This window comes from Takifugu rubripes, chromosome 14, assembly GCF_901000725.2.
Source record: "Takifugu rubripes chromosome 14, fTakRub1.2, whole genome shotgun sequence".
Classification (NCBI taxonomy): Eukaryota; Metazoa; Chordata; class Actinopteri; order Tetraodontiformes; family Tetraodontidae; genus Takifugu; species Takifugu rubripes.
Window position 1 is genome coordinate 1,211,649 of NC_042298.1, and position 141,278 is coordinate 1,352,926.

The 141,278-nt window shown below is 41.5% G+C and overlaps 9 protein-coding genes, 2 long non-coding RNA genes and 1 other non-coding gene across 20 annotated transcripts in view; 9 read left to right on the forward strand and 3 right to left on the reverse strand.

The window, feature by feature from the left end:
* Positions 1–6,358: 6,358 nt before the first annotated feature.
* Positions 6,359–8,272, forward strand: LOC105418503 (uncharacterized). Its single transcript, XR_965689.2, has 5 exons — positions 6,359–6,505; positions 6,720–6,800; positions 7,268–7,301; positions 7,477–7,531; positions 7,770–8,272. It is a non-coding gene; the product is annotated as an uncharacterized lncRNA (long non-coding RNA).
* Positions 7,340–7,410, forward strand: LOC115252494 (small nucleolar RNA SNORD63). Its single transcript, XR_003890902.1, has one exon. It is a non-coding gene; the product is annotated as a small nucleolar RNA SNORD63 (small nucleolar RNA).
* A 1,687-nt stretch (positions 8,273–9,959) lies between the features above and the next one.
* Positions 9,960–14,235, forward strand: hvcn1 (hydrogen voltage-gated channel 1). Its single transcript, XM_003977031.3, has 6 exons — positions 9,960–10,103; positions 11,284–11,505; positions 11,893–11,997; positions 12,077–12,308; positions 13,037–13,149; positions 13,394–14,235. Exons 2-6 carry the CDS (start codon positions 11,332–11,334, stop codon positions 13,448–13,450), a joined length of 681 nt encoding a protein of 226 aa, XP_003977080.1. The 5' UTR covers positions 9,960–10,103; positions 11,284–11,331; the 3' UTR covers positions 13,451–14,235.
* LOC101075556 (tectonic-1-like) lies at positions 13,625–18,272 on the reverse strand. The gene is made up of 14 exons (XM_029847394.1): positions 17,970–18,272; positions 17,665–17,782; positions 17,438–17,571; positions 16,804–16,955; positions 16,391–16,493; positions 15,961–16,073; positions 15,857–15,877; positions 15,445–15,579; positions 15,182–15,307; positions 14,927–15,012; positions 14,681–14,818; positions 14,459–14,612; positions 13,959–14,090; positions 13,625–13,879 (listed from the first exon to the last, which is right to left on the reverse strand). The coding sequence occupies exons 1-14, from the start codon at positions 18,253–18,255 to the stop codon at positions 13,733–13,735; spliced, it is 1,845 nt and encodes a 614-aa protein (XP_029703254.1). The 5' UTR covers positions 18,256–18,272; the 3' UTR covers positions 13,625–13,732.
* Positions 18,273–18,876: 604 nt separating this feature from the next.
* On the forward strand, positions 18,877–23,588 carry ugl (ureidoglycolate lyase). 2 transcript variants are annotated; one of them, XR_003890750.1, is made up of 15 exons: positions 18,877–18,950; positions 19,839–19,982; positions 20,058–20,276; positions 20,415–20,505; positions 20,600–20,676; positions 20,764–20,874; positions 20,957–21,016; positions 21,169–21,325; positions 21,414–21,612; positions 21,763–21,841; positions 21,919–22,011; positions 22,090–22,162; positions 22,246–22,313; positions 22,573–22,722; positions 23,256–23,388. XR_003890750.1 is itself a non-coding variant. In XM_003977033.3 (15 exons), exons 2-15 carry the CDS (start codon positions 19,866–19,868, stop codon positions 23,419–23,421), a joined length of 1,635 nt encoding a protein of 544 aa, XP_003977082.2. In that variant the 5' UTR covers positions 18,877–18,950; positions 19,839–19,865; the 3' UTR covers positions 23,422–23,588. The 2 variants fall into 2 exon arrangements, 1 of the variants encoding a protein (XP_003977082.2); XM_003977033.3 differs by having other exon boundaries at positions 22,598–22,722; positions 23,256–23,588.
* Positions 23,589–23,893: 305 nt separating this feature from the next.
* Positions 23,894–34,489, reverse strand: naa15a (N-alpha-acetyltransferase 15, NatA auxiliary subunit a). Its single transcript, XM_003977027.3, has 20 exons — positions 34,118–34,489; positions 33,228–33,312; positions 32,692–32,796; positions 32,303–32,460; positions 31,965–32,099; positions 30,985–31,138; positions 30,322–30,441; positions 30,064–30,159; positions 29,447–29,553; positions 29,300–29,372; positions 29,057–29,226; positions 28,797–28,949; positions 28,379–28,507; positions 26,480–26,693; positions 25,854–26,047; positions 25,668–25,776; positions 25,496–25,594; positions 25,246–25,389; positions 24,616–24,713; positions 23,894–24,545 (listed from the first exon to the last, which is right to left on the reverse strand). Exons 1-20 carry the CDS (start codon positions 34,169–34,171, stop codon positions 24,336–24,338), a joined length of 2,607 nt encoding a protein of 868 aa, XP_003977076.1. The 5' UTR covers positions 34,172–34,489; the 3' UTR covers positions 23,894–24,335.
* A 147-nt stretch (positions 34,490–34,636) lies between these two features.
* Positions 34,637–35,857, forward strand: ndufc1 (NADH:ubiquinone oxidoreductase subunit C1). The gene is made up of 4 exons (XM_003977028.3): positions 34,637–34,798; positions 35,143–35,246; positions 35,508–35,579; positions 35,769–35,857. Exons 1-3 carry the CDS (start codon positions 34,753–34,755, stop codon positions 35,565–35,567), a joined length of 210 nt encoding a protein of 69 aa, XP_003977077.2. The 5' UTR covers positions 34,637–34,752; the 3' UTR covers positions 35,568–35,579; positions 35,769–35,857.
* Positions 35,858–37,441: 1,584 nt separating this feature from the next.
* On the forward strand, positions 37,442–49,626 carry mgarpa (mitochondria localized glutamic acid rich protein a). 4 transcript variants are annotated; one of them, XR_003890770.1, is made up of 10 exons: positions 37,446–37,634; positions 39,328–39,428; positions 39,543–39,648; positions 41,031–41,048; positions 43,675–43,950; positions 45,407–45,978; positions 46,711–47,151; positions 47,244–47,288; positions 48,181–48,227; positions 48,389–49,626. XR_003890770.1 is itself a non-coding variant. In XM_029847250.1 (9 exons), exons 1-8 carry the CDS (start codon positions 37,559–37,561, stop codon positions 48,214–48,216), a joined length of 1,623 nt encoding a protein of 540 aa, XP_029703110.1. In that variant the 5' UTR covers positions 37,442–37,558; the 3' UTR covers positions 48,217–48,227; positions 48,389–49,626. The 4 variants fall into 4 exon arrangements, 3 of the variants coding, with proteins under 3 accessions (XP_029703110.1, XP_011616403.2, XP_029703109.1); XM_029847250.1 differs by lacking the exon at positions 47,244–47,288 and having other exon boundaries at positions 37,442–37,634; positions 39,331–39,428; XM_011618101.2 differs by lacking the exon at positions 47,244–47,288 and having other exon boundaries at positions 48,384–49,626.
* Positions 49,627–51,224: 1,598 nt separating this feature from the next.
* On the forward strand, positions 51,225–57,645 carry elf2a (E74-like factor 2a (ets domain transcription factor)). 5 transcript variants are annotated; one of them, XM_029847160.1, is made up of 9 exons: positions 51,225–51,412; positions 52,500–52,583; positions 52,711–52,978; positions 53,871–53,975; positions 54,198–54,311; positions 54,489–54,572; positions 54,812–55,004; positions 55,445–55,690; positions 56,506–57,645. In XM_029847160.1, exons 2-9 carry the CDS (start codon positions 52,509–52,511, stop codon positions 57,041–57,043), a joined length of 1,623 nt encoding a protein of 540 aa, XP_029703020.1. In that variant the 5' UTR covers positions 51,225–51,412; positions 52,500–52,508; the 3' UTR covers positions 57,044–57,645. The 5 variants fall into 5 exon arrangements, with proteins under 5 accessions (XP_029703020.1, XP_011616404.1, XP_003977084.1 ...); XM_011618102.2 differs by having other exon boundaries at positions 51,226–51,527; positions 53,868–53,975; positions 54,195–54,311; XM_003977035.3 differs by having other exon boundaries at positions 51,226–51,412; positions 53,868–53,975; positions 54,195–54,311.
* A 652-nt stretch (positions 57,646–58,297) lies between these two features.
* nocta (nocturnin a) lies at positions 58,298–63,754 on the reverse strand. Its single transcript, XM_003977029.3, has 3 exons — positions 62,998–63,754; positions 59,718–59,987; positions 58,298–59,608 (listed from the first exon to the last, which is right to left on the reverse strand). The coding sequence occupies exons 1-3, from the start codon at positions 63,212–63,214 to the stop codon at positions 58,746–58,748; spliced, it is 1,350 nt and encodes a 449-aa protein (XP_003977078.1). The 5' UTR covers positions 63,215–63,754; the 3' UTR covers positions 58,298–58,745.
* Positions 63,755–67,863: 4,109 nt separating this feature from the next.
* On the forward strand, positions 67,864–75,964 carry LOC115252396 (uncharacterized). Its single transcript, XR_003890843.1, has 3 exons — positions 67,864–68,015; positions 75,100–75,155; positions 75,286–75,964. It is a non-coding gene; the product is annotated as an uncharacterized lncRNA (long non-coding RNA).
* Positions 75,965–132,647: 56,683 nt separating this feature from the next.
* Positions 132,648–141,278, forward strand: part of slc7a11 (solute carrier family 7 member 11) — a 10,405-nt gene continuing 1,774 nt past the window's right edge. The window contains exons 1-9 of the mRNA XM_003977036.3: positions 132,648–133,150; positions 134,033–134,159; positions 135,228–135,343; positions 135,616–135,741; positions 136,973–137,072; positions 137,154–137,198; positions 138,572–138,695; positions 139,815–139,918; positions 140,429–140,525. Coding sequence (XP_003977085.1) covers positions 132,877–133,150; positions 134,033–134,159; positions 135,228–135,343; positions 135,616–135,741; positions 136,973–137,072; positions 137,154–137,198; positions 138,572–138,695; positions 139,815–139,918; positions 140,429–140,525 — 1,113 coding nt within the window. The 5' untranslated portion in view covers positions 132,648–132,876. The remainder of the gene's footprint in view (positions 133,151–134,032; positions 134,160–135,227; positions 135,344–135,615; positions 135,742–136,972; positions 137,073–137,153; positions 137,199–138,571; positions 138,696–139,814; positions 139,919–140,428; positions 140,526–141,278) is intronic.

A 141,278-nucleotide genomic window follows, 5' to 3' on the forward strand; every position in this document is an offset into this window, starting at 1 on the left:
GGGATAGGCTGGAACTAAAACATGACATCATACTCTCCTGAGGGAGGGAAAGATAGCTTATAAAAGGAAAGGTGAAGGTCAGGACAGACCATCCCATAGGCTCCTGAAACGCTCGTAAGAATAGGATGTCCATAAATTTTCATCTCTGTGTTGAGTTCAGTTTAGATCTTCCTTCTCTGATGTTTGGGCTCCTCTTGTCACCCTCATGTCACTTGTGGAAGCAAGGATCAGTTTCCTCTGTACAATTTGCCTTCTAGGAAGGAAGTGATTTTTAGAGAATAAACAGTTTGTGCTGGATTAAAGAGAGGGCATTAAAATGACATGGGAACAAATTTTTTCCCTGGATTAATGTCTTCTAAATGTCTGCTATATAAAATATACAAAGTAACTTGCAAGTGCAATGCAAGTTTATGGTCTTTGTTTAAGGTTTAAACCATTGGATGCGTTTAGAAATTTACTCCTTTGGCCACAATTTGAACCAGAAACAAAGCACTTGGAGAGTGCAGACCTCTGCCAGGCAGCTCATTTCTCCACATATTGCAACTTACAGACAAAGCTAATGCTCCAATCAATATTGAATACCTTCAATAAGTTTGTCTGCTTTTGGCAGGCGCTCGTCCTGTATTTGAGATTTAGTTTGTGTGAAAGGAGACCTCTGTTGTCTTCATACACACATACATATATGTATGCCCCCTGGCTTTGATCATCACCAATGATCTTCTGAAGGTCAAAGGTCAAAATTCCCTCCGGGATCTGGAAACTTAATGGGATCTTCCTTGGATCAGTATCAACATTTCCTGATATTCATCAAAATCCTTTCATAACCTTTTGAGTCAGTTTTTCTAACAGCAAGACAAACAACCGCAGGCTGTAACATATTGTGTTTTCCTTGTTAAAAAAACGTAATTGAGCAAACATAAAACTAAACCGTAGTGCCATATATGTCTATTCAATATTTTATGTTTAAAGATGCACTTTAATCATAACAGATACATGAGTTTTGCATCACTTTTTAGTTAGTCTGCAATTAAACCAAAAGGAAAAGAGGTTGATAATAGAAGCCAACAATTTTCATTACTCATGAGGATGTTCTACATAAGGATGTAGCGAGGTCACACAAATCTGTTCAAAATACCAAATTATGTTTGCGTTTGTTCCACTCCATGCAGCCCTAGACCTCTGAAATAAAGCTGACACATGAATGTGAAACGCATTCTTTCAGCATGTACCATAAAAAACTAAAGCATGTGCTTCAGCTTTAATACTAATCCTCCGAGGAAAAAGTGAGTTAATTTCAGTGATTTATTGGAAATGTAAAGGATGGAATAGTGAAGGAAAGAAAGAGGCCTCCTCTCATCTGTTTAGGAAGAGATGGGGCAGAAAAATTAATAGGTAAAGAAAAGGAATTAGGAAACTGTGGCACGGACACTCTAATGGATAACATGCTGTGTGTGTGTGTGTGTGTGTGTGTGTGTGTGTGTGTGTGTGTGTGTGTGTGAAGTCATTCTCATAATAGGTATACTATTATTTATTTGTCAGTGAGTGCCATGAATGTGCGCAAAAATCTGTCAGTTTGATGCATATTGGCTGTGTTTTGATCATCACCATGACAACCTGACAGAGTCTATTATTGTTCTAGCTGGGAGGTGAGGAAGTCAGTGTAGAGACAGGATGCTGAGGTGAGCCAGTATTGGCAGCACGCGTACATGGGTTCCACGCACACAGTCACATCCCAACATCGACGAACACTCACCCACCCACTCACCCATCCTCCGATCCGTCCATCCATCCATCCATCCACTCCTCCATCCATCCATCCATTCATCCATCCATCCGTCTGTCCGTCCGTCTGTCCGTCCGTCCGTCCATCCATCCATCCATCCATCCATCCATCCATCCATCCATCCATCTATCCATCCATCATCCATCCATCCATCCATCCATCCATCCATCCATCCATCCATCCATCCAACCAACAATCCATCCATCCATTCATCCATGGATGGTCTTAGTGCTGCCACTTCTACCTATTATGGACAAACTCACCTTTACATTGCCCCTTTATTAAGCTAACAGTTACTCTGGCTGGGTCCATCCATCTGTCCTCTACCGCTTATCCGGGGTTGGGTCGCGGGGGCAGCAGCCTAAGGAGAGAAGCCCAGATTTCCCTCTCCCCAGCTACTTCGTCCAGCTCGTCCAGGGGGATCCCTAGGGCAGTTGAGAGACATAGTCTCTCCAACGTGTCCTGGGTCTCCCCGGGGGTCTCCTACCGGAGGGACATGCCCTGAACACCTCACCAGGGAGGCGTCCAGGGGGCATCCTGACTAGATGCCCAAGCCACCTCATCTGGCTCCTCTCAACGCGGAGGAGCAGCGGCTCTACTCCGAGCTCCTCCAGGATGGCAGAGCTTCTCACCCTCTCTAAGGGAGAGCCCAGCCACCCTACGGAGGAAGCTCATTTCGGCCGCTTGTACCCGTGATCTTGTTCTTTCGGTCATTACCCAAAGCTCATGACCATAGGTGAGGGTAGGAACGAAGATCGACCGGTAAATCGAGAGCTTCACCTTTCGGCTCAGCTCTCTCTTCACCACTACAGACCGGTGCAGAGTCCGCATTACTGCGGACACTGCACCGATCCGCCTGTCGATCTCCCGCTCCATTCTTCCCTCACTCGGGAACAAGACCCCGAGGTACTTGAACTCCTCCACTTGGGGCAGGATCTCCTCCTTGACCCGGAGAAGGCACTCCACCTTTTTCCGGTTGAGAACCATGGCCTCGGATTTGGAGGTGCTGATTTTCATCCCAGCCTGGGTGCTGTTGTTAAGTTACAGTTACAGTGCCCACTCTGCATGCTTATGACCCTCCACAGCTCAAGGCCCACAACATTCCTATCACATCTTGTGTACAACAATACAATGTTTACAGGTGTGAACTGAACTGAGGCGTCAGAGACACCAAGATAGCATATCAGAGGACTGAGAGCTGCTGAAGGAACTTAAACCCACACCATGCATGATGAGGAATGCAATTAACAAAACAAAGCAACAACATCATCTTACCCACCAGCAACAGAGTTGCGTTGGCCTGAAACCTAAATTACTTCATCATCCACCATTAGGTGGTGGCTACACAAATTAAGACCCCAGCACCCAGCCAGCACCCACCAGGCCCTCATCAGGCCACCAGGCCCTGTCCAGGTACATAAATACCTGAATACCTGAATAAAAACTCTGAAGAAGAGATTTTTTTTATATGTGTGGATGTGTGTGTGTGTGTGTGTGTGTGTGTGTGTGTGTGTGTGTGTGTGTGTACATACATACACAACAACTCAAGACACATTAACAGAAGAAACAGAAGATCAGGAGATGACACTGAGAAGGCAACGTAACACGAGATACTACAAATGAAGACAGGAACGGTTAAGATATTACAAAAATGGATAACTGTTGAGACAGCAAGAACTAAAACAGTGGCAGATGAAATGTAATTAGAGAAGACAGCAGGAGACACAACCACATCAGACAGTGTGTGAGAGGAGAGGAGAGGAGAGGAGAGGAGAGGAGAGGAGAGGAGAGGAGAGGAGAGGAGAGGAGAGGAGAGGAGAGGAGAGGAGAGGAGAGGAGGGGGGAGAGGAGAACATTTTCTATCAAATATGAATAAAACCTGATCTAGAACCATAACATGCTGTTGTTCAGAGTTAGTAGCAGGATGATTTTCAGTATATATTTGTTTTTTGTTTTGTTGCCCATTTAACAAATGACAACTTTTCCCTTTTCTAATCCTCTAACGTCATCATCCATTTCTGTCTTGGACTGTCGTGCCCCCTGGTGGCCATAAAAATACTTTTTCTTAAGAATCTTTCTTTATTACTTATTAGAATAGCCTGCATGTAATTAAAAAGGAAGAAATGTTTAAAAAAAAGTTGAACAGTAGAACTTAAATTATTATAAACTGTCAACATTAGTTGCCTATCTGTACAAGTCCAAAGAGTCACTTTCCCATATCCACAGATTCACAAACCATGTGTCAAACATTATAAATTACAGAATATGGGCAGCATCAGAAACTGTGTGCACGCATCCGTGCTTTTTTTGTGTCTGCAACACCAAAATGATTCCAAAAAGTAAAATGAAATCAAGTAAACTTAGTCTGCATCATAGTAAAATGCTGATTCATTCTATTTTTAGTCAACTATTATTATTGTTGTTATATTCTTGTTTTTTTCCCAAGTTCCCAATGTAATTATAGATTAAATTCTATTTATTTCCTCTTCTCCATGGTAACAACTGGAAGCAAAAATATAAAAAGCCTCTTAGTGGTTGTTTCTTAAAATGTATTATACACCAATAAATCAACCATTAAAACTAGCTGCCTAATATTGTGTGTCTCCCTTTTGCTGGCAAAACAGCCCTGAGGCCTGCACATGTGTGAAAGAGTATTGTGATATCTGACACCAAGATGGAAGCAACAGATCCTTTCATTTCTGTAAGTCATGAGGTGGGATTTCAATGATCAGACTTTCTGTTCAGCACATCCCACTGACTGAATTTATTTGAGATCTGGGGAATTTGGAGTGCTTCAAAGTCATTGTGCTCCTCAAACCAATTCTGAACCTTTGCCAAACAAATGTTTGCTCTACTGAACTTAATTCAAAAGTTTCTACAACCAAATATTTGAACATGATGCTTTTAGTGACTCCCTGAACCTGAGCATATACCCTCTGTAATGCAATCAACGTATGCACCCTGACCCAGTAATACCCATCAGCTTTTGTGGAAACACGTGACCACCTATTAAGAGCCGTTGAACCGGGGCATGGAGAGATGTCAGACGTATTTTACGCTGTGTTTAATGTATTACTTAATTGAAGTGTAATTTTTTTTTCTTTCACTTAAGTGACATGTTTGTGCTTCCTGTTAAATGTTAGAATTTATGTGAATATAAGCATCATTACCCCATTTCGAGTTTTAATTACACTCTACTATAGTTGTCACACTAAAAATGGAGGTTTAAGATTTTGTTGGAGTGATATAAACATACTGCAGAGCCTGGGTAGCCAGTAAATATATCCATGAAAAGGCCCTGCTGATCACACACTCCTTGAAGTTAAATACAATAAAATAGCTTTCTGTTAAAATAGCCTTAAGGGGGCTCGAATCTGATGCCGCCCACCACAGTGGCAAATGCTGGTGATCCAGCCAGGCACTGAAATCCCTCACAAGTATTTGGAACTTCTTCCTGGGTTGGAAATTGAATGGTCCAGTTTTTTTAGGGACAGAACTTTGTGTGAGACCCTATGAATGATGTCATATACTGTGGAGCATGGATTCGAGAGTGCTCTCGACACCACATGGTAGGAGGTTGTGCTTGCCAGCCAGAACAGCAAGACAAGCCTCCGCAGACACTAGCCATGGTCAAATGGTGAGCGCAGGACATCAACAAGTTTGGCCACCGTCTACGGAGAGAAAGTCTGGGTGGAGGTCAGTTGGCCATTGATGTACATCACCAGCAATGGAATATGTCTGTTCCTCACACAATAATGTGATAGGTGGTTTTTCTGTAGGTAAAAATGTTTTTAAAAATGTCAATTACACTGTGCTGTTAGATAAATTGCAACATTTTTGTGAAAACTGAAATCGCTGTGTAGTTTACAATTGTTTTCAGTAGGGATGCAAAATGACCATCCTAAAATATGACATAAATGTGTAAATCAATCAATCAACCATCACTGTCGCCACCCCCACCCATCCTCTTACAATTTTACATTTTGACCTTTGACAAAATTGTCCTTGGGAAACGTCTATGCCTCACCAGATGATGGGATCTCAGTAAAAGAATATTTAAAAAGATGAATATCAGAGCCATTTCTTGATCAAAAATGTATTTATTAAATGTTTGCACTACAGTGGAATATGACTTGAGAATGTACCATCACATCATGGCGCGAAAATGTCACTCTATATTATTTATTTTATTAATCAGAAATTATTTTTAATTTTATTTTTTTACTCTTTATATTTATTTATTAACATAAAGTTAATTAAAGGGGAACTTGTGTATCAATAAACAATGGACCGCTGAATGCGTTGGTTTTATTGATAGGTTAAAATAATTAAATGGACCTGAGCGTTTTTGCTGGCTACCGGGCTCGTAATTATTATGCGATGCTATGATGTCATTAACATGCGCTGTAGTACTAGAACTTCAAATTCAGTGCACTACCGGTATATCGTTCACTCAAGCTAACTCGCCTATGTAGTGAGTGGTGAATAGGTAACGAGTGTGGTTTCGGACACAGCAAGCAAGTGCGTGTTTTTCGGACTGAATACAGAAAAATAAGTTGCTGTAGAAGAAGAACCACAAGAAGAAAAGAAGAAGAAGAAGCATCCTTTCCCATAATTCAGTGCGACATTAGGCTACTTAAGTGTTTGCGTGGCTTCCGCTTGTTCTCTCGTGCTACGGTAACCATGTGGCTCGTGGACACTGCTTGCATCTTAAGAGCAATCGTAAGTTTCTAGTATCTTTCAAGAAGTTAATGACTCCTAAATGTGCGTTACGATTGCTGAAGAAAGAAAGTTTATTGTTTGCATTAAGTATTCACGACTGGCTATAACGAAACAGAACATGCAGTTGGAAAGAATGGATCCGCGTTTATGCAAGGTTGTTACCGATGTGTTAGAAATGAAGAGATCTTGATTCTAACCAATGTTATCTTTATAGAACCAATGGTCTGCAGAAGAAACGTGAGATGAAGAGCTGTGATGAGATTTTCGCCATCATGCTTTACTCTTACTATTAGAGGTAAAAAATATATATCTATAGATCTCAAAATTGGGCTATTTCAATTTGCGAGGAGACGATGAGTTGGCTACCCATGAGGTACCCAGACCCCCAGCCCTAAGTCAGCTGTCCAGGTCATGTGTCTGGCTCAGTGTTACAGTGCTGGTAGAGAAATGCTCTGTATCCGAGCTCGGCTGTGCAGACTCTGTCCTAGAGTGTGCTGCTGCTGAGCCGCTGCAGAGTTTAGCCCAGTGAGAGTGGCCTGTCCTGAGCCAACAGCAGAACAGGCCTAGTACAGGGCTGCACAATTGGCTTTTATCTGCTAACAATCGGGCTTATCTGTCTTTGGCCACAATTTGGTAATGAAGCTTGGCATCTGATTTTTACTATCAACTGCTGTCTATGTTGCTCTTTGAGATGACACCACTTGAATATTAGACATGCATTAAATTCTTGATCTGATCTTTCATTTTTGTGTTTTTATGAAGCCTTTGCAGCCCTCCCAGTCATGTTACAATGATGGTGAGTATTACGAGACTAATTGTGTCTTAACATCTTTAATGCAGTGATGACTAAAAATATAACACATCATGCAGACAAAAACTGTGGTGACATTGAAACCCTGAGCATAGTAACTGTTGGGTGATGGAACCGCTGGTTATTGTAGTTGACTAATGTAATTTCTACACATCTGCAGGGGGAAGCAGCTGTCTGCCGTGAGCACCACCCACATGCAGGGATGTGAAGCTGAGGTATGTGTGCAAGAGCAACCGTTTTACAGCAGTGTTTCGAACCAATCGTGTACTACCATGGCAGATGCTTTGTCTCTGCTCTGGAATCTGGTATTGGAAGAGAAATTCAGGACTTTGGCACAGGTTTTAGTGAAAACTACTCACCAGATCCTGACTCAAGACCTGAAACACTTCAATGTCTCGTCAGGTTAGCTTTCCCTGACCTGTCTAATGCTACTTTTCTGTTGTGTACCTGCAGATGCACTGAGTCCAGATCAGGAGACTGAGGAGCTCTGGGATCATCAGATTATTCAGATGATGAAATCAATATCACAATGTGACATTGGTAGATGAAGGCAGTTCTCCTAGATGTGCATGTTGTCTGAGGTGCACAGCTGCCCCACATCTGGAGCGAAGAGACTCAAAAATGAGACCAAATGTTTTAAAAGCAAAGAAATCGGTATTACGACTGAAAGATGTAAACCAGAGTTTCCAGTTTTCCACATTTCGATTAAAACGATCTGATTATTGGGGTTGCATTTTTATGTCATGTAACAGACGTTCCATGTAGCGTCTGATTTGCAGTGTAAAGATGATGAATGGATACTCTCGTTGCTTGGAGGCAGTTCACATGCATTGTTTTAGAGGACTGATCAATGTTTTATCCTCGATTGAGCCATTACGTGAATGAAATGGGTTTATCTGAACTATTGCAAAGGAATCTAATAAAATTAGATTTGAAGACAGTTGTGAAACTGCAAATGTGCTTATTGGTTTTCTCATTTTGACCACTTTATTTGTAAATGACTAAACCTTTAGCAGAAATGAAGTGAAAACTGGCTTTCAATTGCATGGTTAACTGTTTCAATCATGCTTTGAGCACAAGATTATAGGGTGGTCATAGATCATTGGTCTTGGCATGTTTAAAATCATGATTCCGATATTCATAGATGCCTATTTGGATTTATCTACTGAAGATTTTAGTCTTATTTGGTAGTTAAGAGCAAACTGACATCAAGGCAACTGACCTAAAATGAAAGCTTAAAAGCTCATCCTCTGGCAAAACAATGTTGGGAGACCCTGGGCCTAACCTTAAACCAAATTTTAATATCTGAAAGATTCACGATCCAGGACTGTGTTGTGTATATTGAGTAATGTTTGATCACAGTAGTGGAATTGACTGAAAACCACGAATAGGTACAGCACTCCATATTTGCTCAAATATGCTACTTTACATGAAGTAGCATATTTTTGTCAATCTGATGAGTGTTTGTTTATTTACACTGAGTTTTTACTCACAAGATTCCTAAAATGAACACATGCACAATCAAGTGACTGTATAAGCTGCCCCAGGCAGTTCATGGAGACCTCGTCAGTGCTCTGAAAGTGTCTCGGCACCTCTTGTGCTACCAGCGTGCTTTTTTTAATGTGGTCAACCGCTGGGGCTCAGGTGCTGACCATGATACTGGCTGTGGCAAGGGAGGCGTGTTATGGTTATGGAGGCAAGTTTCTCTGATAGACTTTCAGCTTTTCTCTGTTGCTCAGGTGTCTTGTTCCATTTCACATCAGCCGTTAGTTCCCTGTGTGATGTGGGTGAGAGGACTTTGCTGGTCAATCAAGCTGAGAAGTACCATGGTCCTTAAACTGGTACTTTTTGGTCAGGTGCTGCTGGAAAATGAAACCAGCATCTTTATAAAGCTGGTTAACAGAAGCAGCCATGTAGTGCCCTGAAATCTCCTTGTAGATGCTGCACTGATGTTGGATCTGATAAATAATGGGGGGACGACAAAAAACAGCACAGCAACATCAGCAGATGACATGGTTCCCCATTACTGACAAAGAAACTTTACGCTGGAACTCTAGCAGCTTGGAATTTGGGCATCTCCACTCTTGCTCCAGATCCTGTGCTCATCTTCTAGACAACTTTCTTGTGTAGCCTTCTGAACCAGACTGAGACCAGTTAAAGGCCCAGGAATCATTTGCATCCACTTTCGAAGGAATTTCGAAGTCGTCCGGGATTTTATTCTACTAGAGGATGGTCAAAATTATGTTGCGTTTGTCTGCGTCGCTCATGATGGAGCCCCTCCCTCGCTGAAGGCTCCCCTGTCCACACTCGGGGCCATCTTTAAAAATAACTCGGCTGGAGTGAGAAATCTCCCACTTTCCCAATCGGAAATCCGACCTCGGAGGGTGTTCCGGATGAAAATTCCGACTTCCGAACGCATTTTTTTCCCAAACTCAGATCTGCTCCCCCTACTCAATATAGAGCTTTCTGACAATATTCCCATTTTCTGAGACGTTACATTTCCCACACTAACAGCATCTCCACATCATTGGAAGTACTACAATGGACAAATGCATTCTTTTATACAGTTTTAATGTTTGACAGCCTCTCCGCCCTGTACCACTGGGTACGCGGATGGCTGTTAAAGAACCTATGTGACGTGTTCAGAGGAGGAGGCTGCGCGCACACGCTGCAGGTCGGGGGTTGGTTGCTGCTTTGAAGGCGGAGTTTTTTAATTTTATCATTTTTCTTTGCTGTGTTAACTTCTTGGGTCTCCAGAAAGTCTCCACGACATCGCTCAGAGCGGAGGTAAGTCCCCCCGCGCTGGTGCGCAGCGGCTGCAGAAGTCAATGATTTTCTCTTGTGAAGCTCAACTCGGCCATAAAAAAATTGCTTGCTTTGCAAAAACGAACCAAGCTTGGCGGATGTTTTCATCACGAGGTTCTGCAGCACCCTGCCCTCCTAACTGGAAAACGAAGCCATGCTTTCATAATCTTAATTTAGATCATTTCTCGACTTTCAGTCTTTTCTATCTTTTAATTTGGAGATCGTTTTTGTTGTTGAACATGTGTATAATTCGACTTTTGTGTGTTTTCTCTACTGCTGAGGTTTACTTTGCCGTTTTGCTGTTCTTATATTGGGATGGGGGCTCCCTGCTCCCCTCCCCAGTTTGCTTTTTTTAGTTTGCTATGCAAAACTTTAAAAAGAAGAAGGAAGCTGGTGAAATCTGGCCAGCTGATGGTGCCCCGGATGTTCTAGATTGAGAGAGAGAGAGAAATCTTAACTGCAGTCCAACATTTTTCATTCTTCGGATTTACAACAGTCGTGTACAAATATCCAAATTGCACAGACCTACTTTAACCAAAGGAGGTATACACTGAAAAACCCCAAAAGACTGGAAGGTAAAGACATTTTAAAAAAGAAGTATTACAATTCAAAATCCAATTATTTACCTTTGCATCATTCTGAGCCAGATTACTGGGGTCTTAAGTAAATACAGTATTGTTGCTAATTTATCACTTATGGCAATAGTCCTCTTCTAATTTCAACCTTTGACTCCTTCTCCTGCTATCAACAATAATAATCGACAATTTTGGAGCTTTACTTTCTATAGAAGTCGAGCTGTACCTGAGAATCAGGAAGTGTTCCTGCTTAAGATGCATCACTGATCACTTGTTTCTCACTGTGTGAAAAAAAATATCATGGTTTTATTGTCATGCCTGAATCAAGTCGCATGATATTTAAAAGCAATGTCAGGGTGTCATTACACATCATCTAGTTCAACAATTACTTATATGACAAAACATCAATATATGTGCAAGTTATTCATGCAGGATTCTTTGTAAGCTTTGTTGTGGGTCTTTGGCAACACAACTGTTGTGGTAGGATGTTGTCATAGATTTTAATGGATCATTTCAATATAAAAAATGTTTAAAATACTAAATATACAGCACGACAAATATGAAATCCATATCAACATGGTTTTCAGGAGCTGCCTCGCTGTGGTGGGGCCACTCGTATCTCAGAGGTCTTCATCATGGCCCAATACCTGAGGTTTTTTACGACAGTGGGTGATGAGCAGCCAGCCCAACTGGAGGAGGAAGAGCTGCATGTGAACAGCGAGGAGCTGAGTTCCGCAACTGGCCAATACTCAACGGCACGAACCTTCAGGGAATCTCTAAAATGGCTCTATTGCTCTGATCGCTTCCAGGTATACCAACATGATCTCCCTCTTATATTGCTCAGACATCTTTTGAGTTGTAAGAGGTCTCTCAGTGTAAGAGCTCTTTCTTTTAAAAAAAAATCCAATCCAAAACACCAAAACACAGGTTAGCAGAAGCTACAGATGGTTGAGGATAACCTAAAATCCAGTCACCATAGACCACCCTAGAAGAGGTGTCAGCTCTATCGTTTGGAAAGAGGTTAAAAGCAATAAAAGAGAAGTTTGTATGTAAAAAGGAAGCTGCTGCAGCAACATCACAGACTGATGTAAATTAGTGAGTGTGAAAATCCTCCACCAGAGCGCAGACACTAGCTTCCTTGATTGACCAATCAGACCAAGAGTTTCCTCCTCCTGATTGTGTGACATTGCTTCCAGGTTTTGGTGGTGTGTTTGGTGATCTTGGATGCCATCTTTGTTCTCGTGGAGCTGCTCCTTGATCTGTCTATTATAAAGCTGGATCATGGCAATGTGATTCCTGAGGTGAGACACAGATTTGTCCGTTCACTCCAAACACCCTCTGAGTTTATCATCCTGCCACTTTAACGACACTTTGTTGCAGGTGTTTCATTACCTGAGCTTGGCTCTTGTGACGTTTTTCGTGGTGGAACTGGTTGGAAAGCTTTTTGCTTTCCGCAAGGAGTTTTTCGATCACAAGTTCGAGGTATTTGATGGTTTGGTGGTGGTCGTTTCCTTCGTGCTGGATGTTGCTTTCATCTTCCGTGAAGACGCATTTGATGGGATAGGTCTTCTCATCCTGCTCAGACTGTGGAGGGTGGCAAGAATCATCAATGGTCAGTAACACTCACCTGTGAGCCACTTTAAAACAGTAAAAAAATACAATTCTAGTTGGGTTTTTTTGTGCTGCTCAGTTGTACATTCTGCCAATAATACTTTCCCAGGTATGAAATGACCCAGCTTGGATGCATGCGGAGCCCATAAAGCAGGCAAATTCACTTGGCGCCATCATTTCATATATTACATGGATTTAAAATATCTTTTGACTGAATTGATTACATCCAAACAGAGCCATTTCTTCAGCAACGTGACGCTAGCTTGAAGATTTGTTTTCAACTGTTCAACATCCCCTTTTGAAGAGATACAAAAATAGTTTTAAAAAGCTTTTATTCATATAATCTGGACATCTGCCTACTGTCCCAGGCCATGGTGTTTGTTTCTAATCACTGTCACTGGGGTGTTGAACATGAGAACTATGTAACAAGTTGAATTGTCAGGAGGATGATAATAGTGATAGATTTGTGGAAAAGCAGCACCCATCTGGTGAACATTTAAATGAAAGTTTCAGTCAATGTGACTGACCAGAATCTGGCCATGGCCTCTTGGAATGTTGCCCAGCAGCATCTGTTATTCCACCTCAAATGAGCCATGCCTGAAAAGGGCATTATAAGGCACTCCTAAGATTTACTTAGTTCAGTAAATGATCATTTTGAGTGAGAAAAGAAAGCTGTGACATTTTTAATGGACTTTTTTCCAATTACCATCCTAATTTGGGCCACTGCAGGTATCCTGGTGTCCGTGAAGACAAGAGAACAACAGAAGCTGCACAAACTAAAGGAAAGTTACGACCACCTGGTTCAGAGAGTCACAGAGCTTCAGGAACTCGCCGACAAGTTGGTGAGTCCTTGCACAGAAAATGAAGACTTTACCATTACATTAGCAAAAGCTAAAGCTCGCTACGATGAAATCAAGAAATAAAAACTGTTTGACGATCGTGGATTGTGCTTTATGTAGCTAATGTCTGACTGGGTGTTGAAAGAATGTGCTCAAACATGTGTTAACCTTTAGGTGTCCTCATCACTCGTGTAGTTATTTCCGCTATGAATGCAGACTAATATTTTTTACACCTCATCTTTTACAGGAACAAGAGAAGCAGAGGCTTCAAGCCCTCCTCAAGAAGCATAGCATAGAATTCTAGCTCCTTGCTAGGGAGCGAGTCCTCCCAGCTCCAGTATACCGCCTTCATCATGAGATTTTTGTTGTACTTTTAGATAATCATGTCACATAAGTGCTTGTATAATAACTCCACAGAATGATAACTTGTGCATCAGTGAATTTGCATCTGTATAATAATGTGAAAATGCTCAGGGTGTGAAAAAATAATGTCTTTTTAATTCAACATTCCATGAAAAAAGAGTCACACAAAAATCTTATATACAATATGCACATTATATACAGTAACTGGTAACAAGAACAGTGTTTAGACAAAAGGAAAGAAGAAGTCAGCAGGCAGTTTGGCGTTGATGGTGGGCATCGCTCTGTAACCAGGAGAAGCGGCAGCGCCGACGGCTACAAAAGACACCGAGCTGGTGATGGGCAGGATGTTGCTGCCTCCTGATAACGAGGCCTAAGAAACGCGCCACGGGACATCAGTCATCACGCCAAAGCTGCACATTGTCTGCTACAATCTGTGGAATCTGTCTTACCAAACTGCTCTTGTTGGTTTGTATCACTTCCTTGATGCTTACAAGCTGAGCCTGGGGGTTCACCAGGGACCCATAATTGGTCCACTGGATTTCTAATTGAAATGATACTGGGATGCTGCAGCTCTGTGTTTCCTGTCAATCGTGAACAAACTGGTAAATTATGGCTGTTGATTATTTCAAATGAATGTATGTTTGAACTATATTTTAATGTTTATCACTTTTTTTGTTGATACAATGAACATTTTTATTTTACAAAAGTAAAATGAGTATTTTGGTGTGTCTGGAAAGCTTTCTTGTGTTCTGCTCATGCAAAAACACATAAATGTCTCTATTGTGCTTGATTATGGTCTCAAATTATTGGTATTAACACCCACCAAGGTGTGTGCACTTTGATTTTTAGATTTAAAAAAATCCAAGTGTCATGGTTATATTTTTTTGCAAGAAACTGATGCCGAAATTGAAAGAAAGTAGATATTTTGAGGACATAAGGTCTTTCTTACCCCGGGATTGAAGTTGCTCGTGACAGGCAGCCAGTCAAAAGGATTCTCTAACGGGGAGTTTCCAAAGGAAGCTACATACTGGGGATAGTTTGAACCTCTCAGAACACTTAACATAGTTTGTGAGACCAGGGAGCAGTTGGCAACTTCCTCCATTCTGCAGAGACAAAAGAGATACAAAGGAAACAGCATCTAGAGAGAAATGAGAGTGTGAGCAGGTCTCACCGTAAGGAGCAGCCAGACACAAAGTCAACACCGAACAGGATGGGTGAACGCTGATGTGGGTCCTGGAGACAATCCTGGTTCTCACTACTGGAGAGCACAGACAAGGTGTCTCTGGGATTGAGACTTCTAACAATCCCAGTGAAGACGATTGTTAAGGACAAGCATCAACACACGGCAGAAGCAAGAATCCTTTACATCACAATTCCTCCTAATATCTGAGCTAAAAATTAATGTGCATATGGATATTCGGCGGTTCTGGTTCCTGAGACAAGAGGAAGTCCAATCACATATCCTGGATTTCCACTGTAGTGAACAGTCGCCTCATCCTCATCCTTAAAGAGTCAAACAGAGATACACAACTCCTGTCAAGTTCATAAACAGAATGTTGAGTTCAACAATGCAAAGGTTTTGTAAAGAGAAGTTATGAGTTTGTGTAAACATGTCAACACAGAGTCACATGACCAAACCAAGTTGTGTATGTGTAGCTCTGTTTGTACTTACCTGGACAAATGCAATCTGAAACTCCTGTTGCAAAGGCAGAGCTGTTTCATGGACAAATCCGATCACTAGAGACAGCGCCACGCTCACTATTTCCCCAGCTGGGGTGTATTTCATCAGGTAGGCAACCTAAAAAGACAAAAGAACAATTTGTATTTGTGTCATCTTGTCTGTTTCAGTTAATGAGGATATAATAAAACTGAAAGCGCACTGGCCTGAAAACTAAAATAATACCACATATTGAGGGATTTTATTGAGGTTCTCACCTTGAGCACCACATTAGCACATAGTGACGGATTCAGGAGGACAGGGCGGAGATCTTTTCCAGCTGTCATCATGAGTTCGGTCTGAGTCCCTTCCACAGACTGGAGGATGATTGAGCTTATCTCCATTGGAACAACCTCCAGCAAACATTAAAAACATGACATTTACCGTTGACACCATCTGCTATTACACCCAAACTACCTCTAGCATAGATGTATGAAATGGAACATTAAAAGAGACAGATTGATTCATTAACCACGGCTGGCAAACTAAATGCAGCAGATACTTTCATACCTTGCAAACGATGAGCCTGACAATAGTCCTAATTACCGTGTTGCCAAAACCAACAAGTCTGCCACTGTTTGTTTAAACAAAAGGACAGTTTCAACACGTAGATAGGGAAATCTTACTTACTGATGCATTGTCATTCTTCCCCTATTGAGTGGAAAAGACTTGATTAATTTACTGAATATTAGGAGCCAATGTTGGAGCTTTTCCAGTGCAGATGCAGGACTCACAGCTAACACTTGAATACTGGTGTAGGAGTCCATGTTGAGGGTCGGCAGAGTGCTGCAGTCGCTCTCCAGGACCACAGGCCGGGTACACCGACTGCTCTGATCCATTAGGAATGCTTTGGAGACAATGACAAGCAAAAGTAACTACAAATATGTGACCCTCCTGCTGATGGCCAGATGAGGAGAAGGGGAGATGGAGCAAGAGGGAAGGACAGAAAGAGAAGAGCAACAGACAGATACATCATAAACCCAAATATATCACATACACACACGCGCGCGCGCGTATATCTCGCTCATCTTGTTCCACAGCCGGTCATAAAAATCTGGATTTCCCTACTGAAATTACTGCTGTCAGGACCCAGTTACAGTTAGTGAAAGCATACATATACAAGACATCCTTGTCGAGTTCCTTTATACAATGAACCCCAGTTACCTGCAGGGTTCGTATCCACACAGCGCGCACTCACACTGGGAGCTGGCAGCCAGAGCCGCCCTCTCTCTCCACTCTCTTCTCTGGTCCCCAGCACATCCCCATACTGAAAAGAAAAGCCATGAGCACAGATTGAACACAATTACTAAAGGAAACAGACACCAAAACAAATTGTGAGGACATTATATTCTAAATGAACACCATAATGACACTAACAGGCATTGCTAATTTGGCATTTATTGTTCTTTTGTTTTCTCCTGGCTGTAAAAATTCAACATAATCTAGGTTCGTCCAACGCCACACTCCTCAGCAGAATGTGAATATACCCCATCTGAAGGCACTCGTACAGCGGATATTTTGAAATACTCCACAATAATAATAAATCTAATAATTACTTCTTTAACATAAAGACACACCCGATATCCAGAAAAGGCTGGGTCCTCTGAAGTGGACACCTGACCACCATTTTCTTCTGAGCTGAAAATAAATCTGGTAGACTGTTGAAAGAGTGAGTCAAAGTTGTCGTCAGTAGGAAGAGCAGGAGACGGGTGCGATAAGCCATCGACACCTGGACAGAGCGAAGAGTCAGCCGATCAGAGTCCGAGAAGAGGGATGACGAGCACGTGTTTTCTCACATAAAACACGTGAACGTTAAGTTCAAGTCAGCCACAAAGTATTAACAGCTAATGTTAACATTTATTCACCTCTTAATGATGGATCAGATTCTGAAATATAAGCACGCATGCTGCATATACACACATACAGTCTCTAAAACCTAAAAGCAAAACACACTGAAGATTTTTAACCAAATGTGGATACTAACTTATCAAATATCTTGACTACAATAACAAAAAAAAACATTAATGTCAACTCTATGTGAAACACTTTACCCTATATAACATCATAGCAAACTGGCCACAGAGGGAGCTTCAGGCTGGACTATATTATGACAGAGAACACAATCTAAAGGGATGGACTTAGTTATCGCTTCACAAAGGTAAACTGCAAATAACCACGTGATAAATGATGTTTCACTTGTAAACAACTCACCATTCTGCGACTGAATGCAGAAGACACCAGTGTGACTCTCCCTCTGGACGGAGGACTGGAGTGTGGAATATCCATCTATTGTGCTGGCTAAAGAGTACGATGCAACCTCCCGACCGCACAACTGCTTGTTGCCACTAAGAAATAGGTACATGTGCAAATCAAAAAGGATGCTTTTTTTAAAAAACTTGGGGTGATTAAATAATCAGTTGGCGATTATTGGGTCTTACCCAACAGAGGTGACCGAGCAGCCGGTGAACAAGGCAACGTGGTCGCCACAGGCTGTGTCACAGCAGCAGTTGCTGTCACACACGTCTCTCTGCTCATCACAAGGACAGATGTCAGCAACTGAAAGAAACACGCAGTCTGGGCTTCAAGAAGTACTAAAATATAGTCTATTCTGTACTAAAAATGGGGATAAAAGACGAAAGGGAGCAGAATAAATGTGTCATGATATCTTCAGTTAAATGTGCCATTTTTTTAGAATCAAAAAGTTGCCATTTTTTTAACACTTTAGGTGTTTAAGAGGTTTTACCATTAGTGGCTGGTGCAGGCAGGCGAGCGGACAGAGGCAGCGGTCCGGAGCTCAGACTCGGTTGTAGAGTACTGCTGTAGTCCGGTGGTGGTGTTGTGGACGCAGGTTCCGCATAATCATCCGTGTCGTTAGTAGTTACGTTCGAATCACCAAACAGTGTCACGTTCGACATAAGGGACGGTGCATCTTCTAATGAATCTGTGAGAGTAAATACGAGTATATAAACGAATGAACTAAAGCAGTTCAAAGAAAACCAAGGTACCCTGGTCCTGAATTTAGCCGCCATCTTTGTTGGACTGTTGCTATGGTGATCTTCCTTTCTTCTTCTATCGTTCAGCCTGGCTAAAAGCAACGACAGAGCCCGACACTGCCACCTGCTGTCCGGTCCTGTAATATACAGAATATACATACATCGCTGAAATTATGTAGGATTCTTTCTTTAGTTGGAGCTCACCTCTCTATTTTTTAACTATTTTCAAATTGCAGTTCAGTCAAGTTTTAGTTGCCGCTGTTTGTTAATCAGTCAATAATATCAGTATTTATTGTAATTTCCTTATATTCAAAAGCAAAGTTCTCAGCAAAAGACTTTAATTTCAAAACAAACTCATATGAAAAATCAGTCAGCTTTTAGCTTCTTCTGTTTAAGAATAAGAGCAACAGGTAGACAGTTTTAAAAATAAACCCTTAAAGTTAGGTATTACAGCAGACTTCTCCATGCATATTGTCACATTTAGGGTTATTTCATTCTGTGCAGTATATGCGTATCCTACTAAAAAGCATATACTGTACAGAATGAAATAACTCTAAATGTGACAATATGGCTGCTGATTGGGGAACAATGGTATTCATTGACATTGCTAATGACTCGTGTCCAGAACAGAAACAATTGGACTTTAGACTCACAAACATTTGTTCTACATGACATGCAAGAACCTAGAACCAAAGTTCATTATGGTCCAATGAGCACTTGTCATCATCTCTGTGAGTATCATCGTTATACTTTAGCTTTCTGCTGAAATGACTTACAAACTGTAAAGAAAGTTTGCCATAGGTGACAGGAAGACAAGAAGGTGGAAAAGCTCAAATGACTTTGAACAACCTGTAGTGCTTAAAATACTTCTTTGCCTCGACAGCTTTCTGGAAGCTGGTTTGAACAATACTCAGAAGCTATTTATGCTTATTTGGGATGGATCTAAAGCAGACAATTCCTACAATTCTTTTAGTCTTAATATAATTGTTAGGGTGCAAATGCTACATGATATATAAGTATATATGTGGTGAAAACAGTACAGGACTAAGCAGTGGACCATGTGGGGAAAAAAGTGTCAGTAGCACATCTGAAATCAAACAAATCTCTGATTTCTTTGAATTTCTAGAAAATATTTAGTTCCTCTGTCCACCAAGTCTACCAAGGTATTTTTTGCAACGAATGACACTTCCACTGATTTTGAACCACAGTCACACAACAGTTCTCACATCAATGAAGTAAAAGTACACCATTAGAAAATCTGTGGTGGAAGTCTCAAAAGCACTCCAGATTTTACTCAAGTAAAGGAGTTCACTATTCACCAAGCTGATGTGAAACAGATGTGCTGAATGTGTCATTTCCTGTTCACGCTGAACTTTATGTAGTTTTTTAATTTCATATTTAATATTGTTTATGTCTGACCATTGTGTATTATTAGTTTGATTATGTTGCTTTTTAGATGTTTGAAATAAAGTAATCTATCTGTCTATCTATCTGTCTATCTATCTGTCTATCTGTCTATCTGTCTATCTATCTATCTATCTGTCTATCTGTCTATCTATCTATCTATCTGTCTATCTGTCTATCTATCTATCTATCTGTCTGTCTGTCTGTCTAATCAGGTTAACCTTGATAAAGGCTTGGTTGCCATGGAGCTGTCTCCTCCTCCATCAGACCTGACAGCTGAGTATGAGGCACTTTTCACCTCTGACTCTCTCCAATTCCTATATGAACTGGTCTCCACATTTGACAAGGAGGTTGATCAGGTGAGAAAATATATCTATTTATAAAGAAAACCTTTTATTGGATCCTGTTATATAATCCTGTTATATCCTGCTCAGGTCCTGCGGCAACGAGTGTCCAGAAAGGCCCACATCGACCTGTCAGGTGAGCTGCCTGATTTTCTGGAGAGTAGCGCCCATATCAGGAGCGACCCCGACTGGAGGGTGAAACCCGTCCCCCCACGGCTCCAGAGAAGGCATGTAGATATCGGGGATCTGGCTCCCTGTGACACAGAGCGCTTCATTAAAGCTCTTCAGACCCCAGCAGAAGGCATACAGGTAGTGACACTTCTGGACTACTGTATAGACTCACTCTCTGATGATGATGATTGTTCCATAAACACTTAACATGACACTGATTCTGATAGATAGTAGCTTTTGTGCATATATGATAAAATCCTCTGGACTTATTCCCAGGTGGACTTTGATGATGGGAACTGTCCAACATATCACAACCAGATTAAAGGAATTCATAATGTGCTGAAGGCAGTTCTGAACCAGCTGCCCAGTAAGAACTTTATTCTGCACTTCATACCTGCTGCAGTGCCATTAAGGACTTCCTTTAGATGTTTGAAGTAACTAATATGAATGTCTCACAACAGATGTTCCACATATATCTCAGGGCCCAGTGCTGATGCTCCGTCCTCGTGCCTGGAACATGGTTGAAAACAACATGATGGTAGTCTAAAACGGACGGACAGACAGTAGTATAAGGTCTATCAGAAGCGTGTCAGCTAACCTTGAAGCCTTTTGTTCCATGTTTCAGGTGGAGGGAAAGAAGGTTCCTGGTCCTCTTTTTGACTTTGGACTTCTTATGTTTCACTGTGGGAAGATCTTGTTAGAAAACGAGAGCGGCCCTTTTTTCTACCTGTCAAAAGTAACGTTTCCTCCCTTGCTCTCTCTCCTCCCTCACTGTCCGTCGAACAATCCATTTAAAATGCTCTTTTCTCAATGAGCAGGTTGAGAGTATCCTGGAGGCCAGACTGTGGAATAAGATATTTGTGTGGACACAACAAAAGGTCTGTAGACACAACAGCTCTGCTCTGATATGAAGCAACTGTGATAGTCTCCAGTATTTGTGTTACATCCATCTTTTGCTGAAGCCAGTTTAAAAGTTGCAGTTCCTCTTCCTCTTCTCTCGGTTGACTCCTTGACGGATTTGCGTGGTTAGCTGGGCCTGCCGCTGGGATGTATCAAAGCAACAGTGCTGATTGAAAATGTTTTAGCCGCTTTTGAGATGGAGGAGATTCTCTATGAGCTGCGGGAACATTCAGCAGGACTCAACTGTGGCATCTGGGATTACTCTGCCTCTTTTGTGAACAAGTTTGGTAAGTGCTGCTCCGCAAGAGCTGAGCAAAAGAATACAAAAATGGGGGCTAAATGGAAAACATTTATGACCTGCTTTTTGTCTTTCAGGTCACAGACGAGACTTCTTGCTGCCTGACCGCAGCAAATATGTCAACATGGAGAAGCGTTTTCTGCGCAGCTACATGGACCTCTTGGTTCAGACATGTCATCGCAGGGGTGCGTTGGCCACGGGAGGCATGGCCGCTCTACTGCTGCCCCAGAACACACATTCTGACTCCTACAGAAGAGTGTTGAGCACCGTCACAAGGTCAGAGCAGCATTTACCCAGCAGACTGAAAGACTGATTTTACGTTTGGGAAGAAGTAAAAACAGATAAATCATAGTTCTGATCATTCTCATGACTCATTGATAGATTTTAAAGTTGGACTCTTATTATTGCGTTTTTTTCTGATGGCAGGCTGAAGCTGCTGGAGATCAAGGCCGGCGTGGACGGTTTCATGGTGTATGACCTGAACCTGATTGAGCCCATGCAGAAAGTAAGCACTGGATTGAGTTGTGCACATTATTACAGCACAGAGCGGCCGAAACAGTCACGTCATCTCTTTACATGTAGCTCTTCAGACTCCACTCTCAAGGAGACAACCAGCTCAACCAGCTTCGGTGTGATGTCACGATAACAGCCGATGACCTTCTGTCCATGCCTTCGGTCGGTCACTGTCAACCGGACGTTAACATGGATTTTTGTACATTAAACATTCAATTCCTGCTTGTCCCTCATCTCTAGGGTGGAGTAACTCTTCATGGCCTGAAGCACAACATTGCAGTCGGTGTCCTTTTTATCAATGCCTGGTTATCAGGTGTGCAACTGTGCACGCGTACTTAATCTTCTTAACTTTGAGAGCAGAAAATAAAAACGGTCAAGCCTGGCTTTGTTTCCCAGGTCATGGACACTTTTTCTACAAAGGCCAGGTGGAAGATTCAGCCACAGCAGAGATTTCCAGATCTCAGGTAGGTCAAGACCTGGATTCACTACAGATCACCGCTACAACAATGGGACTAGAACCCATATCAGTGTAGACTGGGCCTGGACACTTCATTGGAGGCATGGTGCCATGTTCACCACCTGATTTAACGACCGATTTTGCGTTTTCAATGGGAAAACTGCTGAATGCAAAACATAACCCTGAAATACAACATGCACTGAGGTGGAGTTAAGATTGGCATTAATCCTGGAGTTACACACTGAGAAGATCGTTGGAACACACAGCTGGAATCATCCCCGGTGATTTCAGGTGTGGCAGTGGGTTCGACATCAGACTCGACTGGAGGAGGATCACCGGGTGGTCAGCAGGAGGCTGGTGAATGACCTCACCATGGAGGTCATGGTGGAGCTGAGGCCGGTCTGTCACTCAGCCAGGTGAGAAGACACACACACACACACACACACACACACACACACACACACACACACACACACACACACAGACTTCCATTATGTGTATTTAAGAAAATTGAATATTGAAGTTTTAACAGTTAAATGACTTTAAATATGTAATTTTTGAATTTCATATATTCATTTTAGTTAAAAAAAAAAAGCCATCTTGGTTTATTTTTGTTAATGGTTTTATTTAAAAAATACAATTCTGAAAGTTTGGAAGTTTAAATCTAAATAGCTGCTGTTGAGAACATTTTTGCCTAGTTATTTTGTACATACAGTATGTTTACGTGCAAAAAGTGTGCAAATTTTTACAAAGATACACAAGATACCAGTGTGAAAATAGTAGCCCATGAAATAATAAAGCTTTTCTTTTTATTTAAATTCATTTCAAATGTAAATTGGCTTCTATACATTTTTTTAAAAAAATTTAATCAACAAATTTTTTACCTTCCAATTCAAAATGAAATGCATTGGAATTCTTCCATGAACATGCCAGCATCACTCTGCTCCAGGGCCAAACAGGTGCTCCACACAGCTGCAGACATGTTCCTGGAGGTGGTCTACAAGAGAGATTTCCCAGAGTTCATCACGACTTACTTGAGTGAAGATCACACCTTCCTCAGTTCTCAGCGCTGTGGACAAATGGAAGATCTGGACCTGGAGCGGGCCAGACTGTGAAGGTCTTTAGAACCATTGGTTTGTCATTTCAACACACTGGTTGTTCAGGTGAGCATCCCAGCGTTGCTGAAACAGTTGTGGAAACACGACTGCGAGTGGCCATTTCCCACCAACATCAATGTTTGGAGAACGTGATGTTCATAAATAAATACATACGTATCCAACTTCATCTTTGCTCTTTGGGTAATTTGTTCAAACAGCACCAAGATATTTATGCTAACTCAAATTTAACATTTTAGAATAACTGACTTTTAAAATGTATTTTCACTTTAACATGATGTAAGGATTCTTCACAAGTTCTCATTAAAAAATAACCATAATTTCTTGTTAAAAAAGAAAACAATAAAAACAGAAGGGGAAGGAAGATACTTCTGCTATGGAAGAAGAGCTCGCCACCCGATATGCTCATCACGTGGACAACCAGGTGCTCATATTCTACATAAAATTGGGAACATCACCAGCAAAATCAGTGTTTGGTTTTGCAAATATGATTTTTATTAATCCATTTGTCAGTTTGTAATATATAAATTACTTTTAAAAAGGTGAGAAGCGGATGCGTGTTCAGGGAGGACGGCCGTGAAAACACGGGCGTTGCAGAAAATCTACACCGTGTTTCCGTTGCCCTCCTGTCCAGCCAATCGTCGCGTCCACTTTTCTCCGAGTCCTCTTCTCCGTCACACCACACGTATCAGTTCTTGTAATTACAGATGTGGACAGGACCTTTTTCACCGTTTTAAAAAAGAAATGCATCCTTCTCCTTGTGCCAGCTCTGTTTGCTGTCTGTCCGGTGCTCATTCCATCCATCCATCCATCCAGATCAGTGCAATGTGGGGGCAACTCACAGCAGCCATAGCCCAAGGACTGGGGGAAGCGGGTAGGTTGGTGAACTAAGGCCCCGATGATGTTCTAAGAGATCACATTTCATTTGCCAAGTCATTGTGCTCTCCTGTGAACATGTCACCGTTGGCACTGACTGCAGAGGTGTTGTCTTGGTAACCAGGGGGCAAGAATGACAGGCTGTAGGGGAAGATCTTATGACAGGTGACTCGGTAAGCCTCGGCAGCCTTCTGCTGATCGTCGCCAAGGTGCCCTTCCCGCAAAGCCTCCAACACCTCGGTACAGACCTGCAGCGTGTGCACACAGACAGTCAGCCCGAGTCAAAGAGGATGCTGTGAGGATGCTGTGACCACAAACCTGGATGCTTCTCCCAGACAGGGATTCATCTAGAGCTGTAGCTATCTCAAAAGCCATCTTATCAGAGGAAGGCTCCAGGTACACCATCATCTTAGCAGCTGCAAAGACAGAGCAGCCAGTTTCATGTCATTCCAACACTCAAAACACAAGCAAGGACAGTTTCATGTGACATCTTTGTTGGTCTGAAAGTCCCTCGCATGTTAGAGGGAAAATGGAATTAGATTACATTCACAGAGGTCAGAGGCGATTCTTATATGTTTAAAATCAATCAATTCAAAATGAACTTCTATTGAATACAGATCCACAGAATGTGAAATGGAGGTCCATGATGACAATATCAGACGTGCAGCAGCAGCCTCTGAGCATAAAATAAATGCTAGAAAGTCCTAATGAAGATTATTATATTACTAACCTCAATCTATTGCAATGCATGTAGCTTTAGAATAATAACGCATAAAAGACAGGAAAAATATTTATTAATTACGTCAAAAGACTACTCGCAAGTTGACTAAAATTTAATTGCAATAAATTAGATTTTCATTGAAGTGATATGGATTTTGGAGTTTACCTGTAACAATTCTCAGTTACTTCTGAACAACAATATACAACTTTCCAGGGGTGTGTATTTACCAGCCAGTCGGTGTGGGATGGAGTTGGAGTGTTGGCTCAGGAAGTTCTTGTTGTAGCTCTGAGGGTTACTCTCCCCAAAAAGTCTGGAGATTTCCTGCTTCAAAACTGTCCTCACTGCATCTGCCAGGTCTGCACTCTCACTCACTGAAAGATGAACACACATGAAAGCGCGGCAGCTAACAGAAATCTAGAAACTGTGATGAACGTGTAGAGAATATCAATCATGTAGGAGGAGCTGGCTGTGGCTCACCTCGCTTGAAGAAACGCACCAGACACTGGTGCAGCCATGGGTTGGAAGGCTCTATGGCAACGGCCCTCTTTATCGACTGCAGCATCAACAGGTATTTTTCTGCAGAAGACCCCAAAAATTATGCATTTAAAATATACAGAAAGGAATTTTTTAACAGAAGGAAGTCTCGAACCTTTCCTAAAATAAATCTCAAAGGCCAACAGGTGGGTCTCAATCTTGTTGCGCACCAGGTTCTTCAGGGGGATCAAGAACTTCACTGCCTCCTCCAGAGGATTCTCAGGCTTAAATAGAGGTTAACACATGATTAACACATGATTGTCAGAAAACACTGCACATAAAGAAGGCAGCAAGGCCTAACCTTGGCTAATTTGTCAGGTATTAGCTCTTCTTTGGGCCCACCAATCTCTTCGTCATCTTCCTCCTTCTTCTTCTTCTGGTTTTTTAGTTGTTTTTCCTTCTCTGCATTCTTCTTCTCCTCTTCAAGTTGGGCCTTCTTCTGGGCTCGCCGTTGCTTGTTGCGCAGTTTCTTTAGCTCTTTATCAGTCAGATTCTCTGCAGAAAAGAACAGAACATTAATGCTTGCTTTGAATACAACTAAGCGCTTCATTTAGAATTTGACTTTACTGTGTTTCGATAAGCTGATAATCATTTGGAAATGGAAATGCCGCAGTGTTTGAATTCCAACATGATGTATCCAAAACATCCTACTCTCTTTCTAGAGTTCACTTAGGCCCAGTGAACAGGGTCCACCAGGAAAACTATTATTTTTCTGCCTTTTTAAATTCAACAGCATATCCAATCTTGCACATTTCAACAACTTGCTTGGTTTATGCTCTGAAGTCTCCTAATCGATATACCTGAATGTGAAATTCTCAGTTTGAAGGGAATTTCACGGCTTATTTAAGCAGTACAATCTTATCAGTGAGAGCTCCAAAAGGCAACTTGCAATGCATTTAAAAATAAAAAATCCACACACACACACACCCGTATCTGCTTGGCTTTGCTTGTTGTTGTCAGTCAGAGGCTTGTCGTACAAGGTCAGATAGATCTGGATGGCGGTTCGAGCAGCTTTGTAGTAAAAGGGATGCTGTCGTAGGACATCCTCAAGCTTCAGCAGGTCCACGTATGAACGCAGCGTCATCTTTCTCATGCAGTAGGTGTGGAAGTCAAACTGGTCATCTGTGATCTCCACAAAGTGCTAGTGATGAAGAGGAGGGGTAAAAGAGAAACAACTGAGATGTACAGGAAGAGGTGTGGACTAGAGATTTAAATCTGCACTGCTGAAGACCAGGACTTTAGCTGTGCATCATTATGAAGTAGGGCTGCAACTAACTATTACGGTATTCTTTTAACTGTTGTTTGGATTACCGTCATTTCTGGTGTATACGGTGCACCTAAATATAAGCTGCACCTGTAATTAAGGTAGTTAATCATATTACATAATAAGCAGCAGGCATCTACCTCAGTACCACAGACAGTGCTGAAGGGAGATGAAGGGGAAACCCTTTTTTACATATATTATATAAAATTAACTGGCCGATCTAGTCAGATTCTCCGCTATCTTTGCTAGAGTGAATTTGAGGAAGGAGTTGCTGACACAAAGCCATCCGTGACCTGACGGTTAGGTTATTTTGTCTCCTAAATCTGAGACACTGTGATGATCCACCAGCAAATCTCTCATTTCCATTTCGGTGGCGATTGTTTTGGCTTCCGGTCGGATCTGCCTGGTGCAAACCCCTTGGTCCTCTGCTCTGTGTGTGTTTACCGTCGCCAAGAATGTTTTCAAGTTCAGGCCATCTGCCTTTTTTCCCCTCTGAAAGCTTTTCTCATCTTTTTGGCGCTGCTGTCTCCAACGATGTACCAGCTCTATTTCCTTCTGTTACTGCCAGATCAATTGCATTTACCTTAAAAGCTGCATCAAATGAATTTCTTCCTTTGTGTTCCACGATGAGGGTGTGCGTTATGCGTATAAAGCCTCAAATGAATGATCTAAATAATTGATCGTCAGCGTCTGTGAGTGCATTTGATTGGCCCACTGTAAACTGTTCTGTAATTTTATTGATTTTGGTCTCATGAAGTTTGTGAGAAGGAAAAACCTAAATAAGAAGCACTGCTGTATAAGTTGCAGGGTTTAACGCCTGGGAATAAAGTAGGGTCAACATGGACATCGCACTGACTGACTGACTCACAGTATAATAACATGAACTGGTCGGCGTGTTGATAATCCTGATGCTAATGGGACATAAAGTAAACGTGATTATCATTCAACATGTCGACACGCACGTTTTGGTGTCGACTAATAGATTAGATCATAATAATAGACTTGATAATTGGCGATTTACAGTCTTATTGGATTTTTGCTCATCTCAATGTGAATACAGACAAATGCCAACTACAAACACCGTTCCCTTCCTAGTCACAGTCTCCTCTATTTCTTTAGCCTTCATTGTGTTTTTGGCTGGTGATCTTGGCAGAGCCTCTGCTAACACTCAACAGGATATTATGCCAGCTGGCTAGCCAGCTAATTTTACACAGCAGGCCATCAACCGGTGTAATCTGAAATAATTTATGATTAATAGTGTTGGATTATTGCATTAAATATTGCTGTCTAACAACTGCTTGCCTCAACAAAGATAGACATCAGTTAAATTAAAACCATACCAACTGCCCAGCACATTTATGACTCCATTAATTAGCACAACTTGATGGTTAGATGAATAATCTGCTGAAAATACCTGCCAAAACCTTCCAATCTACACCAAAACTTCTGACTTACTTCTGCACTTTGCATGTAGGTCAGAGTTTTATGCATTAAAAATGCATGTGCCATTGATTGCTGCTGTAATTATGACTAAAAGACGATTAAAAGCTGATGACTCCTACCCTTTCAATTTCATGGCACTTCTTCAGGGCCTCTCCAAACTTGTTCATGGACTTGTAAGACAGAGCACACTCTGTCTGGAACCACATACACTGCATTTCATTCAGGTTCTCCACTGCAGACGTTCCTTCCTAGAATCAAACATAAACACGATTTATATTAATGAAAAAAATACATAAACCGTCTACAGAATAAATCTGGACCGATCCACAGTGATTCATACGGACCACTAAAAAACAACCAGTCACATCATGAAGATGTGCAAACTGCTGGATCCATCTAACAGTTATTAATTACATAAACATAATTCAATAATGACTTGATGGACGTTATGAAGCAAGAATGGTAATTGGTGGTTGGGGTCCTGTGTTTCATTTCAAATATCCAGCGATAAGAAATCAATATTTCTAGCTGGCTTACGCGTGTGAACTTGGAGCACATTTCCTCTGCATCTTTGATAAGGCTGGCTTTCATCATGTACTTGGCACACTTAGAGTTGATGAAACGGTCAGCAGTGTCCAGGGCCTGAGCCTCATCCATCCACCGGGCAGCTTCCTTTATGTTCCCTGCGTGCTGCCGAGAAGAGAGACACATATGGGAAATGTCATGACAAAGAAAATCCGACATTAGCTCGCTTCCATTTAAATGATTTCCATGAGTGTAAGCTGCTCATACTAAACCTTATAGATCTTAGCCTTTATGGCAAAGAGCTCGATGAGTGTGGGTGTGCTGTCGATGGCAGAGTTAATGTACTCCAAGGCGCGGCTGGGCTGGTTGATGAAGTCAAAATGCTGCGCTAAGAAATACTGGACCCACAACAAGGTAGTGGGGGGCTCTTCCTTCCCATCATCTGTACATACACATTAAATAAATCTCGTTAAATGTTCTGACCAAACGCGAGGACAACGAGCTGAAATACTCACCATTTTCACTAAACATTCGACAGCTTTTCAGATTAGATTCATAACCAACAACTAATTCTTCAATGATTGATACCTAAATGGAAAAAAAAACCAGTAAGAGAATTAGAGTTATGTTAGCGTCCTTTCAAAGGGTGACTTGCTGCCTACCTTTTCTTTATCAGTGTAGAGGGATTTAAGAGTGGTAAAGACAGGTGGGCAACCTTTAATGAAATTCATCCTCAGGTATTTGTCCAGGCATTCATGAAATTTCTCCCCTGGTCACCGAAGACCCCAGTGCAGACACACAAAAAAGATTGGAATGGTGATACAGCATTATGAAAATATGAAAATATAGCTTAAGTGGCGATGCTCAAAATTCACTGAAGCTCAGCTATGATCAGATATGATTTAATCTTTGAGATAATCTAAAGAGAAGATCCTTAGAACGCAGTAGGCTTTTATGGTAACTACTTTCACTGTTAATCAATGACGTGCCATTATTTTTGCATGATTTACCTCTCTTTTGTGATCAGTATTTACCGGTATAGTGATTAACAATGACATCATCTGGTTGCTGAGACGTGATGTCACTGTAGATGATGACACGTTTACTGCTGTGCCTCAAGATTTCATCAGGAATCTTTAATCCTGAAGTATTCTTTAACATAGAATAAATGATGCACTTGTTCACCCCACTTTCAGATGAAGAGTTGCTCTTCCCGACCAACAAAACCGCCTAATGCACGTGTGATGTGACTGCCCTCAGGCCACTCTGGCGTCCTCACCTGTGAGGAAGTTAAGAGGCAGTCTCCGGGGAACCAGACCTTTAGGAAACTTCACCCAGGAGTCCTCATAAATCTTTAGCCGCTCCTCTGAACTATCTGAAATGGAAGACAAAGATCGAGGAGACGGTGAGAGACATTAAACATTTAGACACCAGTCAACCTATGGACCAAAACTAAATAAGAACACATTTTGGGATGGTTTTGTTCCCATAGTATAATTAGAATATATGTATATATGCAGATGACCACAGCACTTACTTGGTTTCAAAGCTTTTTCCAGGCCGTGGTAGTAGGCCCAGTTCTCTGGATTTCTCTCCAGGAGTCTCCTGTAGACCACAGCAGCCTCCTCAGGTCTCTCCAGCTTCAGGAATAACTCTCCTGCAAATATTTAGAAGCTTAGAAACTCTCTCTGCACAGAACACTTTTAAGAGACAAGCACAGAGGTCAATCCCTCTGGTTGGGTCTGTGTTTTTCTTTCGGTTGGTTTGCAACAAAGAGTCTGGCCCAGTGCTGATACAGCAGATTGTCATCTGCAGCTTCTCTTGTCAACAGTGCCGCCGCTGCCATCATAGACCAGACAAGCACAGGAGCTTTGGGATGGAATAGAGAGAACACACACAACCACTAATACAAGGAGTATGGCCGTGACTCCAAACCTGGATTAATAACACATCCAACGAGGGCCTGTTCAGCCCAGAGAAACTCTGAGATGTTTATTGATGAAAATTAGATGAGAGCCTATTAAATGATAAAGCAATAGGCAATTCAATGCATGTGCTTTCTTTGTTGTACTACGAACGTATTAAACCCAAATGAATCACTCTTCTTATTCTAGCCCAAAAAGGTCACAGGCAACCATTTTCTACAGAGACAAAAGTGGACGCTGGTTTGCATCTAGTTTCACAACAAGAATCTACAAACCTCTTGTCTCTTCCACAGCCAGTTTGTCACAGATTTGTTTCTCGTAGCTATTGAGGTGGTCCAGGGCCTCTTTATACAGGCCAGCCTCCCGTAGAACTTGGTTTTGATATAGCAGCAGTTCACTGTACTCATAGTCCACCTTATCTGGAGATGTCTGAATAGAAATGAATAAAATTGAAAAGGATAAAGGGTGTTAAACACAAAGGAAAGAGAGAGAAATTAATAGTCTGACATCAACCCAGGACCCTGCAAGCTTATTCAGTTGCAATATGTCAACACAAAACATGGCAGAATTTAGGATGATAAAGCTTTTCTGGACTTTTGCTGCCCAGAACTGGTTATGGTGAAGCTCTTCCTGTGTTGGCTCGGAGGTTTGCTCTGGGTTACTGTCACGCTGAAAGTCGACATTCCTTTTTAGTGCAGGCCTCAAGGTATTGCAGCACAATTGTCTATTATTTGGAGTGCTGCTCTAGTCCCATCACCCTGATTATAGTTAACGAAAGGCAACATTAACTAATGATACAAACTCTTCGTTGTGGATTTCTGTTCATTCGGTGGTCAATGAAATGAAGCAAAGCAAGGCAACGTAAAATGATACTAAACTGCAGGCTAATAATGGGTCAGAATCCCAAATCAGAGCTCCCAAAGTGGAACCTTGTTCATATCTACAATCTGCTCTATAAATAGTTACCAAGCAAGTGAATTAAAACGCTCAAAACATTTGACTGTCATGCTAAATGTTAACGTGGGCGACTCCTCCTATAAACATCAGGGTAAAGTTTGCCACTCACTCTTTTTTCCTTTAAAATAAACATGTTCAGAATCAAAATGATATTAAGAATCACGCCGTCTCATTACCGTATATTGAATCAGAGAATGTGCGAATGTTTGTGTTCTGAAAAGAACGATGCAGCGACAAAGCAAGCGTTCAACCTCCCCCCAACTCTGTGTCAGACAGAGTCCAGCAGCCCCTGGTGTACCTGTTGTGTTTTGCGGAACTCCTCGACTATCTTGGCAGCCATCTCAAAGTCTTCCAAAAGATGATAGGCCACAGCGTAGCCAATCCATGATGCCCGCTGTGCTGGGCGCAGCTGCAGCAGCTGGTACCGTGTCTCCTGAGGAGGCAGAAGGCTGTCACACTAAAATCTTCCTGTACGTGAGGTCCGTTTATCACTGTCCGTTTAGCAAGCTGTCCCTCAGTCAAACATGCTGTGGGCAACTATAGGGCCTTGCTCATTACATTTAACTTTACCCTCATTTAGAAAAACTCTTAATAAATGACAGATTTGGACCTGGCAGCTTTAATAAGTGAACCTACCCTGTAGCCCTCCAGGTCTCTCATTTGGATTTGCAAGAGGGAGAGATCTCGTAAGATGTGCAGGTTGTCTTTGTCCCATTTCAGAGCATTGCGGTAACACTTGATAGCCTCGTCGTACTTTTTGTCTGATCGCTGCAGTAACCCATATACATGCCAGCCTGGGAGAATGAAGGACTTAAGGAAGCAAACAGGATACCTTAACTTGATTAAAACCAACAAGATTATTTCAAGACTAGATCCATTTAAAAACATTCTGATGAACATTCATAGAAAATTCTTCAGATCCCATAGAAAGAACATTGTGGGAGACTCTCCGAGCCACTGGACAATTATATAAAGTGACCTTCGCTTCAACTACGAGACAACTGGGTGCCTTGATAGGAGGATACAGACGTGACTCTTGAGGTCGTTGCGGAGGCCTCTTCTCACCAGCTCATAAGCCTCCTCCTTCTTGCCCAAACAGTTGAGGATTAAACCCTTCATGGCTAACGTCTCTGGAGCACCAATGAGAGCGGAAAGAAGAGAGCTATGAAGAAATCTAAATACAGTTTACGTACATTTCCCTTTGTGATTGCCATAAATTCATCAACATAAAGACACTATCAATCCAATTTCTGTAAACGTTCCCTTTCATAGTACAGTGGCAGAACCTAAATTCACTGTGAAAACCAATAATGTGACTGTTCATAGGAAACTGCTAAAATAAGCAGTCAGGCATGCTAAGGTGTTAATATTGTAATAGCTACAAATGCTCAAACCCAAGCCATTCCTTAAATCTCCCTCTGTTGATATTCAGACAGTAACTTCAGTCAACGTTCTCTTATGGAAGCACCTAAATGAAGCATGCAATGTGAAGAATATCACCCAATTATGGCTCCATTTCCTCCCATTTGTGATTAGGCAGGTCAAGAGTCTTGTGTCTCACCTCCATGTTCAGCAAACTTGGGATTAGTCAGGATTTGTTTGCAGAACTTCAGTCCATTTCTGTACTGCTTGTGCTCATAACATCTCTGTTGAATACAAGCAGATTTTATTCAAACATCAAAAAGATGCTCTCCGTTGCAGCACAAGCATATGAACCGATCAGACAGTACACGTTATGAAGGACAAGAGCAAAACAAAGAATAATATATGGCTTTCATAGTACAGTTTAATGGATATTTCAAATAAGGTGAAGAAATTGCACTAACCAACTCCTTGTGTGAATGTTTGACACCTACCTAGTAAGGATTGGCTATAGTATTAGCAGTAAAAAATGTTTTCATTATTATTTTTATAATCAGTGCTATGATTATCAGTTATCTGCTGTCAAATGATGAAAAAATGTTCTTTCTCTATCTTTCGTATCTTATACACAAGCATGAGGACTATTCTGCACAGTCCTAAATAGCCCTCAGCTAATGTACATACATACCTAACGCAGTTATCACCTAAATATACTGAAAGTGGAATCAAACATGTTTTAATATTGGTGACAGTCAGTCGAATATTAATTGCAACTGTTTCGCCAAAGTTGTACAGCTGTCATGTTTCCAACTGGTTTGTCATGCACTCTTTAAATGTCTTGCAAGGCCAACGCAGGGCTCCGACAATTCATGTGCTGCTCTGCTAAAGATAACGTTCGGAATGTTATATGTGCAGCTAAGCAACGACGTAAATAACAGTTTTAGTAGGAATTATTCCGTTTATTTCTCTGTGTAAATGTCACAGCAACTCCATAGCTACGTGCTCTAGCTGCTACAACTAACGGCTAACAATTACTTAGCAAAGTAGCATTAGCTAGCACGCTAACGTTAGCAAAGATATTTAGCCTACCAATATTCTTTTGAAGAGAGCGTTCTCCTTCTGCGGTAGTGTAATTGAGGGCATTTTGCTGGGTTTCTACGCCCGCGTTAATTCACACATGAATAGAATTCCGTTGGAGTCAGAGATCCTAGACTGTTTCTAGTCTCTTCAGGCTCCTCTCTCACGTGTTGACGCCGAGGCCCCCTTCTGAGCAAAATGGCCGAAGTGCTCTCCCTCCGGGTCAGACGCTGTCAAACAGGACCAAACAGGACAAATAACCCGCAGAAATAATAGCGCAGCGGCCCGTTTAGTAGCAATACCTTGTTTGTAGCAAAACTAGCAAACTTGATCAGTAAACGAATATAATTAATTTTGATTACAAAAGTTTGTTGGTAGTTATTACATAATTTTTTTGGTACACCATAACTATGAAAGACAGCAAAATATCAAACTTTGGATATCGTAAAAGAACAACCTTAATAATAGCAAACAATATGTATAAAAAACATTGTGAAAATCACGTTTCGAAGATAAATATGGTATATTTTTCTTCATTGGAGCGATTTATCGGTGGTCCTACAATAACAAACCGTTCCTGGCAGGAAGTATAGACAACACCAGAGTGATCGATCGCACACATCCAAGGCGGTCGTTTGTGTGGCGAAATGACATTCAGCCGGTTATTATCCAGAGCTTCTGTCTACAACAGAGGTAAGATGACGACAGATGGAAGTTCGTTCACAATATTCCCCTTTTGGGAGTAGTGCTATTGTGACTTGACCGCCATGTTTATTTCAAAGTCTGACCTTAGCTTAGCTTAGCCTAGCCTAGCCTAGCTTCACAGTCTGCCGCTGGTCACGCAAGCCACTATCCATGAGGGCAGCGGTGGATGTGAATGGTCTTAGGCAAATAAGTTTGTACTGCGTTCATTACAGAGCATGATCCACGTTTATAAATACTCGTGTACGATTCATGTGCACTCTGTCAAGTGTTGCAGTTGATGCCAATGAGCTCATTTCCCCCACTGAAATGAAAGCGTTTTGTGTCTCTTGCAGCTGCATCCAGATCTCTATTCACCGGGACCAAACCCGACACTGCTAATCCCAACTGGTTGCGGGTGGGCCTTGCCTTTGGATCGGCTGCTTTTATATGGGGCCTGGTACATTAACCCAATCTATACATCCAGCAATCCAACTGTGTTCTTTCTTTCTTTCTATCTATCTATCTATCTATCTATCTATCTATCTATCTGTCTATCTGTCTGTCTGTCTGTCTGTCTGAACTCTTATTCTGTCATCAAACATCTGGCAAAGGCAAAATAGATTCCCTTCTGCATTGTAAAATGAGGTTATGAAGATCAACAGCATGTGATATTGTGCAACATTTAGTAATTGAGTGTGTTTCTGGTTGTCTTTTGCAGCTTTTCAAGCAGCACAGCACAGATGTTCATGAATACAGAATCAGAAATGGCCTAGAATAATCCACTACAATGGTATGTAGAATCAGTGTGGGTAGACAAAGCTACAATAACAACATTGAATTAATTTGCTCCACACTGATATGGACAAGGACATAATGTCTTCTATAAAGTATAAGAGGATTTGAAATAAAACAGCAAGATGTGACTGAAAGGTATCATCTCAGTTCAATTAGATGAATTTGTTGTTCTTGCTCCCTGCAGGAGGTCCTGTGTACAAGATGCTCCGGTTTGTTTCTGCTCTTCATTCTAATATTGATTCCAATGTAAAATAAAATTATCATGTCAGCTCAGTTGTGGTCTTTTGTTCTAGTAAATGAAAATATAGTGGTGCTGGTGTGGTTTACACTTTTTTACATCATTGTTTTAAATGAGCCAACAGGATTCCACCATCCTGTAGGTTTGGCCCTCTCAAAAGCCGTTCACCTACAACCTGCATGTACTTCTAAATGCATCTGATTTATGTTTCTATTGCAGAGGTTTTTCTTCCTGCGCCAGCGTATAATAAATGAGTAAATAATTCATAAACCAAACAGGGCAGCAGAGTTACTGCAGCGCATGGAGAATTTGGTGTGATTGTTCACTTTGGGTATTTTACATCCTACCATTGTTATCAGAATCAGAAGAAGGTTTATTGCCATTGTTCATGTGATACACAGTATTACACAAACTAGGAATTTGTCATGGTGTGCCGCTGCGACATTCAACATAACACTAGACATCAACACCACACTAGAATAAGATAAATAAAATAAAATAAGACTTATATACAGTATATACATAAATAGTGAGTGGTAAGAAATAGTGCAGGTCCATGAGGAGTAATGTATTGTTTATGAGTCCGGCTGGCTGCTGTACATGGTGCTTAAGTGACAAGTCACTTGGTGTTCAGCAGCCTGATGGCAGAGGGGAAGAAGCTGTTAGTGTAGCGGGAGGTTCTGGTCCGAATGGACCGTAGTCTCCTGCTTGAGGGGAGGGGGGAAAACAGTCCGTGACCAGGGTGGGAAGGGTCGGCCGTGATCCGACCTGCACACCTCCGGGTTCTGGAGATATACAGGTCCTGGATGGATGGGAGCCTGCAGCCGATCACCTTCTCGGCAGCGCGCACGACGCGCTGCAGCCTCAGTCTGTCCCTGGCGGTGGCACCAGCAAACCACACAGTGATGGAGGAGGTGAGGATGGACTCGATGATGGCCGTATAAAACTGCGCCAACATCCTGGGAGGCAGTTTGAGCTTCCGCAGGAAGAACATCCTTTGCTGGGCCTTCTTGATGAGGGAGCTGATGGTTGGCTCCCACTTAAGGTCCCGTGTGATGGTGGTGCCCAGGAAGCGGAAGGAGTCCGTGATGGTGATGGGGGAGTCCATAAGGGCAAGGGGGGGCAAAGGGGCTGTGACTTTCCTGAAGTCCACAATCATCTCCACTGTCTTATAATTGTGGGACAAAATAAAAATGAATGGCTTCATATTCAACAAACACAGTGGTTAGATTTTACAACATTTAAGATGCAAGACATTGCCAGGTTGGTATTTTATCTTATTTCAAAAAGAGATTGTGTCCAAGTAATGTTGCTCCATGTTCCAGCGGTTAAATGTAAAACACTGGTCTGTTTTTATAATGCATTACTTTTTCCATATTCATTCTCTTTCAAGTAAATAATCAAATTTATGTTTTTTTGGCAGTATAGCCAGATAAAAATAATTCCATGATTTGTACACCAAATTAGGCAAATAACTGAATAAAGAAACTAGGTGCTCAGGGCTAAATATATATGTTAAACTAGTATTCCAGAATAGCGATCAAGCGTTATTTCACCATGCAGATGAAAAGGTGGAGACATCTTGGAGAGCCATCCTCCCCCCCCCCATGCGTGACCTCTATTGCGCAATAGCGGGGCAGGTTAGCGCCGCCCCCTCGCACGTTTCTCTGGCTCGACCAGATCCGTCAGCGATCTGAAGCTGCAGCATTCCTCACCGCAAAGCCCAGACAGCAGCGATGTTTTCCTGCAGAGCAGCCTGGCAGAGGTGTGGGCCCTTGGCACGGAGGGCAGCCTATAGGTTACCCCTGGATGGTGAGTCTCCCGTGTACCCAGAGAAGTGTGCGCGGCTGGTTTGCGTCTATACCATTTGTTTGGCTGTGACCGGTGGAAGAGTACATTCTGTCCCCAGATCGGTTTCTGCCTGCATAACATATTCAAAATCCGAATCTCTTCACGTGTGAAGGTCAGATGGGCGTTTTTGAAGGGTAAAGCATTTAAACAATCCTCGTTGCACATATTCATATTTTCTAAAATTCCAGCATCTGTCGGTAATAATTCATATCAATTCCAAATTAGAGTAATTCCGAATGCATCAGTTATCAGGTTCCCGGTGATGATTGTTTTTCTGATCTGTTTGTTTATTCATTTGTTGGGATGATGTAATCCGTCCGCACAAACGAGCGTGACGCCGCCGGTTTAAAGACATGCTGTGACCTTCATGACGTGGTTTGCCAACATGGTTGCCGCTGGTGGTCACGTGGTGTGACCGTGAAGGAACGTAAAGAGACGCCACAAATTCCAGCCCAGGCCCACCAGGTTTTGGTCAAAGTGTCTTCATCCTTCACAAGGTTGCATTCATGAGTGATGGAGACACCGGACAATCGAAACGACTGGTTTTTGTTACCAGATAATCTCTTGGTTTTAACATTATGAATCTCATGTTGACCTTCAGGAGATTTTTTATCTTCAAAAGTTATATTTACCTGAAAGCGCAAATACCTTTACATAACCCGGCCTTTACCCTTTAAACTCCCATACCTGAGAGCAAACATGATCCTTTACATTGTTGCCGTGAAGGTAAAACGGTGGAAAAATGGTGGATTGGAGTCAAATCTGATTGTGGCTAAAAATAAATGAATGTCAAATTCAAAGATTTCCTAATGCAGCCTGTAATTTACAAAAATGGAAGAAAACACAAACGGAAGAGTTTTACTTTGAGCCATACCTTTGACTTGAGCTGATTGTCCAGTATAAATAACAGGGTGCTGAAGAATTGGATTATTGCCTGACAGCCTACAGGATTATACCCTTTAACTCCTTAACATCTACCCGAAGGACTAGATGATCTGACCTCAGTTGAAGCAGCTCCCAGACCTTATTTGTCCTGTAACGTCTTTGTTTTATATTGATATTGATATGATATTGATGACAAATTCTTGAGACTCTTTTTGACATGGCGGTTCAAGCTTTTTTTTTTTATAGCAAGCACGACACCTGTCATCTTTATCACAGCATGTCATGCAAACCTGATTTAAGGTGGAGCGAGAGCTGTCAGAAGGAAAAGGTCTCAGGAATCTAACAAGTGCTGACAGGCATATTTTTAACAATCTAAGTCTATCAAATAAACCCAGTGGGCTTCGTGATCCAGTAGAGAGACTTCGTGGTCCAGTAGAGAGACTTTGTGATCCAGTAGAGAGACTTCGTGGTCCAGTAGAGAGACTTCGTGATCCAGTAGAGAGACTTAGGCTGCTTCCTGTCCAATCCCTTTCACACAGAACTGGAACTGCTTTTCTTGGTCTGCACATGTTGGTCTATTACTGCAACTTATATGGTCAAGGTACAAATGGAAATACACTTTTGATTTCATTTCCAGTACTTTCATATATTTTCAGCAGTAATGTATAGTCCCCACGGGCATATTCTTGACTCGTAGGCCAATAGCCACCAACCTGTGTTCATTTGTAACTTGATGACATACTCTACTTTTTTTAAATTTCCTGTGTAGTTGTGCAGCGGAGGCCAATGTCATCTGTTCCTGGTGGGTCTGGGGAGAACATCGTCTATGCTTTGCTGTGCGGTGGAGCCTTTGTTGGTGCCGTTTCATATGTAAGTGAATCATTTCAGGTGCAACGTGTTTGGCTGTGTCAGAAATGCAAAATACATTTATTGCAGGAGAACAGGTAGTCAGTGATGCGTCATACTTTCTGCGTCTCCTTCCAGGCATACAGCACCGTGACTTCAGACGGTGCCCGATTCAATGAGCGTATTGCTGAAATTCAAGCTAGACCCAAGACGGAGTGGACGCCCAAACCATGGCCACCAAAGAGTAAGTCAACAGTTTCAGCAGCTTGGCGAGGCTAGTTGTGATCAAGTGAGAATCTGTCCAGCTCTTTTTATATTTTACGTGAATAAAAGAAAAAGCTCAATAATGATGTCACATTAAGACTCGACAGAAATGAATCTAAGTAGTAGAGGTTAATGCCACAATGATATATTGGGAATATCAGTTAAAGTTTGCATTTTCAGTCAGAGAGAACAATTTACTTAGAAGAAGTATTTATAAGCCCTGAAGCTGAGAGTGATGAGCTCCATCACAACGGCTCTTCATCAGCTAACCGCGTAGTGACGAGCTCCGGAGCCAATAACTCACTGGATTACATGATGGGTGCACATCTCTAATTCTTGAATTCATCCCAAGGTTTGCTTCCAGACCTTGCTGATAGATTTACAGTTTCTTCCGTTCAAATTCAGCCCTGATTATGCGTGTCTGGTTTCATACTGAAGAGCAGGATTTAGCTTAAATCTAAGCCACAAAGTGTTGGACAGAAATGGATTAGCTCATCTTTCTTTTCAAGAAGTTCTATTATACATAAGAAACTCTTAAATGTAAGGGGTTTCTCCCTTAATTATTTTGAAGTAGGATAGTTTTCTGTTGCCACCACTGGAATATATTATTGAATAGTCCAGTGTGTCTCTGCATACCAACAAAGAGCTCTATTTCCTGGACATCCAGATGTGCTCTACTGAGAAGGGAACATGTTGGGGATAAAATCCTGGTCGTGTGTGTGTTACCCACACACTTATCTTCTCTTCTTCTGCATCATCTTCCAATGATCACAATGAACGGAGACTTGTAAAACTGGATTTACCAAGACTTAAGATTTAAGCACGCTGGCTTAAATATGGTGGGTAATTGGAAGTGTGGAATGTTGCAAGCGTGTTTGCACATAACGCATTCTCCCTAGGGCGACTCACCATTTTAGGTACTCTGTTACAAGGCAAGTTTTGGGTTGAGGGTGAGTTTCTTTTCCCTGGATCGAGTCAGTGAAAACGTGCAAGGATTTTTCAAAATCCAGGGTAAATGGTCAAAATATCCTCTGGTGAAAAATGGGCTTGTATCTATGTGCAGCTCCGCTCTTGAAGGAATATCAACCTAGCAACAGAACACATGCCCTTAATGTTGTCTCAACACGTTTGTCGACGTCAGGGAGAGAAAGAACAAGACAGCAGTGTGTAAAAGTGATTTACTACCAAAGATTAAGGTTGACACGAGATACCGCGGTCCAGTAACTAGCTTGTGTATGTCACCAATCCACCAAAGAGAATTACACCTTTTGTTTTGAATATGCCAGTTTATTCCAGGGAGCTAAGCTAATGTTTCAGTCTTAATTCAAGCTTCAATTCTGATTTATTTCCTTTTCTTTGCAGGCCCTGATGATGCAGAGGGTGAGTGATTTATTGTCATTCATTCATTCATCACAGACTTGTTTGAAACACTCACGTGTTGAACTGGACTAATCTGTCACCCAGAGCTTGACTGTGTTTCTGCAAATTCACTGTATGTCAGAGTGCATGCTGACACTAATCACTGAGCGTTTTTAACCAATCTCATATTAGGAATTTGGAAGAAAATTAACCTCACAGAGGACACAAAAGTTAGATTTTAGAGCTGCCTAATAGTGATCCGGCACAAAGATACGTTCATCGTTATAATATATACATCAAGATATAGGTTTCTCTTATTTCTGCCAAGGATAAAATGCAAAGTGTGGAGAAAATTAGGCTTCCTAACATGGTTTTTGTGAGTACTGTATTAGGAAACATTCTGTCCGGTATAAAAATGCCGGTAGTATATATTTTAGTCAACATAAATGTGTGTCTGAAAAATGAATAGTACCATTTCAGTTCTGCAGGATCAACAGATGATTCCTTTTCACTATCTGCTCTTTGTGATGTCAACCTCATCTCTCCCGATTTCACCTTTATGGTCTAAACTTTAAATCACTCCTGCCCTTGCTTATTTAAAGGCTCGGCTTTAAATAAGATTGTTGTGTTGCAATTTTCTTTTTCAAACACATTTAAAAAGGCCTCTTCTGGCAAGATGGCCAGACAAGCGACCCCTCTAATTCCAATGATGCTGCTACTCACAGAGCTCTAACTGCTCATTAGCATTACTTTATCTGCTGTACGCTCTCATTAATATTAAGCCTGGTTCAAACGACACGACTTTTAGTTGCATTGTTAGGTGGATGAATTTAAGTCCTTTATATATTTATTTTTGGTATGATTGCACTTATATTTGTGTCAGGACATTTTGTTGCAGTAAATATGAGGAAACAGTGGTGACATTTTCAGGAATTGTTCATAAATGCTAGCAGATTAAGCTGTTTTTGGAATAGAAGTACACCTGTGCCACCAAGATACAATATCCCCAAACTCTCAGATGCAACATTAAGAGAAAAAGTGAAATAAATATGTACATGCAGGGAAGGTTACATCTGATATAGAAATGTGTATCACAGCAATCCACCACCTGTAGTGCATTTGCCCACACTTCAGTGGAGACCATCGGAGGACATCAGCAACAACACAGATGTAACTGTGACAAATTTATGTCAGGGCTGTAAAGAAGAAAACTATATTTTGTCAATTTTTTTAAAAAAAATAGAAAAATAAAAAAAAGGTTTCGTACTAAATATCGGAATTTTGCAAGTTTTGCTGGGGCTGGAATGGACAGCAACTCTGGCCATTTGTGCTTTTATTCTGCTATGAAAGGTGTGAAGTCTGAACTTGGCCTTAGCTTATGTTACACCACTGTTCTACAGATGTAGCTGTATCTAAAAAGCTGAACTCCTTTTGCTCTAATTCTCTGTCTTTACTCTTTTCAGCATAATGCTAAAGCTAAGGTTCTCTGTGGCCACATGGATATTGGACACTTTGGATCTGAGCAGGAAAACAAACCCCCCTGTCCTCCTCTCCTCCTTTCCTCCTCTATTCTACTGCTAAATCAGAAAAGCAGAGCCTCTGGACATTTCTGTTAAGGACTTTGTTTCTTCTTTTATTTTCCACTTGCAGCTAACTGTGTGTATGCAGATAAATGGACAATTTTACCAAAACAAATTACTCTGTTAATACATATACTTTTTAAATTACTGTTTGGATGTTCAGTGGTCTGCTTTGGTCAGATGTTGTAGTTGGTCAACCTGTTGAACAGTATCTGGATAAGGACGTTATTACATTAACAATATTCACAAGTTCTGCATTTACAGTCTTATGGTCAGTGAAAATATGATGGTAAAAACATTTTGAGTCCTGACATTTTGGTATAAAAATTGACTCCCTGGCAAATGTTGCCTTTTAAATTGATTGTCTGGTTTTAAGGTCTATAGGTTGCCACATTACAGTAAAATTGGAAGATAAATTTGATGTCAGCCCTGTAACACAGCATCAAATAAGAATTAATATATTTTTGAAAGCAAAATTCCTGCTATTAATTTTACTGTCAAGTACCAATAAATGCATAAACTATGTTTCGTCCTTGGTTGATTCAAATTGAAAGTCCAGGAGATCATTTGTTTTTTACTCTCATTTTCAATCGTCACATTATTCTGTCACAGTCAGAGGATTCCTGGAACCTGTTGATACATCAGAAACAGCATGTGTGTGTGTGTGTGTGTGTGTGTGTGTGTGAATGAATAATAGTTGTAGAATGTGCTAATAAAAATATACACATGCAGGTTTTCCAGTGTCTATCTCTGTCAGAGGTCCAGATAAACCATAGCTTGTTTTTTTTGATGGTAAGAACCCACTTTCCACTTTACCCCTCCTTTCCTGCACTCCTGTACCTCCCCTGTTCCCCTCAGCTGTCAAGTTGTCTTGTTGTGCCTGTCTTTATTTGCATGCTCTTTGTGTTGTAAAGATGCTGCCTATGTGTTTTCTGTGCTTAAAGGTACTAAAAATGTGATTTGCTGTATGTAGCTTTTTCTGTTCAAAGTGTTGAGTTCATTCATTGAAGCTTTTTATTAAACAGGCCTGGTCCACGGTGTTCTAATGTGTTCTCCTTGTGGTCCAGGTGAGGAGGAGGAGGAGGCAGCAGCAGAGGAGGCCACTGAAGAGGTCGCTGTTGTTGAAGAGGAAGCTCCTGCTGCCTCTGATGGTGAGGCAGAGGCTATAGTGGAGGCCATTGCTGAGGCAGTCGCAGAAGCTGCTGAGGTTGTTGCCGAGGCGGCCGAGGAGGTTGCTGAGGCGGCCCAGGAAGTGGAGACGGTGGCAGAAGAAGTGGCTGAAGTGGCTGAAACGGTGGAAGAGGCTGCCCAGGCCATTGCTGCAGAGGAGCCTGAACACAACGGTATGACCTCTTCATCTGAAGAGGAGGCAGGTGCTACAGAGGCCTGAGGTTCCACATATTTACATATGCGAAAACATGCCCAAGCAAACACAATGATAGACACATCTATCCCCATAAACCACTTTAATTTTACCTGTGAGATTCAAAAAAAGACCGAAAAGACCTTGGTAACATCTTTTATACCTCTTCTGTTCCTCATTATTTATTTGTGTGGGTTTGAACGACAGCACTGTGTGCAGGTCAACCACTCTCTTTAGAATGACTTGGTGTGCAGTGTACATCCCTGTGTGTGCGTGTATATATGCATCTATACTGGTTTACATTGTAATGTGGCCAACAGTTGTTGGGGAAACTGCCACACTATCTTTTAAGCAGGTTCTAGATGTTGAGAACAAACCAGGATTCTCCAGTGGCAGCAAGGTATTTATGCAGTGCATCTTTTACAGTTTGAAATATATGAAATGCCAGCTCTCAGGATACGAACACAAAAGTTGATACAAACTGCTGAGAACACAATCATTCAGAAAGACAGAAAAAACCCCAAACAAAATCTCTGGTGTTGTAATATTTTTGTTATGCAGCCCTAATGCAATTTTTTTTTTTTTAGATTTGACAAAAACCACATTTATTGATATCAACCTTTGTAGATGGCGTTACTCCTTCAAGTGTCATACATATGTTATATAGAGCAAAATTAGATGGTCTCAATATCGTGTGCATCCTCTGTACCTGCTGCTAATGCTGTAAATGCTACTGTGAGGCTGTCAGAAAGGCCAGACAAGCTAATCAGACCAAAGGATGCAAACATTATTTTGCTTCTAAGTCGATAATGAGCACTGTCAACAGCTAACGGAAATTAAGAGTTATACAATAAAGCTTTTTATCAAATCGTAAAAGGTTTACTGATCTCTTTTTAATTTGTCTGAAATGGAACTTAATGATATTTTCACTGCCCAACACTGATTCCGTATTAAAAGCCAATCTTTAAATCCCAATACACTGGAACACACTGCCAGGCTCTGTATCACATTTTGTCACTTTTCTTTCGTTGTATGTTATGGATCCATCTCTGGACCTTTGATTTTTATAAGTGAGGGCTCTGCGTTTTTTTTATTTTTTTTTTGCACTTGAGCACAGACAGCACGACTTTACTAGTGTCTGACATTCATTAATTTCTGTGGAAACGCTCTACATACATTTGATAATGAGGAATGAAGGTTCAAGAAGTACTGCCGTGGTAATGAAGAGGGTCTTCATGGTGCCTTTAAGGTCATCAAGTGTAACAGGCCTCTAGGTAGAGTCAGCTAGAGTGGAATCACAGGTTTGAGAGTGGACCACCATAACATGTTTTAAACACATACATTTTGGACAATTAAGAAATATCTTAGTTACTCCAAACACTTGTGCAGGTTTGTGTGGATAACATGCATCAGATTTTGTTGTGCTGTATTTGCAGTGCTGTTGGCAGCTGCTTCTACTCTTGAGATTCCAAAGATACTTGACGAAAAGGAAGATGATGCGCATGAGATCCTTGCATCTCCTGAAGCAAAACCTCCAGAAGAAATTGCACCACGTGATGATGCTTCTAAACCAATAGAAGAGAAAGAATCTGCAGCAGTTGAAGACATGCCTGCCCCTGTAGAAGCTGAGCCAGTGGCTGAAGATGCACCTGCCCCTGCAGAAGCTGAGCCAGTGGCTGAAGATGCACCTTCTCCAGTAGAAGCTGAAGCTGAGCCAGTGGCTGAAGATGTACCTGCTCCAGTAGAAACTGAAGCTGAGCCAGTGGGTGAAGATGTACCTGCTCCAGTAGAAACTGAAGCTGAACCAGTGGGTGAAGATGTACCTGCTCCAGTAGAAGCTGAGCCAGTGGCTGAAGACGCACCTGCTCCAGTAGAAGCTGAAGCTGAGCCAGTGGCTGAAGATGCACCTGTTTCAGTAGAAGCTGAAGCTGAGCCAGTGGCTGAAGACGCACCTGCTCCAGTAGAAGCTGAAGCTGAGCCAGTGGCTGAAGATGCACCTGCTCCAGTAGAAGCTGAAGCTGAGCCAGTGGCTGAAGATGCACCTGCTCCAGTAGAAGCTGAAGCTGAGCCAGTGGCTGAAGATGCACCTGTTTCAGTAGAAGCTGAAGCTGAGCCAGTGGCTGAAGATGCACCTGTTCCAGTAGAAGCTGAAGCTGAGCCAGTGGCTGAAGATGCACCTGCTCCAGTAGAAGCTGAAGCTGAGCCAGTGGCTGAAGATGCACCTGTTCCAGTAGAAGCTGAAGCTGAGCCAGTGGCTGAAGATGCACCTGCTCCAGTAGAAGCTGAGCCAGTGGCTGAAGATGCACCTGCTCCAGTAGAATCTGAGCCAGTGGCTGAAGATGCACCTGCTCCAGTAGAAGCTGAAGCTGAGCCAGTGGCTGAAGATGCGCCTGCTCCAGTAGAAGCTGAAGCTGAGCCAGTGGCTGAAGATGCACCTGCTCCAGTAGAAGCTGAGCCAGTGGCTGCAGATGCACCTGCTCCAGTAGAAGCTGAGCCAGTGGCTGCAGATGCACCTGCTCCAGTAGAAGCTGAGCCAGTGGCTGCAGATGCGCCTGCTCCAGTAGAAGCTGAAGCTGAGCCAGTGGCTGCAGATGCGCCTGCTCCAGTAGAAGCTGAAGCTGAGCCAGTGGCTGAAGATGCACCTGCTCCAGTAGAAGCTGAGCCAGTGGCTGAAGATGCACCTGCTCCAGTAGAAGCTGAAGCTGAGCCAGTAACTGAAGATGCACCTTCAGTTCCAGCTGAAGCTGAATCCGTTTCTGAAGCTGCACTTGTCCCTGAAGAAGCTGAGGCAGTTGTTCAAGAATCTCAAGAATGTTTTGTCCCAGATGTTTGTGCTGCAGAGGTTGTTGAAACCAATGCATCTGAATCAGGTGTATTGGTTGAAGAATCTCTTGGATTAGTTGGAGGAGAGGGTGAAGATATCAAGCTGTCAGCAGAGGTTTCACCAAATGCTGAAGTCTTGCTAGTGACACCTGATGCAACAGCCCCCAACACAGAAGGTGTTGACCCTACATTGAATGATCCAGTTTGTGTAGAAACCACAGCGGGAGAGCCGAAGAAAGAGTACATAGTGGTGGTTCTGGAAGGAAAACCTAAAACAGAAAAGAAACCCAAAGTACTGGGAGTGGGAACCATGACCGGTAGAATCATCCCAGCCCCAGATGATGTCCCAGCTTCAGAGGTACCGGACTTGCTTTTAATGATTTGATTTCTCGTGAAGTCTTACATTGACATTCTGTGAACATAAATATAAGACTGGTTTTCTTTTCTAAGAAAACAAGTATGTTCTCGATGTGACGACAGCAGCACACATCAAAAGTAATCAAAAAATGCTCTTTTCCCTTTTTTCCTCATTTTACCTGCGTGATTGTAGAAAATACCGATTTAGGGAGCTCAGACAAGCCAGTGGCGTCATTTAAACCTAAAACCCAGATTCTTTGTTCCTCTGACTGCTGACAAAAACAGTCCAGTGTTTAGAATTCTGAACTGGAGCCGAGATGCTGTTCTGCATGGCTGGGTGACCAATTTGCCAACTCAGTACTTACAGATGCTATTTGTCACGTGCCCACAGACAGATCTGCTTTATAATGTGCTTTGATCTTGTACTGGGGCGGACCTTATCTCAGGGACTGAGCTGCTCCTGATTGGCTGGCTACATTCATACACGTTCATTAGTGTAAATATATGAACAGGGTCCCACCTGACTGTGAATGTGTGTATGGAGGGTTTTCTCTACCTTACCCCTGCTATGATATACTGTAGAACAGGGGCCACAGACAGCACAGTTTGGGCTCAAGTAGAGAACAGTACTAAAATAATATAATAATCCATAAATAACCTGAACTCCAAATGTCCCTGATATTTTACATATAAGAGATATAGAATTCTGGTAGTTGAATCATAACAACCCTATGGAACCCATACGTTCCAGTTGCAATGATTCATCTACCAGAATTACCACAACCTGGATGACTGAGAACCTTTCCAGACAAGATACTGGTATATAGAAATTACAGAGAGTAATTTAACTCTCTTGTGCACCACTCTTAATTTCACAATGCACGAGTGGAGAAATGGCGGGAAAAGCAGCATCTTTCATCATTTCTTCACTTTTATTATTGGTCCTGTGGGCCAGATTTGACTGTCCATACACGTGTGGTCTAGAGTGCTTTTTCTCAGTCTAATGTGGATTCTAAACTCTGGTCCTCAGGATAAGAGGCGTCTTCTTAGGATGCAAATGCAGTAGCTCCACTGAAGGTACTGAGTCCTCTATTATTGTCATTTTGATAGTCTAGATGTAGACACACTGAGGACACACTCTTTTTCATGTCCATATTCCAGCACTGAAGGTGTAAATACACAAACACTGATCTACAGCTCTGGTAAATTTTGTCTTTCTGTTCTCTGTCGCTGTATAGAGCTCCTGAATGACGACCACAAGCCGAAGAAGACGAGGATGTGCCTTTGACTCTAACATGAAAAAGCATGGACTGCTTTTTGAAACCTATTTTAGAGCATAATTTTGATGTCCATCAAAACCCTTTTACTGTGACCCCACTCTGACACACGTGCTAGATGTCCCAGCTGAGAACTTTGATTTTCTTAGCTTGTATTAATGTTTCATACCAGATGAGTCCACTAATGTCCTCATGTTTACCGAGAACCCCCAAAACACTCCCAGTATTTATTGTCCAAACCATTTACCCCACAGATTCTACCTTAATCCCATGGAATGTTTTCAGTATTCTTAAGAACATAACCTGTAATTTTTTTACTTCTTGGGAGAGGAATTGAATGACTGGAGAGTCTCGTAGTTTACTTTTTAAAAACACTTGGAAAACAACAGACCAGGACCTTCTTTTCTACCTCTGAATTTCCTTGTGTTTTACTACACTAACCTACATTTGCTGTCAATCTCACTTCCTTACAGCAACATTTCTAAGCCAGTAGCTCCTTAATAAACCCGATACGAATTGTTGCCCGTTACGTTCGCTGTGCTTTCCTGATTCCAGCTTTGACAGTATTATTAAAATGACTTAAAATATGATCAGGAATTGCAGAGTGTTGGAACTGCAGGAAGCAGCAGAGCTGTTACTTTTGTTTATTCAGTGTTATTTTTCTATTAAGACGGAGTCCGTGATACCAGACAGTTTTCTGCAGACCTTATTTAATGCTGTCCGCTGTCTTGTGGTTATTCTCCTCCCGCTTCAATAATATCGACTACAGATGATAAAGAACTGAGGAAAGTAGGTCTGTGAGCAGCGTAGATTAGCGACAGCCTCTAGTGGAGTACACAATGCTTTTCTTTTACAATATGCTATTAAATGGATTGTTCTGCCAGGGTTCTGTGTGGGTGTTTACTGTAAAAGCTTGCAGAAAGTTTCAACAGCTGGGAAACTGATGTGTTGCTGTGACATGAAATGTTTGCAGGTAAAGGAAAAGCTGCCGTATGTTTAATGGAAAAGGTGGAGGAACTGTTTCACTAAACTTTTAGCTCGAATATTTGCTGTTGATTTTCTGACTTTGTACTCTGACTTTCTGACTTTGAGACGGCTCACAGGCTGCTTTCTTCTACCTGAATGCCTTGTGGCTATTTCACATACATCTGTGAACCTTGTTTGTCCAAAATAAAGAGGGATTCTAACTTTCACTACTACATTTGTCTCCTTTGTGTTATAATAATAATAATAATAATAATAATTTAGATTCAAATATGACCTGTGTTTATTTCTCTCAGATAAACAAAGTAACAAAACGGTAACAAGTAATTCAGGTTACATCCATGCTGCTGTTGGTTCAAGCAGCAGTGGTTTGTGCATTTAGGTTTAATGTTAATGACTAGGAGAAATGTACTGATTCCTCTAGTCTCATTCATAATATCTTTATTAGGAGGAACTCAATATTGTACAATAAATTATGATTTTAAAAGAAACTGTCAACAAGGACTAGGCCGGTAAGACCTCAGTCTGTTGGGAACTGGAAGATTCTCAGGTCGAGTGTAGACTAAACATGGAAAGCGTTCTATAGGGGAAGGTGCCAGAACACCTTTAGAGCAATGTCAAGGTACCCTCGAGCAATTCAGATTCAGATCCTTTATTTGTCCCACACGGGGAAACTTACAGCGCAACAACAGCAAAAGCACGCAGAAAAAAATAAAATTGGGATAGAATAGAGAATATACAAAAAAGGATGGATATATAATAATCCAAGGTACTGAACCCACAACTCATCATATGAGATGAACTGGCGACTCACCCAGGGGTGGACCTGCCTTCACCCATTGTGACCCTCCACATGACCCCGTAAGAGATTAAGTGGTTAAGACGACAAGGAAGATGAACAAGGATTGGATTTGCTTATAGATATAATAAAGTCATGTAGATTGCTTAAATACAGGCTCTGTAAAATGTGTTGTCTCATCGTCTGTCAGTATAGGAGACATCGAGTGTGTCTGATGTAGTCAATACATAGTATATAATTTTTTGAGAATGTTTCTCATCTTTCCTGATGAGTAAGTCGGGTTGAGCCCTTTTCTTGACCACGTAAACAGGTTTACGCCAAATGCTTTTTAACGTCGATGCTTCACTATTCAGTTACTTTTTATATTTTGTAGATGTTTGTTGTTGATTTCAGGCCCACTCATTTAACCTCCTGATTTTGTATCCAAGCCCTTTCAGACCTTTTTTGTCCGACTCTGCCTTGAGCAAATGACTTATTTTAAGGTTCTACATACAGAGCTCAGTTGTTTTCTTGAACGTTGCTTTTTGCCTCCATCAACGTACTTTAACACTGCTGCCCTCTAAAGGTGTCATTAAATGGACACAAATAGGCCAAATGACTAGCTTAATATCAAGGCGATAGGGAATAAATAATGTTGCATCAAAGTCAAACATAATTTAATAAAAAATATTTTAGAGAAAGATATTTCCCCCAAATTAGCTAAGCTGAAGAAAACCGTTTTAAAAAAGAGAAAAGTTCACCGCGCCAGTGTCGAGGAGCAACACTGCCCTCAAGCCATCAAATTAAAATAAACCGTCGAAACTAGGAGCGTTCCTCTAAATACCGGGACTATAAAACGTAAAATTCAATAACACAGCGGGTACCATTAAGTATGTTTCAATCAATTTTGGATGTTTTAATTACTCCTTGCAACGTCATTTTCAAACACAAAGCTCTGTGGGATTGCGGAGCGGTGGCGCGCGCTGGCGCGCGGCGGCAGCGCTGTTGCCGCGTGTGTCTGAAAGGCGCCTTCATTCCGTCCTCTTGACGTCACGGCGGTCTGTGCGTTGACCCCTTGTATCCGTTTACCGAAGCGGTGGCGCGCCGGAAAGCTACAGGGGTAGCGAGTAATCAAAACAACGTCAGGGCCCTCATTTAATACCACTCTTTATATTTCAACACAAGACGTGGATTGTCCTCTGGAAAAAAAAATTGGACGACGGGTTTGTAAATATTTTTATACGTGCGTTTTGTCCTTTTTTTAAAAATTGGCTAACAAGCTAACACAGGGCCTAGCTAGCCGCACAGCATAGTTTTCATCTGGAAAGGCATATTAAGGTATGCAAAGAAGTGAAAACACTTTTTTTGTAATGTTAGTCACGTAACCAGATAAATTATGCTTTGTACTGATATTCGCGCATGATTACTGCACACTTTGAAAATTTCGTTTAAAATACGTGCTATACTCGTTAGCAGGCTAACGTCACTACTAACTAAATGACTAGTTTTTAGCTGGGCTTTCTCTTAAAGAATGTAAACTGGTGACATGTTCATTGTACTCATTTTGTCACAAATGCCCCGAAGTACTTAGCAGGGGTGATATACCGATGTAAAGTGCAGTTTGAAATGATCATTGTGATTAGCTAACTAGCGGTAGCTAGCTAACTGGCTATGGAGTTTTGAGCTCCAGCGTCTGCAGCGAGTATATGGATGCGCAAACGCTTTCAGGATGTAAACATTAGCCTTGATGGTGAATAGATTGTGCACTTGTCATCTCACACGTGCTAGTGGTTCCTGGCGCGACAAAAGCGCTTATTAGCAGTAGTGTGGCGACTTCGTTTCTTTTATTACTTTACAAAAAAAGCCCTTCCTCAAGGAGGAATCTTCTTTGCCAAAATCAGGGAAGTTTAAGTTGTTTCCCTGTTATGATTGTTCTAAATCCACCACCATTAAGCCCTTTATGACCAGTGTGAAGAGGCTAGATATGTTTCAGTAGGAAATGATCTAAAACCCAATGAGTGTGGTACTAAATCACACCTGTGCAACCCTTTAGTGAATGCACAGCTGTAAAGCCCAAGGTTAATGCCCAGTATTTAACTACCCTTATTGTAACATGGTGTTCTTTATCTGCAGAAATAAGCTCAGCGTTAGACTGGGATAAAGTCATAAGGAGAGTGGTGCTTAAGGGGATTTCACATGACCTTTTTCCTCCACACAAACACAACAAACTTGAAGAAATTCAGTGCTTGATCATTTCTTTCCTCTTTTGCATCAGTTTCTACACTGACTGGCTGCGTTTTCTTTTGAAAGGAATGAGTGATGACCTCTGTGGTAGTGTCAGATGGTGGAGGGAACCTTGTGGAGTATGTCACCGTTGTTGAGGAGTCCCAGCAGGTAAGCACAACATTTTTCAACTTGACATTCATTTCAAGTGTGGGAGACTTATCATTACTGCTATAGCAATAATGCTAATCATTCAGATCAGTGCTGTGATTGGTACCTCTTTATCAAACGTGTCCAGTGTGAGCATCAGCCTGCTGAGGAGGAGGAACAGGAGGAAGAAGTTGTTCAGCAGGAAATCGAGGCAGTGATTGTGGGGGATGACGTTGAAGAAGAGGAGGCCGTGGTGCTACAAGATGAAGGATGTCCAGCAGTGATTGTGGAAGAGGTGCCCAGTGCCCAGGTGGAGGAGTGCTACTCTGCACAGGTGCTGGTCTATGACGACGAGACGTATCTGATGCAGGATGTAGCTGAAGAGCAGGAGGTGGTGACAGAAGTGGTAGAGACTGGTAAGAAGCAGTCTTTTGAATTTTGCACCCTGAGCTTGTGATTGTATTCACCTGGAAAACCATCCTGGTTTTTGCTTTCCACATTTTGTAAAAAGAAAGTAATTCAGGCCCAAAGATGCAGCTCCATGTATTAAAAGACAGGGATCAGTTAAGTAGCATTTATTCTGATGCAATAACTGATACACTATGACAGTTTGGTGAAGTATAATATGTGTCTTCCTCCTTCAAAGTAGTAATATTGATAATATAATGTAATAACACTGCACTTGTCTGTCAGTCAGGGAGGCAGAAGGAGGATTTAATGTAGTGGAACAGCTGAAATTCCAAAAGTATGGATGATACAATGATACAGCCTGTCACAGTCAGATATATTTCTCTCTTCTAAACTAAAATGTTTGCTTTATTCAACATTTACAATGACAATCTATGTATGTTTCACTTTCTTTTTGCTTTTGAAGTTATAGAATGTGAAAACGGATTTGACCCCAGTGTTGCAGCTGTTGCCGCTTTGACTTACATTTGGTGCATTAGCGGTGTTATTTGTTCTTTTTAAATGGATTTATGTTTTCCGTGCCAGTTGTTAGATGTAGCAGTCTATTCAAGAAAAGAGCCCGTTTGTCATCGCGCACACGCGCTGCAGCGCCCTCTGCTGGTAGCAATGGCGCCTTGCTGTGTCAGCAAGTACAGGAAACAGGAAGGGAGGAACAGACGGCCTCTGTGAAGCCCAAACAAGGAAGTTAACATTTGAAATGAGTTCAGGTTGTAGCGTAGCTTTCATGCGACTTTAGTCTTTTCTCCCACGGTCAACCTTTGTTGTCGTATACAATGTTTAGGCTGTTCATCGTCTTCAGCTTCGTGGGGTGCTGATTTCTTACTTCTCTCTTCTCAGCAGAAATGTCTCAGCATGACATGGTGTGTTTTGACAAAACATTTGAAGCAGCAGAGGCACTTCTCCACATGGAGTCTCCTGGAGCGATGCACAATGAACGTAGCACAGGTGGGCTCTTCTGTACCCTGAAGAGGGAATATGTGTAATGGCTCCTTTTAAAACTGAACCAGATAGACTGTCTAATGTACTTGGAATAGCTGTATTTCATTATCTATCTATCTAGATATCTATATTTAATGGCTTTGGTCCACGTGTCAATGATCTATCTGGCCAAGATATTGTCGATTATGAAACCAAACCCAAACATTTGCCTTTTTCATACCTCAGCAGAGGATGTGATGATGGAGACGGTGGTGGAGGTGTCTACAGAATGCACACCAGTGGAAGAAGAGAGCTTTCCCATCCCGTCTGAGTGTGAGCCTGCTGGCAAGAAGAGGAGAGGAGGTTAATGTCACTGTGGTACTTCTGTAACACTAAACGCTTTGATGTAGAGCGATGGGGAATGATCGGGTGTCGTTTTCACAGACTGGTTGGAGCAGGTCTCAGCCCCTGAAAATATGAAGTGGTCAAACTCTTAACCTACCTGTGCCTCTCGTGTAAATAAATCTAATATTTTTGCAGGTGGTCGTAAGCCCAAGATGCACCAGCCTGCTTCCAATGGATCGTTGGACCTGGGTATTAAGAAGCGACAGAGAGAAGGCAAAGGTCTGGCCCAGTTCATACCAGCTGCAATGCACACAAAATAGATATAAAAAGAAAAATATGATGATAGTGCAAATCATGGGTTCATTTAAATCTGTGCTGGGATTTTGGGTGGCGTTAATGCGAATCAGCTCTAATAACAGGAATATACAGATATGTTGCTGCTGAGAAACGACAGCACATTTAAAAAGTCAGAGCACTCAAAGCCAAACGTTGACGGACTTCCTGCCTTTGTTTTGCAGGCAACACCACCTACCTGTGGGAGTTTCTGCTGGAGCTGCTGCAGGACAAAAACACCTGTCCCAGGTACATCAAGTGGATGCAGAGGGACAAGGGCATTTTCAAGCTGGTTGACTCCAAAGCTGTGTCCAGACTGTGGGGGAAACACAAGAACAAGCCTGACATGAACTATGAGACTATGGGCAGAGCCCTCAGGTGAGTTTCCACAACATCACAAAACGAGTCATTTATGAATGACCTTTATGACTATCCTACGTGGAAGTATTCGCCCCTCCCACCTCTACTGGACATGCACCACAGTGGAAGAACATGATATGTTTGCAGAAATATGCAGCAAAGGTTTATTCTATATAACCAGTGACTGTGACCTTGTCATGTGAGCTAATGCTAATCAAATCAAACCAAATCAATCTTTATTTATATAGCGTCTTATACAATCAAAATTGTTTCAAGGCGCTTTCCAGAATCCCAGGGCCTAACCCCAGACAAGCAAAAACTAAAAAGAAATTCAATTCATCAGCAGTTCAGTTAGTCACATAATGTTTCTTATTATGCATAGACTTGGAGGGGAGGGGATCCTTCAGATGCTCAGGAGGCACAGTCTCACACGGTTGTCTCCTGTCACATGGGTGTAGATATTACTACCAGCGTGGCATCCTTGCCAAGGTCGAGGGTCAGCGGCTGGCGTACCAATTCAAAGAGATGCCCAAGAACATCCGCGTTATTGAGGATGAAGAGGATGGACAGGAGGTGGAGGACAGTGAGAGCGTTGTGTCCGCGCAGCACCTGGTGCAGCAGCAGGGCCTGGGCACCAACTCCCCCACCGTCAGCCAGTCCCAGCCGACCTTCGTCACTGTCATCCCCAGCAACGCGGCCAACAGGTCTGTACTCATGCATTAGCCCTGATTCTACAGTCTCATTACAGCAGGGAGGAAAGGAAGCAAAGTTATTGGAGGGGTCGCAGAAGACAAAGGGCAAACGTTTGACCCTTGGAAAAGGAGACTGTTCAGATCTTTCAAATCTGAGTGTCATGAAATGGACATCAAATAATTGCAATAGCATCATTGGTTTGACAATTAAACAACAGTTTATTTATTTATACCGTTACTGGCTCTTTTATTTTTGGGCATTTGTCTAAGCTTTTTATAGGTAAAGGTGTGACCTTGAAGTGGTGCTCTGTTGACCTTTGGCAGCTGTTGTCATGAGTTCAAGCAAATCAGTATTTCTTCATTTTGGATGGACTCAAGATTCTGTTTTCTACTCTGATGTTAAATAAAACCTTGAGCACTCTTTGTTTGAGTACCAGAAACATGTTAACATTCCTTGGATCCAGGAAAATAGTATATTTCTGAAAGAGCATCTAAAATTGCACAAAAGGAACCAGGCCGATTTCAGGCATAGAGGTGAATTTTTTTGGCAAGTGTATTCTCATTTAAAAAATTTTTTTTTTTATAGTTTTAGGGAAATAGCTGGGAGAATGTTGATGGAGTCTTTAGTAGACTGCAGATTTCCATCTCCCCCTGCTCTGTTCCCGGTGGTAGTCCTTATGCTCGTCTCTAATTCTTATGCTGACAACAGGAGTGTCACTTTTCTTTAAATGTCCTTTCTCACCGTTTGAAGAAGTCCATTTTGATAGACACAAGTCGCTTACATTAGTTGCACTTTAAACTGGAACTGTTTTCTTTTTACCTCCCAGGCCAGTCCAGGCAATGCCAGTGGTGATGACCAACTCGCTCGGTCAGGTGACGTTAAACTCCTCCTCCATCCTCACCACAGGAGTCCCAGTAACGGTAGCCAATGCGTCTGCCAGTGCTCCTCCCAAACTGGTCATCCAGGCTCTCCCTACCATGTTGCCGACCAGTTCAAAAGCTGGAGAGAAGATCACCATCATCACCATCCCAGCCAGTCAGCTCGCCACGCTCATGCAGGCCAACTCATCAGGCCACATTACACAGCTCATCCAGACAAAACCTGCTACCAGCACACCCACAGTCCAGCTAACTGGTGGCCGCCCCACACCACAACTCATCCTGGCCAAACCCGCAGCAGTAGCTCAACATCTGCCCCAGCTTTCTGTCCAGGTTAGCCAGCCCCAGGCCGCCGCTCCCAAAACCCCCTCCCAGCAACCCAAACCCTCCAGCATCCAGCCTGAAAACGCACAGCCCGAGGCACGGCCTGTGGCCCCGCCCCTTTCCAGTCCAACTACAGCACCAGCAAAACCCTCGTCGTCCTGAGGGCCGTGTGAGGGCGATTGTGGGGCAGGTACAGGAAGTGACTGTGGACACTGCTGAGGAAGTGCAGAACTATCCCTCCCCAACACAGAACTGCTGTGTGATTGGCTCAGATGCCTGTTGTTGGAAACCCTCAAAGGATTAAAGGGACTGTTAACCATGCACACACAACCCCGCAGACACACACATACACACACAAACACAGAGCTCAGAAGACATGGGCAGCCTTAGATTGTGACATAAAACCCATTTTGTAATAAAATGTAATATAAAAAGTCTGACAATACTTTGTTGTAAACAGAAAATGTAAAAAAATAATTTTTGATACTTGGCTGATATGTCTCAGTACAGATGGAGGTTTTTTCATCTGTCTCCTTGTCTGTTACAGTCTAAAGGTGTCACAGACTTCTGTTTTCTCCACAGCACTGATAGATTTTCAACACTTTTCTTTTTTTACTGTTAAAGGGAGTGAAAGGACGTCTGCGTCAAGGATGACTAATAGTGTGTTCCACAGCTGAAGTATAATATACTTTTCCCTTGTACTATCAGTGTATTGAAGTAGATTTTAATGAAATCTGTATTATATAAAAAACCCCAAAATATGATCAGTATCAGTGTGAAGTTATTTTATTTTTCTACCTTCAAGAAGTGCAGATGTGCTGATATTTAGACAGTCTTATTGGCAACAAATATTTCAAATAATTTAAATGCTATTTTTGTTTAACAACACCATATGAAAATACATTTATACCGAGAGGAAACCAGGTAAACAGACTAATATTCCAAATAGTTCTGGATCTCGGTGTAATTTAGATGAGCAGCGCTGAGGAGCTTAAGTCTCCTGTGGGCTGGTGACTCAAAATATGACACGATGATGATGATGATGATTACATAATGACTCATCATTCAGCTTCCCTCCTGCAGTTGGAACATTTCAGTGTCGTCACTAAACTGCACGTTGCAGGTTTAGAAGGACGAACAAAGCGCACCACATTTACCCACATGTAACGGCTCCTTATCTTAATTACAACTTTTGGTTTTATTGTCTGGAAACAGTATTTGCAACCGCGTGGTAACTATGACAACATGAGAGCCCAACCAATCTATGTAGTTTTCATTAGGATACTTTAATGGCAGACATACTTGCACAGTCAAATTTTTTAAAACTGGCAGCTGACTGTTGCATGTTTTTGGCCTGATGATGTTCACTGTGATGATGTGCAACTGCGTAAAATAAATATTAGTCAGGAATTCAAAGAAGATTAAAAGTAATTCATTTTTATTTCATATAATAACTGTCCACCTTTACAATGTAGTCATATCAACCACGAATGGTGATTAGTGACTGACTCAGCAGGATTCATCCTTAGCTACATTGTTACCAGAGTATCACCAAATGATACGAGTACAAAGAATAATTTAATGGCATTAACTGATAAAAGTTCACATGCGAACCGAAAACATAAACAACTTTCTTCTTTAGCTGCCAACATTGGGTCAAACATCTTACCAAGCACGCAAAGCTGTTGTCCGGCAGAGTTAAAAATAATGTTTATTATCTATTATTTGTTCTCCAATCAGGTTTGTGATGCATTAGCTCCATCTCTGCTAACTGCACCACCTCATATATTCTAGTTTTGGGTAATTAGATCCGCTTTGTTTCAAAACAAGAGACCCTGTAGACAAAGGCTTCCAACTAGCAGTCCTACATCAGCCTATGGGGCTCTTCTCTAAAACTTATATCACAAAGCAGCGATATGTGATCAGAGGGATAGTGGTACGAAGGGAGGCGGTCTGGGCCGACCTGCTCCTCTGTGGGAATGTCTAATAAACCCTCCACACTCAGAGTGTCGCTGGTGTACCATATGTAGTCCAGGGTGCTGCAGGTCTCTCCAGAGGGGCGGATCTTCCATGTGGTATAGGCTGGCTCTGTCTGTCTGTCAGAGCTCAGTAGCTTGTATGCCGAGTTCAGGCCCAGGGGGGAGGAGCTAAAGCGCCTGTAAACGTCCTCTGTGGGCTCCGCATTGAAGTCCCCACATACGATTAGTGGGATACTGCCAGGCGAAGCTTTACAATGGCTGCCATCTTGGGATGTTATGCTCTGTAGCTTCTGCAGGAAATCGGCGCCCTGTGCACTCCGCAGCCTCTCCCAGCCACTACGGGCCTTCAGGTGGGTGACGGCGACGCACAGCTGCTGCCCTGTCGCTTGGCAGGACAGCGTCTGCACAATAGCCACCTGGTTGGTCGGCAGCATCATGGCTGACAGTCGCAGATGAGCTGTGGCCTGGAGGGAAAAGCGTGAGCGGCGGAAAAACAACGCGCAGCCATCGGGGCCGTTGTTCCGCTCAACATCCAGACAGGGAGACCATGGTTTGGCCAGGAAGGTGCCGTGGTAACCCAGGCTTGCCATGATTGGCTGGAATGTGTCATAGTAGTGGTCCACTTCCTGTAGACACAGAATGTCAGGGCGGTAGGTGAGGATCTCCTCCAGAATCAGATACTTCCTCTCCTCCCAGTTCAGAGCATCCACTGGACATCGGATAAATTCATCCTTCCCCTCACCAAGAGCTGCAAAGGAATTCAGATAATTACGTTTTTGGTTGTCCTCATCCAAAGCTCAATGAATCGTGCCACCCGTGTCCTCAAAAAAATGATGGGTATAAACACTGATCGCTACCTTGTGCCAGTATGTTCCACTGCATGATCCGGATAGACGGGTCGTGCTTATGGCAAGGCGCCGCGCCGTTGGGAAAGACCAGATCCCTGTGTGGTCGAGCCGGTCGTCTCTGTAAGGCCTCCTCGCATTCTCTGAGGAGCTGGTCTGGGTCTGTCTCCGTCAGGTTCTGCTCCAGGTCCAGGTCGATTTGACCCAAGGGGGCGCTGTTGAGGGACTGGGCCAGTGTTCCAAACAACCTGCTGGTGCTGCTGGTGCCACCCATTGCACAAACTAAGGAGGAGAAAAAAGAAAGTTTGGAATAAACACACTGAGGAACTTGAGTTTCTTGCATTAAAATGGACAAAGAGCAAGGAAATATCACGTTGCCATTTTCCTTAACCGCCATCGACACAGACGCTGTCAGAGGCCTGAACACAGCTGTTGTGAATAAACAGTCAAGTCGAGCAGATTCTATGATTTTTCTACACACAGATTATATTGTACAGGTGCTTCCCTGCCTCTCATCCGGAGGCAGCTGTATTGCACCTCAACCCACCCTGCAAAGGGCAAAAAATGTAACCATCACGCTATGTTATGTTGTAGAACAACATTGTGAGTCTGAAGGACATGAATTTAGCATCCTAGCATGTTTATGACACCGTGGCTCCTCACATGCACATTTGCTGCGGTACACATTGCTGATCAGCTAAATCAGCATTGCACAGTGGTTTGAAAGCACAAGAATAGAAGATCAGGCTACAAGTCATCCAGCAATAAACCACAGTGAAAACATACAGTCTCTGTTTAAAATTATTTCTAGGGAACAGAGAAACCGAAAAAGGAACATGCAGACAGTATAACAGCACTATGTGGTTCAATGGAAAATCAACTCATTTTCTGGGAAATCCCCGCGTGGAACAGTCTTGAAGTCCAGGTCGGTCTGCAGTATTTGCATCTTACCAACAGCCTCCAGGTCTGCTCCAACGATTTCTGTACAACTGAACCAGTTTCTTTTTGTGCTGTGACTAATCCTCCAGTACCTCTCATCACCACCCCCCCCACCCCCCTCCCTCCGGGCAACAGAACGACAGGAGAAGGAGCTAGCCTGCCTCAGACGCGAGGACAATAACACAAGTGGACAAGAGGGTGGGACAAGGACACTACACACCCAAAAAGCTCCCTTTAATGCTGTTGTAGTCACGGAGACCAAAGATTCTTACACAGGCAAAAACCCTATAAGGACAAAAACAAAGAAGCAAAGAATGAGGAGTAGATGTCTGAGGGTGCAGGGCTGCAGCCTGCATGCGTGCGCTGGGTGTGTTTCACCTGTACACGCAATCATGTTTCCTAAGAATTAAGTAAGTAGTTTGATAAGACCAGCAGCTGGCGATGGCGGGGTAATTACATAAAAGCAGATACACAGCTACACAGCTATACAAACACACACACACACACCTACACACACACTATAAAATGGTTGAGAGATAAAAACTCATTATTTAGCTATTAGGTTTTTGGACGACAAAGACAATGAAACAGCCCAGGATAGAAAAAAAAGGAGAAAATATAGTATACACCACGTACTAATTCTCTTTTTATAATGAATCCATAATCCTGAAAATATACAATGTATAAAAAAAGCTACAAATGTTTAACTACCAGTATTTCAATTTAATTCAATACTTTTTCTTTTGTTGTAATAAACCAAACCAAACGACGCTGCCTCCCAACTACGCCGTACTTCCTCTAGCGGCTCCACGAAGACCACTGAATATTGGCACTATATTGGGAAAAAAAGTGACACACATACTGTTTTCCGAATGTCCACTTCCACCGTTGTCCTTCAACACGAATGAGTGGAATAGCAGCAGAGAGATTTCTGCTGAGGCAGAAATGATGACAAATGCAACTTTCTGACCATTTAGGAATGCTCTTTCACACACTGAGCTCACTAACCTGGCACCACAATCGACAATGAACTGTCAGAAAGGACAAAGAATTCCCATTGACTATGCGTGCATGGAGTCCCAATCTGCCCAGAGATGCATTTCTCTTGCATTCCTTTATAATTCTCAGGGACTTTTTGGCTCTTCTGCAAGTTACAGTGCAAATAGAACCACAGAAGCAGTGCTGTATATTCAGATTACTAACATTCAGTCACATGCTGCAGCTCTATTGGCTGCTGATTGGCTAATTATTCCGATAATATGACAGAATTACTTTTCTATGGGAGGATAAGGTGATGCAGTAGCCCTACTATTGTCGTACTTTTTCTTGATATTTATCTGTTTATCTCCGGGGTAAAGCGAGAGTATTGATGAACCAGGACAAAGTAAAATTACAGTTCAATAATGGCCGGACTGGTTTTCCTTGGACACAGATTGAATTCCAGGCCCTTCTGCTGGGGCTACCACAGACCAACTGGCTTCCCAGATAAGTGACATGTTAGTTAGTGATGATTACGCAACTGTTTACCAACTCCTTTAAGTTAAAGATCAACCACCAAACCGTTCCTAATGTTACAAATCATCAGACTAGCTTCTTAAAACTCAGTCTTCAGCGGGGAAATTTATACCTTCAGAAAAGATTTACTCATCTTTTGGCATCACTGATGCTAAACAGATGCAAACATTCAACTTGTGGAACAAGCAGAAGGCAGACTTTAATCAAATGGACCATTTTGCCTGGAGGAAACTATTGTTTTGGGACATCCCTTTGACAAATACATACAATCATTATTTATTCCACTTTAAGCAACCACAAAGAACATTAAACTGATGCGATCAACAGTAGATTGGACTAAGTACAGTTAATCCTTGATGTGAGATAATGTGTGCTGTGTCATGGTTTGCTGACTAAGTGGAAGAAGAACATCCCCCAGTTTTAGCAGGGAATAAATAGACATGATTACTTAGCAGAAGTAATGTCAAGCGCCTATGCACACCATGCACGCAACATACCAACAAGCTGCAAAAATACAATCAGAAAAGAGATAAAATGACCAGCAGTTGTGCAATCGATCAAAATTAGACAGTGGTTGGAAAATGTGTCAACCGGAAGAAGGCAGATTTGTTTAGGGCCCTATATTGTCATGTTTGACAGAAGAAAGCGTCATAATGTATGCATGTAAATATGGTGTTAATAATATAGCATATCTTTACACATGACTCCACTTATTAACTCACTCAAGTTTCGATCGTAAATGTATTCTTTTAGAGGACATAACAGTTATAAAGCAAGAGAACTCTAAAGGTGACAGCTCATAACCGCGACTGGTGTTCGGGTACGGAGGTTACGGTACCTGGCGGGCCGCCACGATGGGTGGAACTGGAACACTTTGGCTGTGGACTGGTCCCTTTGACCCCTTTAGCTCCAACAACACCGCTGTGACAGAGTCGTCTTCCTTCAGGTGCTGGGGCCTCTTCTGCCACTGGCAGCGGCTTCCAGGCTGTCGGTGCCCCCCTCGAAGACGTATTCAGCTGGTTGAGCAATGTGGAGCACCGACGCGCTGTCTTCATCCTCGTCTTCGTCTTTTAGAAGTGATCAGTCGTATATTCCCGTCTGTCACTCCGGACAGGACACTCGTGTGAACACGACCACGAAAACGTTCCTTGATTCTCAAGGGATCAAAGACGGGGATCCTTAGATCACTTTATATTCAGCGAAGACAGAAAGTTCATTACATTTCCGCATGCAACCGGCAAAATTACGTCATTCTTCAGAGGCGAATACCACTCCCGCGGTTGGGGGGGGGGGGGGGTTGTCATAAACAAGTCGTAGTGTGTCATTGAAACCATAAAAATATGCTACAGAAAACCAAAGGATCAAGAGAAAAAAACTATATGCTCTCGAAATCAATTACAATGTTGGCTTTAAACAGTCGGAAAGTTTCAACTTTTTAAATATACCACCATCGGAATCTCCCCCCTCGTCACCAATCGTTTAAGCCGCATCTTTTATTGGCATAGGGGCGAGAAGAGGGCGTAACTTTCCATTTACCAGCCAATCAGATAACAGTGCACTTTTAACGTAGATGTTACGCAAAACCCCCCAATTCCCTCCCCGGATGTTCTCGGAACCTGAGTAATAAAGAAACAATCCACGTCACGTCGCCCACTTTTTCGGAAGGGTCACAAAATGCCATACACATACATTATCGATCATTATCTATTGGTTAGTATTGCCAAAATAACTAAAAATAATAAAATGGTCAGCTTCAAACCAGTATTATTAAAACATTCAACTTGTTTAATCACACAAGGGGTGATTCATGGTGGACAGACACGTCATGGTCCTGGTAAAGGACAATTTATTCACAAAATCAATCAATGAATAGATTTATAGCACTGCGAAATACCATCATACACATTAAATCATATTTTTGTGAATTATTTGTGTCTTATCTATCATAGTTATTCTGTTGTCCGCAGTCATTCGTATGCCAAAAAGTCATTATGCAACTGTCAGCTACACAGTCAGGGTTCACGGTTTGCATTCTGTAAATTATTCATCATTTTAACAACACAAACAGCCCTTCTTTCACAATTTGTTCTTTGCACAAAATATTTTCCAATGACATTCTGAACACGCAAATTTGACAAGCGAAGCAATGAAAACAAATAAAAAACCGAAAGACAATTCTGTCTGATATTTAAAGGATTCCGTATGTATAATGACTCTTCACCTATTTTACTGCCTGATATGTAGCCAAAATTATCAGATCTGACAGATTTGAAGATCCAAATCTTTCTCTTGCATCAAACATGAATTCACTTCATCACGTTCATGAACTTAGCAAAGTATCTTTGTGTGCAGCAAATATAAAATGAAGTGAATCCTACTGATTGTATCCTCTCAAAGTGCGTAATGCATGGCGAACACGGCACATGTTGCTTTCAGGACCGTTAACCACCTAATATTGCCACTTCGTAGTTTGTAATATCTCTACCACCATCTAGTGGACATACTATCAAAACGCATTAGTCAGCTTACTGACTGTTGCCATTTCCCTCAATACTAAATAAACCATGAACATATTTGTCGGGGAAATAAAGAAAGAATGAAAAGGAACTTGTGATAATTAAGGAATTCAGGAAAAAGCACTGAAAGGTGACCAGGAATTTTTTTTTTTTAAACTGTACTGTACTTTAAAATGTAATTAAAAAAAATAATTAAATTGCCCTCCCACGTTTTGTCAAGTCAAATATTTTTTTGATATTGAGAAAATGTTTTCTACTTTTATTATTATTATTTTTTTTAGCTTGCATTTATAAATTACATTTTCTATATTGCAATGAAAAAAAAATCTCTTCCTTGCCCTCCTGGGCAGTGCCTCCTTCCTTCAGACTCGGGTCCTCTACCAGAGGCCTGGGAGTCTGAGGGTTCTGCGCAGGATCTTAGCTGTTCCTAGGACTGCACTCTTCTGGACAGAGATCTCTGATGTGGTTCCTGGTATCTGTTGGAGCCATCTACTCAGGTTGGGTGCTACTGCCCCTAGTGTCCTGATCACTACTGGGACCACTGTTGCCTTCATGCCCCACTGGTATGGTAGACCCTGGTCTCTGTTGCTCTGGTGCTCAGGGCCTGTTCTTGTTCTAGTGCCTCTGTGCTGTCTTTGTCAGCCACCGGTATGTTTTCTCGGTATCAACCACTTCCTCTTCCTCAACTTCCTCCCCTGCTGGCATAATACCCTGGCCACTGGGTACTGGGTACTGGCCACTGGACTGCTGAGAGAAGGCTTACAATCATAAAACCTATAATCATACTGAGTTTTTACTGAAAGCTGCACTGGTGATGATTAGAAGCTGCTGCTAACACTGATATGACAGTAAATTCAGGTGAACTGCATCGACATTTAATGTATTTTCACCTCATCTGTGAAACGACTCTGCTGAAACAGCAAAATGGAATGTAAAATAATGAATGCGTGTCTGTTCAAACGTGGTTTCAGCTCCAATAATAGTTGTCAGTTCTCGTTCAGACCAAGCTTTTTTCCTCCCTAATATGGCTTATTTTAGCAGTCTCATTAATCAGTTTGGGGCTAGTTGAAGTTTTAGAAATAGATTAGAAAAGTTCTAATCTAATTTGTATATAATCGCAAAGTAAAGTGTTTTATTTTCTTTTAGATTAATAATTGCAATGTAGCGTGTAGCTCATCACAGAGCTACAGGCTGTCTGAATAAATCTGAACAAAAGATGGCACTAAAGCTCCACCAAACTGGGCTGACATTCCTCTATCTCACTGCTGCTGTCCTGATATCTCTTCTTTATCTTTCCACAATCATATTTTGACAGTCTTTTCTACCCCTTAGTTCATCTTCACAAATCAATTTCCCACATGTTGTAGGAGATGGAGCAGCAAATGTCAATTCCATAGTTCATTAATTAGGACTATAATAAAAGTATTACACCATACCCAGATGACCTATGAAAAGGTACTTTGTATTTGCTGGAGCAAATCTGGAACAGACAGCGTGTCCTCTAGATGAAAGGATAATCTTGAGGGACAGTCATAATCTAGGGTCTTGTCACAAAAAAAAAAAAAAATCATTAAAAGAGGAAAAGTTCAACATGATTAACATGCACAGTGGTGCAGCAGCGGCCCCCTCAGATACTGATAACACAAAGACACTAATGTTAAGGGGATCAGAGAGGCTGCAGACAGGCTTGATGGATGTTTGAGCATGTTTTAATGGAATTATCATTAAAGGAGATACAGAAACTACTAAACAGAACAATTATGTCTCAAGTAACAGCATAATGTTGCCATATAAGAAATCAAGGACAGTCAAACATGCACCCCCCCCCCCCCCCCCCCCCCCACCCACCCCAAAAAAAAACCCCAACAACAATAAAATCAGCTGAGTAATTTCTCCAAATGAATTTCTTCTTCATTCTAAAGTTTTCCTCTAATCTGGAGCACAACTGGCTGGAAACTGGTATTTACCTTTTTGCCTTTATGATCTAAATTTGTCCATTGCAAGTTCTCAAATGTGCACGGTTGGTTTGGTAGATTTCTTAAGGTTAAAAAATAGATAAGCACTGCCCTGACAGGAAAAAAGGACTAAAACTTCCTGCCCTCCAGCTTACCAAACAGACAGGGAAAGGGCAGTCAGCAGGGCACAGCAATCAATGCCTCCTCCACCGTTTAGACCTGAGCAATATCGATTCTGTTTCTCTCTGAAGAGGAGGTGTTGATGGGTTGAAGGTGCTGCTGAAGGGACCAGATGGAAAGTGAAATAGAGGGAGAGGGGGGAAAAGCAGAGGCCACAGGGAGGGTGAAAGACAGCAGCAGAAAGTAGAGCTGGAGGTGGCGGCTTGCCTGCGTCTCCCACTCTGCCTGAAGCTCCATGACGCGGTTGACCTGCAGAGCGATTCAAATAGAGCCTCTCCCCATCTTCTCCGGTGCGCGAAGGTCTGCGCCTAACCTTTCACTGCCGAGCCCGAAATGGAGTTGAAGTGAAAAGGCTTCAGGCAGGGGTGGGGGTGGGGGGTGACGAGAGTTCTCCTCAGAAATGGATCCGAGCAGCGACGCATTACCTGTTGTGTGTCGGTTACAGCCGGTCTGCATCCGACCTGAGGTGGGGTTTTGTGGAAAAGCTGCCAGGCTTCTGTCAGCAGGTTAATCGCATCCTTTCTTTTTTCTCAAGTCAATATTTATAAACGTCTCTTTCTTGGAACAGATGCTTAAAATGTAATTCTGGCAACTATTGGATATTGAAGGCTGACGGCAAAATACAGGAAAGCAGACATGTCGGAGATAAAATGACAACCACTTTTTCAATGATTAACTTTCCTTGTTGTGTTTTGAGATTAAATATTGAGTGATCTTTTGAAATGATGGCAGTCAGTCATTTATTTAGGTGCGGTGTGCAAACCTCTTCAGTCAGTCAACAAATTCAATTAGACATGATGTTTAATACTGATTTGGATCCTTTGGTTGTTGTGTTCTGACACTGAAGCTTTGAGTGTGTGACACATCCAGTGGGAGATTCAATGATGCCTTCACACTCTCATGGTGATGTCCTTTTAGGGTGTGGTGACCTTTCAACCCTTCATGGATCCTCTCTCACGCTGGAATAGTCCACTCCTTTGCCTCACCTTTCTTCAAACCTCTTTGTTTTTCATTGCTCTTCGTCTTTTGCTGCTTTTTGTTCATTTCCTGCATCTCCTTCCACGCGTTCTGCCGGCGTCCATGGGATGAAACCTGGGCACATCGCCGCACGGAATGGATTAACTTTGAAGATTCGACTCAAGTTTCCGGCGTGGGTTTTTTGCCAGGGAGGGCGGCGTGCTGTCAGTAGGTGTCAGGGTACCGAGGTGTGTTATGCCGAGGAAGGTGGAAGCAATCATCCAGGGTTAAGATCATATTTAACACTTCAATTACCCCTGTGAATCACGTTTCAAGTACTGTTTGGCCTTCAAAAGCAGGCTGATAATTTTATTTTACTATACAAGCACAGTCAAAAGCATGTTTGTTTGATCTCTCTCACTCTTTCTCTATCTCTCTCTCTCTCACACACACAGACACCCTTGCACGTCTTTGTGAGGACTTTCATAGACAGAATGTACTGTATTACCACTAACCATCACAACCTACCCTTTGACCCTAACCTCAACCTTTAAACCTTGTTTTAATCCTCAAACCGTCCTTCGTGAGGACAAAGAAAAATGCCCTTACTTTTCAAAAATGTCCTCGCTTTGCTTGTAGAATGTGTACTTAGGTACTCAGTATGTAGCAAATACAAAGTGCAAGAACACACATTCATAGCACACACACACAGTCATAAAGCAAGTACACAGGTGAAGGTAAAGTCAAGATAACAAAATAACAAATATATTGCTTTTCCACCTGTGAGATATATTGAGGAAGAGACCCTTTCAGGAATTTAATGAGAGTCCTTTGTGAAAATGGAAGTTGATAATCACTTTTTCGACGAGACGAGAGAAGATCTTAGAGAGGAGCCCACACTTTAAGCCTGACCACCCCCCTTCTAATCCCCCAACATACACTCAACGCTCTCTTTTTACATTAATAGGAATTCTGAGAAACAATATGAGAACATTTCTGTCACTGAACATTACGACTCTGCGTTATATCAGTGAGCCTCCAGTGGCGTGTTCTTCTTCTGAAACCTTCAGAGAACACTCGTACGTCCTTGAGATGCACTTTTGGGATGGAGACGTGTGAAATTGATTTCCTGGAGTTCCATACAGTAGTTGAGACATGCATAGAGCACCGGTGATTACTCAAGTAGGAATATTTCGTACTCCTCAGTCATCTCAGGGGGGTCATTCCGAGGCAGCGAGCACCCGGGTCTGTCGGACACTGCTAATGTGTATCAAAACTAGCACTTATTTTCAGGGGTTTCATTTGGTGGAATTATTCAGAACAGAAGGAAAGAGTTCCAGTGGAAGGTTCAGCGACTCGGTATTCCAGGAACTTATTAGTCCTTATTGCTGATTATTCTCAGGAACATTTCTGTCCCCAGGACAGAGTCACATATTGTTGTAACTGAGGCATCTAAGGCTGACAGGTATGGTTGTGTCTTGTGCTGTTTATAATGGGATGATGATGATGATGATGATGATGATGATGATGATGATGATGATGATACTTCTCTTAATTTTAATTAAGAGAAATAAATACACACCTTGATAACTGCCCCATGTTCATAGTACTACACTCTGCACACTTGTGACTCCCTCCGACCTTGGACCCTTGAACCCTTGGACTGTTGGACTGTTGGACCCTTAGACCCTTGAACCCTTGAGCCCTTGGACCCTTAGACCCTTATACGCTTAGACCCTTAAACCCTTGGACCCTTGGACCCTTAGACCCTTGAACCCTTGGACTGTTGGACCCTTAGACCCTTGGACCCTTGGACCCTTGAACCCTTGAACACTTAGACCCTTGAACCCTTGGACTGTTGGACCCTTAGACCCTTGGACCCTTAGACCCTTGAACCCTTGAACCCTTGAACCCTTGAACCCTTGGACCCTTAGACCCTTATACACTTAGACCCTTAAACCCTTGGACCCTTAGACCCTTAGACCCTTGGACCCTTAGACCCTTGGACCCTTAGACCCTTAGACCCTTGAACCCTTGGACCCTTAGACCCTTGGACCGGGTCAGCTTAAAACACCCTCTTAGCGTAAAAGAAGAAAAGTGTAGGAGAGCCACAAATGAGGGATCATCTATCTGCATATGCTGCCACATGTACATGTGCAATATTTCTACATTTTTAATAATCATATTGATAGAAACGGCGCAGTGATGTTCTGGCTAAAGACGTCTACAAAGACAGTCAAAACAGTTAGAGCAACAGCAACTATCCCTGCATTAAGTTAAAATTAACTGTTTATACTTGTTTTTAAAATTCACCAGGGTTTGGATGGAAAACATTTAAAAACATAAACCCGAAGATTTCTTTGGTTGCTATGTAAGATCATGTGATCGGTGAGTCAGAGACCTTCTCACCATATTGGTTTATTTTTGGTGGATCATGACATCACATATTGATTGTGCACGTTAGCTGTCAAAGCTGTTGCCACCTGGTGAGGTCAGCTAAGGTCAGTGAGGACTGGATGTTACCAGGGCTCAGGAAGTAATCCAGACGGACATGGATGGGTGAGTGGATGATTTTCTCCCAGGCTTAGATGGAATAAAAAATAGCTTCATCTTGGGAGAGGTGTGGAGCCGGGTAAAAAAAACCATTTAGTATTGCATTACTTTTCTTGTTAACTTATAGACTTATGGATTAGACTTTGGTGGACAAGCTGCTGTGCTGGTTGGAAAACCCTTTGAAGGAGTTAGAGGCAAAAGTAGAACTTCTAATGTGCTTTTTTTATCTTTAAAAGTTTCCACTAAAACGACCTCATGTTACTTCTCTGGAAATGTGGCTCACCAACTGGTTATTCCCAAAGGAGCCTTTATGGATATTGTTTCAAACGTAATGTACTGTTCGCCAACGCCACATTCTGAATTACATATGTAAAAGTAACAAATATTCTGCTTTTATTAGGTTTGCGTCTTGTTTTGTTGCAAACTGTGCTGTGGGGCAGCACACGACTGTGGTTGAGGCCCATTAAATCAGATTATTGTAGCAGTTACACAACCTTTATTAAAATTTTGCCAGCCGGCTCAGCAGATGTGCACATCAACTTGGTTATTTTTAGGCACTGGTAATGGTTTACTGATTATAGCAGTTTACAAGGAAGAATATGGGGGCTGTTAATGAGGACTTAATGAAATATGAACTTTAAAATTTGGTTGTTCAGAAGATGAGAACTCTGTGTGTTCATCTCAGCCCACTCCTCAGACGCTGCAAGGGATGCTATTTATCAAGCCAATCAGCTAGAAAAACAAAGAAAGAAAGATGGATGATACAAGAGCAGAAAGAAACAAGTTTTACTCCCAAGAGTTCATTATTTATGGAGATCGCCATCACTGGAATCACTATTAATCACTATTAATTATGACACATATGCATACATTTAGAATTGGTTATCCCAGAGGAACCGGAGCGATATCGTATGGTTGTCTAGTAAGAATAACATTTAGTTGGGAGAAAACCCTATGAAGACATGATCTAAATAAATAAATAAATAAATAAATAAATAAATAAATAAATAAATAAATAAATAAATAAATAAATACATTAAAAAAAAAGAAAAAGATAAGACTTTGGGTTTCCAGGTGTCCAGAACTAAACAGAATCCTAACAGATGCCATATAAATAAGGCTGAACTGAATTCAAATGCTGGCATCAATGACGATGTGACGCAATTTGTGAGGATACAGCAAAAACCATCCTGATCTTAGCTTTTCTTACCAATCGGTTACATGAGGGCCTTTTTTTTGTCCCTGCAAAATATGTATTTACAAAACAGCCCCAAAACAGCCCCAATGTGTAACTCTATCATTCTGCAGGAGTTTATAGGATCGGCTTAAAAATTGTGTATCGAATAGACATTAATTAGTATTACACTGAAGAACTATGTTACAGTTATGACATCACAAATCAAAGTGAAAAATATTAAAAAGCAAAATAATAATTAAGATCGCAAACAAATCTTTAAACAGATGTTTACTTCCAAGTCAGTAATTGCCCTAAAAATATCTTTTAGAAAAGCTTTTGAACAAGGAACCCTCTTCATTGGCCAGCATTACTTGCATTACAGTGGATGACACTTTTTACAGTGTAAACATTCTTTAATCTTTAATCTCAATCTTTATTTATATAGGGTCTTATACAATCAAAATTGTTTCCAGGCGCTTTCCAGAAACCCAGGGCCTGACCCCAGACAAGCAACAGTGGCAAGGAAAAACTCCCCTTTAACAGGAAGAAACCTTGAGCAGGACCAGGCTCATGTGGGGGGACCCTCCTGCTGATGGCCGGCTGGGTAGAGAGAGAGGAGAGGAGAGGAGAGGAGAGGAGAGGAGAGGAGAGGAGAGGAGAGGAGAGGAGAGGAGAGGAGAGGAGAGGAGAGGAGAGGAGAGGAGAGGAGAGGAGTAGGAGTCGGAGAAGGAGAAGGAGGGGGAAGAGGAGAGGAGAGGAGAGGAGAGGAGAGGAGAGGGAGAGGAGAGGAGAGGAGAGGAGAGGAGAGGAGAGGAGAGGAGAGGAGAGGAGAGGAGAGGAGAGGAGAGGAGAGGAGAGGAGAAGGAGAGGAGACAGTACATTTGCATTGTGCAAGGTCATCATGTAAAACCTTCCCCCAAAAAAACCTCCCACGACCTCAGAGATAAAGTAGAATCTGTAAAGCATACCATAATTTCTAATGTTGACATGATCAATCAAATTTAACGTCCACATAAAAACAAAAATATAACAATAACCTGGATCAAACATCTTTATTCCCAAGTATTCAGGATTTGATGCTAATTTGATTTTCTTCAGGTAACGTGCATTAATTGAGAAAAGTCAAGTTTTACGTGAAACTGCTGAACTGTTCTCTCCCTCTTTATTTTTCCTTCAGCTCCTCTCAATGCCTTCCTAATTAAACACTGAGCTCATGATGGCAATTTGATCCCCCTCGTTAACACAGCCTCATTAGTGCCCCACGCTTCATTTTGTTAATGAAGTGATCACCCTAAATGGGATGGAAAGCAATGGGCTGGGACTTCAGTCGCACACTGACACTATCTGAAAATAGAAAATCCAAGTTTATGTGAGACGTGTGCTGCGCTCTACAGAAACTGTGCTTGTAAATGAGGCCTTTAGCAGCAGAAGGAAGAAAGCAGAAGGATTTTGATGAATGGGAATCAGGACTGAATGTCGATTTTATTTCATTAACTCATAATGTGCTTTTTATTTGACCTGATTTGAATCTATTCAGTGGTTAAAAAGCTCATGTGGACATGTAACAAACAGCACCATCTCCTGCCAGTAGGGAGTGCTGCAGCACCCTCAGCGCAGATCTTCCAGGGCTAAAACCATGCCACCATGTCATCATGACACAAGGCTTTTTTGGTGCTATAAGAGCTATTTCTGGCTTGTAGAACTCACACTGGTCTTGAGTAAAGGACCGTTGGTGTGCTCTGCTCAGGATCCCAGTCAGAACGTTTATTATTGGATATAAAACATTGGTTTAAGTTCCATAAAGTCGAGGATTCACTGGCAATAACCAAAGGTCTGAAAAATCCCATCTCTGGTAGACTGGTGCAGAGGATCCATTCTGGAAGTCAATGTTGGTAAAACCAAGGAAGTAATTGTGGACTTTTGCACTAAACACGTGGACCCTTGAATATTATGAACACAGAAGTACAGCCTGTAGCTCTGGGTCACAACACCTGCATGACCTAAAGAAACAGCTGTGCAGAGCATCCCAGCATTTGGAAATGTGACTGCAGAGGAGGAGAAGCAGCTAAATAAGGTGGTGCACGCCACATCAAAAATCACTGGGTGAGATGTTCCTCAGAAGACTACAGGGCCAGGCTGCAGAAAAGGGGCCCACAGATTTTTAAGGATCCCTCTGTGCCAGCCAACTGCTTACTAAACTTTCTCCCCCCTCAAAAAATACTAGAGCAACCAGATTTAAGAACCCTTAGTACCCCCAAACTGTCTGACGTCTTCAAGGCCAGCAGTTTTATGTCTGATTTTTTTTATTATTTATCTCACTGTACACTTTAAAATGCGTTATGGTGCCTCAGTATAATAATAATAATTTATAGCTAAATAAAACTGTTGTTCACAAGATCCCTGTTTTGTTTTCAAATCTAGAGATGCAAAACTGTTTATATAAAAAAAACCTAAAAATGGAAAATGGACTCAGAGCACAACATTTAAGAAGTGTCATCCTAAAGTAAATGTTCTATTTGTTCCTTTAGATCAAAACTGGATGTTGTTTACTGAATAAACACCAATTTAGCAGCTGGTGGCGTTGAGGAAAACAGGCAGCTGTGGGTGGAGTTAAAGGCCCCCCTGGTGCTCTGATGTCTGCAGCCCACACAGCTTGTGTCTCTTACCTTTGTCCACCAAACTTTATACACACACACACACACACGCACACACACACGCACACGCACACGCACACGCACACACACACACGCACACACACACACACGATAAAATTCAGCATACACCACTTCTTTGCCCACAACAGTTTTCAGCAGTTATTGTATTCTCCACCACTACCCAGGATGCTTCAGTCCAAAGATCTTTATTCTCTTTTATACAAGAAGCTCTAAGCATTGCCAGAAAGGCGTTTCACCCATGGTTGCTGCTCTTCCACCTACTCATCGTCTTGTTCATCTCCCTGGCATTATTTTATAGGTTTCCACACAGTGACTGGCTTCTTTTGAGCATGCGATAAAGCGATTGAGAGCGATGTATCTGCCCACTCACCATCTCCACTCACCAATAATAAGGACGATCAAAGCAACAGAAAATGCAAACATTTCTTTTTTCCTACAGCCCCGTTGCAATACTGGGCATAACTTGTGTCCATAGGTTTTTCTAAAACATATATTTACAAAAATAATACACACATTTATAACTTAAAAGTTGAACTGTAGCAACATTATTTAATCACTCAAAGTTTTCCTTTTCATCTTGTCTTGGTGAGTAATGTGACATCTTTTAATCAAACACATCTTTAAGAAATCTTATTTCAATTGGAAGGTAGTGTTGTAAAAGCCTTAACGCCAACATTGTCAACTGTGCACCAGCTCCATTATTAATATTTCAATTCCATGGACAGAAATTTCAATGAAGCATTTTAAACTACACTTAACACACATCTATCACCTTCTTTCCACTTACCATCTGTCTAAGACCAACATTTGTAAGCGTTCATGTTCATCGGTATGTACTTTTCTTAAAGTTGTGAACTTTGTGTGCTGGTTTGCTTTCAACCCTGAGTTAATTCATCCCTCTCTGCCTATGCTGCCCCGGCTTTTTAGTCGCTGCCTCCCAGGTGGAATTCATTTGGCTGTCCTTGAGCACAGAGGCCTGTCTGGTGAGGATAAAGGCTTTGTGAACAAAGCCCACACACACACACACACACACGCGCGCGCACACACAATTTCTAGTCTGTTGTCTAAATTGTAATCACATTGCAAACCTTTTTCTACTCTCTGCTTGTGAAGAACCTCTTTTCTGCAGTGAAATCATCCACCCTTTGCCGACTAAAACCACGGTCTCAGACGTCTTGATCTTCATCCAAGCTGCTTCACATTTGGCTGCAAAACACTCCTGTGAAGGTTGAAGCTCACTGTTTGATGGGCCTACCTTGTCATTTGGAAAAGGCTTGGGGTCACCAAACACCTTCCACCATTTGGCTGCACCTAGAGATTGTGTCCGTATTCTAGATAGTTGAGGGGGTTCAGACATTTGATTAAGGCGCCTCTTATGTGGACGTGTTATGAGCATCCCCAGTGAGGAGGTGACCAAGAGGTAGAACCAGGACATGATGGATTGACAGATGTCCTAACGGGTCCTTGAAGGCCTTATTGTCCTGGAGAACGTGTCTGGTGAGATGATTGTCTTAGCTGCTCTGGACCCAGATTAGCAGATGAAAACAGAACATTGTATTAATCTATTTTCATTATATCCTGGAATTATGATTTTTTATTATTAGTATTATGATTTTGTGTTTTAATTTTGATTGTATTGTTTCTGTTAATTCTGTTCTAGGAAAAATTATGTAATAAAGTCTTGATCTCGGAGCAATGATGACTTTAATCTCCAATTGTGACCCAAGTTGATTGTGACTGGTGTGAGATATTGTAGGTGATGTCTGTCGGCAGTGAGCTGTTAAATAAGATAAAAGGCTAGATGGGAATGTGAAAGATGAATGGGTGAAAAGAGTTGTATTCCTTCTGTGCTGGGTGAAGAGATCATCACAAAGACCAAAGATTTTCACAAAGACCAAAGATTTTCTTGAAGTGTCATCTATTGTCATGTATGACAGCGAGTCCTGGCTCAGTCCTGCAGAGACGCAGCTGGCAGCCTGTCCATCTCTGGGCTGCAAACCAGGTTGAAGAAGGAGAACAATAAGAACAGTGGATGTTTAAAATCAGGCCTGGAGTGTGTTGTCAGTGGGTGTTGAGTCAAGCAGCTTCACCTTCTCAGCTCTAACAATGTCAGAGACTTTGGTTACCTGTGGCTTTATAGTTTGCACCTCAGTTGTAGGCAAAGCAGTCCCACTGCTTAGTTAAGCTTAAATTAAAGGATTTTGAATTTTCTAAAATGCATAGAAGGCCCTCAGTAATGGGGCTGAGGCTATAATGGACACTAGAAATACTGGAGATTAGGTCATGCATTTAAAAGCTTGCTTATTTTTATTTTAAGAACTTCCAATGAGCCTGAACCATTCATTGAACCAAAGCCGAGGCAGCATCACAACAGGCCGGGAGGAGAAATTGCTCCACAGCTTCTGTCGATTTAGAACACATGGAGGCACAACAGCCAGAAGGGATTGCACCTGCATGAACTCCAGGAGGAGAGGACATGCACCTTGACAGCAAACACGCCACATGGTGACCTAGTGGATGGAGATGAACCACAGCTCCAACACAACTGCACTGACTCTGTCAGGTCACCTCCCCCACAGAAAACAGGTGGAACTGGAACTAGGGGAGGGGGAAGACATGGTCTCAGCAATAGATCGAGGTGTGTGGCAGCAGCAGCGCCAAAATGAACAAAGCTGCACTATAGGAAGGCGTAGACAGTGTAGAGCGCCACAGTTTTTCTGACTCTCCACTCTCTGAACCAAATGCTCGGTCCCCTGAACACATTAAATCACTCACTCTTTTGCTGAAACCATAATCCATTTTCAGTTAGTCACAATTTGCCGCTCTCATTTACACACACACTCATGATGCATAATGGTCGCCACAGCTGGCAGAAGGTAAACACCATTAGAGCACAGGTCATAGCTAACACACAACCACTCAAAACTGCTCAAACTTGTTGCTAATGATGTGATGAAACCAACACGGGCCAGTTCAGAGCGCAAAGGCAGCAGCTGAGCTGAAAGTTGATATCAAAAATGGGTGGAAACAACCTGAGAGAAGAGGGCAAGAAAGAGGTGGGGTACAAGGAGGAGGGTGAGGAAGAGCAAGAACAAGAACAGTAATTTCAGATCAAATCCGCGCAACTGTGATAGACAATGTTGCTTGCAGAATGACAATGAGGGAAGCAGGACAAAGATTACAACCCATTCTTAGCAGAGATCTGGCCATCATAATAAGATGATTCACAGAAGAGAGCAGGTAATTGTTTTCTCTTTGATCATTGAACATTTTAGACATGTCAGATTTTTCTAACTGCACATTCCTGTTTTTGTAGAGTTGCCATACAAGGGTGGAAGGACTCCTCTATTCTTCCAACAGCAAGATGCTCTCAATGATGCCATTAGACTGCATGAAAATACAGCAAACAATTGTTGAAGTCAATCTCCATTTTGAAGGAATGGACGGGTTGAGCCTTTCTGCCATTGACTGTGTCCTCCAACATAACAGGGTGTGCATGAAGCAAGTACACAGAGTACCTTGTTAGTGCAATTCAGAAAGGGCCAATGACTGATTTCAGTATGTATGTGGACATTCTCTTGGATACATTTAGTGCTGATTGTTTATAGTGAAACACTACACTACGAACCTGTAATGCATGCAGGGATGCATCCACTCCACAGCAAAAGTCTGTCTTTCTGTAGCTATTTTTATATATATAGCATTTTAAATTGGATTCTTTGGAAAGAGCCCATGAATGCATTTTTGTGGATGAAGCAGGGTTGATTCTGATGAAGAGGAGAAGGTTCAGTGCAGTGGTTCACCCAGGAATCTTTGAATGTTTGCCTACTCCCATTCTCCCCTTTCCTCAACCGAAATGACAATCCTAAATGAGGGGAAAGCCTCTTTCAGGCTCTGGAACTGGCCTGTGGTAACAAGCGTACACGTGGCATCTGGCCGAGGCACCCCAGGGAGGAGGTGCCCCCTGTTGCCTGGTGAGGGAGATGATTGCCTGAGATACCGATGAAAGGCCTGACACAGAGAAGTGATGCTGAGGCCGAATGAATCACTTTACTTTGATTTTACAGCTGTATTCACATTTAGTTCTTGTCCTTCTTGGTGGTAAGTCCTGCTACATAAGCTGTGTTACTGTGGTTTGATTAATTGTTTGTTGGAATTTTATTTTGAACATGAAAATGCAAATAAAGACAATTAAAAAACTGTGAGATAGATAATAATTAAGAACAGACAAAGTGTTCCACATGCATTTTTGAAGGCAATATATATGTTCAAAAGGAATAGGGAGAAGTAAATCCTTATAGGGTCCAACCCCTTGATGAATGACAATAAGAGCAATTGAACCAATAGCAACGACAACTGCAGCAAAAGAGATCCAAGTGAAGACTCTCACTCACTATATTTAGTGAAGATAAACTCTTTATACTTGTGTTTGAAGTGATACAGGCCATTGTTTAAGCTCTGTAGTGAGAGACTTCCAGAGTTTTGCAGCAGCAAAAAAAATCGAGAACCGTTTCTTAGTTGTGCGGATTTTTGGGGTTTCAAAGTTTGATTTTCCCATTAAATTTACCCTCCCTCTCTTTCCTGAAACCTTTTCTGAATGTTGTGTGGTCCTAGGTTGTTCCGTGCTTTATACATAAACATTGTTTGAAGTGGAACAATGTCATGAAGCTTAAGTACTTTTGATCTCATAAATAATGGATTGGTGTTCTCGAAAGACAGCGTTGTGAATTGTTCTGATGGTTCGTTTGTGTAGAATGAACAATGCTTGTAAAGAATCAGTGTATGTGTTGATTAAATATGTGTTGAGTATTTTAAAATACACAAAACATATAGAATTGTTTTAATTTCGAGTCAGGGTTCGTGAATTTTTAAAAATGATTCTTAGTGTTTTGAGGAAAGAGTGGAAGGTTTCAAGAAATGTGTCTTAGCATTTGTGGAACGCCAGTAAAAGGAAGTGATCGAAGCGTCACTGAAACATGCACGCGTCAGACACGTCTCTGGTGTCCAGGCCGCCTTCAGAGAGCCTTCAATTATTTTCTGCATAGAGATCTGCTGGGACTTTTTGGAGGCGGCAGCTGTTTGCGTGGACGTTACTGCTGCCGCAGCTTGATATGCTGGAGTTCCTTAATGAGTTGGATGAAAAGTGTGTGACGTGATATGATAAATGTAACAAACCAACAGCAGGCGGACAAAGACACATCAGCGTCGCTAAGAAGCACCTCTTCTCTCTCTCTCTCTCTCTCTCTCTCTCTCTCTCTCTCTCTCTCTCTCTCTCACACACACACACACACACACACACAAACCACAATAACAAGACAGCAACCCCAACACAATGAAGAATACAGTGAAGAAATCTTTGTAACTGTTTGCTCGCGAACACTAAAGACGTGAACAAATCCAAATGCTCCAGTTACAGTTAATCTATTTTATTCACAATTGCTAACAGATATTTAAAATTGCACAGTAAGAAAAGCCTCTCCTCAAGTCTCCAAAGCTCTAAACACACTCAAAGTGGCACTTTTTGAGCCCGGTTCTCGGCTTAACAATCTGACAGAAAGTCACATGTTTGCCGTTTCAAAACACTGCCATTCAAAATTATCCCACATGAGTCAACACATGTGCCTCATTGGTTAATTGCTGCTACTTCAATCAGGAAGAGAGCATAAAGGTCACTGGGGAGCACCTTGTTTTTCTCTAACAGTGGAAGTCACTTGATGTCTGTAAAAAGGAAAGACATCTTCTGCACTTAGAGACAAATTTGTAGCATTTGCTATATGAATAATTGGATTTCTTCATTTGATATGGACGAGTCGTCATTGCCAGACCCAGCTGTGCTGCAAGATGCTGCCTTAACATTTTCTTGCTATTTCTCTCTCTATATAATGTTCTGTACATTTTCCCCTGCAGTTTTCTTTTTCACTTAACTGCTTTCTGTTCATTCCAAACTACAAACCGATCTACTATGCGTATGTTGCGCTGACTCGTTTTTAATGAAAACTTAAAAAGAATAATGTTTCAAAACAGCACGTCTGCAAATGTTTCTGTCCATTTGAACAAGATGGAGCATTTTCTACAACTTATGGCAAAGCCTCCTAAAGACAGCAGAACTTATGTGCGCTGACAAAAGCTGGTAATTTGAATGAAGTGAGCCATTTGGTGCAAAAATGCTTCATTTTGCAGCATATGTGAGGTATTTTACAGTTGGGGTGTGTGATTTTGTGAATTGCTCTCTCTAGTTTGCAAAACTGTGTTTTAGCAATTGGGGAAAATGATATACAGTATAAACATATTGGAAAAATCCCAGTTTATAGTTTTAGAAACAAAATGACAAAAGGAATTCATTCAACACCAACAGCTTCATCCCCAGAACCCTTCTTTTTTCTTCGTTGTCCATTAAAGTTGCTTGCCATTGTCTGTCTGTCTTTACTTCCATTCATTCATCCAGTCATCCATCCATCACCAGGCCCTCAGATGTCTGCCTTTCAACCTTATATATCTCATTATTTTAGCCAGACAACCATGACTTTCATGTATTTGCTCAGACACCGGTGAAAACAGCAGATCTGTCAGCACAGTTCAAATGCCACCCTTTGCTCTTCACACCATCTGTGCCCTTTCACTGTCACTGACGTCTGTGATTCTAGAGGCACCAAAAAGAAATATGACATTTGTGTGTGTTGGGTTTTGGTCTTTGCAGAGGACCCCTGGGGAGGAGCAGAGGATAGCTTGGACTTTGGACAAATCCATTTTTTTTGCAGTTTTCATCAGGTCAACGAGCCTAAACCAGAACTTCCTTCTTTAAACAAACAAACAAGCAAAGAATCATCATGTAAACTGCAGTGAAACGCTGGTTAGCACAACAATTTGCAGATTTATGTAGGGATGGATGACACACATGTTTATGGACTCCAGCCTGCAGTCTTCAAGCTATTGCTTGACAGTGTTTATGTCTCATGTCTGTGAGGTGGCCAAGGGAAGGGAAGGGACAGACTTAATAACATATATCATATAACTTAATAACATATAGCTGTTAAAACACCTTTAGTGGCAGAGAGGGGTTAATGAGCCGCGTGACAAGCCCCATAAACATGCCACAGGCCGACTAAAATCTACATCTATTTTTTTTTTTAATTGAAAACTGTAAAACTGCTGGCCCTGTTATTATGTATCTCCTCGATATCTTCCCTCCTTTCACAGAGATTGTGGTGACACTAACACCTGCAAATTTATAACTGTAACTCACTTTACACCCAGCAGCTGAGGAAAGTTTTGATCCTAATATTAGCTTTTTAAATAAGGATTCTGACTCTAGTCTTGCACATTATCTGTCTTTTTTTTTTGATGTCTGTTATTTCTGGTCTTGTTTGAGTGAACCTGAACCTTGACCAGCTGGAGTCACGGAGCTGTTAAAGTGCAGTTGGAAAGTTTTTAGATATCTCAGCAAGACTATAACTTGATTTTCAGAAGAGTCATTTCATTAATATACAGAAGATACAGATCATTAAGAACTGAAGCTTCCTTAAAGCTGAATTGTGCTTGAAAATCCAGTGTGAACTAATATCACTCTGAACTGTGTCTCTAAATCAGTCTGTAAGTCCAGTTAGCAACGTTATTTCACTCAATGACACAGAAACGTCGCAGTTTCAGACTAAACTGTCTTGTGAGCAGTTGTGCATTAGCAGCCCAGGACACACAGGCTTTCTAAATACCCCATTTAATAAAACTTAATCTGTGATGACTTTACCAATGATAAGGCAGCAACGACACAGCTGTTCAAGCGTGAAACAGGCTGTGGGGATACACGCGCTCACGCCCTGGCACGCTCTGCAGGTTACTGTGTATGCTGTAGTGTCACATCATTTCTGTAGGGGGCACTGTTGGTTCAGCAAAGTGCACACAAATCCGGCCAGGGAATGAACAGTAGTGGGTGTAGCAAATACGCTCATTTCATTATGTCAAAATTCTCAAAGTAGAATTTGCAGATCAATGTCAAAGGATTCAAACTGCAGAGAATCCCCCCAGAAAATAAGGCTATTTGTGAACCTCTTAATTGACCACACTAGCCACCACATCGCAGGATACATACTGAGTTGTTTGTGGGGAGGGAACAAACAGTGTGGTGCTGGAAGGAAGCAGGTGAAAAGCCAGCACAACAGTATAGCAGAAACTAAACATCACATTAAAACATTACAGCAGTTGACTATTAGAGGAGTTGGTTTGTTGTTTGTGTGCTTGTATATCTGAGCTGCAAGGCCTGATCATCCGACGCCACGAGAACTGAAAAACAGATAAAAAGGAATTGAATGAGTACATTTTTACTCTTTGGATTCTAACAGGATAATGTAATGTAGCTACCAGGCTAATTACTTGTCTTTGTAGTATCAGTGAAATTTAGACACAGTTTGGATAATAAACACTGAAAACAAAATAAAAAAAATGAAAGGACAAAGAAACAGTATTAACACTCATACAGATATCATATAAACCACCCACCTCAATGCCTCCATTAATAATATGAATCATATCTCCCATGGCACAGCACACCCTAATCACATTGATTCCACAAGCATCCATGCTGGTTCACCTCATGCCTTTGATTAAGCCCTTAAAAGAATCTGAAAGCTGTGAATAACAAACTACCGAAGCAAAACAAGAGTGTTTGAAACATGACGAGATTTATCTTGTAGACAGAACTCCTGTTACTAACAATGTGAAAGGATGTGAAAACGGGAAAGGTTGCTGTAAACTAAAAAAAACACAAGGGTTTGCATGCATGGGATGCGCACCAGCCAGTCATGGTGTCCGTTAGTTTATTGGTGTTTGTTTCTCTCTGTCAAAATATTCCTCAAAGCCATAAGTAGAGTCAAAAATGACACAAGTCTGTCTATAAAACCACCAGAATGGAGACAAGAAAAGAGCTAAAGCTTGGTGCATGACATTATTTTAAAGGTGATTTTGAATGTGGTAGAAAAGAAATCAGTTTGTATCACAAAAAAAAAAAAAAAAAAATTCAAGGAAACACTGTCCTGTCTCATCTTGTTTCAGATGACTTCCTGTCAAGTTTCCCACCTGTGTGATTGTATGTCTCGCCCTGGTGTTTGGCACCCATGTCTCCTTTTCTTCCCTCCCTGAGTGGACTTAGTCTGCATGCTCCCTGCTTTCAGTGCCAGATCGTCTTTGTATTCTGAAAAGTTCCAGCCTTGGTTGCATCAACCTGTATGTAAGCAAAACAACGTTCTCTTTTTAAAAGAAACCGTCAGAGTTGGGTCAGCATTCTTGAAAAGGGACCTTTAGCAGCACCTATGCAGATCCTTCAAGACATTTAGCCCTAAGAAGGTGTGCTGAGACAATATGCCTTCCTCTTGACCCTCCTTCTATTCTGAACAGGTTGGAGTATCTGGTCCAGAGAAAAGGTTCTGGCATTCTTGCTTTTTCATCTCCCCCCAAAGGGCTCGCAGTCTTAGGACTGCAAGCTGCATGGGTGGATCTGCAGGCTGGTTGATTTCCATGTCTCCTTAGGAACGGCATAAAGAATCAGATATAAGTCATTGTCTTTACCCAGTGGTGGAGGTGTCTGGGCCCTCAGACTCTTCAGAGGTAAATACACAACACAAAAGAAAATAATACAATCAATTTCAACTGTCCAAAATTAAAATGTTCATTGTAAAGTCTTTTCAGAAAAAAAACCTAAAAACATCCTCTTGGGAAAAAACTCTTTTTGTTGAAATGATTAAACTAAGTTTGGCGAGGCCAGCTGAACCCTGTAACATTAGCAGAGACATTTACATTCTAGCCAAAGTGTCCGCGAACAAGGTGAGTGTAATGTGACAGACTGAATACATAACCTTGTTGTGCATTCAAATCTACATCCTTGCAAAGAATTTGCAAATGACCTCTATTACAGTGGCGCCATTACGCCCGAAGGAAGCATTTTTAATGAATACAATTTTGCATTTCTCGAATTTCACAAAGGCTGGACTGTTTATTTGACCCAAAAGCTGTTCCACTTGAACCACAACGGAATGTACAGCATTTTATGGCCGCTCAAAGGTTCATACTTCCCCTCAGTGTCCTTATCCATCACCTTGGGCAGAAATTTAATTTTCCTTTTCATCCATTTGTTGCCTCTCACTCTGGCCTTAAAGCCTTGAAAGTTGTGTGGCAGCGACTATGAACTTCTAAAATCTGTGTGATGAAGACGGTCAACACAAGAGTACTAAACAAACGATCTCTTATAATCGTGCATTTTTTGTGTTAATATATTGTTAAAGTAAAGGAAGGTGAGCAAGGTCATTTGAAAATTATGGTGTGAATCATTATTCTTCCTCACCTGTTCACAGAAAATGTAAATCGCAGAGAAGAAACACCCCCCAAACAAGAGTTGAAGCCAAAAATGATATGTGTGATCCAACTGATTATGCACATCAGGGTAAAGACCAACACAAGAGGTCAAAAGAACCATAGTTCTCCGCCTGCAACCTTTGCTTTGAGGCTGAGGCTTTAAACATGGAAATGAGTAGAGGAGCGGCATGACTTTTGAACTGTGGTGAGAAGCTCCAAGAGGTCAAGAGGTCATCTAAGAATCAAGCCCTAGCATCAAAGTAAGAGAGTGTTAGTAGTGTGTGTGGTGGCATAACTGTATTGATACTTAATTCAGTATTTAAATAAGGCAACAAAAATTTGCCATATCGAACAATAATCGTTATCTACTGTGCCTTTGCGATGCTAAAGAAATGGGGCTAATCTAAAAGCAAGATTTTACTTATTCATTCCCTTTGTGGGATTTCAGTCCCGTCAGTGACATGTGACTGCATTTCAGTTTGAAACACTGCAGAATTATGAAAATAAATGATGCATGGGATTTGCTGCATGTTGAAGATCTTATAGCAACGAACATTCCAGAGATGTTGCAGGTGAGTTTAATCACTTCCAAAATAACCTTTATTGCTTTAATTCTTTAGCAGATCATTTGAACCTTTATGTGCTTGGACAAATGTTACAGAAGGATCAAATGTGCACTAATCAGAACTTTATTAAACTTCTTGTTCTTAATGTAACACTAAAGTGCTGCAATGGTTGATGGCCAACCTTTAAAATACAACATGCGATCTTTTTGTTGTGTTATTTAACATGTTTTATTGTGGAACCAGCAGCTTTAAAACCAAGACAGTGTGCACTGCCTGCTGTGAACCAAATGTCAGAGATATTCAGTAACAAGCTGCACTATGGAGCTTTTCAAAGGAATGAATTTTCTCAATAGTTCTTACAGTCATTATATCTGTGCACAAATGAAGGAGTTGTTGGTGACAAAACTACTGCATTCACTATCTGAACCTAATGAGAAGATAAAAGGTTTGCATTGTGTTCCTGCAGGTGGGGAAAATACACAGACAGATGCTTCAGTTTAGACATTTGTAGGAAGGTGTGTGTTTATGTCTGTGTTTGTGTGTGTTGGGGAAGGGGGGTGGTGGGGGTGGGGGGGGCTAAGCGAGGTAATGAAACAGATAAAAACACTCTGGATATTTAGTAAAATGAAATGTGGCCACTGGCCCCACAGTGGGAAATAGGAAACAGCCCCCCAGGCTGGGTATTTGATTTGGATGAGTGTGGCACGATATAACCCAATCACTTTGCTGCATCACACCGTCCTTTTTCAGTTTTATGGACCGTACGTTGGCCCTTTTTCGCTTCCTTTATTTATTCATTTAATCTCTGTTTTTTTTATTTTCCATTTTAAACTCACCTTCTCTGGGTGGAAATCTGTCTACAAATGGACATTTAAGAGAAATCCAAGTGGCAGTGTCTCTATGCATATGGAAGGATAAATTAGAAACCAATGTATCATTTTTAAGTTAAATTTAGCTTATTTACTCCTTTTATATCGACTTTAATTTACTAAACTCAATTACTTTGAGATAAATAAGTGTAAATAATATTTAAAATGCTCCTTAAATTGCCCAAAACATACTGTGTGAGGTGTTGAAAGGTCAGTAGAGCACCAGGAAAAGCACAGACCGGCAGCCATTTCAGCAGCTAAACTACACGTTCCATTATTCGTCCTCCAGACCTTTGAGTGATAAAGTGAATTTATAGTATTTGGCAAATAAAAAAGCTTAATTACACGTCACCATTCTTCATGCTGAGTGTACTTTTCCCAATGCATCCGTCAAACTCTATAATTCACCATAGAGCCATTATGGCGTAGGGAGGGTTTTCAAACAAAAAAACCCCAAAATTCACAAACTTTTTGAAATCAATATTAAATCTATGTTTTTATGTTATAGAAATAGTTTTTAAGCAGCAGTGGACGACCTCACACACTGGATGATCTGGCCTTGGTCAGCTGTGAGAAGACCTGCCGCAGTAGAAAGGCTGATACTATCTGGAATTCATTTTCTGCTCTAAATGATTCCTATTCTACCTTCCACTCATTGGTATAAATGATTAAACTTTTATACTTGTTCTGTATAAGCCACCAGGATGTGGATTAACAGCCATTCATGAGGCACAGGAGTGTAATGATTTAGAATTTACTTTTGCTTGATTGAATTCAGCCCACTGGATTGCTCTTTGCTCAAGTTTGAGCAAACAGCCAGTTAAATATATGAAAACCTTTCATTAGCGTCCTTATTAAACTGGATATCTGTCTTTACAATGGTATCACATTCTTTCAGGACCCACATGACATTTAGCAAAATAAAATGAAGGAAAAATAATTTGTTGGGAACAAGGTGTGGACATCTGATGGTGAGAGAACATATTACTTCATTCTTGAGGAATGTGGAGAAAATCTATGGATTTATGCTCCGTCTTTTGACTTTTCCCTTCAGGGGTCACCGCAGAGGATCATTGTAATCCATCTCTCTCATTCCTCTCCTCCATCCTCTCCTCTATCCTCTCCTCCATCATCTCCTCCATCCTCTCCTCCATCCTCTCCTCTATCCTCTCTTCTATCATCTCCTCCATTCTCTCCTCTATCCTCTCCTCCATCCTCTCTTCTATCATCTCCTCTATCCTCTCCTCTATCCTCTCCTCCATCCTCTCCTTCATCCTCTCCTCCATCCTCTCCGCTATCCTCTCCTTTATCCTCTCCTCTATCCTCTCCTCCCTCCTCTTCACATATTTACTCTGAGGTCATTTTCGAGGCCTCCTAGAGTTCCATCCTCAGTATCCTTTGACCAGTATATTTACACTCTCTACTCTGGACATGTCCAAACCAACTCAGTCTCTGGCTTAATCTCTAAAACATCAAACATATGGGTCTCGCTGACGTACTCATTCTTGTTCCTGCTCATCCTCATTACTCCAAAAGAGCACCTCAAAATCTTCATCTCTTGAGCTCTCAGGGTATCTGTCAAGAGAACAACTCCAGGGTTCTCTTGCAAATACCAGTTGAGATACATGATGCTGGCTGTCAGCACAGGCCCCACTTGTGGATGTTTGGACCTAGTGCCATGCTCATGGACCCTGGTTCTGACAGAAACATGTGCATCAGTGGCCTGCTGGGGGACCGGGTTGCATTCCTTGTCCTAACTGGGGAGATGGAGCAGATAGCATTTTAGTAATTGTCTCTCCTTCCCATTGTTATCTGTCACATTTTTAGAACCATTCTATTAACTTCCCTACTACTTTACAAATCTGATAGCCCAATCATCAGCATTAGATATGCTTTCAGGTGTCAGCACTAACATGGTTTCAATTAAATCTACTCATTTTCAGGTTGGAACACTAACAACAATAATCTTCTCCTACACTATTTTAACTAGACTGAAATATCACACGCTAAAATCTCTCTTGGAGGCAAAACAAATGAAACAAAGTTTCAACTGTAACTGCCGCTAAAATAGCACTGTGCTATTTAAAAAAAAATCCAAAGCAGGCAAACCCCTCAAATATAACCTGTGAAAAGCAAATGAAATGAATTTAGTCTAAACTAGCAGTTAGTGTCCCCGTGACACCCGAGTATAATAACGTAGCCAGCCAGCGACGCACATATCAAACATTTACCCTCCCAGGTTGTTTGTGCAGGCTGTTCAGAGCCTGATCTGAACAGACGGAAGGAGAGCTGCTGGTCAACCATCTCAACATGAGAGAGATGGAGCAGATATTACAGAGGTGGTGCATGAGGCTGAGAGAGGAGGAGCGGTGAACACACACATGGCCTGAGAGCTGAGTGTGAGGACAGATGGGCTTGTGACACATGAGAAATTAGTAGGAGGGCAAACATAAAGACCAGCCTGAAAAAGTTGACGAGGATGAGACAAAAAGAGTGCAGGAGATAACAGACGCTGATGATGATAATGGAAGTGATTGCAGGACACTTATGGGTGAAAGTGGTTGTTGCTGCAGCACTGAAGGTGGTGATTACAGTTCAAGAAGCACTGCTCTTATGCCCCTATAGTTTAGAATGGGCAGAACATTCCATGACTGCCATTTCTAGTCATTTCAGAGAGACCAAAGCTGCAGATATCCTGAAACAAATGTAACATTGTGGTTTGACCTTTATTCCTCTGGAGGAAACTGAGTGTCTTCGACTGCTCAAGACTTTAAAACCTCATTTTAAGTTCTGCCATATTTTATCAATGCTCACTGCGTGTACCAGGATTTGCATGCTGTGAACATCAATAAAGCATCGACAAAGTGGACTTTAAAACGATTCCCTGTGTTTGCTGACAAGGTCAGAATTAAAAAAAAAAAAGAGCAAAATGTCTCACTGAAGCATAAAAACGTATTTTCGATGTTATTCAATCTCTCTAGACTATTTGCTCAAGTTGTCAGTATCAAGCTCAGTGTCTCTGAACACACTATCATCCCATAATTCACAACAAAGCTGTTGCTGTTGTTAGATGTAAAGCTGAGATGGGCACTCAGAAATGTCAGAAGCTTCACCTCTTCAGCAACTTCCACCCTTGATGAGTATAAATAAAAAACCCTCTTATCTGCTTTGAAGCATCTTTCAATTAAAAATGCAGTGAACTGGCATTTGATACCACATTTGTGCCCCGATTGGAGCTTCTCCCTCTAAATCTGTTTCTGAATATAAATTCAAATATATATCAATTATATAACCATTCACTAATTCAATATTAATGCTTCCCATAAATTTCACGTGCACGCAACCTGGAGTCGGGCTTGCTGAATACACAAGTGCTCTCGGGAGCTGCTGCGTGTGATGGATTACATTTATTGTTCAGGATGTTTGCTTGGGTAATTTATATTTTTATTTTTAATTTCAATTGTTAAAAGTTCGTCAAGTTAGAAAAAAAACAAACAAAACAAACCCAACAATGAAAATCTCAGCACCCTGGCAACAGCACCTGTTGGTGAACTTTGATAGCACACTTGTACCTGACCTGTGACCTACTGCACACTCAAATTATCACTTATTACTGAAGAATATTCAACATGCATTATTTTGAAATCACCAGCAATCAACACTAACGTGAAGACTGATATTATGACTAGTTAGTTTATGAGATGAGGCTTCTCTCGTAGTGACAAACTGCCCATCAGTCTGAGGAAAATGAGCTTTCTTTTGTGTAGTAAAGCTCCTCTAAAGAATTTATTGATGCCATTCATGCTTATTCCTCAGTAACCAACAGTGGTAGGTGGAAACCAGTGTCATCAAGCTCTTGCTCAAGGCTGTGATGATCCTATTGTGCGCTTATGTTGTTGTTACACCCTCATTGCTCCATTTGATGAGGATCTCACTCTTTTTAAGGTTATATTTGAGGAAATGAGATGAAACATTGTCATTTTATGGCAGTGAGTGTGAAAGTCATCAGTCATTAGTCAACAGAGGCTGAGCCGGATCACCCCCCCAACGCTGCTGTCATTGTGGCACTTCAGCCCGGCCCCTCTTCCACAGCTGAGTATGTAATCAGCTGCAATATTTACTGTAAAAATAGCGCAATTAAAACGAAACTGCTGCATCTACGGTGGTGTAGTGAAACCTGTACAGGGACAGAAAGAATCAACACTTCTATAAACATTTTCTAGCCTGTTTATCCTCTGAGTGGTCTAAATTGATTAGAGGAGGGGGCTCATTATCCTACTGCAGTCAGCTATTAGAGAGCGATGAGGAGGTCCTGGCGTCAATAGTGGTAGCTTTTATAGTATGGCAATCCTTTTAAATATGCAAGCAAACATGCACTTTCGCATGTCATTTTCACACATGAGTTCTCAATCTTCTTTGAGGTCTGAACAATCGCAGTAAACAACGTGATGGCCGAGGACTTCTCCCGCTGCTTCGGGTCATCTGGGCTAATCGATAGGTTGCTCCCCTCTGCGCACACCTCGCTAAATGGGACCGTCATTTACTTCACTATTGATTTACTCGTGACAAGAATAAGAGAACATTCAAATCAGTGCACGCAAAAACAAATATCGTCCCTGTAGTAATTATAGCAACCTCTGCTGTGAGTGTTTGCACAACTGCAGGCTTGGGACACAACAGTAATGACTTCCTCAGCTCCCCCTCAGTAGTCAGTGAATTGAGATTACAAAATAAGGCACACCATCTTTAAAGTGCTTTTGGTTGGATTTGGTCGAGTACTAATGTAAGCTCACATCTGCAGGGACCGCGAGAGTCAACCACACTGATTCCTGGTTTGTCTGTGTCAGCCAGCAAATGAGATTGCAATTCTGCATCTACATATAAGTGACTTGCATGTATAATCTCTCCTGATTCTGTTGTCACACGTGATATCCAGTCTCCAACGTGAGGGTTAGGGTGAGGCTGTGGAGCTGACTTAGAAAAACCAAATAAAACAGATTTAATCAAATGTAATTGTAAAGTTCTTGAGAACACCAAGCCATGCTCTTTGCTAAACCACCTCACTGACATCACAATGAAAAGCTGCAGCCTCTGTGCAAACTTGTGTGTCAGGAAAAGTGGAGAAAAAAGTACAAAGTGAAAATAAAAAGGTGTTTTCACCATTAAATAAGTTACATACAAATGTGTATATGCATACATAGATTATCCTGTTTAGCCTTTATAAATTAGGCAAGAGACATATTTGTACTATTACTATCAAGCTGCAGGGGGCACTAGTGTATCAATGAAGACCTCTCACTGGCTGTCGTTACCTCAGTAACAGTCATGAACTAAACAAATTAAGGTAACAGCCACCCATCCCCCAAAGAGGAAGGAAGTGTCAGAGCCTGTCAGACTAATAGCACCGCTGATGATTGACACCCCTGGTGTAATAAAAGCACGTACTGTCGTCATGGTTACCCTGAGGAAAATGTAACATATGACTGGTTGGGTATGATTGGATGGGTAAAGACCCGTGGGTCAGTTATTTCCTTCCCATCAAAGCTCAAACACCAAAGACATGTTTGTGGCGTTGCTGTTTGATGGGTCACACGTGTCACAAACGTGCACCAAAAGTTCTTGGAGAGAGGTAATGTTCAAAACAGCAAGCAAAATTAACCATCAATCTATAGTTGGCACAATAGCTCACTAAAAGCAGACAACATACATACATATTATATATCAATCACATCCTGAAACGGTTGAAATGATGAAGGTTACCTTCACCGTACCTGATGCATTAGTGCACAAGGCATCATGGGTAACCTGCCAATTTCTAAATGCACATTCAATGAGAAGAGAGAAGAGATTTTATAAAAATGTATGCGGCTAAATAAACTGTTTTTCACGAGGGAAGGTCTGAGATGCTGCTGTAGCATATTCTGACATCACTGCTGAATGAAGTCATTTGGTGCTGAATTCAGAACAATCTAGATGATCAGTCAAAGTAAGCAATGTGGTAATAACTTTTGATTCATAGAATTCTAAGCACAAAGGTAATTAATCCAAGGTCACTTTCTTTGTCAACTGGACTGTTTTTTTTCTCTTTTTAAGATGTTTCGCCTTCTATCCTGAAGGCTTCTTCAGTTCTGAACGCTGGGGACAGAGCTTGAAAATATAGCCCTTGTGGACCATTAGCATGCTAATGATCTGGGTGGTCAATCAATCAATCTTTCAATCAATCTTTATTTATATAGCGTCTGTTACAATCAAAAGAGAGTTGTTGGTGGAGTCCTTGGTCGGGTCGTTCACCTAGTTTCTGTTGAGGTGTCTCCCCTTTGTCTGCTGGCTGACATGGTGGTGAGTCTCCAGGTCTCCTGGAATGGTGTGAACATTTGGTTTGTTGTTGGAAGGAGTGGAGGACTGCATTGTATGTGGGTGATAGGAAGTGCCTCAGGCCACCACCTCTGTTTAAGGATGGTTTTTCCAATTTGACATGGATAGCTTCCTTGACACCCCTCTCAAACCAGCGGTCTTCTCTGGCCAGTATCCGTACTTGGCTGTCCTCGAAGGAGTGCCCACTCTCCTTTAAGTGTAAGTGGACTGCTGAATCCTGACCCGAAGAGGTGGCACGTCTGTGTTGTGCCATTCTTCTGTGGAGAGGTTGCTTGGTTTCACCAATGTACAGTTCCTTGCATTCCTCCTGGCACTGTACAGCATAAACAACATTACATTGTTTATGTCTTGGTGTCTTGTCCTTCGGGTGTACCAGCCTCTGTCTGAGAGTGTTGCTTGGTTTAAACTGAACCTACCGGTGTCGTGTTTCTGGAGGATCCTCCTAAATTTCTCAGAGACCCCGGACAGATAAGGGATCGAAATGCTGTGGTGTTTGTTTCTCTGCTCTTCTTTGCTGGGGTCTCATTTTTTTTGAGGAAACACAAGGGCTATATTTTCAAGCTCTATCCCCAGCGATTTCAGAACTGAAGACGCCTTCTGCATAGAAGGCGAAACATCTTCAAAAGAGAAGAAAACTATCCAGTTGACACAGAAAACTACCTTGGATAACTATGACCTGGATGACTGAGAATCTACACAAAGGCAATTAACACTAATGTTGATCCTAATATTGCCAGTTTTGTACAGAAACCTTTTAAAGCCTCTCATACAATTTCATACCCACTCACTTTTAAGCTTCTAGCATACTTAAAGTTGAATATATTCATTATTCATTCTGTTGTTAAAATCATGAAAGATTCAAGTGGTTCATATGAAAAACAATTGGTGATGTGCCTCAGTGGGTTATGCTGTATTTGGGGTACCTGAGCTGTCTGCTCTGGACCAGATACAAAAGCTTCCCACTGGAAAATGTCAGAACAACTTATTTGCAATTATAAACATTCAAGCAACAACCTTTTCTCGCAGGTACTAAATACAATCATTCAGATTTGTTTTACTGGTTAAAAATTCAGTTTTGGTTTGGTTTTGGTCAGTTTTGAGTCTGAGAAAATAAACACAGGAGCCTCCACATCAGTATGGACAAAGAGACAGCGGCTGCAGCTCTCATTCAAACAGACTCAACACTACAGCGAAGTCCAATGACTGATGGTTTTAGACTGTGTCTCTGGTGAATATATTTGCATAACGCCGTCTTTAAAATACGCCAAAGGCACAGAGCGTTCCCCAGACATTTATTCTAACAATCACGCAGCCTAATGTCAGTCCTTGGAAATCTTTCATAGTTGAGGGGGGAAAAGGTGTGAATAACACAAAATCTGAGAGAATAAGAAGAGCAGGGGAAGAGATTAGAACTGAGTTCACACCTAGTGTCAGCTAAAAGTCTTATCAAAGTTACGTGGATGTTTTTGCTGTGTGGCTAAAGATACAGACAAACCCAAGTGTGTAAACTGCACAAAAACAAAGACACATTTTAGCGCGGTAGCTTTTTTTCCAGCTGTCTGCAGCATTAAACAGGCCTATTAATCAATCACAGCCCACCTTCAGATCAAAGGTGACAGGTCACTGATAACAGAGTTGTGGCTGCAGTGACTGGAATATAATTGACTTGTCGGTCTTGAAGATGAACATTAAAACCATCCGGAGAGAAATGGACAAGTCAGTATGACAGTAGAAAGAAATGCGAGACCATTAGGAATGTCACCACTGAGGGATTACGACAGCAGAGGGGAAATTCGGAGGGCGAGGCACTTTGTTTTCCCTCCTATATATGTGACACCAAAGTAACAAGGAGTAATGACATAATGACAGCCTCCCTTACTTAAATATAGGCGGGGGGGGGGGGGGGGGGGGGGGGGGGTTGAAAACAACACAGTTGATTGTTGAGGGGATGTTTTTTATTTTGTTTTTAAAGATAGGGAGTGTTTGAATATTACTAGGCAAGGTCACCGGATCACCAGGAAAGACAATTACAGGAAGTGACACCATGCGTGGTGGTTAGCACTGTTGCCTGGCAGCCATCCCCCGTTACAGCAGGCCTTTCTGTGCTGAGTTCATATGCTCGCTCTGTGCATGTGTGGCTTTAGTTTTGCAAAACAAATAATTTATTTAAAATAATTCAATCCACAGGTGCTCTGGCAATTAGAATCCTTTTGGTTCTCACACCTGGTAACTGTCTTCACTAGCAGATAAAGGTGCTGCCTTCTATACAAGGATCCTTTTTTCATTCTCTGAGAAGCAGTCAAAGGAGTAAACGGCAGCCCACGTTATTACCGCTGCCATGAGGTTACGTGGTTTGTTTATTCGTCTGTCTAGTTGTAACATAATGGAATATGTTAAAAATGGATTTTTCTCAAAAAATTCAGGAACCTGGGTTTGCCCCATCCACAACTGCTAGCTTACCCTTCTGTAACTGTCACTGTATGCCTGGTTAACCAGCAACTATTTGCCAGTCTGGAAACTGAAGTCGAATGGGATCATAGCGCCTCTGAGATAAAACAAGATGGCAAATTCACGCTCATCGCTGATATTCCTGTTTTCTATTTTACCCACTGTGTTATGCCTCTTGATCTTGATCCATGTCCACCAATGAGGCTAAAGCCCATCAGAGTCACCTGCTGGCAAAACCCAAAGAGACAGAATTCTATTCATGATTATTTATGTATTGCCTGTTACTATTGCAATGGTCTCGAGGTGCTTTACAGAATCCCAGGGACCTGACCACCAACAACCAACAGTGGCAAGGAAAAAAAGAGGCACATGGGGCGGGGGATGGGGGTATTGCACAAATACATCAATTATAATAGACTATCAATAAAAGACATGAGCGGGTCAATGGGGTCAAAGGGTGACAGATCACCTGTTGAAGGATACAGAGAGATGTGGAGGAGGGGGAAAATCTGTTAATGACATTATCACTGACTTACAAGGGACCTTTGACCTTTAACAAAGCCTTTTAATGATTTTGAATGAGATCACACCAAGCACATAACAATGAATTATTTACATATTTACACCCCAACCACCATGAAAATAACCGTTAAAACATCGAGGATCAATGAATAAGGGCCTATTGTGCAGAGTATAGCTCCCACCCCCAGATAGCAACAAATCGATCCACGTTGTCTATAAGTTTATAATGATTATAGACAAGCAGCTACCGGAGAGGAGAGGAGAGGAGAGGAGAGGAGAGGAGAGGAGAGGAGAGGGGAGGAGAGGACAGGGTAGGGGAGAGGAGAGGAGGAGAAGGAGAAGGAGAAGGAGATGGAGGGGATGAGGAGGGGAGGGGAGAGGAGAGGAGAGGAGAGGAGAGGAGAGGAGAGGAGAGGAGAGGGGAGGAGAGGAGAGGAGAGGAGAGGAGAGGGAGAGGAGAGGAGAGGAGAGGAGAGGAGAGGAGAGGGGAGGAGAGGACAGGGTAGGGGAGAGGAGAGGAGGAGAAGGAGAAGGAGAAGGAGATGGAGGGGATGAGGAGGGGAGGGGAGAGGAGAGGAGAGGAGAGGAGAGGAGAGGAGAGGAGAGGAGAGGAGAGGAGAGGGGAGGGGAGGGGAGGGGAGGAGAGGACAGGGTAGCGGAGAGGAGGAGAAGAAGAAGGAGAGGGAGGGGATGAGGAGAGGAGAGGAGAGGATAGGGAGGAGAGGAGAGGAGAGGAGAGGGAGGAGAGGAGAGGAGAGGAGAGGAGGGGAGGAGAGGAGAGGAGAGGAGAGGAGAGGAGAGGAGAGGAGAGGAGAGGAGAGGAGAGGAGAGGAGAGGAGAGGAGAGGAGAGGAGAGGAGAGGAGAGGAGAGGAGGGTGAGGCATGAACCAGCAGAACTGCTACCAAACTTAGTAACATACAGCAGGCAGCACAAGGACAGTGGATTTACTGTCACCACTTTGGGAGAACAGTCGGTCGTGTAAATGCCAGGAACGTGACAACGGTCGACGTGTAACTCTGTATTAGACTAGAGGAAAGGAAACCTCAAAACAAATCTGGAAACCAACTACAGCACCCAAACAGTCTGAGTGGCTGACAACACAACTCATCATGGGTCCAGATCAAAGAACCCGATAAGCATCCATAGAACTGGCCTTTAATGCATTTATCAAAAGGTCAACAGGCTTTATTTCCAGCGTATATCTCTCTTCTTTTTCACATTGTTGACAGTAGCTAATGCCAGCGACGCTGGAGGACGTTGTGAAGTTATGAATGATTTATTTGTTTTAATTTTCACAGTGTTTCACAAAAAGATAAAGGTGATCGTTTCATCAGTTTGAAGCGTGGTGATTTCACGAGCGAGTAGACACATTGATCATTGTAACGTTGCAACATTAGGCCACCATAATCTTCAACCATGTAAGAGTAAAACAGATAAAGCTGTTCTGTCTGATCCACTCACATTCAGCTATTATGTGAAGTTGTTGCCTATCGATTAATCTCTAATTAAAAAACAACCAACCCTGAATTGGCAAGAAGAGAGTTGTTTTCAGAGTCAGGACCTATGTAGAACTGTGTTAGCCACTATGGTTCCTGCTCCAGGAAAAAGGTGTTTGGCTTCCCTTTGCAGAAATTTCTCAATCAAGTTATATAGAATAGGTTTTTATTATAAGCTGACATTTGGCATGTGTCTCATTACTTTATCTACAAAATATTAGTCTACCACTTTATTTTGATTAATCTGTTCATTAAAGGTTGATTTCCAAAAATATTCCTCTGATTTCCAGCTCTGTCCTAACTGGAAGAGCTCTTTTCCTTTCTTTGCCAGTTTTTTTTTTTACATATCCTTTAGGATTTAGTATTTTTTTCAAAATAGATCTTTGGTTTAGAGACTATAATCGGCAAAATTGGCAGTGACGGTTCATAGAATCGAGTTCCACATAAAGTTTGCGCTGTTTAATAATACATAAGAATATGAATGAATTCTTCACCCGGCAGATCTTCTTTCTGCTGGTTCTCAAACTTTAAAGAGAAAAATGAAAGAATTGCAGAATTAAATAACATTGGTAAGGAGAAAAGAAAAGAAGATTAGAGAGCAAACTATGGCACATTACACAAGCTGAGCAGGATTTTGGTAAAAATCTCTAAAGGTAGAATGGAGAGGGGGGGCTTTAGCTACCACACCTCCCTGCTGTGGAACCAGCTCCCTGTCCAGGTACGGGAGGCTGACTCCATCTCTAATTTTAAAATTAGATTTAAAACATTCCTCTTTGAAAAAGCTTATTGTTACTAATTCTGTAGTTCCAGTTACTATCATAGATAGACAAACTATTATACTTAGGGGGTCGTCTAATCATTAGGTCACATCTTAGTTATGCTGTTATAGGCCAAGGCTGCCGGGGTCCGGAAACATGATCACCTGACAGGCCTCTGTCACCCCACTGGGAAATGGTCTCCTCTCCTCTCCTCTCCTCTCCTCTCCTCTCCTCTCCTCTCCTCTCCTCTCCTCTCCTCTCCTCTCCTCTCCTCTATATCCATCTACAGGTATCACCACCTTTATAGGTGTATGCTGGCCTGCTGACCTCCGACCCTGCTGACCCACTCTACTCTTATACCAGCAGCTTGTACTATTAATGTATCTCTATGATCATTGGGAGAGGATGGTCTAAATTCATGTTGAGAATCTTAAAAATATCCTCCAAGTTTCAATATTCTACTTTATTCCTGCAACAATCACATCTTTTATAGTTAGATGTCACTTAAATTAGACAGCTAAATTTAAATGGGGTCAAATTTAAAGAGCTGGAATCAGAATTCTTGGCACAAAAATCTTTTATAGGTTTAAAAAATAAATCTTTTATCAAATGTATTCCAAACAATGGACAATGACCAGTGGGTGTGGATCCGACTGTAATTGGCGATTTTTATATTATTCTAATTTTCTCCAAGCAATTGCAGTTTTCAACCCTTGGAACCACAAGTTGAGATTTTAGAGAGTTTGAACATTAACATTGAATGGAAAAGCAGCATTCCAGGTGATTTGAAGGCACGGCTTAAAATGACTTGTTTTGTAGATTTCGATACACGTAGATATGTGAACCAATCATAGTTTACCTATGTCAACATCACCCTTGTGCTCAAATGAGCAGGAAGGCAGCAATTTTAGTTAGACCAGTCAATTTTACTCAGTTTTCTTTTAATGAGCTCCTCCCAGAGATTACATCTGATCTGCTGTCAATTGGCAAACATCAACTAGACAATATTGGCAACTTGAGCTGCCGAAAACATTTTAAGTGGAAGAGAACACTTAAATAAACTGAAGAATTAATTAAAGAAGAAATGCCAGAGAACACAGAAAGACATAAAGAAATCACATACAACAAAGAAAGAAAAAAGGACAGAGGCACCCACAATCAATTTGAACAGCCTTTCTAACCTCATCCTTTATTTCTGCACATTAGTGGAGCTCATCCCTTACTGCAGCAATCTGTTAATATTCTACATTTCTCACAGCGCCCCCTGGTGAGCGAGATTTGTGATATAACAAAGAAAAATAAGGAGAAACAAAGCAAGGAAGCATAATTCCTAGCAATGTTCTACCAGTTTACCTATGGATACATCAGCACCTGTACCAAAGCTGTACTGCTGTGATTTTAAGCCGTTAGCTCTACATGTGCTTGTTGCCAGATTTCTCTGCCAAGTGTGTATTAACCAGTTGGGCAATTTTCCTCTAGTGGGATGTTTGTTGTGACTTTTTGTGAAGAGTGCGTTGTCTTTTTTCTCTGGACCACATGCTCATCCCTCTGAAGCATTGCCAGGCAGCAAGTCAGCCTCTATCAGGGACACCCGCCTCACACAGCAGGTCTGTGCTTGGACTCTGCTTTGAGTAGCGTGCTTAGTGCGCACTGATGTGCCATAATCGACGTTTCAAATAAGTCTTCTCACCTTTTCTCTGCTTCTCTATCCAAGTAACAGTCTCATTTAAATACAGTGGGGCATTAAAAAACCCATATTGCATTTCTAAAATAGCAGCCATGCCAAAATTTCCAAACGATCCCATATGGAGCTGCAGAAAAACCCTCAGAGAAGATTCAAGTTGTCCTGGGAATGAGCTCATTTAGCCTTTGAAGATTCCATTTTATCTGTTGCAGAATAAAAGTCACCCTCCAGCCATTGCCCAAGCCCTTAAAAACTTTGCTCTCATCTGATCTGTTCTTGGATGTGACTCCCCAGTCATTCCAGATGTGCCTGCTGCCCAACCTTCCCTTCATTTAAGTCCTTCGATTTTCAGTCCGCTCCGACTGGAGCAAAGGCTATTGTAGAGCCTGACACTGACTGGTTCTATCCAGTAGCAACCTATCTGCATGATCTAAGTGGATTCTTCTTGTCTTGGTGATCACGTTGATATATGAGCCTGTACATCAGCCCTTTTTTGTGTTTTTACACTATTCCTATTGAGAAGCTTGGCCTTGGTTGACTCCCTGTGTTGAAAATGCACAACTGTGTTTAACATCTCTCAGGTTTAGCCTCAAGCATGGTTTCTATTTTCATTCTTTCCCAGTCTCTGTGGTTTTCTCACCCTCGCTATTACACAAATAAACATGCTGAGTGGTTCAGCCATTCACAGTAACTTTTTAATTATCTTTTTATGCTGATTTCTTGCCATTAGGCCTTTGGGATTTGTGTGCACAAAACAATTACCAGTTGCTTCTTCTTTTCTGCCTCTTATCTGAGAAAAGCCTCTGTCTCTATGGTGATAAAATTCCCTTTCTCCCTTCATTCCATTCTCTTATGGATTCCATATTTATACTTCCTTTGCATAGCAATTTGGGGGTAGAGTGAGATTTGCTGTACATAGTGTGTGGATACATTTGCTATATTCTCAAAATGATTTTTACACCAGATGATTTAGCTCCTTTATGAATACAATTTTTTTTTTAAAAGGTTAAAATTCAATTTAGAGGGTGTGTTTAAAAGCAGATAAAATAATCTAAGGAATTTGTGAAAAATACCCATTACACACATAACAGGGCAGTAAAGACGGATTTGAAAACACTGAACCATCAGCGAGCACTGCAAGTGTTTCCGTTTCAATCAGTAAAACCAAAATTCTTTAAATAGTAGCATTAGGCATTATGGGAGCATGTATGTGTCTCTTTCTTGTTTCTTCCTGATGACTGCCGTCTCAATGATACAGGCTTTTCTCACGCTGTGACAAAAAGCCACATACCAAGTAATACACAAACAAAGTCACAAACACATTATTATTCCCTTTTCCTTCTGTGTCCGCTTTGTTGAAGGAGCAGGTTTATAATAATGTGAAATATAGAAATACTGCTGGTGGGTATTTACTAGTAGAATGTTTATCTTCAATGATGAAATGCATTCCCAGATCCCAATGTGTCCTTACTGCAGCCTAATGGTTGACTTCAATTTTCCTGTGTCATATTAAATCCCATTTTACTTGTCTTTTCAAACTTTTGTAGCAAGGTTTTCTATCCAGAATTCTTACCCTTGATCCTAATTCTCATTTTAATTGCGAGAAATACACTTCAATATATGGGCACATTGGTCAGAAATCTGATTTTCAGAGAAGGTGAAAATTATTAAACCTTTAATCAAGAGGTTTTGAATAATTTGATGTTAATACAAGGGGGACAACCAGAAAACTTCATCCTACTCCCTTTTTAGATATGTCTACTTCTACAGCTAACAGAAATGTTATTTTACCACAAGAAAAAAAGAAAATAAACCGTTCATTAAGAAGAAACAAATTTTCCTTGAAAGGGTGTTATTTGCATGTTATTATGCAGCGTGGGTCAGCTGACATGCTGTCGGGACCCATCATGCTGATGATGGTATCTTTCAGTCATTCTTTCAGTAAAATTAGACGCTTTGGTATGAGTGTGTGTATGTGTGTGTAGGTGCCACATTAAAGACTATAGTAGTTTTAATATTTCGATGACAAGACAAGGCAGCGAGACAAACCTCCCTTGGTTAAAAATACAGACTAGTTACTTCCTAAATGGCCCTTAAAAAAAAATCATGTTCTGACTGATTTGTAGGCAAATTGGCCCCTATTTACAGGGAACATGAAGCACTGCTAAATGCTGTCAGTGGAAAGTCAGCCAAATCATTACCTTATCAGGTGGGAGTCACCAGATCAAGCAGGAGCAATAAAAACTGTGAAACTGACGCCTCCAAAGTGCAAGCAAGCAAAACAACTAATAACATCGTGTTAAATGGGTAGTGAGGAACAGAAATTAGCTGTGGAACTGCTTCCAAAAGACCCCCAGCAACCTTATAAATGGAGGTCTTCAGTGTTCTCTTTCACTTGAAATAGCTCAACTGGACTTTTGACCTCAGGGATGTCCAGTTGAGCTATTTCAGGCTGAAGATGGGATATTTAAACTCCTGTTCATTCATTCATTATCAGTATGGAAAAACCTGTCCTAAGCGTGAGAACTTTGATGTTATATTTCTTACAGCACAGTTGTAGATTGTGTGATCTCAGACGTGGAGCCATACGTACAACCAGCTGCAATAATAGCATGACAGTGGTAGGGTACTATAGCCTAGCACACGTGCAGTGCCACTCTCACCTCATCTATTTCATCCCTCTTATTGTTTCAATCGTAATAGGACACTAAAAATATAATCCACATTTTAAAGGGCCTCACCTCTCCATAATAACGTGTGATGTCAGTTTCTTCCAACTAACATTTATAACTATTGGGGCAAGGATTTTGCCATCAGCATGTCTTATGTATATCACTATACTGTACACGACTGAGAGATTTTACACACCCTAAGAAGCATTGATTTTAAATTCCTTGACTGCAAACTGGGGTACGCGATGCGTCAGCCATGACGGGGGTGAAAAGAGTGATGGCTGCCGTGTCAGTGAGTGAGAAAAAGTGAGTTACTGCAGGAATGGCCCATACACAGCGGATCTCGAGACGACGAAATTGCTCTGGATCAATTGTTCATCCAACCCCTGGGCTGAAGGCACACGCTGCCATCGATCGAAGCCGCACAGCTCGTGGCTCTGCCTCGCTGATGCTCGGTCTTATACAAGTCACGACACGTGTCTGACACTTGCATTTAAGGCAGAACGTGATCTAGCTGTAATCTAGAAAGTAACCTTGTAAAAGTCATATTCTCATGTTTCGCTCCCACACTTTTCATTTGATTCTCTTTCTATGTCAAATGTCAACAGAGTTCCCTTCACTCGGAGCATTTACCCACAATTAAAGATAGTAATGAAGCCTTGCCTCTCACGCACTGGGCACACACATCCATTCTATTGAACGGTGACTTCCGTGGCCCACAGATAAATAACAAAATTACATGAAAACATGTGTGTGTTTTTTTTTAAATCACGCCAGATTTCCCTATTTTTCAGAGCAACACAAAGATATATAAGGTTCTACTTATAGAACCCATGTACTGAACTGACAGTTCTTTGAACTGAAGGCTTCCAGCCATTTTAAGGGGCATGAACCATCAACGCTAAATCCCAAAACCCTGCATATACGATTAAACTTCAAAACACATCAGAGCTTTGGACCAAAAACAGCGTAGGCACTTTTCTACCATCTTCCTTGAGAGCTGTTGGAAACCAGGAACAAATTCAAGTCAAGGTCAAAACATCAAACTTCAGTTTGCTACAAAATAAATTGAATAAATTGTCAGTGTTAATTCTTTAAACTTACATGTTGGCAAACATTTAGTTGTAGCAAAACCTGCAGCTGACAAACTGACACATCAGTGGGAAAAAAAGGAAAGAATGTTTATTTAGATTTACATTTTAGCTCTTTTGGTTTTTAAATCACTTCCAGGCTCAACAACATGAAGTCTTTATCCATCAACTTCCTGTCAATATTTCGCACTGTTTCATAACCTGCGAAGGTTTAGAATCTCTTTTCTAAAAGATACGTGCAACACTGTACACCCAGTTCCACTCCTAGTTCTGGAAATAGTGGACTTTTAATGTAGAAAAATCAGGAATTAGGAAGTGTTTATTAGAAAGTAGATTTTGTGTATCGACTTCTTGCAAATGCTCCTCAGTAATTTAGGGAATTCATATGAAAATTCTAAATTTTGAAACAGCAAATGGCACAATATGACACTTTAGGGAATCTAAATCACTTGAATCCTCCTTGGCTAAATCTCAATCCACTCTTCAAGCCCAGTTCTTAGCCCTGTTTCAAGATACTGAAAAGACACAATAGTTCAGGGAGCTGTTGACTCTGTAAAACTAAACTTCTCAAAGATGAGCCACACAGACGATAAACGTTACCATTATGAAATAATGCCTTTGCAGGCTGTAGCTCATGTCAGATTCCATTTGGATTCCATCTTAATATGCTGCTCTAATGAGGTTTGGCCTCATCACTTCACGAGGACTTAGCCGAATCGATAGCGTTAACAATACTAGAACCAATAAGGATGGCAGGAGGCTGGGCGTGCTGGGACACGTACAGCCACATCTGGGTTCAAAAGTTCACCCAGAAACGATGGTGCAAACCCTGGAATATATTCTAACTTAGCAGCAGAAGCGAAGAGAGGCCAGCACACGTCACTGCTTGATGACGCAGGCAGAACATGAACCATCCGTCCGCAGACCCAGTATCATTAGGAAGCCATGGTGAATATGTCAGAGTATTGTTATGTTGGTGAAGAGCTCTAATAATGTAAGGATTCTGTGAACTCCAGCCCAATTCAGCCTTCCTTAATTCTCCTCGACTCAATTCCAGCAATCTCCTGTGATTAAGGAGTGCCTCTCCCATCCACCCAGAGCTTTTATCAATATTTTTCACAACACTGTGTTTCACAAACATGCAGTTTATTGTTCTCTAGGAAGCATCAAGCCTGCCTAATAGTCAAAACAAGTCAAGTCAAGCTCTTATTATTTCTGCCTGTTGGTTGGAAATGTGGAGCTGTGCAGTTATTGTAATCTGATCAGATCTTCATCCACACCCAGAAAGTGAGCACGTGCAAAGTGTTGCTATGGGTGCATGCTGCGAACTGTTGTGCTATATACCTGATGCAAGCATGTGACCAGGAGTTATGTCAGGGGCAGTGTATTCATTTAAATTCTGAAAAATGTTGCCTTTTTAATATGTTTCACAGTCGTCTCCTCCCGTTCACCACTGTCCAAGCTACAAGCTCACAAATAAACATTAGTTTCCATGAGGTGGGCAAATGCCAAGAACGTGCAGTTTACCTTTCTCATAACCAGATTTTTGATCATCGGCCAAACGCAGCCAACATGTCAAAAATACTAATAAAATTGGATGTTGCCGGGCAACACTTGCACCCTGTGTGGTGTCGGTTATACCACCGTTGATATAACTACTGGCTTGATTTGTAGACCAACAAGCTGCAAATGTGATTGCCTGATTGATTAATCTGAAGTAATTCAGTCTCTGTGGATATTGATCTTGATTGGAAGGCACAATGGAGGTTATTTAATTGCAGAAAAAACAGCAACAACATATATACATTCTGCTATTTGTACCTAATCAGTATCAAGAGAAAAGACCTATGGGAAATGTTTATGTCTGCCGTATTTATTGGTCCCATACAAAAGATGCTGACTGTCCGGTAACAACAGTGCACGTGCTTAGACAGCAGTGCAAGAAAGTTCTCAGCTGCAGTTCTGGTGTCCAACACTTGGAGGCACTTGAACACAACAGAACTGTGATGCAGCGCCCAACAACAGTCCAAGTGCAACTCGTCGGCTTGTGTGTGTGTGTGTGTGTCTGTGTGTGTGTGTGCGTGTGTGTGTGAGAGAGAGAGAGAGAGAGTGAGAGAGCTTATAGTTTGCTATAAAGTAGCCAGAACAGAACGTACAGGATGAGAACGTTGTTTCTTCATGTCTCTTTCTCATTCCATATGTTCCAAGCTCCAATCTCCAAAACCGACAGCAAATTAGAAGCCATCCGACTGAACCCCAACATCAGCGTCATATTGGCGTTTGAGCTGCAGACGCCAGTGGCTCCGTCGGAACACTTTGAAGATGCGTCGTCGCCTCAAAGTAGCTTCCTCTCTGTCTTTCAGAAAAAGACATGTTTGACTCATACAGCAGACACGGAAGGCAGCCAAGATGGGCTTTCACCAAACCTTCCTTCTTGTTTTATCCACTGTCTTGGGCTTGGTTTGGACTCATTTCAATGTGGATTAAACAGGGGGAAATAATCAGTTTCTGCTTTTCTCAGTCCGACAATAGGACTGTAATGATGATGAATAGTGATGCAGTTTTATCTATTAACATAGATGGAAATTCATTAACAGCAATGGTTTTAGGTGGATGTTAAGCTGGCACCAACATACCAATTGCAATGGTTTGATTAGAAATATTGAATAAAGTGAACAACTCTGTATGTGTGTGTGTGTGTGTGTGCGTATGTGTGTGTCCATGGCCTGTCAGAGCAAACTTATATCTGAATTGACACACTCTTATCGATTTGTATGCAAAAAGCTGCTTGGGGATGCTTTTGGCATGAACAAATAAAAGGCCTCTGTCAGTTTCGGAGGATTTCAGAGGATGTAAAGATCAACACTTCTAACCAGCTGACACCTGCGCCAGAATCAATAACTTCTGACTGCGTACGGCAACATTACCCTTGCAGCCATTTTGCTGTATTATCCATGGGAATGTGGAACCCAGCTCTCCAGCTGTCAACAGTAATGCAGAATGGCACATATGAATATCAGAGCTCCTACCAGCGTGACACCTCCTCCCAGGGATGTGCACATGTGTCCATTCTATAGCTCCAGCACAACAATATATATCCATAAAAACTGTGTTAACAAGAAGCAATGAAACAGCATCTGTAATTATTTGGTGTTATATCTCCTGCTTTCATACTACAGGATGTGCATTTGCTCACATTTATCTAGAATACACATTAAAGACTTACCATTTGCACTATCAAGCTACAGTTAATGAATAAAACCCCACAAATTGTGTGTTCAGTCAACAAAATAAATCTTGATCACAAAAATGGCATCAAGAATGATAGCACTAATAATAATAATGAACCTTAATTACTTGCCTATTTAATTAAGCAATACAGCACAACAGGCCATGCTATATGCTCATTATAACACAGCTAAGAGGAGTTCTTTGGCAAATAAAAGCCCCCTTTGCTCGGGGCGACCAATCCACCATGAGATCACCTGAGAGAGAAACAAAAAAATGAGGGACTACATTGTTGTTGCTGCTTTGGCTTTTAACACATTTCTATTTTCTTGAGATTAAGTCCTCACTTAATCCGTGGATTGTGCATTCACTAAAAACTGACAGTAGAAGTAGCTGGGGTGGCGCCCAATGAAGATGCTAGGTCCATCTAGCCGAGCTCACGTAGCGTTCCTGACAGGACCATCTCTAGACATGTCGTTAAAGTGCTGTTTACACATCATTATTATCAAATCAATCTACAAATTGCTTCATTTCCAATTTTATGCTTGTCGCAAAGACCATTACGTAGGTTAGCATCACTTAAGCAACGAGTGTGCTGTCATTGCTCAGGCGCAGAATAATATCAGGCACATCTGTGACATTCACTCATTATACCACAGCTATGAAGCAATCAGCTTGCGTGAATTCACCTTTCTGTTATATAAGATATAATATTATTTAGTGTGTTAGTTTATCTCTGTAACATCTATTTATATAGAAATAAGCAGAACTCACACAGGAACATTGCTACAGCAAATCCTGTACAGTAATAAACATGGAAATGTTTGACTGTTCATTTAGTGGCAGCAGTTTTGTTTGGAACCTTCTGAACTTTCTATCCTAATTGGATCGAGACTTTTGTCACAACAAGTAGGATGTCCAGCTGAGAGGATCAGATTGTTCCCAACCCGAAACACATGAACAACATCTATTTATAAGCATCAGACTGTGCTCGGACCAAATGGAGAGTTTTGATACAGGCTACATACACTGAAATGAATCCATATTTATTTACAAACCATTTTAGAGAAACACACATGACCCGAGATAACATGGTGTTCACACGTTCAATAACTGACACTGAGTTGGGGTTTTGAGCTCAAAAAGCTGGGATTGACCATTGGCCATTTAGACAAAAAGCCAGTGGTGAGTAAACAGTTTTCCAGGTGAGAGAAATGAGACTAGAAGTATTTACAACCTTGCCCTCCGCATTGTTCAAACCAGTCAGTGTGTACCGATCTCTGATTAACCACATGGGGAAGATTGGAGGACACTTAAAGTGAGACGACCAGAAAGTAAATCGGCGTGTGCCTGAGGAGTGTTACGTGACAACCGTCGATTAATATAAAAGCCAATACAGGTTTCTCCCCTGACTGCTGCACTCAATCATCACCAAACTTTGCTTGGCTGTGGAGGTTGACCTTTGCTCCCGAGTGATGGACGTGAATTTATTTTTGAGTTTGCCGGATGGCGGGATGCAGAAGTGAAACAAGAGTTTGATCTTTGCGCTTTAGAGACTACTACGTCTTCATTACGTAAACTCAATTTAGACTGTTAGCGCTGATCAATAGCAGAAATGGAGGCTAAAATAGCTTCTCACAAAGCGAATGTTGTGGAAGCTTGTCATTAGCTTCAGGGAGAAATTGTGCCGTTTCAGGTACAGGAAGTGAAAACACACAGCGTCATTTGACAACCGATATTAGTTCCTTTAATGGAGGAACGTACTGCTTTAGAACCGGGGCAAAGGAAGCCTCGGGGCACATCTGAGTGTCTCTCAACTTCCTTGAAAAGGCCATTTTTCCAGCTGGTTTCAATGTTGTTATGTTTTGTATTTTCCACTTTTCCATTCTTCATCACGGAGCACAAAGATGCAGGAACCACAATCATAAAATCTTGCACCTTATCAAGTTTGAAAATCTCTGACTCGCAGCTGTGAGACAACAGTGGAAAACAGAAAAGCTCACTATCAGTATCGACCCTATTGCAAGACAAACATCTACATTAGGCTTTATCTCTGCACAAACACTATCAGAATGGCTCCCTGGCAGCTGCTGTGGTCGACCTCACGCATCCCTAAATGTGTCTTAAATCACTGCAGCTTCTTGGGCACCGCACTTCAAATCGATCTTAATCTGGGGATTAACACAATTGTCTGAAGACAACAGTTTTATCGGTGATAAAGTGGGGAAAAAAGAAAACTTTTGCTGTAATCTTATATTTACTTTGACTCCTGGTTGCCTTTTTTGGGTTGTTGCTGTCAAAAACAGTTTTAATGGCCCCTGTAATCTGTGTGTTCATTCAACCAGCTTTGCACTGAGCAAAAAAGTCACTATCAAGTAAAAATGTATTGGTTTTAAATTGATGATCACATTCAATGTCCTCGAATCCATCGATCAAAATAGCTAACATTAATCAAATCTACATTAAATCAAATCATGTCGGATCAGAAAGCGACTGACGCGGCACGATGCTGGAAAGTTAGTCCAGCATTTGTTACTTCCAGGCTGGACTATTGTAATTCTTTATTATCAGTGTTCAATTCTTTATTATCTTTATTGGTCGGACTGTCTCAACAGCCCATTCACAGCTCAGGTCTTCACATAATGAAGCGGAGGAGCATGAAAAGAACCTTTCCAACGTAACACGAATTCTCTGAGAATGTCATTGTTTCTCTGTGGAATTGCACATGGGCGTGCAGGGTAGTTGAAAGACTTTTCTCCTGCACACGCGCATGTCAGCTCTGACTGACAGGAGGGATGGCAGTGCGGATGTTAACAGTTTGGGTATGCAGGCTGAGTAATTATTTATGTTTACAAATGTGCCTGTCACGTTGCGTGAGGCTGCCGGCTCTGACATGTGAGTAAATGGATGGGCTGCGAGCTTTAATAGATGGCAATAAAAGCAGGAGGGCTGTGCATGAGAATCAAGCGTTGGGCTTGCTCACTCTTTAAGACGCCATGGCGCCACTCTCCACTCTGCCCGACACTCAATCTTTTGGGAATGTTTTATTCATGTCTTGGTTTTTTTTTTCCATAACTTACTGGCAACAACTGCTTTGGCGTGCACGTGTGCTCTTTAGCTCATTGAGGCCATCTCATGACTCCTAAAAAAAAGGTGAGGTTAAAGCTGTGATACTTTCCTTTAACATTAGTTTTTACATTTATTGTTAATTGTTAAATTGACTTTTATTTCTGCCCTCTCTTTTCATATTGCTTTAATAGTAGAATTAATGTTTTCAGGAAGTTTCTGAGAAGAAGTGCCACGATGGAGGAGCTGCAACAGCTGCCCATTATCATCTGAAGCCTCTTTCACATTTCACAAAAATCCGCAGGTTTTTCAGCTCACTGAAATAGTTCTTAAGGCATTTTCTTGATCACAGGGTCATTCGTAATCGGCGACTCAGCTCGGCTTGCCTGCGATTGGAAATGCACCCCGCATCGTCCCACTAAATTACCCAAAGAGGCCAACGTACTTGCCTCTTACATTCTAATTTTGTCTCTGGACTTCCTGTCCACAGAGTCCGGTCTTTGTGGACAGAGATGTTTTCCCCCTTTTGTAACCTGTAAAATCAAATGTGTAGCTATACAAATTATAATGGCAGCACATGTGTGAAGTAGGTCAAGCTCAGGGTATCCCACCGATTGGGGATCGTTTATACAAAGTGTTGTGATATGACGCAACTTTTTTATCAATCGTGTCAGCAATCAACACAATCGTCAGATCCACGAGCTGCTCGTCTCCTGTGGAGAAGAAGTGATTTGGTGGCAGATTTTGGTCACTGTATTGGTCATAGTTATTACCAGCTTGGGATGCACTGAGTGGCCATATCATGAACTTTGCAAACGAATGTTGGGCCACTCAGCCCAACCTCCCAAGTGCATCCAGCTCTCAGCTAGCCGGACCACTGGTGCCCTCCACGTCTTCCACTGTTTTGGGGGAAAAAATGTCTTTAGACAAATTCTTCAGAAATAACTTCTTCAGTTATTGGCCTAATAATTGGAGCAACACATTCAACATATCGTCAGATGTCTTCTGTTACAATCTTTTAGCCACAGATCCATTAGCCTTTGCTAAATTAACACACATTGTTCAATCACAACCATTGACTGACTGATGTCTATGCTGGCCACAGTGTTCCTGCGCACATAAAGGTGTAATGACAACGTTGGTGAGACGATGACGTATGAGAGGGAGAAAAACAACAGCCACGGCCCTCTCAGTGGGAGGTCAGACCCGCTACTGCTGACAATGCAAAAAAGCCCAAATGTCGAGCCAATGCGGGTCGATCCGCATTAGAAAGTCCCTTGTCGATGTGCTAATTTCAGTGTGAAAGCAGTATGAAAATACAGCTGGCTTGTTCTAGCACCGAGGCGTTGGCACTGGTGGACAACAAGCTGTGCTAAGGTGTGAAGCTGCTCACCTGAGATCAGATCAGATAGGACCTGCCGACAAGGCTTATTGACACGGTCACGGTGACAGACATTCTGTGAGTCAGATTAAGGAGTGTGATGTGTTACAAATGTTTGCATGACTTGTTTCAGGAAAGCAATGTGGGGATCTTCCTGCAGGTGATCATTGTTCTGTGGTCCAGTCAGCTCAGCTGAAAGCATCTTAGTCAGCACTGTGTTGACATTTTGTTCCCAGAATGCATAGCTGGGCCTCAGATGCTTATGATTCAATCGCACTTCTATTAGTCTTTAGGTACTTTTCCAACAGTCCAACCACTAAAAACTCCCCCTTTCCTGTAAAAGCTGAAGCCAAATATTCTTTATGACCACAATGTTTGGTTAATACCTAACTTCTCCTCTCCGTGTAGAGGCTGATTCTGTTGCAACTACCTGACACTCAGAGGTTGTTGCCAACCACAATACCATTTTATTGTGTTGCTGCATATCAGTTAAAGATCTCAGAACTTGTACTTCTATTTGTGTGGACTGACCAAAGAGGAAGCAAAGGTGTTGATTTTCCTTGCAGCTCATTCTTAGAATAGAGTGGCATTTTTGACGGACTTCTTAAGAATTCCTCAAGGAGTGAACTTCCAGAAACATGGAAATCACGGAGTCTGTCAACAAGAATGGCTGAACTGTCAAATACAACTTCACATTATCAAAAATTGATCAATTATAAGAGATCCACAGCTAGCTGTTGACAAATAACATGGCCCATAAGGCCTTTTTGTCACATATGTATTAGAAACACAGTTAATGTAGAAGCTAGAGCTGGAAAATGGTGATTGGAAGAACAATGACAGTGTTGAGAGTCACACATCCAGGTCAACAGCTGCATGTTGTGGGTGTTTATCGGAAAGGAGAAAGCTCTGCTAAACTAAACATCATGTGTCTCTTTACACGCATGGATTCATCTGAAAGCAGGCTCTCCGTTATTGAACCCCCAGCCGCACCAGAGGAATGATGGATTTGTGCATTTGGTTTAATTAATTGGAGCAATAACCAGAAATTAGATGAATGTGGATCCAACATCAGCTCAATTGCTTTCTCTGTCATTCAGTATTTAAAGTCCACAACGTGCAATATTAACCTAATGGATTTTTTTTCCCGTTAAATAATTCTTAAGCAAATGTCTAATCAGCAAGACTACATGCACCACTAACCAGAGTGGGTTTACAACGGCCCTGTTTCCCTCCAGTGTCGACCATAGACGTGGTCCCCTTTCAGCAAATCTAGCTGTCAAACTGTAAAAGTACTCTGATGAATCTTTAATCTGTCTAACTGAGTCCTTTCTGTCGTTTGTCACTATCCAGGAACTCAGTCCCCATTTAAACAAATGTCACTTTCCAAATGTTGAATGCAGCTATTTCTCAGTAAATGCAGACAACTAACTAAAAACAGAAAACAACCAGGTTTTCCAGATGACAGATTATAATGTGATATGTTATATGCTCTATGTTGTATAATGGATATCAGTCTGAAAATAATATATTTGCATGGGTCTGGAAAGTTGCAAACCTCATTCCTTTTCCCAAAACTTAGAAAACATCATTTAGTGGCCTGTACAGTGCCTTTTTGTTAGCAGCAATTATTAAGATATTCAATTTTACCAAACAGCAATACAATCCAGCATTAGTCCAAATGTCAGTTGTCTTGTACACAGACTTGGACAATAGTCTTGTTAGCTGCTGTTAACAGCAGCATTTGATGGGATTGACCACAAGCTCCTTCTTGAAAGATTAATGAATATATAGAATCTGCAATTGCCTGGATGAAAGTTATTTGAAGCAGAGGTCACAGAACGTCTTCTTTAACAGAGATTTCTCTGATAGCATGTCCATAGGATGTGGAAGGTCTTAAGGAAGCTGCCCTGGCCTGCTAATACTCCGCCCTTACAAATGATTTACCTCTGGTACTGAAAGATGCTAAATTACCAATGTATGCAGGTGACACTACAGTGTATGCATCAGCAATAACACCTGATGATCTAAATGCCATCTTTAATAAGGAGCTAGACACAGTGAGAAATGGATCTGCCAAACCAAATTGATACTTAACACAGCTAAAACAAAACCCATTATATTTGGCTCGAACGTTCTCTCACTGCCAGAAATAAACCTTGTTATAAACAAAACAGTTCAGCAAGATGAGGAAACTATGCTCCTGGGCATCTTTCTAGATAAAAAGCTCTCTTAGTTCAAACACAGTGATACTAAATTAGACAAAATGGGAAAGTGTTTAGCATTGGTAAAACAATGTCGGAAATACCTCACAGCAAATATGGCAAAACTAGTTATAAACAACACTGCTGAGCAAAACCTACTCAAAAAGATTTGAATAAACTCCAGCTGGTGCAGAACAATGCCCATAAATTAACAGTGTAAATGAACATAATGCACTCCTGGCAACAATGGTCATGGAACGATGGTGCCTTACTTCTTTCAATATGGAAAATATTGCAGTTTAAGACTCCATTATACCAGTAGAATAAGCTAAAACCCAATTATGATTCATATACACACATTCTCCTCTCTCTCTACCCCCCCACCCCCCCACCCCCCATCAGCAGGAGGGTCCCCCTACATGAGCCTGGTCCTGCTCAAGGTTTCTTCCTGTTAAAGGGGAGTTTTTCCTGCCACTGTTGCTTGTTTGAGCGTCAGGCCCTGGGATTCTGGAAAGCACCTAGAAACAATTTTTATTGTAAAATATGCTATATAAATAAAGATTGATTGATTGATGGATGGTTGGTTGATTGGTTGGTTGATTGATTAATTGATTGATTGACTGATATGCCACCATCCAGGCAACACAAAGCCTGTTCATGCTTCCCAAAACACATACCGACTTTTTGAAGCCTACAACAGAATACAGATCGATGAAATTGCGGAACTCCTTATCACAGCATTAATCAAAGTCACACAGAAATCAACATTTAAAATGCAAATAAACGACAACATGGAATTTAATCCATACACATGTATGTTTTCTCCTTGTGGTCACTTTGGTTTATTGTACCCCTTTATTTTATTTTATATCCACTGTGTATTGGAGCATCTTGTATAGGTTTTTGATGTTGAAGAATCTATTAAAGATTAAATGTATTTCTCTTTTTCATGTTGTCATTGCAAATGTATGTTTAAATGAGCTGTTTCTTTAAAAGAATAACCAGGAAAATTAGCGCTGCTGTAGAGCAAATAAGATTTTCAACACAATATTGTATCTCTTAAAAGAAAATAAATGTGGTTCTCATGATGTCATTTTTTCCAGACCTAACCATTTCAATGTTTAACAACCATAAATTCATTTATAATAGATTACTAGTAATATTCTGATAAGTAGTTTATAAGTTTAACATAAATACAGTGACTCCATCATTATACACTAACAGCAAACCGGAAATAAAACTCATTCCAATGTTAATGATCGGCTTTCTTTCTAAATGTGCCAGACCAGGACTAAAATGCTATCAGCTATGGAATTAGGAATTATTCTTTCCTCTGTGGTGTCATTCTTGTTTAAAAACTCCGGTGTCGGATTTCTCCTGCAGTATCTTGCTTCACAATGACCCTCTCGGTCTGGTTGGTTTCACCAACAGTGGCAGCTGTAGATCACCCCATTATTAGGTTGTATCACCATATCAACCTGAAGACAGACAGACAGCCAGACAAACCGCCGCTTGTTTCTGTTCACTGGCCTGTCCAGAGCACAGAGGTCTGTCACCTACCAACTTTGATTTGGATTGTGTGCTTCTCTTTCCTGCTTTTTCAGCGATGGATATATTGCATCATTTGTTGTTCAAAAGTCTCGGGATAGTAATCGTTGCATGTTTAGTCGCGACAAATTCATCACAGCAGCTTCTCTTCTGAAGAACATGGCGTTGGCTGTTTTATTTTCCCCAAACAGCAGCCGAAATTAGCTGATATCGGCTCAGTAGGAAAGCCCGGCCCATTTCATGAACATAACACTGAATTGAGAGCGTCGTTTGTTCAGAGACTGAACAATTTCATTGATCCGGACTTGATGGGGCTTCAACAGTTTGTACAAGCTCAGATTTAAGTTTGTTGCAACCAGATCCACTGCAGTGTTTTAATCTGAATCACCCAGCTTTGAAGCCCGAAGAGCTTTAGGGGAGGCATAGCGTGGAAAGTCAATAGCAAAATAAATAGCAATAAACATCTGGACAGCCAACATTTCCAGCACGCCTCCTTTTTACTTCTTTGTCACAGGCATCTAAGTACTTCTCTGGACCTCTTTTGCAGTCATCTACTTGCTAACATTTTGTTTAGGAGCTGGCAACTCCAGAGATTTACTGATATTTTGCTTAGCTAGAAGCATTTCCAAATATTACCTCTGGCATCGCATACCAACATAAGGGAGTTTGCCATTTAGTCCACATGAGGGGCAGCTGGCTGAAGCTACCGTGGAGAGGCTAAAGGTCAACTTATCATAGCTGAAAGAAAATGAATACTAATGAAAACTGCTTCCTGATCACTGGATTATCTGATCATTATGCCCTATTCGGCCTTTTCCATTAGAATACTAAGGATCCGAGGGACTCCCTGCAGAGAATTGCAAAGTCCCTGAACCAGCTGTCTGGGTCAGCATCTGATGTGCTTCACAAATATTTGCAGACGAGAGAAAGAGCAGTTGCAGAACACTTCGGAACACTGCCGAGCATGTTTTTTCATGGTGGATATAATGCGCCACTGAAACACAACACACACAACAACAGTAGCAACACTTAGTAAGTAATATGCGCAATGTTAAAGACCTTGTTGTTTTGAGAGACTGAAAAAGGCCCATCCTTGAGGTGCCTGCAGTGTTGCATAATTAACCCAGTTCTTGAAGTGTATTTCCTTTGTTGCAGTTTCATAAACAGAAAGATTCTTTGTGTGGGTTTTTGCATTCAAGCAGATACTAAATGAGGTGGAGACTTCCAATTTAATACAGCACACAGTTTTAGGTATGGTGATATTTCGTAGCTATTTTATTAAGACAGACTTTGTAATAGCTTTAATCTTGAATAATAACAGTGTTCTTGTAAAGGCACAACTGGACTTTGACCATTTAAATGCAGTCTGGTACCAATCATATGTAGTTCTCAGTCCGACCACTAGTTGGCAGTAAATTACTTCCAACAGAGCCACTTCAGCTGAATCAAGACTGAAATGTGTTTGAAGCACAAGAACCTACTTGGTGATTACAGTTTTTCTCAATCACTTTGGTACATTTTTCCAATCATTCTTGCAATTTGCAGAAGATCAAGTGCATTTCTCAAAACAGTTTGAACAAATAGCAAAACACCGTGGATCACCTGCAAAAGCCAGTCTCTTGCTCAAAATCCTTAGTCCATCCCTCAAAAGCAAGTTTTTGTGTCAATATACTTGTCAGTGCCATCAGAATGTTTAATCATTGTGTCATTGTGTACGGATAAGACAGTCAAATTCATTAGTCATGTTGGCAATTGAATAGTGCACTTTGAAACGACATGTTGATGTAAAATGTGGTTTAGGTGTGATGATAAGTGTTGTACATTTGACCTCATATAATGTATATGTGTAAGATTGATTGGAAAAGACAAGATTCACATTTACAGAATGACTTCTTTATTGGCAAACATTGACATTGCAGTGCGTAAAGAAAAAAAAAAAGACAGCACTGCACATAACAAAGGTGAAATACAATACGTAAGTAAACATAGGTCAAAAATATAAACATAGGTCATACAGTAGGTAAACAAAAAAATATGAACAACTCCCCAAATTCTAATCTCAATCCTGATCTTCAGCTTCTTCCCGTTCCTGTCTGTTAGGCCACAAATTCTCATCCACGTCACACCTGATGTCCTCCCGTGCAAGGCAGCGTGGATAGTATCTTCTTGCATGCCTAATCCATGCTCTGCAGGAATCTGCAGTAATGTCTTGGCATGCTGCATCCATTGCAGCCAGAAGGGTCACTTGTGTGTGTGGCTCTCGGTCATACACCTTCCACCTCCAGGCTGAGAAAAATTCCTCAATAGGGTTGAGGAATGGGGAGTATGGTGGTAAGAACTCCATCACCATTCTGTTATGGTTTGCGTACCACTGCCTTACTAGGTTTGACTTGTGGAAGCTTACATTGTCCCATATTATGGCATATTTGGGCTGGGCCATATTCTCGGCTGGGCCACCTAGGATATGATCCCTGTACAAAGTGTCTAGGAATGCTATTAGACGTTCAGAGTTGTATGGACCCATCAGTGGAATGTGTGTCAGCACACCGTTATCTGATATTGCGGCACACATAGTTATGTTGCCACCCCTTTGGCCTGGCACATCAATGATGGCTCGATGTCCAATAAGGTTTCGACCCCGTCTTCTGCGCTTTGTCAGATTGAAGCCAGCCTCGTCCATGTAAATGAAGTGACAGGGTGGCTCACTAGCTTCCAGTTCCATCATGCGCTAAATACAGAAGACAAAATGTTATTTTTGGAATTACTGCATTACATGCATTTGCAAAAGAAGTTAGATCAAACGTATATGACATATTGCATCTTCTTTTCTACAGCCATAGCATATGTGCAAATGCCACACTTACAGTAGTGTAGTGTACATCTTTACATTACATTGCATTTGGCAGACACCTTTTACTGTAAACCCAAAGCGACTTACAAACGAGGACATATCTATATATGGTTTTGGAATAAAAGTTGTACCTGGACAAAGTGGTAGTGCAGCTCCTTCACCCTCTCACCATTTCTTTCAAATGGGACAGTGTATAGCTGTTTCATGCGCATGTGTTGTTTTTTTAGCACTCTATCAATGGTAGAGATACTGACTGTTTGGATGTTTGCAAATGTGTCGTTGTCCTGCAAAATAGTAGTCTGTATCTCTCTTAGTGTAACGGCGTTGTTTTCCACAACAATGTTGCAGATAGCCATCTCCTGCTGTGGTGTGAAAATCCGCCCTCTACCACCCCTGTGTACTTGTCTTGCAGTCCTATGTGGGAAATAGAAATGTCAACCAAAACTAATTTGAGGAAGACACAATGGCATTGTATAGAGCATCAGTGGAATAGGCTACTGTAATTTTGTATGGGGCATTACTGTATTGACATGTAAATACAGTAAACTCCATGTAATTCAGCACATACTGTTAGATTACACACCTGTTCTCTCTGCGGAAAGTTTGAATAATTGAGGACACAGTTGTTCTGCCAACATTTGGCTGCACCCTTCTCCCCGCTTCAGCCATAGTCAGCCAATGATTCAAAACATGGTCTACAAGTGTTGCTCTGATTTCATCAGGAACACGCATGTGTCCGCCTCTTCTGCCTCTTCCTCTTCCTACTCCTCCACCACACAGCCTCACCCCTCTTCCTCTCCTTCTTCTTGGCTGTTGTCCTTCCATTGTCAGACATTGTAACTTTCTATTGTGCTCTGGTTACCTATATACTCCCCAGTAGATTGTTCATGAGATGCTCCCTTGAGCTCATTCAGAAAACTGTCGATCATTGGTTGATCAACTCTTTTCATTAGAGAAAGTCTAGATTCACCTGGGAGGAATTTACCAATTTAGATCATATTTACAGACAAATGTCTTATGGAAATGTATATATGCTTGACATGTTATGATGGCTTGGTAAATCATTTTGCATGTGAAGACTTATATGATGAACTATAGCCTAAATGTTTTGGGGAAAGAGACTATTTGATAGATTCCTATACAAAGCATTTTGATTAGCATGACAAAAGCAATTGATAATGTACGAAAAAACTGAGAATTGTACACAATCATTTGCATGGATGGACAAAAGCATTTGCAATTTGTTCAATGCAATGGGAAACTGCCTTTTTCATCTGCACAAATGGCATGATGATGTGACTGAATTGAACAAGAACTTTTGAGAATTTCAATTCTGATGTGAGAAATGTACCAAACCAATTGAGAAAAACTGTAATACTACAGTGATGAAGAGCACCAACTCAGCACAAACATAGCTGCTGGTTGGATTAGCTTGTGCCGTTAGCTGTGTTACTCTTACATTGTCCCTATGACACCACATTGTGAACTACAGGTTACTGGCTCATCATGCGCTGTCACCAGTATGTTATCACATTTGCTGGATCTTGTTCTTCTTTCTACAAATCAAGAAATCAAGTAATAACATGTAAACTGTCAAGCAAAATGAGATTAATTGTTGGCAAATGCGCCATCTTCAGTGAAGGAGAACAGGATGAGCAGGTCCAAAAAGAAAAAAAAATGTTTAGAATGACTCAAGACTTGCTCATAATCTCATAACAATCTATTTTAATAATCTGCTTAACTCAATTTAAACCGTTTGCCTTTATTAGACTTTTCATGGCATTTAATTTAAAAATCATTTCACTACATTTTGTTACATATAATGATCTAAAAGATACTCCAGTTTAATTCTGTTTTACTTTGTATAGCCTCAGGAAAGGGATTTAATTTATGGTTTTGTATTAAGTTGATGTTGAAATCTTGGTCTTTGAATAAATATCAAGAAAATACATTAAAACAAAGTTTTGTAAATCAGAGATTTCAGATTTTGAGAGATCTGTCTTTTACTGATTAATGCATTGGTGATTAAGATGTTGGCAACATCAAGTTCTGATGCTCTGATCGGCTTTGAAAGTCCCACCCTGAGGGCCGATACCTATTTCTTATCCTCCTCACGGTAATTGCACATATTATTATTTTTTGTTATGAATTCTAAGTATAATTCAAATCACTTTGTCAAGCTGCCTGTTTTAAACCACTTTGGCTACATTGGTCAGTTTAAGAGGTCGGTCCTTGTACACATCAGCTAGCCCTCCCTCCTTTTACATTAACACCTCAGTTTATTGGCAATAATATAAATGTGATTCATTCTTACACTAAAGAGGCTAATTAGTGTGTCTTTCTGTATCTCATAATAGTATTTAAACAGAGTTCACATTCTTTGATTTATGTAGCTGTTGTTATTGATTCATTGAAATCAAATAAAAATAAATTTTTTGTAAAGACACAAGTGAACATTGTAGCAGAACTTTTGAATACAGTCTGCCCACAACCTGATGCTTCTTGCTACCCAGTCTCGGCTCTGTACGGTTTGGTTCAACACGGTACGGTACAGCTCCATTGGTTTCCGTTACACCAAAGTTATGGAACCATTGAACGCGACCTATCACAGTTTATAGAATGTGTGTAATAAATGCCTGTTGAAAACATGTTTTACATATGATATTGGTAACGGCAGTTTCTGAAGCCAAAAAGAAGAATTTCTGCAGGAAATTACTACGCAAATTTTAGAGGATTGAATACCGATCTGCATGAAAGTAAAATGGCTGGTGAATAGGTAACTGTGTCTATCTTCTTCTGCTGTTGAAGAGACAGATATCATATGATTTATATTTTGGTTTTTGTGTATGTTTACATCCTTTTACTGTCTACAGCATATACAGTACATTGCAAGTACACATCTGCTCTGTTAATTGGAGGGCCGGGTTCATTATCATATAAAGAAACGTGCATTTCAACACGCAGTTTAGTACACACGTTCTATAAAATACTGGTAAAATACACCCCGTGTTTGTGCTAACCTGTCCTATTATGTTTTGATTTGTTGCACTTCTGGTGCCGGTGGGTCTTTTTTTCCAATTTTACCCAACATGTCAATGATTAAACCTGGAAATCTCTGGCTCTGAGGAGCTGCCTCTGACCGATCACAACTTCATTCTCTTTAATGTTTTTCTTTATGCTAAGGAAGGTTGTTCACCGGGAAGCTTGCTGGAGAAGAGAATGACATGAATTACCTAGTTGTCACTTTTAATTCACATTACTCAGTTATTTTAGATGAGGTTGCTGCCCTGAAATCCCTCACTGTCGCGACTGCCAACCCTATGGCCTGGATTCATGATGACGTTTGTTGTTTTAGATGGAAATGTCGGCATGTAGAACACCTGTGGAAGTCAACCAAGCTTCAGGCCCACTTTATCCTGTTTGAAAAACCCTTGATAGAATAAAACACCATTGCGATTTCTCTGGTGTCTTATTTTGTAGCCCTCATTTCTTCTAAAATCATTTTTTGACACTAAATAATTGTGTCTATTTCTAACACCCCCACAGTCTTCTCAAATATTGACTGTGATGCTTTTCTGTCATTCTTTGTCAAAAAATGAATCACTGTCAGAGCAAGTATGTTGCCCTCTTCAGCCCCTTCTTCCTCCGCTGCTCAACAGCAGCCACGGCTGGATTGCTTCGTGCCCATCTCCCAACATGATTTGACTGAGTTGGTTTACAGTATCAATCTACTCCAGCAGGGCAGAGATGTTTCCTACATCTTTATTTTGCTTCCATTAGCTATTCTATTAGCTCTTCTCTGCTGTATATCTATATACATATATCTATGCTGTATATCAATAACTCACTTATCTCTGGCTGCTTTCCTTCCTATTCCTAAAAGGCAGTTGTCCAGTCACTTGGACTCTTCATTTTTTCACAAGATTACACATATTTGTTGCCTTTTATTTTGTAAGATTTTAGAAAATATCATCATTAACCAACTTGTGCCTGCATTGAACAACAATAACATCCTTGAAAAATTCAAATCTGATTGTCATCAGAAGCATTCTACTGAAACAGCCATTCTCAGAATGTCTAATGACATCATGATAGCCTGCAACTCTGGTAAAAGTACTGTCCTCTTCAACTTACATAGTGCAGCCTTGGATACTGTTGATCACCATATCCTGCTAGATAGGCTGCATATGCTAACTATATATGCTAACTATTTTTAGCATATAGTGCCCTTGACTGATTTCCCTCTTATGTGAATGGTAGAAGTTTCAAAAGCCCCTTTAACACTGCACAAAAATAGTACGTAGCCCTGGTTCGACGAGAGTGCTTTTAGCGCTTTGAAAGTGTTGTTGAGGCAAATTAACAGGTTGCCATGGGTCACCTGTTGTATTATCTGCATCATCTCACTAAATTACCTGATGAGGTTGATGTTCCTGCCTGTCGTGGTCTATTTTTGTGGTTGGACCTCCTGTCAACAGAGACGGATCTCTGAAGACAGTTTTGCCCAATTCTTTTCAATCAACTAAATCAAATGTGTAGCTAGATGATCTTTAATGGAAGCACATATGTGATGTAGGTCATTCTCTCCTCTACCTGTCTTCCCCCTTCTCCTCTCTCTCTACCCAGCCGGCCATCAGCAGGAGGGTCCCCCTACATGAGCCTGGTCCTGCTCAAGGTTTCTTCCTGTTAAAGGGGAGTTTTTCCTTGCCACTGTTGCTTGTCTGGGGTTAGGCCCTGGGATTCTGGAAAGCGCCTTGAAACAATTTTGATTGTAACAGATGCTATATAAATAAAGATTGATTGATTGATTAATTGATCTGCGCTCTGCTCAGCTTCTTTGGAGAAGAAATTTAACAGCAGATTTTGTCCTCTGTTATGGTCATAGTTATTTATGGTGTTATTACCAGCCTGGGACGCACTGAGTGACCTTATAAAAAAATTGTAAATGAATATACGGCCACTCAGCCCTAGCTAAACCTCCTGAGTATCTCCAGCTGTCAGCTAGCTGGACCACTGGTGTCCCCCACGTCCCCCAAGGTTGTTAAGAATTTAAGACACATTCTTACAACACATTATTTGCTAACATAAATATATTTTCAAACAAAGTCTTTATGCAAATTCTTCAGGAGTCACCCCTTCACTTTGCTGTCCATTGTTAACTGCAGCACACATACGGACGTAATGATGTCAAAAAGGTGCCATATTACAGGGAGGAAATAAATAGCTAGGCCCCTCTCACGGGTCGGTCAGACCTGCTACTGTGGCAATGTGACAAGGCCCAAATGTCGACCCAAGTCGGGTCAACCTGCAGTAGAAACTCCCACGTCGAGCCACTATTTTCAGTGTAAAAGCATTATTCGTAGCAGCGGGACCCTTTATGCCTGAGTCCAGCCCACTTGCCTATAGGGTCCCTCAGGCTTTGAATTTTGTATTAGGAGTATATTTTGAACACCCTAATAATTAAGTGGATGTAGATTGCCATCTGTTTGGTGGTCTTTGGTCTGTAAGGACAGACTGAGCATATAAGGTAAAGTCAGTGGTTGTTGGCAAGTTTAAAAGAATGAGGTCTCAGGTGGACCAGTCCACTTCGGAATGTGTGTTTTTTAGTGCCTTTAAAAAAATATTGTTCCAGATGTCTACTTTTGGCGTGGCCAAAGAACTATCCACTTGTGACAGGATACCTTCAAATTTGGAAAAGAATACTTCCTCACAACCCAAGTCCTGATTATTTAAAGCTAAACAAGAAAGTAATCATAGATGTGTAGTATGATGCCTGAAAACAAGTGATTATATAAATAATCCTGCCACCCCTTCATATCGGTGACATTCATATGTGATTTATTAGTATTACTGGCACATCTGTGTTCTCACTGTCTGTCATCACCTGTCACCATGTCCTGTCAGCTTAGATTTCATTATCACCACCATCTTAATGTAATTATTCATTGTGCTTTATCCTCTTTATGCACCCATCTCAAAGGCACTGTGAGACAAATGAGACTTTTTTCAAAAATCTTGAAATTTAACAAAGGTCAATTCAAACATGGTTCTTTGATAAATACCTTCATGATAAAAACTACAGATGCATGTGCTTATCTGTCAGTGTTTCTATAACTACACTACATCGCTCAATACCTCTTGATAATGTTGGTATGCAGTCTGGGCCAGAGGCTGAAGCCATTAACCAAGACTTGCAGAGAAAGAATGAAAACACTGGAAGAGAGCACAACAGAGAATGATAAGTGAATCTGGTCGCATTGCCACTAATGAGATGTGCATAAAATTAGATTTGCAGTTTTCCTCTGAATACTGCTGTGGAACAATTGGAACTGTGGGCTTAATAAATGACCTTGGTGTTAATGCATCTGTGACTCTCTTCCACTCTGGCACATCCTGAGAGAGTTGGCTTTTTCCTTCACTGTGTTTATTTGAATTTCTCATTATCTTGATATTTTCAGAGAGGCTCATCTTGGCTTATTGAAATCCTCTGCTCCCGTGGCTTGTGGAGTCATGCTTAGAACGAGGAGAAATTGTCTATGAGAGGAACCAAAACTGCTGTCGGATGCCTCAGGAAGTCAGCGGCTTTGACAGTGAATTATAGTATTAAAAAATGTAATTTTGCACCGTATATGAAACATTCCATCACTCTGAAAGGTGAGAGTTGATTTGCTTGTTAGACTTTAGGTGATTTATTGTTATAATCCTTGGAATGGTCGGCTTAGTTCTGTATTTTATGTGCATTGTAAACACCAGTACGGATTATTTAAGTAAAAAAATGGATAAAAAAGTGATTCTTATTGAAGTTACAAAATTAATCCAGCATACAGGACACTGATACTTTCAGATGACGTAATCCCTTCATACTCTCCTACTGTCTGGATTTTCTCAACACAAAGAAGATGACACAAAAACTTACCAGTCCACCTTAACTGGTTCCTTTTTCGAGCAATCTGAGCTGATCTCTGATGTCTAAACTTCAGAGTCCAGTGACCCTTGCAGGGAATTCTATTTACCAAGTCACATGTTCCAATTCAAGGTTTTTATCCTGTCTATTCTCACCTCATGGCTGTTGATTGACTGAGACACAACACTACAGTTCCGCCATTCCAGTACAAAACAGGTGAATCCAAATGGATGTGATCTAACATCACAGTTACAGAATGGTGTAGATCTGTACAATCTCATAATCAAGGTCAGGACATGGATAAGCCTTGATATTTTTTACAAGATTTAGTTCATTTACAGGATTAACTATATTACCGTATTTTCACGACTATAAGGTACACCTAAAACACTGAGATTTTCTCAAAAATCGACGGTGCGCCTTATAATATGGTGCGCCTTGTGTGTGGACTGAGTTCCAAAATCTGCTGTGCGCCTTTGGTAGGTGCACTACGGTAAACGCTCCGCCAATCGATTAGCGGCACAGCTACGCGTAAGGATCCCCTAAAATGGCGCCGGTCAAGCCAGACGCGTATGAATGAGGCTTACTTTAAACTGCAGGCCATCGAATATGCGGCTGAAAATGGCAATCGAGCAATCTTAGTGTTTCCGCTTTATGAGGAGGCGGCATCTCTCCATACGCGCAAGGACAACTGTTGCACAGCGGCTGCCAGCGGATTACCAGGAGAGGGCGGCCATCTTCCCTAACCCTAACCAGGAGAGGGCGGCCATCTTCCGCACCTACTGCCGCAACAAGATAACTGCGCCCAGCCACATCACCAACATGGTTGAGATCCCTCTGACTTTTAACATCCCTTTGACCCACAAAGTGGAGAAAAAGGGACCAGCACAGTGGCGATACGCACAACGGGGCACAAGAAGTCGTCGTTCACCGTGGTTCTTGGCTGCCACGGAAACGGACAGCGCTGGATGACGGAAGACGAACATTCCTTCACAAAGACTATGAGGCAGCGGCGGGCAAGTTATGCCACCATATGCGGGTGGATTGTAGACGCATGGGCTATGATACCGTCTTTATATATTGGAAGAGCTTTCACAAAATCAATGCTGAACCGGAACCGGTTGGTGAGTCCGATTCAGATGATTAAGAAGAGGAATTTGGGATGTTGGACATTGAAATAGTGCAGCTGTTTAATTCAGATACAGAAGATGAAAACTTTGATGGTTTTGTGGCGGAAGAATGAATATTTTGTTCAATAAATGTGTAGAAACTCACTGCTTTACTTCCGTTGTCATTTTTACTGTATGTTTCAGCATGCGCCTAAAAATACGGTGCGCCTTATGTGTGTTTTAAATACAGAAATAGCACCCATAACTGAGACTGCGCCTTTTAATACAGTGCGCCTTATGGTCGTGAAAATACGGTAATATAGTAACAAAGTTCTTCCACACCAAACTGTCATCTATTTTAATTGTAGTTGTATTGGAAAAGCCTCAAACAAGTTGGGAGCAAGAGGGTATCCAGAATATCTTGGTATGCATTGAGAGTTCCTTTCACTGGAATATGGGGGCTGAATCCTCCCCAGCCTTGGAAACTCATTCCATGAGGCTCTCTACACACTGATCTTGAGCAAATTTGAAGGCCACATGAAGTTTAGAGGTCTTTAGCTATTGACTCTGCAGAACACTTGTGATTGAAAGGTGCACCTGAGCATCTGCTAACCCCCCTCCTGGGATTTAACAACGTGCCACGTCAAATAGCACGTTGTGGGGCACGTACCCATCTCTGAGTCGCTGTAGTTCCCAATCGCTTCCCCTTTGTCCTAATACCGCTAACATTTTGTAGTTCAAAGTTTGTCTATTAGTGCCAAATGGTGACTCAGCAATCCCAATATAAAATAACAGCCACTCAACCGACATAATATCCTGACACCCAAAAATCCCACAATAGGAAAACTGTCCCAAATACGTATATAAAGGACTTCTTTTTTCTTACTTTAGAAACCTCAAACCATCAGGCAGAGTGAAGAAGCTGGAACTTACCATGCGAAAGAAGGGAGCCATCATTAAGAATAGCTCTGCCGTTATGCTACATCTCTGTCATAATGGACTGTCATAGTGTGTTGAGGCTCCCAATTAATCATTCGGTAAAAAAAAAAAAAAAAGACCTTTCTTACACAACTCTTCTTTTATTTCAAGACTGGGCATATAACACAGCTGACATCTTACCGTGGTACCCTTTCTTTCGCAAATATTTGTAGAAGCAATCTAAACAGCTGGGTGGTTGATTTTTACACATCTGAGGAACACACAAATTCGGTGATTTGAAGGGGTGAGTTAATATTTTTTTAATCTAAAATATGTTGCAATCTAAATTGTCTCTCGGTGTCTGTATATACGCAGACCATTTTGAGACAAAGGTCACATATTTAGAACACATATCAACATTATTACATTAAGTCCGACATATTAACTGCCATGCATGTCACGTTATTTTAATGTGGCACTGTTGTTTTTGAGGCTAGCTAGAGTGTGTCCTCTGTGCTTATCCACTGCTTCTCTGAGGTTGTACTTGATGCTTTCAACCAGAGATGGTAGCAAAGCACTGCTCTATTTCTGTGCTACTAACTATAGTATCATTTATCCACATATAAATGGAAAAATCAATTTTAATTTTCTTTTTCAACACTGATAACCACAGACTTTAATAACAATGTAAAGATTTTTTCCCCTTAACTTGAGGAAACATAGGATATATGTCTGTGCTACATCTTATTTGTCCCAAAGACTTTTAGCTCCTCTCCTCTCCTCTCCTCTCCTCTCCTCTCCTCTCCTCTCCTCTCCTCTCCTCTCCCCTCTCTTCTCCTCTCCCCTCGCCTCTCCTCTCCTCTCCTCTACCTCACCTCTCCCCTTCCCTCTTCTCTTCTCTTCTCCCCTCTCCTCTCCTCTCCCCTCCTCTACCTCACCTCTCCTCTCCCCTTCCCTCGCCTATCCTCTCCTCTCCCTCACCTCTCCTATCCCCTCTCCTCTCCTCTCCTCTCCTAAATGTGTTTCACATTAAAAATTATCCAGAATCTCTAAAATCTTTGAAAAACAAAACAAACAAAAAATCATTTTAATGCTTGTAGTGGACTTTATGGACATATTCCACCACCAAATGCTAAGATAACTAAGTATAACTAAGTAAATTTGTTGCCTGATGGTTAGTTTTGTGGATGTTTTCACTGTCGTGATAACAAATGAATGACACACCTTTGTGTGAGAAATTGTGTTTTCTACTTTCTTCTAAGACAATTATTACATGATAAACGTTGGTTTACATGATAAACGTGGTTTTGACTAAAACTGTGGCAGAAAACAAGATGATCCTCCCACGACAATACAGACATTACTTCATTTTGTTTGGAATCTTTTTTCTCACCTGATGACTGCAGGTTCCAACACCTGTCTAGAATCATTGTGAGTAACAGGCACTTAACTGGAAATGGATGGATGAGTAACAACCACAGACTTACTTATATCCACTCGAGCAGCACTCGAGGAGAGGAGGGAGGGGGAGAGGAGAGGAGAGGAGAGGAGGGGAGAGGAGAGGAGAGGAGAAGAGGGGAGAGGAAAGGAGAGGAGAGGGGAGAGGAGAGGAGAGGAGAGGAGAGGAGAGGAGAGGAGAGGAGAAGAGGGGAGAGGAAAGGAGAGGAGAGGGGAGAGGAGAGGAGAGGAGAGGAGAGGAGGGGAGAGGAGAGGAGAGGAGAAGAGGGGAGAGGAAAGGAGAGGAGAGGGGAGAGGAGAGGAGAGGAGAGGAGAGGAGAGGAGAGGAGGGGAGGGGAGAGGAGAGGAGAGGAGAGCTATTCAGAAAATCATGTTTTTGCAGACTACGTATACACATGGTTAAAGGTTAGTGACCTTGTAGGTCAGGAGGAGTATTTGACAAGCCTTCTGTATATTGTGGGCAGCCAATGAAGTGAACCCAGTACGGGAGAAGCTAACTTGCTAATTCCTGCATTTTGATTTAGCTGGAGGCCTCTCAAAAATTATTTGAAAATCCTTTCAAATGAGTCACTATGCTCCTAATCTCAGCAATGTTGCAAAAATACAAAAACCGCACTTGTAGAGGCCTGTTGAATGGGTGGCTTAAAGGAAAGATCCGAGTCAAAGGGTATTCCAAGCTTCCTCGCAGCCAAACTACAGACCATCCACAGTAACACTGTAATCAGCGAGTCTAAAGTTTATGAATTGGTTTGGTCTCAATTACGGATATGGAAATATGAACTCCTTCCAGACTTCTTGTCTCTGCTCTGTTCCCACTGGTTTCATAGTTGCATTGCTAGGAGTTATAAACATTCCATGCTGCCAAATAATATTGCCTAAGTGTCTGTGTAGATTCTCAATCATCCAGGTCATTGTATCCAAGGTAGTTTTCTCTGTCAACTTGATGAGAATTGTCTTTATCTTGTTGTATGTGTTTTACCATATGTTCCTGTCTTCTCTTAGAAGTTAGGCATGGTAGACCCATTAGCAGATGTACCAAAGATTAGAGACATTCCTTTCACAGGATTGTTGTTTGTTGTTCCATTGTAATCTCAGGAGCCAGTCAGGCTGGGGGTGTTAAACACCTATTATAAACGGGACATCATGGTGGGGTTGGTGATCTTATTTGCATGAAGAATGGGAACTTTGATCTGGCCACCTGGGAAGATAATGGAGAAGAAGGACTGTACCAACACCAAATGGGACTGGAAGAAGAGGACGAGGTCATCCCAGCAGAGGATCTGGATTGGATTGCATGAACATTGTGAATTTGCATGTGTGTTACTATAAAAGACTGGGCCAAGGGATAGTTAGGTCGTCAGACTTCGTGCCCTGACAATTGACTCTGTTATTGTAGGGTTATGAACTGGCCCGGAGCTCTGTAATATTTGTATCTCGGATTGGTTCTATTGTTAAATACATTTTGAAATTGGCATTTTTCTTCTTTAAGTCTTCATTCAAAGAACACGCGGATTAGCAGCTACATACGAGAGGTATTGCGATCCAACAAACTGGACTGGGTTTCTTCTCTTGAAGACGTTTCGCCTTCTATCCAGAAGGCTTCTTCAGTTCTGAAATCGCTGGGGAGAGAGCTTGAAAATATATAGCCCCTGTGGACCATTTGCATGCTAATGATCTGGGTGGTCACCTGACAGTTGTTAGCAGGGTCATTTGTCGGGTCGTTCACCTAGTTTCTGTTGAGGTGTCTCCCCTTTGTCTGCTGGATCACATGGTGGTGAGTCACTGGGTCTCCTGGAATGGTGTGAATGTTTGTTTTGCTGTTGGAAGGAGTGGAGGACTGCATTGTATGTGGGTGATAGGAAGTGCCTCAGGCCACCACCTCTGTTTAAGGAAAAACCATCCTAAGGGAGGCATATATGAGGTGACATGTGTCATATATAATCTGGTGGTTCTTGGCTATAGTGGAGTGGTCTGGTTCACTGTGTGGCATGTTTGCCATCAAGGTGCTAGTGAGATGGTCTGCTGGTGGCCTTGACCAGGTTTGTCCCACTGGAAGCCTTTTTTGGTGGTGTTGTGTCTCCATAGAGTTAGTCAGCGTGGGCGCACATCTTGCCTCACCCACCTGACGGTTCTCCACAGTTAATAATTCCATTTAATTCGGTGCCCCAGTTCTAATTAGGCAGAAGCTGTGGAGCCCTTTTGTCTCACGTTATTGTGAATAATGATTATTGGGTTTGAGAACAACAGTCTCGACAGTGGTAATTTCAACATTGTGTAACCTTAAAAAAAAAAAAAACGAACTAAAAGCTTAACTATCTCCTTGGCCAAAACTCCCCAGGTGGTGTTGTAAGGCAGTTTAAAAAACACAGCCCCACATACCACACTAAGAACTGTAAATCCCGACTGAGACATTCAAACAAACTTCCTCTGCTGCTGGTTAAGTGGGTCATCGTCACTTTCTGAAGAATTTTGGAGACAAAGGAAGTTTGGTGTAGACCTACACTTTGCTAAAGGAACTGGTTCACATTATGTTGTTTTATGCAAAGGTCCGATTGGCAGGTGTACATCAGGACCTGTTGTGACTGTAGGTTTTGATGATAGAGGTCATCTCACAATGGTCTCTAAGAGGTTAATGACTCAGCAAAGTCAAGGTACACAGCCTGTTTACACCCATCTTTCTCATGCATATGTATCAAACCATGTTTTCACAGTCAAATCTATTAAAGTCAAATGCTATTGGGTTTTTTCTGCCTTGACTTTAAAACCTAAAGACAAACCTTTTTTTCTCATAAGGGACCAAGGCTTGAACGTCACGTCATTGGTTGATAATGTAACCTAAAGCATGAAACAGTATATATAAGTCTCCTTAGCATATCAATATCAATATCAATCTTTATTTATATGGCACTTTTCATACGCTAGGTAGCACAAAGTGCCTCACAAAGGATAAAAACAGCAAAGAGAACAAGAGAATCGAAAAGGACACACACACACACATGCATACAACACACTTACACACACACCCACACACACAAACAAGCTTAGACAAGCTGAGACATGGCTGGGCACCGAGACCTGAGGCGAAGGAGACGCCACCTTTGGAGGCCCACCAGGCCGAGGGAGGTCACGGTCCGTGACCACAGGCGGTACCGCCACAAAGACCACCCCGACCCGGACAGACCGGAGGCTCCACACCAAAGCACAGAGCCCCCTAACCACCCAGGCCAGGGCCGACAATGGGACAGCACCCCCAGCGGTAGACCGGAAACATCTCCCAGTCTGGCAGGCCCCCATGAGGAAACACCATGAGGAAACACTGGAGCTAAAAAATGAAAGACTAAAACAGTAAATGGGATAAAAGGTGTAAAAGCTAAAAACTGAGGAACTAAGAATTGAAGGAGTAAAACAGTACTAAGACTAAAACAGACTAAAACAGTAAATGGGATAAAAGGTGTAAAGACTAAAAACTGAGAATAAGAACTGAGGGAGTAAAACATTAAAAGTGTCAAGTAAAATAAGGATAAGACATAAAAAAGCATGAGGACATTAAATAAATTAAAAATAATCAGAAAATCAATTAAAGGCCTGATTAAAAAGGTGTGTCTTGAGCCTCTTGAGCATAGGATAACAATGCTAGTATGAAAGGCTAATGAAGTGATCAACTATGGTGTTAAACAATTATGCCTAGTATGAACAAGGTTCTGACCATAAAGCCTTGTTTATATGATTAGTTGTGGGATTGTTGTCTTATTTCAAGTGGGGGGAGAAAATAAACAGGGTATTTTCTCAAATGCAATTATCGAGGGGGGCAACAATATGAGTTTTCCGGATTGTGTCTGCAATTTCCACCCATGGATCAGTGTGAAAGAAAACACAATATTTAGGGTTTTTTAATACCAATTGGTAACTAACATTGTAATTAAGAAATTGGTATAAGAGGAAAAGTACCATATGTGTACTGACAAAGTGATTGAGCTGAAGCCAACTTTGTGTACTTGGCTCACTTTTCTGAAAGGGTTGTCAGAAAGTTGTCACTACCAATGCGGATCCAATTTTTTCTGCTTAAATGTCTTTTATCTGCTTCCTCGCTCTCTTTCCCTCTCGGTCTCAGTACTTGTCCTGACAAGAATAAATAGAGGAGTGTTTTGACAGTGCAAAGGGATTTTGTGTCCAGCACAGAGAAAATAACAGACTCCTTGACTGACTGTTTTGGTTTTCTTTCTTTAGCTGTATGACTACAACATAAACACGCTAATTCCCACAAAATTAGGTATAAAGTGGGGATTTGTTTAAGATACTGTCGCTTCTGTACCTTAAGTGGAGCCAGCTGAGGTGGTTAGGTCATCTGCTCAGGATACCTCCCAGGATTCTGCTGAGAGAAGTATTTCAAGCATGGTGGGCTGGGAGGAGACCTGGAGATACACCCAGGATACAGTGGAATGACTACATCGCCTCCTCTGTCCTCCCCTGAGGAGGTCGAGGAGGCTTATCAGGAGTGGATGTGTCAGCTGTCCTGCTGCTCAGGTGCTGCAAGAAGATGGGACATGTTTAGAATTATTGCATTGGAATTTTGTAATCAAGGATAACCCAAAATTCTCTGATGTCACGTTTTACTCGCACAATTGCAACACATGGAAAAACTACTGTCTTTACATCTTTAACGCTTATAACTATCAAACTGCAGCTGAAACTTTTTGTCTGTTCATGTGAATTGCTGGAACTGAGTATGTTCTTAAAATATGTTGCAAATGAATGCGCAACTAAACATCAGCAGGAAGAGCAAACCAGGATCCCGTAGACACAAACGTGCATTCAATGAAAGGTGCCAACTGTCTTTACTGTGTTGTTAATCACTTGTCCTAAAAGACAATTCCTCATGAGACAACCATAAAAAAGAAGAGAGACAAATGGGTGTTGGCAAAAAAGAAGCAGAAATGGGGAGGGAGGGACTAATGGAAGCCGAACCCAGAGTGGGGCGTCAATAGATCCAAAAGTCAATGAGGAAAACAAGGCAGGGCACAAACCTTGAAGACATTTTGCAAGAAGCACAGCCTTTAGAGTGTTTAATTTAGAGAATAGCTAACAGGCTATGAATTACACTATTCTAGTCTTGGTTTCAGAGGGCTTCTTTGACCATTGGAAAAGTGAGGGACAATCAGGTTAACCAAGCATAATTGCTTAATTTGACATAAAAAACAGACAAACAAACAAGCAAACATGAGCAAAAACTCTTGGACTGCTCAAAAAGGTGAAGCTATCGCCAATAATGGCAACAGTTTGCAATGTGAGAATGAGTCAGAGACTCCTGAGGAAGACAAGAAGAAAGTTGAACTGGGGAAGAAGGTGACACTGCTCCGGGGAATCTCCATCATAGTTGGCATCATCATCGGTGCAGGCATCTTCATCTCTCCAAAGGGGATCCTGAAGAACTCAGGCAGCGTAGGAATGTCCCTGGTTGTATGGATTGCCTGTGGTGTCCTTTCACTGTTTGGTGAGTTGGTTTTAAGGTTTAACCAAGTTATGGTTTTCTTTGCGCTTGAAAGTTTCATTGAATGCTAATAAGGTGTTGATGGAGGTGAACATGTTTGTGAAATACAATGTAAATACATGTATAAGAGGAATAAAGTCAAAGAAAAGAATACAGGAAAGTAACATTTTTGATGAACACTGACCTTTGAAATTAGCGTTAACTCCTGGGAGTGTTTAGATTAATAGGTCCAACAGTTAAAGTATAATTAATATTTATTCTATGGAGAATGTGAAGTGTCAATGATGCAACATCTTGTAAAAAAAATAAGTTAGCCTTCATTTGAAAGCTGGCTGAATGGATGCAAAGTCTGAGATTAAGATGAGCAGAATTATAATCTTTATCAGGTTATTTAATAGCCATTACTACTTTACCTTTCTAAAAATAATACAAAACATATGATATTCAGATTAAATCATGAAATTATTGTCAAATCCCAACTATTATTTCAATCATTACTGTATTTACTGTGTTCATTCAATCATTAAAAATGTAAGAGTGGTGTTCAAATAGCAATGAGACTTCTATGTATTTAAATCCAGACTGTTGGCATGACTACAATTACTAGAGGCTGAAATAACAAAAGATGAGAAAGATGACAGAAACCGGTTAATCCTTCATGTTCCACCCTTGGTTTACAGACACACACACACACACACACACACACACACACACACACACACACACACACACACACACACATTGATCTCATTATTAAATCATAATAAAATAAATATGGATTATACCCAAAACTCCACAATACCTAATCGAACCTCAAACATAAGGTCAAAAAAACACACTCAAACTTCTTGGTGGAGACAGAATTGATCACCTCGGTCTGTCCAGGTGCCCTGTCCTACGCTGAGTTGGGGACTTGCATTAAGAAGTCCGGTGGCCATTACACATATATGCTGGAAGCCTTTGGACCTCAGATGGCTTTCGTAAGACTGTGGATTGAACTGATAGCTATAAGGTAATGTCACCACTTTTCACTCAAGCTATGACAGTAACACACACACACACACACAACCAGCAACACTACTAATACTAATAATCAATACTATTAGAACACAACAGATACTCATTATAATAAAAATAGCTGTCATATCCTCTCTATATAAAGTTTGGATGTTTTCCATGCGCCTGTGTGGTTTTCTTATGGTAGTCTCATCCCACAGTCAGAAACAACAGTGGAGCCCACAGGAGATATAATAGACCTGCATATTTGTTTGCTGTTTCATAATTACACAAGCAAATGAAGTTCTGGCTTAGTTCTAGTTTTAGGAGGTGAAATGCAATGCTTTGCTCAGACCAGCGAGGCGAGAAAATGCTCCATTTGCAGCTGTGTGTACACAGTCAAGACCAAGCATTATAAACAGTCCAGTGGCTATCCAGAGCTGCCCAATTTTATGCTGGCCCCAGGCAACTGGGATAGAATGGAGACCATGGGAAATGAACAGAGACAGAGGCAGAAAATGAAAACAAGACCGAGGAACACAGAGGGAGATTTCCCTGTCTACCACAGCTTAGTGGCAGCTGTGGGAAATGAAGAGAAGGGAACTGATGAGCCATAAGATGAGCTTGTGTGGGACTCGCCAACCTTATTTGATTGTTATTGAAGCTAAGCTTATAGACTGCAACCTATCTGGATGGTAAAATGAGAACAGTGTGTGCAGGGTGCAGGGGCGTCGCAACAAAAATGCTGGACAGTCTTGCAGCTTATTTTCAATATTAGACTTAATATTTGGGGTGCCAGAATGATTATGAGGTTATGCATTCATATCCAATTTGCAAAAGTGTGACTTTCTTCATCTTAGAATTCTCTGTTATTTGTCTCCTCATGGTTAAATATTTAGAGAAAAATTAACAAAGTGAAGAAGGCAAATTTATATTTGCTGTATGCACTGTATTTATCCCACTGCTGTTTGATCTGCTAGAAAATGGTCTGGAGATTGAAACTGCTGTCAGCTAATTAATGCAATATTCCTGAAGTTGTCCGTATATCTGTTCAGAAATGATGTAAACTGTGTGTCACTTCCAGGCCTGCAGCTATGGCAGTCATCTCATTGGCATTTGGTCAGTACATCCTGGAGCCGCTCTTCATGCCCTGTGATATTCCACCGCTCGCTGTCAAACTGGCCACAGCCATTGGCCTAAGTATGTTCCTCCAGTGACCTTCCAAGGTCACATTTGAAAATTAGAAGCGCTGAAGATGCAAAGTAATGACAAAGGGGTTGTTTTACCTTTATTTTAATTCCAATAATTCCTCCCTCTTTTTCTTTGTAATGAATATTTGTGAAACAGCATGCAGCAAAATAAAGAGACTTCTTTGCAAGAACAAGCTAGTTAAAATGATAGATTAAGTGTTAACAACAGTAAAAGAATAGAATTCTGATTGATCACTCTTCTTCTGTCTCTGTCCCTTTAAGCTTCAGTTCTGTACTTGAACAGTATGAGTGTAACATGGACAGCAAGAATTCAGATTTTCCTCACATGTAGCAAACTGCTGGCCTTGGCTGTCATCATAGTTCCTGGAATGTATCAACTATTTAAAGGTAAAACACAATCACCATTTCTATCCCATTGCGTATATTCTATAGTCTCTGATCTGCAGCTTTTACAGAGAATGTTGGTAAGAGAGTCATAGAGATCACATGATGTCACACAGGGCTCACAAAGCTGTGAGCTTTGATCACAAATGTCTCTCATATTTATAGAAAAGCAGCAAATTCTTACGCTGACAGAGCTCCGACCAAGAGCCTGCAGGATGCTTATTGTTTAGCTGTGCAGGGACGTTCTAGATCTCCCACAGAGGACTCAGCTGCAACAATTAAAATGCATTTTTCTTCTCATCCAACTACATGCTCTGTAAATATAACCTCGCAAACCTCACCGGTGGTGGCACACAGCTGGTCACAGCACGACTCAAATCAAGGCTCTTAGGGTGTTCTTCCAGGAGGAGGAGCATTGTCTGAGAGAGGGAATCACAGCAGCTCTCACATTTATTTTTCTGCTGTCAGTTAAGAGTAGCTCTCAGTCAGCTACTCAAGACTGCAGTGATGTCAGCCTCTGCCCAGACTGGATGAAGGGGATTGATAAGATATTGAGCTGAAATCCCCACCTGAACGAAACCTGACTGCCTGGACTGTTGTGTCACTTTGGACACACCTTATTCAATGCACTTTCTTTATTTTCATGACTATTTACATTGTAGATTCTCACTAAAGGCATCAAAACTATGAATGGAAGCATGAGGAATTATGTACTTAACAAAAAAGTGTGAAATAACTGAAAACATGTCTGATATTATTGTTTCTTCAAGGTAGCCGCTCGTTGCTAGCGCTGCAGAACCTCGGTGCTTCCTGAGGTGGTCACCTGGAAAGGTTTTCACTGCACAGGTGGACCTTGTCAGGGTTACTAGTGGAATCCCGTGCCTGATTAATGGGGTTGGGACCATCAGTAGTGTTGTGCAGGAGTCAGGTTGTTACACAGCCGACAGCCCTGTTGGACAACTGTTAGAATTCATATTATGGCAAGAACCAATAAACTAGGGAAGAGAATTAAGTGGCCATGAATAAGACAGAAGAAATGAAGGTCAGTCAGTCCAGCAAAGGCAGTGAATGAGAAGGTGTGTCCAAACTTTTGGTCTGTACTATATGTACCCTGTTCGTACTTGTTGCCAGTTCATCATCTGAATGCAATTACAAATAGCTACTGTTGTCATATTAGCCTAATATATTTAGGCAAGCAGGGGTAAAATGGTAAAAAGAATGTTTGTGATTTCAGGAGAGACCAAGAACTTTGAGAATGCCTTTGATGTCAGCGCTATAAAACTGTCTGAAATTCCATTGGCTTTCTACTCTGGAATGTATGCATATTCTGGATGGTGGGTATTGTCCTCATGCACACGGACACAGTTCAGTGGTCCTGTCAGGTTGAACAATAAAAAACAAACTTTTTTTTGCAGGTTTTATTTAAACTTTGTAACAGAAGAAGTAGAAAATGTTGAGCGGTAAGTTTAACATGAGTGCTATTATTTACAGGCGTCTGTCTGTCTGGCTGGCTGGCTGGCTGGCTGGCTGGCTGGCTTCTGCTAGTGCCTAGTGAGTCAGTAAACGGTTATGTCATTTCTTCTTCTACATAGTTATATAGTCAACCTGGAGACAAAGGGCATTCTTGCATCTGGAACCTGATGACCCCCTATCCTGACCCCCACATATAAAATACAATTTTTTGTTAGTTTGTGCAAATGCAGGGCTGACAAAGTTAACCTTTCAGTCTTGTTTGCGATGTCTATGTTACCTGGGGGTCCTGAGCTAACATGCCTCATAGTGTGTGTGTGAGCTCGATAAAATTGGAGTAATAAAGAAAGAGACAAGCCTTAATCTGGCTTTAGTGACACCAGATACTGTGAAGCACATTTCTCCCATTAGGATCAGCCACAGGATGTTTGGGATTAAGCGTAGATGAGGATGGACACAGTAAATAACAGTAAAACACAGTAAATAACCTGAGCTGATTACAAATTCAAAGCCATTATATATTAAAGTATCAATGATGAAATATGCAAACAAACAAACACCAAACCAACAAAATCTCAAAGCAGCACAAAGACAAAAGCTGCTTAATTTACAGTCAACACTACCATAGAATAAATGCAAAGCTTTCCGGTCACACTCGTCTGCTACTTCACCAACAAAGTCTCCTAATTGATGAGGTTGATTTTCAGTTTGCAGCTTGAAATGCTCAGGGTGGCTTTGACAGATGTTCTGCTGCCCCACTTAAGCTGCTTTTACAGCCTCATTTTTTTTTAAATAGCAGTTATAAAGTTTGTCCCCAAACCAAAGAAATCTTTAATGTTTATTCCTGTGCAGATATTTACCTTTAATTGAGAATAATGTTGAATTATCTTGTGGCAGCACCAATTCAGTCTGCAGGGGATTATGGTGGGAGGGCTTCCTGTTCAAATCCATGTTTGTCTATTGCTGGGATATTTCTGGAGCACTGCCGAGGTGCCCTTGAGCCTTGAGAGCCCCCAGATGCGCAGAGCGGCTGTCTGGTGCAGTTTAGTCAATCTGACAACTCTCCTTCGAAGGTTTCCTGCGCATCGGTTTAATCAGGGATTAAACCGGGATTCTTTTTCTACCCCTTTCAAGTTTCTGTACATTCCATTTGAATTAATATGACAAATGCTATGAGGTTATATGTTTTAAAAATAGAACTAAAATAAAGAAAACAACAACAAAAAAAACCCAGGAACCTGCAGGAAATCCGTTGTCTCTGTTGAAGAGGTCACCGTTGAGAATAAAAAAGATTTCTAAAGAGCACAAGTGGCATATGCTTATTCTATGACATCTCCCACTTCTGTATTTCTCCCACTTTCAGAACTGTACCTTTAGCCATCTTCATCTCCATGGCAATCGTGACTACCTGTTATGTGCTGACCAACGTGGCGTACTACACTGTGATGTCTGCCGAGGAGCTCCTGGATTCCCAAGCCGTCGCTGTGGTAGGCAGCACTATATCACACTGGATAGAATTCAAATCACGTCCCTTGTAGACTCTGTTGTAACTGATTACATCCAGATAACGGGATGTTGAAAATGACTGTATTTACTATGGTTTTCATTAGAAAACGAGTCCTTCAGGACAGATTTTGGCAGGGAAAAGGCATATTTGAAAAATCCTTTATTTGGGAAGGTCGAGAACAGGGATGGGGTGGAAGCTTATGCATAAAGAGCCTCATCCATTTCACCTGAGGTAGCTTCTCTTTAACATGTGATTATTAGTGAAAAGGTGTCTTTAAGCTCAGCTTCCCAGCAGCTGTGATTGTTTCAGCTCATAATAATGCTAATCACATCAACCACACCCTCCTATAACCTAAACCATTGCTGCTCTCAGTGCTGCTGTAAGTCTAATGCTCAGCCATACGTATTCACCGCAGCTTCTCTAATCTTTCCTAATGCAGTTAGTTTCATTGCCCGTGTATGATGAGGGATTGAAGTGCCTTAAGAAAGGCGTTGAAAGCATTTATCTGTTCTTAGAAGGCTGCAATGCTAAGTGAATTACTCTGCACCTTCTTTCCTGCAGACATCTGATAAAGGTTTACGCTTCAAATTTAATTTGAGACTTTCTGCAACTTGACGTTGAGAGGAGAATGACCAGAGAAATATGAGCAAAATATGCCCAAACCACTGAATATCTGTTGAATTTTTAAGCCACACACAGGAGTTGAGTAAAAGGTAGTGAAATAATGTCATCTGTCCAAAACCGCAGATTGTAAACACACACAACAAAAGAGAAATATGCATCACAAGCCAGTCAGAAAGCACACAAGTGACGCATAAATGATACCACACTTGTCCTATTACAATACTGTGTATTGTGAATCCATCGCTGTTGGATCCCCAAAATCATCTTTTGTCCGGCGTGCTAACTGTAAGAAATGTTCCAATGAGGAATGTTAATATGAACACGTTTTAAGTAAGTATGTAGACATATCTTCTTAAAAATGTGAAGTCACTGCATGCATCCGTTCCCTTCAATGTTGAAGGCACAGATTCACTTTGAGATTTCTGTATTTCCCTGTATTTAATTCTGTATTTAATTCTGTGGAATGCTGTTTCAGACTTTTGCTGAGAAGATGCTGGGGAAGTTTTCCATAGCCGTCCCAGTGTTTGTGGCGTTGTCCTGCTATGGCTCAATGAATGGAGGAGTTTTTGCCTTGTCAAGGTACATCTGTTGGACTTCAACTGCCTAAAAGTGTTTTATTTAAAGATGTTTTGGCTTTTTTTCACCGATATCTGACATCATTATTGTCCAAGTCTTGATTTTGCGATACCAATACACTACCGATATCTGTGCTGTCCTATTGAAATGGGACATATCTCCTGTCTTGGGATCAATATATTATGCACACTTTTGACAGTGAATTAATAGAAATGCAGAAAACATTTATTGCGAGTTGTGGATGAACAAATATTAAATTTTCTAAAACTACACATCACACCTGTCACATTTTAAGTGAGAGGAGACGGAGCTGAATGGTTTCATGCAGAATACGTGCACGTTAGATTTAGAACCGATGACAATAATTTCTAATATTACATTTTAATGCCTATATTGGCGGATGATAGCGGTAGGCCGATACTGGACGTTTTATCCAGTGGCGACTGCAGAGCAATGGTGAAAGAATGATGAATGAAATTATGGTTTTATGATTTTTTTTAATTTTGTTTTTAGAATGTTCTATGTGGCGTCCCGTGAAGGCCATCTTCCTCGGGTTTTATCTATGGTCCACATCCGCAGACACACTCCACTGGCAGCTGTTCTAACCCTGGTCAGTTTACTCATCTTACATCCTGATAACAATGTTTGTCAGGCACAACATTATGTCTCCTGATAGGTGAAGTGAACAACACTGATTGCTGGAGTATATTAGGGAACAAATACACATTTTCACTTTGGAAAAAATGGTGTAACGTAACGTGCTCCAGAACTGCTGCTCCAAAGTAGACCAACAGGGTCATTGGTGGCCACGGCTCGGTGAAGGCCCATTATCATTGGTCTGACCAACTCTAGCTTACACTTCTAAAGAACTTAATGCTGGTTCTGGTACCAAGGCATCTGCATAGAGCAATGGAGACCGGTCAAGGTGCCCATGCTGACCCCTGCCCCCCACTGAGTGTACCAACAATGGGCAAGCGAGGCCAGGACCAGGGAGCATTGGAAGAAGGTGTTGTGGGCTGATGAATCACAAATTCTTTGACATCATGTTGATAGCTCTGTGTGTTTGTGTGTCTGTGTGTCTGTGTTTGAGTTGTTTAATCAAGGAACAAATAGCACCAAAAACACACTATGGGCAGTAGGCAAGGCCCTCACAGGCAATGTGATGCTTTGGACAATGTTCTGCAGGGAATCCTTGGGTCTTAGCTTCGGCAGGAGTGGTGTGAAGAGTGCAGAAACCAGTTTGAGGCTTCCAAATTCCCCAGATCGCAATCTAATTGTGCATCTGTGGGATGTATTGGACAAACAAGTCAGATTCACAGAGGCTCCACTTTGCAAATCGCAGGACTTAAAGGATCTGTTGCTA

Coding starts and splice junctions, on each gene's coding strand:
- hvcn1 (XM_003977031.3), top strand. CDS start 11,332: ATGGCCCAATACCTGAGGTTTTTTACGACAGTGGGTGATGAGCAGCCA. Junction 12,309..13,036: donor GGTGGCAAGAATCATCAATG/GTCAGTAACACT, acceptor GGGCCACTGCAG/GTATCCTGGTGTCCGTGAAG. Junction 13,150..13,393: donor AGGAACTCGCCGACAAGTTG/GTGAGTCCTTGC, acceptor CATCTTTTACAG/GAACAAGAGAAGCAGAGGCT.
- LOC101075556 (XM_029847394.1), bottom strand. CDS start 18,255: ATGGCGGCTAAATTCAGGACCAGGGTACCTTGGTTTTCTTTGAACTGC. Junction 16,494..16,803: donor CAGCCTTTTCTGGATATCGG/GTGTGTCTTTAT, acceptor TTTTCTTTTCAG/TATGGGGATGTGCTGGGGAC. Junction 15,013..15,181: donor TTCAGATTGCATTTGTCCAG/GTAAGTACAAAC, acceptor TGACTCTTTAAG/GATGAGGATGAGGCGACTGT.
- ugl (XM_003977033.3), top strand. CDS start 19,866: ATGGAGCTGTCTCCTCCTCCATCAGACCTGACAGCTGAGTATGAGGCA. Junction 20,506..20,599: donor AGTTCTGAACCAGCTGCCCA/GTAAGAACTTTA, acceptor GTCTCACAACAG/ATGTTCCACATATATCTCAG. Junction 21,842..21,918: donor TGATTGAGCCCATGCAGAAA/GTAAGCACTGGA, acceptor CTTTACATGTAG/CTCTTCAGACTCCACTCTCA.
- naa15a (XM_003977027.3), bottom strand. CDS start 34,171: ATGCCCTCAATTACACTACCGCAGAAGGAGAACGCTCTCTTCAAAAGA. Junction 32,100..32,302: donor GAGACCTGGAGGGCTACAGG/GTAGGTTCACTT, acceptor CTGCCTCCTCAG/GAGACACGGTACCAGCTGCT. Junction 29,554..30,063: donor GCCTCTTAACTTCCTCACAG/GTGAGGACGCCA, acceptor TTCGGTGACCAG/GGGAGAAATTTCATGAATGC.
- ndufc1 (XM_003977028.3), top strand. CDS start 34,753: ATGACATTCAGCCGGTTATTATCCAGAGCTTCTGTCTACAACAGAG. Junction 34,799..35,142: donor AGCTTCTGTCTACAACAGAG/GTAAGATGACGA, acceptor TGTCTCTTGCAG/CTGCATCCAGATCTCTATTC. Junction 35,247..35,507: donor CTGCTTTTATATGGGGCCTG/GTACATTAACCC, acceptor TGTCTTTTGCAG/CTTTTCAAGCAGCACAGCAC.
- mgarpa (XM_011618101.2), top strand. CDS start 37,559: ATGTTTTCCTGCAGAGCAGCCTGGCAGAGGTGTGGGCCCTTGGCACGG. Junction 37,635..39,327: donor CTATAGGTTACCCCTGGATG/GTGAGTCTCCCG, acceptor TTTCCTGTGTAG/TTGTGCAGCGGAGGCCAATG. Junction 39,429..39,542: donor TTGTTGGTGCCGTTTCATAT/GTAAGTGAATCA, acceptor GTCTCCTTCCAG/GCATACAGCACCGTGACTTC.
- elf2a (XM_011618102.2), top strand. CDS start 52,509: ATGACCTCTGTGGTAGTGTCAGATGGTGGAGGGAACCTTGTGGAGTAT. Junction 55,005..55,444: donor ACTATGGGCAGAGCCCTCAG/GTGAGTTTCCAC, acceptor ACATGGGTGTAG/ATATTACTACCAGCGTGGCA. Junction 55,691..56,505: donor CCCAGCAACGCGGCCAACAG/GTCTGTACTCAT, acceptor TTTACCTCCCAG/GCCAGTCCAGGCAATGCCAG.
- nocta (XM_003977029.3), bottom strand. CDS start 63,214: ATGAAGACAGCGCGTCGGTGCTCCACATTGCTCAACCAGCTGAATACG. Junction 59,988..62,997: donor CCATCGTGGCGGCCCGCCAG/GTACCGTAACCT, acceptor TCTCCTCCTTAG/TTTGTGCAATGGGTGGCACC. Junction 59,609..59,717: donor GTGGAACATACTGGCACAAG/GTAGCGATCAGT, acceptor ATTCCTTTGCAG/CTCTTGGTGAGGGGAAGGAT.